Raw genomic sequence first — 141,139 nt, 5'->3', positions numbered from 1 at the left:
AGGGCCTGGATGCTTAGTGGCCATCTTGTGGCCAGCATGCTGGGCACTCGCCTCAGGGATCTTAGCCCTAAGAAGTTTGACCTCGAAGGCCTTGGTGGCTTCATGGCTTCTGCTTGGACCTTGGGAATTGTTTGGTTTTTTTGGTTTACATCTTCTTCAGCTCCTTCTTGTGTTTCTTGGCAAAGCATGTGTTTCTCAGAAACTTGGAGTTGACCCATCTCAGAGACATGTATCACCGTGACTTAGGTTTCCTGATGCCATTTCTGTGCCATTTTTGTGATTGGTTGTGGCTGGTATGGTTCTTAGACTTAGCCATCTTTACACAACAACCTTCACTAACAGGCATTCCACCCACTAGAAGAAGTCAAAGCTAGAGACAGGAAAGGTCATGCCTGCACTACTGCAGTATTTCCTGGTGGATGTGCCTCCCTCAAGTCTCTCCCTCCTCCTTCCAGTTGTCAAACTGATTTTCCTGAGGTGCAGGTCTATGCCACTCAACTCCTCAATAAACCTGTGACTCTCTATTGCCTCCAGGATCAAATACAGAATCCTCTCTGAACGAGAGTTCAAAACCCTCCCTAACCTAGCCCTCTCCTGCCTTTCCACTCATCTCCCACTTCACTCCCCACTTCTTCAATCCAGTGACACTGGCCTCCTGACTCTTCCTTGCACATGACCGTCCATCTTCCATGCTGGGAATGTTGTCCCTCCTTTTCTCTGCTTCCCTAGCTCCCTTCAAGCACCAGTTAAAAACTTACCTTCTACAAGAAACCTCCCCAAACTCGCCTTCATTCTGTCTTCTGCTGACTTTTTCCTCTTTTTCAGTACATTCTTTGTACTCATTTTTTGCACATTGTCTCTCTCATCAGATTGTGAGGCCCTTGAGGGCAGGCACCCTGTTTTTGTCTTTCTTTCTATTCCTACCTTTTAACACACCTGGTGCATGATAAGTATTTAATAAATATTTATTGACTGAATGATCCTATTAAAAGCTGCAGAGCGATGGATGGAGGATGAGGACTGAGAGAGGACTGAGAGAGGATCGGACAGTCAAGAAGTCACCAGTTTGGGTGGAATAATGAGGTTGGAGGCCAGACTACAGAGGGTAAAGAGAGTGAAAGAAAGGAAGTGAATGTGCCTCTTGTAGACAATGTACCCAATCAATAAACATTCCTCAATCCGGCAGAGTACATGAGGGACAGAAACATCCAAATGTGGTCAATGGTAACCTCATTTCTTACAGAAACACCAACACATCTGTTGCATTTTTAGTATTTTTGTTGTCTCCTTGGCAGTTTCGTTTTTGATATATACTCTCGGGGTGGTTCAATCTCACACCTAGATTGCTGGAAATTTAGCTTTTCCTTCCACAATTTTTCTCCGTTTTTATAAAGGCAGAGGGGATCTTTCTTCATGATCTTCCATCGCCCTAATTCAGGTTTTGGGAACGAGGTCATGTTCTAAACCTGTGTTGCCCTTGGTTGCCACATTTCTCTATTTGATAATGGGATCAGGTGGTGCTTGGCTAAATATTTTCTAGGATATTTTGACCTCCTCTAGGTGGCAATTGCTTTATGTTGATTCAATTTCTGCCCTTTCCTTCCTCTGTTTCCTACTTTTCACCACTTTTCACTTACTTGAGTGGGTCAAGTTGAAGCTATTTGGATTGCATGCCATCTTATCTTTCTCTCTAATTTGGGGGTTTTGTCCTCTGCTTTAACAAGATGATTTGACTGCAAAGATTATTCAGAAATGATTCCCACATCGATAACCAATCATTTCTTATCCATTAAGATACATTTTAGGCTGAGATTGTTTGGCATTTGCCACATCCAGGGATTTCCTACACTCATGTTTTTTGTTTTTGTGTTTTAAATTAATTTATTTATTTAACTTTTAACATTCATTTTCACAAAATTTTGGGTTCCAAATTTTCTCCCCATTTCTCCCCTTCCCCCTAAAACGCCAAGCATTCTAATTGCCCCAATCACCAGTCTGCCCTCTCTTCTTGCCCTTCCCTTGTCCCCATCTTCTCTTTTGTCCTGTAGGGAGAGATAACTTTCTATACCCCATTACCTGTATTTCTTATTTCCTAGTAGCAAGAAAAATACTTGACAGTTGTTCCTAAAACTTTGAATTCCAACTTCTCTTCATCCCTCCCTCCCCAACCATTCCCTTTGGGAAGGCAAGCAATTCACTATAGGCCATATCTGTGTAGTTTTGCAAGTGACTTCCATAATAGTCGTGTTGTGTAAGACTAACTATATTTCCCTCCATGCTATCCTGCCCCACATTGCTTCTATTCTCTCTTTTGATCCTGTCCCTCCCTAAGTGTTGACTTCAAATTGCTCCCTCCTTCCACTGCCCTCCCTTCTGTCATCCCTCCCACCCTGCTGATCCCATTCTCCCCCACTTTCCTGTATTGTAGGATAGGTTTTCATACCAAAACGAGTGTGCATTTTATTCCTTCCTTTAGTCGAATGTGATGAGAGTAAGCTTCATGTTTTTCTCTCTCCTCCCCTCTTTTTCCCTCCACTGAAAAGTCTTTTGCTTGCCTCTTTTATGAGAAATAATTTGCCCCATTCCATTTCTCCCTTTCTCCTCCTAATATATTTGTCTCTTGCTGCTTAATTTCATTTCTTTAAGATATGATCCCATCCTATTTAATTCACTCTGTGCTCTGTGTGTGTGTGCGTGCATGTGTCTGTGTGTGTGCGTGTGTGTGTGTGTGTGTGTGTGTGTAATCCTACCAATTCCCCAAATACTGAAAAGTTTCAAGAGTTACAAATATTGTCTTTCCATGTAGGAATGTAAACAGTTCAACTTTAGTAAGTCCCTTTGACTTCTCTTTGCTGTTTACCTTTTCATGCTTCTCTTCATTCTTGTGTTTGAAAGTCAGATTTTCTTTTCAGCTCTGGTCTTTTCATCAAGAATGCTTGAAAGTCCTCTATTTTGTTGAAAGACCATTGTTTCCCCTGAAGTATTATACTCAGTTTTGCTGGGTAGGTGATTCTTGGTTTTGGTCCTACTTCCTTTGACTTTGGGAATATCATATTCCACGCCCTTTGATCCCTTAATGTAGAAGCTGCTAGATCTTGTGTTATCCTGATTGTATTGCCACAATATTTGAATTGTTTCTTTCCAGCTGCTTGCAATATTTTCTCCTTGACCTGGGAACTCTGGAATTTGGCCACAATGTTCCTAGGAGTTTCTCTTTTTGGATGTCTTTCAGGTGGTGATGGGTGGATTCTTTCAATATTTATTTTGCCCTCTCATTCGAGAATATCAAGGCAGTTTTCCTTGATAATTTCATGAAAGATGATGTCCAGGCTCTTGTTTTGATCACGGCTTTCAGGTAGTCCCATAATTTTTAAATTGTCTCTCCTGGATCTATTTTCTAGGTCAGTGTTTTTCCAATGAGGTATTTCATGTTATCTTCCATTTGTTCATTCTTTTGGTTTTGTTTTGTGATTTCTTGGTTTCTCATAAAGTCATTAGCCTCCATCTGTTCCATTCTAATTTTGAAAGAACTATTTTCTTCAGTGAGCTTTTGGACATCCTTTTCCATTTGACTGATTCTGCTTTTTCAAGCATTCTTCTCCTCATTGGCTTTTTGAACCTCTTTTGCCAATTGAGTTAGGCTATTTTTAAAGGTGTTATTTTCTTCAGCATCTTTTTGGGTCTCTTTTAGCAAGGTGTTGACCTGCTTTTCCTGTTTTTCTTGCATCTCTCTCATTTCTCTTCCCAGTTTTCCCTCCACCTCTCTAACTTGATTTTCAAAATCCTTTTTGAGCTCTGCCATGGCCTCAGCCCCTTGAATATTGATTTTGGACGTTTGGGATACAGAAGCCTTGACTTCTATGTCTTTCCCTGATGGTAAGCCTCGTTCTTCCTCATCTGAAAGGATGGGAAGAGATATCTGTTCACCAAGAAAGTAACCTTCTCTGGTCTTATTTTTTTTCCACTTTTTGGGCATTTTCCCAACCAGTTACTTGACTCTTGGGTCCTTTGTCAAGAGTAGGGTATACTTTGAGAATCTGTGAGATCTCAGTTGCTCCAAGGTGGCACGATCAAGCATGTGCTGCTCTGGACGCAGAAAGGGATTTTTATGTCCAGAATCTTAGCAATTACGTCTCCACAGCCACCTAGCCTCCAGTTCCATCAAGTCAGCACTGGGGGCTGATTTTCAGATAAGCTGTATGGGCAGGTGTAACGGGACGAGTTAGAGCCAACCCCTATCCATTTCAGGACGCCACACTGAGAGCCTGCCTAGATAACCTAGGGGCTTGTCAGTAGGGGTGGAACTAGATGGATTTCAGGAGGAAGGGTCTCGTCTTTGTTTGCAACGTGGCAGTTCTTTGTCCTGGCTCCGGATGTCCAGTGGAGAAGACACCCATATAAGGAAAGGTGATAGGTGATAGGTTCAATGTGAAAGGTGATAGCTGATAGGTTCAACGTAAGGCTTAGGAATGTTTTACATAAAGACTACATATGCATGTGAATGAGATGAAATACACGGAGTCTTCACCACCTTTGTCTCCCGCCCCATTTCATTACTCACGAGATCAAGGCCTCTTGCTGGACAAGAGCCTTGGGTCGCGGTCAGGGGTTCCCGTAAATGGTCTAGGGGACCCCAACAGGCAGGGCCGCCATTCAGTGTGAGACAAAGACCAGCTAGGCCAGGTCCTCCACCCAGGGCTGAGGTAAGACTCAGCTCTTCAGTGCCCCCAGGGGTTTTTACGCTGTATGGGCTGCTGTGCACCCTCTGTGGCTGCTGCCTGCTGCTGGAGCTATAGGAAGGCCCTGCTCCCTTCCTGGCCAACTGAATAAACCACATCACAGATCTTTGGCGCCTGTGGGTTGAGGGATCTGAGAACCTGCTGCTGCAACTGGAGATTCCACAACTGGAAATTCCACTCCTGAGGTGTCCTCCTTCCAGAGTCTCATCATGTTACTCCACGTCACATCAGGCGGGCAAGGCCAGGCTGGGCTCCACGCTCCGCTCAGCGTCCAGCATAAACGATGTTTCTGTGGGCCTTTCAGGTCACCGTCGGCTGAAAATCTCCTCCACTCTGTTGTTCTCCACTTGTGCTGCTCCATGATTTGTTGAGAGTCCCTCTCTACAGGTATTTTGTGGGCTGTGTGGGGAGACCCTACATAAGTGTGTTTTTCTAGTCCCCCATCTTGGCTCCGCCCCCCCACTCATGCGTTTTCATATTAACGAAAATCCATCTGTGGTCTCCCTTATCTATGGGAAAAAAAACCCTTATAATAAATATATACAATTCAAATTCCTGCAATTAAATTTTTTTCAATTCTTCTAACTCTTCCTGAAACAAGTATTTCTGCTACATAGATGACTGAACTCTTTCCTTTCCTAATCCTAGGTTACACTTTGCAATGTCTTTTTTGCCATTTTCTCTGCCCACCTTTGCACTGAAATCACCAAATATCAAGGTGTATATTGACTTCATCTGGAGAAATCTACCGTTTTTTTTCATAGAATTTCTTGACCTCATCTTTTGCTCTGATGTTGACTCCAAAGCTCCAAGGAGGTTTTGGGAGCTGCTGTATTTGTGTTTGGCTAATGAGATCTGTAAAGTAAGAAGGCTGAATCACCTGAGTCACTTCTTGTTTGTTAGATCCAATGATATCAATCCTTTTCTTGATTTCTCAAAGAGCCTGTGAGCCATCCTTCCATTTCCTGATTTCTGTGGCTTCATTTATAGCAAAAATGTCAATATTGATACACATGCTATCCTCCAATGGAATGCTGAATAGGAATCAATGGAGAAGGATCTCACATTTAAGGAAGTGCAGTTCAACTGAAGTTCAAACTATACCCAAAGGACTATACAACTGTGTTATATGTACCCTTTGACCCAGCAATACCACTACTAGGTCTGTATTCCAAAGAGATCATAAAGAAGGGAAAGGACCCACATGCACAAAAATGTTTATAGCAGCTTTTTGTGAGAGCAAAGTATTGGAAATTGAAGGGATGCTCATCGATTGGGAAATGGCTGAACAAGCTGGGGTGTATGAATGGAGTGGAATACTACTGTGCTATGAGAGTCATGAGTAGGCTGATTTCAGAAAAACCTGGAAAGGCTCACATGAACTCATGCTGAGTGAAGTGAGCAGAACTACGAGAACATTGTACACAGTAACAGCCACTTTGTGTGATAAGTAACTTTGATAGACTTCGTTCTTCTGAGAAGTACAAGGCTCTAAGACAATTCCAAAAGACTCGTTGGAAGAAATGACATGGACCTCCAAACAAAGAACTGTGAAGTCTGACTGCAGATTTAAGAGCACTATTTTTCTCTGTTTTTCTTTCTCGTTTTTCCCTTTTCTTCTGATTCTTCTTTCACAACATGACTAATGTGGAAACGCGCGTAATATGATTGTCCACATATTGCCTATATCAGAGCGTTTTCTGTCTTGGGGAAAGGGAAGGGGAGACGAAAGGAGAAAATGATTCTGGAACTCAAAACCTTATAAAAGTGAATGCTGAAAAGAAGTATTTTTTTAAATAGAAAAGAAAATGAGGTTCAAAGCTGCAATTTCATAGCCACCTTCTGCTTCCTTTTCTGACACTGTCTGTTATCACTGGAGTCCTGCAAGAGGGATGCCCACAAATTTTGTCTTTTTGTTTTAGGAATTGCCATGGCCAAAAGTCACCACCTGGTGGCGAGCCCATAGCTAAGACTGCTCAGGATCCTCATGCTCCTATCTCAGCAGCCTCCTCTTGTCCGATGCCTTCCCTGCCCCAGTTGTCAGGGTTCTCGCCATCCTCATACTGACTCATTCATGTACACGGAACAGAAGAGACGCTCTCTGAGGACAGAGGCCACTTCACTGCTCTTTCTGTATCTCAGTCCCTACAATGTAGCAAGAACTTCTCAGATTATACAGAGCTGAATGGACTTACCACCTCCACACTGATCTGGGGCTTCCATTCCCCATTATCCTTTGTGGTGTCCGATCCTTCCTATCCCAAAGATCATTCTCCTCAAAAGAGAAAATAGAAGTAAAGGAGAAGATTGTATCAGCTCATTTATGCCAATCCCTTCCTTGTACTTTCTCTTACCTGCAACATGGCTTGCTTGCAATGCACTCGCACGCACGCACACACACACACACACACACACACGCAGAAATTTACACTTGAATCTAAAATATTGAAGCGAGTTAGACCTAATTATGGGAAATCGAATGATTCCAACCATTCTCAAGTTATTTCCATTTTTTTAAGAGCTGGAGTGGGAGGATAAGAAGGTAGTCTAATCGGCACCCAAATAAAGGATGTTGAGAAATAAAACAGATATTAAGGTACTTGTGGAATTCACACACGAGGTTTACGTGGACCCACTCTCCGCGCGCGCCCCCGCCTCAGCTCGCCACCGCTTTGCCCCCGCGCCCCATTGTCCGCCCGCCCCACGTTCGCCCCGCGTTCCCCCAATGTTCCTCCCGCGTGTCCACGGTAGCGGCCGACGCGGACGCGATCGCGGCTGGCGGGCGGGGGAGGGTCGGAGCCGTTTCTGCAGGTACCTTCTCTGCATGTACCCGGGCGGGTCAGGGCCGGGAGAGGAGGGGCGGGGGAGGGGCCAGGGCTCGGGCACGGTGCCCTCCTCTGTGCCAGGACACGGCCGCCCCCCCAAACCTGGGCACAGAGTTGGCCCCTCCCCTTGTCTGCCCCCCAAACCTGGGCACAGCTCTCCCGCCAGAGTTGCCCCTGGTGCAGCTGCCTCTGGTTCATCCCCTAACCTCTCCCCCAAATCCCCAGCATCCAGGGATGTCGGTAACTGAGTTGGGTCCCTCGGTGCCAGGCCTGCTTGCCCCCTTGCTTCCTCTCCCCACAAACAACCCCAAAATGGAGTTGCCCAGGCCCGGACTCACTTCCCAGTGCCAAGGCCTGGCATGCCTTTCCACCTCTCTCTGGGCCAAAGTTGTGTTGATTTTCCCAGTGAGTGTGTGCATACACGTGTCTGTGTGACTTGTGTGTATCTGGAGAGGGTGGGAGAGCTGGCAACAGTCCCGTGCCCAGACCTGATGCACCCTGTCCCCTGGCCCCAGATGCCCCCCTTGGCTGGCCAGACTGGGACTCATCACCCACTCTTTGCCTGGTCTTGGCCAGGCTCATCCTCCCAGTGCCAGAGGCCAGCTGCCCTCCAGCTTACCCTCTAACGTGGGGCAACCCCAGCCCGGGGATGATCCTCCCAGGATGAAGGCCCTGCTGCCCCTGGCTCACTGGGTGACCCTGCCAGAGCATCATGGCCCCCTTCCTAGTTCCTCCCTGAAGGAAATCCTCTCAGGCCACTGGCCACTTCCCTCCACTTCCCCTGAACTTTGCAGAGCTGAACCAAACTCAGACTCCCGGCACGTGCAAGTGTCCCTTTTCGTTGGTTTAGCAGCTCCTGAAAAGGACTGTGGAGGGTGTTGTGGGTCATCGCTGGGCAGATGAGAGAAGGCCAGGCTGCTCCACGTTGGAGCTATTGAAAAGTGTCAATGTTTGTGGTTGAAACCTTACCAATCCCCCAGGCCCTTTCTGGGCAGCCTGGAAGAGTCTGTCCATCTCTGGCCCTGCAAATTCTGTTCACAATCTGGGCAGATCCTGTGTGCTCAGCAGCCTGAGCCAACCGGAGTCCATCCCTGTGGGTCAGTGACTGCCAGAGCAAGACAGTAGGTGGCCTTCAGATGAAAGTCACTTGGCTGGGGAGGCATGTGAAGGTTCAAGGCAGGGGGATGGTAGCATCTTGGCCTGACAGTCCCCAGGAGACTGTGGGAGACTAGTGAGATTCTGGGTAAAATCAGCTCTCATTTGCACATAACAGGATGGAGTGGGGTGAGTCAGGATAAAGCAGAGGGATGTAGGGGGCAGGTGCCCCAGGTTCTAACACCACCCTGGCCCTGCTGGTGACCATGTGATGGCAGATGAGGCAGTATCTTTCTAAACTGGGCTTTTATCCTCTCACATGAAAACAAAGGACTCTTCTTGATGAGCGCCACCTTATTGGGGGCCAGTACTGTGACTGCCTCTGAAATCTCCAAGGGCCCTTTCAATACTCATATTCTATGGTTGTAGGTCAGCATAGGAAGTAGTAGCAGAGAGAGAGTTCTGCCTTTACTGGGCCTGCAACCATGCCTTGTGCTGTTCAAAACATGGGGGTTTTTTGAGGGGGGGAGGGCAGAGCAGGGATTAGATTATGATGACAGAGGGTAGGGTTGGCTTTTCCCTTTGACTGTAGAATTCAGAATAGTCAAGAGCTTAGATTCTCTGTCTTTATGATACTGGAATGCTGAAGATAAGGCTACCTGGCAGACCGGGGGCTTTCCTTGGCAATTTGGGGGGTGCCCATACAGCCTTTTCAGGCCTCCCCTGGGATGTGGTTAGGTTTGTATCCACAACAGCCTGACTACTAGCTGTACTGCTTTGTTTGAGGCCTCGGGCAAAGACTCCACCCAAGCATGGGGGAGGGAGGGTGAGAGCTGATGCTGATGCCCGAGTGGGTGGGCATTCAAAGACTCCAGTGGGGCAGACTTGATTACCATGTGGGGGTGGAAGCTAGCAAGGGACATCAGGCCAGCTGTCTGCCTTGGCTGCTGCCGATTTCCCTCTTCCTGTCCTTGCCAAGTGGGCACCCCATCTTCAGAGAAGCTCACGGGTCGACCAAATGGGCTTCCTTAGCCAGGGAAACATGTGGTTTCTTGCTTTTTAGGACAAGTCTAGTAGGAACTCTCCCTGCTAGCCAAACCAGGCCTTCTTGTTCTCCCAACTGGCAGAGACATCCACTGGGGTCTCTGTCCCACGACCCAAGCAAGCATCTTGGAAATGAAAGCAGTAACCCCCAGAATACAGCTTCTGGCAAAGGTCACAGGCCCTCCAAAATCAAGGTTGGGTATATTAGAGATGGTTTTATAGCATGGATAGACTAGGAAACCAAGCTGAGATCCCCTACAACCTGGTCTCGTCTGTAATCTGAGTTAGGGGTGGTCTAATTCATGTTCATGACATCCATGTCTCCTAAGGCTGGGACAGCCTCCCTTTTGTATCAGCCCTCTGTCACTGAAACTTTGCTTGTGCAATCCTTGACAATTCAGAAATCCCTGAGGAGGCAGTGAGGTTGGAGCTGAGGGAGCTGGGGGACAGGAAGGCCCAGGGCCTGCTTTGGAGGCTCTTCCTCCAAAGAGGTATGGGGACCCCTGGAGAATTTACCACTTGTCTGTTTACTCATTTGTAAAATGAGTTCAATAATCCAGTTGTCCATTGAGGGCTCTTACTAAAGAAACACATGACCTAAGGGGTGGGGTTAGTATCTGATGGTTAGCTTGGACCCCATCCACCCTCCAGAATGATCACAGAACTGGGTGCTGTTGGGGATGAGGGGAAACAAAGACATGGAAGGGAAAGCAGGCCTTTCCCTCAGAGTTAACAACTATGGCGAGAAGGAAATTGTGTGTGTGCGAAGCGACCTGAGAACAATCCCAAGGCAAGTGTCAAAACCCCAGATTCAGTAAAGACACCAAGGGAGACATTCCAAATGGAGGCTGGAGAGAGAGTGGGGGCAGCGCTTCACCAGGGAAGCCACCTGCAAGAAGATGTCACGGCCAGCTCAGGCACAAAGCTGGCAGGCTTGGCCCTGGTGAGCAGCCACCCTCAGCGTCTGGGAGACACTTCAGAAACTCTTTAGGAAAGCGCCTCTCTGTCCCAGTGCAGCCAGCTTTCCTTTTGGAGGAATCCATCCCTCCCCTTCAACGTCTCCCCCATCAGGCTCTTCTCAGGGGGTCCCAGAAAATCACACCTAGTCAGTCAGTAAGCACAGCTTCTCATTACTTTTTGCTTCTTCCAGGAATTTCTAGCACTTCTAGAGTGAGATTTTGATGATGTCTCGACGCAGTCAGCGCCTGAGCCATCGTTACCATGTTGATGATGATGGAGGCAGCAGCAGCAGCAGCAGTGGAGGAAGTTCCCTGGTGGCTGGTCAGCACACTGCCTTCAAGGACAGTCCCTTAAGGTAAGCCACTCCACAGCGGCCCTAGGTCATCTTCCAGATCACAACCACTCAGGGCAGCCAAGGGCCTGGCCAGCTTCCATGTGCACCTTTCTTTCCTGCCCCCATCTTTGGTGGAAACATCACTCTAGTGCTTTCTTTCCCCACAAATGCGAGAATTTCCTGTCCCCAGCACCGTCTCTTCCCCTTCTACCCCAACCTGGGCTGCTGCTGCCTTCACTCTCTGAGAACAGGAACTAGGGAGGGGTGACTTTGAGCATTGAGAGGGCCAGAAACTGAGGCTTAAAGCTGGGCAGGGAACAACCATCATGTGGCCCAGTACCCACGGTTTCTGGGGTGAGCTGCAGGGCCTAGCAAGAGCATAGGAAGCCATGGGGGTGATGGACCTGTGGGGGAGGAGACAGGTTCAGGTGGCTTTAGCTCCTCTTGTACCTCATCATGGTGGTTCCATTTGGAAAGAGGCCCTGCCTGGCCCATGGGAGCTGGGGATTTGTTCCAATGTTATAAAGGATTCATCTGTTGAAGGAATAAGAACAGAAGAGGGCTTTGGGGATCATTTCTTTTCATCCTAGAAGCTCCTTGAAAGTCTCTTCCTCCTCCAGGCCTTTCTCCCCCTGTTTTTCTCCTGCTTCATCTCCTTCACCCTCTTTCCTTTGCTCTTCATGCTTGGCGCCCCCCAGGACTCTGAAGAGGAAATCTGGCAGTGTGAAACGCCTCTCACCAGCCCCTCACCTGGGCCCTGCTTCCAATCCTCACACTACCTACTACAGTGAATCAGTGGTCAGCGAGTCCTACGTCAGGGGCCCCCGGGTCGCCTCGGTGGACAAAAGCTCCATCCTACAAGATCAGCTGGACAGCGATGTCTACTGGAGTGAACGTGGTGAGCTCTGGCCAGAGCTTGACAAACCCGAGGGCTTGGGCTGGGGAGAAGGAAGGAAGCTCCTCCCTGTCTTCTAAAGATTCCTAAGGAGGCTAGTGTCTGTTGGGAGTTACCTTACTCCTCCAGGTTGGCTCATCTCCCTGGATCCTCCCAGGTGGGAGATCCTTCCATTCTCCTGAAGCCCCTCAGTCCCACAGATGGCACTTTTCCAGATCTGGGTGACAATAACCATGCCTCCTAAGGCAGAAGGCCACCTGGTTTTGTGCAGCCAATGAGCTAAAAATCATCTTTACATGTTTCAGTAAAGTTCCATTACACTTAAAAACATAAAAAGTGTTCTTACCTCATACAGAAATAGGAAGGGGGCCAGATTTTGCCCTTGTGCAGAACTCCATTCCTGCCCTAAACCACATGGGGGGGGCTTCTGGGTTCAGACCCCCAAAGGGGTGGGAAGTCTGAATTCTGAAAAGTTCTGCCAGGTGTTCCACCTCTGGCAGCTGCTGTTGCTGGAAGCCTGAAGCTCCCTGCTTATCAGGCACCTCCATGCTCTGTGCAGGTGGGGACTTGGTGAGGAGGAGGAGAGGCCTGGGAGGTGCTGAGAAGAGTAAGATCAATGGACTGAATGAGGGCAAAGTCACCTATGATATCTATGGATCTTCCTCAGGATACTCCTCGGAGGATGACTCTGCAGGTAGGCAGCACTTCCTGCCTACTGGAACTCCATCCCCTGGACGCTGCCCCGTGTACTTTGAAGGGTGCCCCATCCAGGGGGGATGGGGAGAACATAGATTTCAGATAAAAGGAGAGAGAACTCTGCAGTCTGGCTCCAGGTGGGGGTTTGGAGGTTGGGAGGGCCCAAGCCTCAGCATGGTAATGGGGATGCCTGGGGCCCACTTGTGTCTCCTTCTGGGTGGCTCCTCATGTCTTCACTTTCCTGCAGGGCACACACTTATGGACCAGCCTGGCTCAGCATCCTCATTAAGGAATGCTGCCTCCCAAGTTGGCGCTTTCTTGTGGGTGGCCATCACTTTTCCAGGTGGGTTCTGGGAGTGGGTGGGCACACTGCCCAGGGCAGTCCCTGCTGTGGGCCCATAAGAGCTTCCTCATTCCTACGCTGGGGCACACCAGGCCTGGGTGCTAACCCTAGGACAGTGTGTGGAGACAGGCTTTTATGGCAGGATCCCCAGGCACAGCTAGAAAGCCTTGGGAGATTCAAGGAGCAGCTGCAGAGTGGGCAGGCTGGGAGCAAGCTAACTCTGGGATAGGAGGGCGAAGCCTTTGAACCCCTCTGCTGGGACTTTTACAGGTTGGCTCTTTGGCCTGTTCTACTGGTGGCTGGGCACTACCTGCTACCGCCTGACCACAGCTGCCTCCCTGCTGGACGTCTTTGTCTTAACCAGGTCAGTGAGGCCTCCCTGGGCTCTGCCAGAACCAAAGAACCCATGCTTGAAAAAGCTTCACCACGCTTGAGCTCAGTTCAGCTTTTGAGACTTTTGTGCCATGAATCTTATGACAGAAGGTCAGGTCAGGGTCAGGGGTGTGCTGGAATCAGCTGGAACCAGCTTGAACCTGCTCCTGAGTGTCAGCTACCAGTCAGGGCTCCTCTGGGTATCTAGACTGAAGAAGAAGATGGGACAAGTTGTGTGTGCCTTCACCCCCTTCAGAACTGCTTGTTAACCCTTCCCCAGCACATGCCAATCCCCATGAGCACAGGTGCTGCTCTATTCCTGAGTATCTTGGAGGAGCTGTCCCCTCAGTAGTTCCTGCCTCTCATCTCCACTGACTCTGGTGGCTTCACCTTGGCCAGTTGGAAAGTCCTGAGCTCCCAGGGGTTGTAGTCTCTTCCCAGTCCTTCGGGTAGCCAGGCCATCCTTACAGTTTCTCTGTGGGGGGTCATGTCCAGGTTTCCAGGCAGCCTCCAGGGCTGTGTCCAGGAGCCTGTAGAGCAGGGGTAGGGAACCTGCGCTCTCCAGGCCACATGTAGCCTTCTAGGTCCTGGGGTGCAACCTTTGGACTGAGGCCAAGTTTTACAGAACAAATCCTTTTCTTAAGGAGATTTGTTCTTGGAAGTCTAGATTCAGTCAAAGGGCCACCCTTGAGGACCTCAAGTGCCACATGTGATCTCCAGGCTGCAGGTTCCCTATCTAGCTCTGGATTCTTGGGGCCACAGGCTAGGCCCAGGGAGACTAGCCAACCTTGTCAGGGCTTACTCCTTCCAAGTCCCAATTTGACAAGCACTGAAATGATTTAGCCAAAAGAAGCCTGCCCAATTCACTAGCATATAAGCACATTCCTGAGAGCCCTGGGAGGGAGATGCCTTCCACCAGCCCTGTCACCTTTCATAACAACATTCACACATTTGACCAAGGTCAAATTTTCTCCTTCCACTTGACCTCGAGGGCTGTCCATAAAAGCCCAGAGCTCCCCATCGTAGCTGTCCCAGGGTGGGGGCACACCCTTTGTTGGTTTCCTCAGCAGCTCAGGGAGGGTCGCACAGGAATCTGGTGGGGAAGACCAGGCACTAATGTCTCCTCCTTCATCCCCATGAAATCCAGGAGCTTTTCAACTCTGAAGAAGTTGTTTCTGCTTCTCTTGATGCTGTTGCTTCTGGCTTCGCTGGCTTACGGTGAGCCTTGCTGAGTCCCCAGGGCACCCTGCCAGCCCAGACAGACAAGGGCTTGGGGGCAGGGCTGCTGAACGCAAGTCTGGAAGACAGAGCTTTGAAGGGGAGCCTTTAGCCTTTAGGGGAAAAGGGACCCAGGCCTTGTATGGGAAAGTTCTTGTGCCTGAAATGGGATAGACGGCCTGTGTCTCCTCCTCTTGATCCAATCCCACAAGCCTTTCTTGTGCATCTTCTGTATGCAGGCCTCCCAGACTCATGCTGCATGCCTACTATGACAGTGCTGGCTTTACATGGGTGTTTGATCTGCCCCCTCAGTGGTCACTGTCAAGGCACTTGAGGGTGGGGGAACTGGTAGAAGAGCTGAGTCCACAATGAATGGGTTAGCTGGGCAGGACACAGCCAATGCCAGCTCTGGAGGCCTTTGCCCCTTCTCACTGGGGAGAATGGACAGGGTGGTCCTCCCTGGATGGTCCCAAAAGAGCTGTACTCTGTTCAGGAACCATGACATCACTTACCCCCTACTATGAGATGAAGCCCAGCTTGGGAATGGTGACACCACAAGCTGTCAGTTACCAGGACCTCTATTCAGCTGGCATCTCCTGAAAGCACTCTGATCCTCCAGAAGAGACAGGGCTGTATGTGGACCAGGCTTGGGACCAGGAGGCAGGACTTCTCCATGTCCTCTCCCCAGCTGCTTCTTGTCCCTCATTTTTCTCATAATCCAAAAGTGTGTAATGACTCCTGAAAGGATCATGAGAGATGCCTTTCCTGAAGGGTCTTGCCTTCCAGATCATGGGGCCCATAATGCATGCACCTTCCTTGGGCCAGGGTCTGAGCCCATGTGGATGTGACACTGCCAGACACAGTCCAGGTGTAGGTCCTCATCCTGGACATGTTTCCCTTCTGGTGCCTCAGCCTCTGCCTTCATTAGCCTTTCCTCCCATGTGCTAGGTGCTTGGTATTTTTACCCCTATGGACTACAGACATTCCACCCTGCTATGCTGTCCTGGTGGGCAGCAAAGGGCAGCAACAGGAGAGAGGAGGTGTGGGAAGCAGGAGAATCCACCCCATATTTCCAGGTGAGTGCCTGGGTGAGTGCCAGGAACACTTTGTGCAGGACAGGCAGACAGTCTGCTCACAACCAAGTCTGTTCCAATCAACCCCAGAATCACTCAGTCCACTACCATTTCTTAAGTGTGGCCTACTGTGTGTCAGGCACTGTGCTAAGGGATGGGAATTCAAAGAAAGAATTCAAACCCAAACAAACAAGCCCACAGTCCCTGCCCTGAAGGAGTCCCCGAGTCATGAGGAAACAACTAGGTACAATGGAGATCTACCAGGACAGATGGGAGTGAAGCAGTAGAGGGAGTTGGCTATGCTGTTTCTTCTATGGCAGCCATACAGACTATTACCATACCATCTTTGAAGACAGTTCTGGCCTGGCAGGATCTTCCAGGTGGTGTCCTCTCCTAGCGCTGTCTTTGAAACAGCTCTGCAGCACTATGAGGCATCAGAGGAGGGGGAAGCAGGATTAGCCAGAGGAAGCTGCTTTTGTTTCCATTTTGTAATGAACAAAAGTCTGTTTTATTTCCCTTCTCCCTCTCCCACCCATTCAGAAAAATGAAAAGCAAACCACTTGTAACAAATGTGCAGAGTTAAGCAAACCAGTCCCTTTTTGGCCATGTCTAAAAGATCTATGTCTCCTTCTGCCTCCTGAGGCCATCTCTCCGTCAGAAGTTGGGTCATTTTCCAGAAAAGTACTTGGTCACTGCATCGATCAGAGTTCTAAAGTCTTTCAAAGTTGCTTCTTTGTGGTTCTTCTCACTCTGCTCTGCACCAGTTCATACAAAGTCTTCTCAGGTTTCTCTCAATACCACCTATTTCATTGTTTCTTAGAGCACGGTTGTATTCAATCCTTACACCATAATTTATTCAGCTCTTGCCCAGTTCGGGGGCAAGCCAGTAGTTTCCATTTCTTTGTCTTTGCTGTTTGGGTGCCAAGTGTGTGTCATGCAGAAGATAGGTCATTCATCTCAGTGGTGACAGTCTCTTCTTAATGGTCTGTGCTGTGGGGCAAGAGATGAGAATATAAATCCAGGCTATAATGAAGCCTTCATTTAGTAACCTCGATTTATCCATGGATTTCCATCTCCAAACTCATCAATCTTTGCCCCAGGGCCACTCACAAGCAGCATTAGGAGACTCTCTCACCTTGGATATGCAGATCCCTGGGGAGCCAGGGTCAGAAAACCTGGGCTCAAGTTTGAGCTTTGCCACTTGCTAGCTTTGGGACCTGGGGCAGTTCAATGCCAACCTCTCAAGACTCAGCCTCCCGCGTTCCCCCGCTGCCTTCAACTGAAATCATAGTTGCCTCCCCCAAAAGGCCTTCCCTAACACCTTGTCACACAGTGAAGTGATTCTGGAGGGGGGGGGTCTCCAGAAATTGGTAGCAGAGCCCAGACTATCAGAGTTGATCAAGCTGGGAAGACTTGAAGGCTGTGTGCAGATCCTGGTGTCTGCCCACCAGAAGCTTGGCCACCAGGTGATTGGATTTGGGGAGTCATGATGACTTGGGAAGCAGATAAAAAGACCAAACAACCTTTGCCTTCTGCAGCCACCTTCTGTTTGTGGACAGAGGTCAGGGGACCTCAGAGAAGGACAAAGAGTACTTGGTCTCCCTCAGTCCTCACACAGTCCAACCACAGTCTAAGTGGTTGACATTATTCCAGTGTAATCTGAGGGGTGACATGGAGTGGTGGGATAAAGGACATGGCTCTAGAAACAGCAACAGATGAGGTGCTGGATGTCAGATGCACAATGAGGTCCACGATTTTGGACACAGCCAGTGTCAGAATTTGATTTGTCTGACTTCTCATGTCAGCTGCAAGGAGTTTTTTTTTCAGATGTGGGGGGGAAAACAATCAGTGGAATGATCACTCACAGGCAGAAGAATTTGGAGGAGGCAAATCAGCCTCAAGGATTAGATTTCATCACATTTTTAAAGGCAACTAAAAAACCCCATAGTTGCTATTCCAAATGAGCATAAGGCAACAGAGGGCAAAGGAAGTCCAGGAGGAAGCTGAGAAGATCATTTTGTCCTTGTGACCCCAACACTCGGCATAGCCTGTTACACTTAGTGGGAGTGTATCAGTGTTTGTTGGCTGTCATTGTACTAAGTCCACAAAACAACGTGCAAGGGAAGAAGACACAACTATTATTTGTCAGTAAGAAAGTCCCCAGGCACAGGATACATGATCAGCACCAAAAGATGTCACAACGAAACCAAAGGACCATCTTCACGGAATGAGAAATGCTGGTTACACGAATCATTTCAGCATCAAGGACCAGATCAGTGACTGGGCCCCACAAAGGTCAAAATCGAGCAAGTTAGAAGAAAGGGGGACAAAAGGGGAAAAAACATACCGTACAGCTCCAACAGCTCCAGTCCTTCCTCTTCAGATGTGTCAACCACTCAGGCACGGCAAAAGGAACACTGACTCATAGCATCGTTTCCTAAGGATGTTTGACTGCTGCCCCAAAACATCACATTCCAGTGAGAAGGCCAGCAATCCTAGAGGCTGCCTCCGTCAGAGACCAGCGGCTCTTGGCAAGCAAAGAAACCAAAGGCAACACTGGATCTGAAAATAGGCCACTGGCGCAAGAGAAGAAGAGGGTGGTGACTAAAGGATACAAACAGTGGCCCCGTGAAACGGCAAACATCAGGAAGGGCCCTCAGCCTCCCTCTTCAGCTCAGTCCTGAGAGTGGAGGCCCCCAAATTCTTGAGTCAGCTCCTTCCCCTCTCAGTGACTCACCTTGTTAGGAAGCTGTTCCTGCCTCTGAAATGTGCCACAACTTCTACCTTGCCAGGACAAGCAAAGCAACTCTAACCCTGTCCATGTCCACAAAGTCTGAAAACCGTTTTCACGTCTCCTCATCGTGTTGTGTGTTTCCAAAAGTTTTCTTGATATCATTGGTTTTTACATAACCTACCTTTCCCAGTGTGTCTTCTCAGAAAGAGAAGCAGGGAATTTGGAAAAACCCTGCAAAGCTTGTGTGATCTACTAGTGAAAATCATTTTGAATTAGGTACATCTTTACACACACACACAAACACACACATCCCACTGACTTTGAAGACTTGTCTCTAGCTTTTGCTTTCATGTGACCCACCTTGCTCAGTGTATCCTTCCCATTTTGCCCTCCCACAGAGCCAGCCCTTAAGCAAAAGAATAAACCAAAAAGGGGAAGAAAAGTTCAGACAGCAGGCGAGCCCAGCATTAGATGCAGGTTCCCTGCCAGTATTTCCCACCCTAGCCAGGACGGGAAGGGAAGAAGATCCTCATGGGTCATCTCTGTTCTTTCCATTTCCATGGTTGTCTGTGGTGCTTGTTTTCTTGTTCTCCTCATTCATTTATTCCACTTTTCCCCAGTTCATGTAAGTCTTCTAATTAAGCAGAGTTGTGGCTTCGTACAGCATAGACATATTTCTTTGTATCCATAAGCCACTCCTCTGTCAATGAGTTCTTTGCTACCAAAGAACTTTCTTAGTGGTTCAATTGGTATGGCACTGAATAAGTTAATTTAGGTAGTTTTATCATTTTTATGCTACTGGCTTGACCTACCCACGAGGAGTGAGTACATCTCCAACTGTTGAGATCTCTACGTATGAAGAATGTTTTGTAATTGTGTTCATATAGTTCCTGTGTGTGTCTTGGCAGGCAAACTCTCAGGTTGTATACAGTATACAATTGTATACAGTTATTTTCAATGGAATTTCTCTTTCTATCTCTTCCTGCTGGATTTTCTTGATTAATGTATAGAAATGCTGATGGTTTTGATGGGCTTCCAACTTTCTTTAAGTAATTGTTTGAACTGGTTTTGTTTTAAACTGGTTTTTTAGATGACTCTCTAGGGTTCTCTTGGTAAACCATTGTATCATCTACCAAAAGAGATAGTTTTGGTTCCTCATTGCAGTTTTTTCCCTTCAGTTTCTTTTCTGCCTTATTGCTATATCTAGCAGTTGCTGTAACTGGTACAACACTGAATAGCAATGGTTGGCAATGGACTTTCTTCCTTTACCGTGATCTTACTGGGAAGGCTTATCCCCATTACATATCATGCTTGCTCTTGGTTTTAGTTAGATAATACTTATTTTAAAGAAGACTCCATTTATTCCTGTGCTTTCTAGTGTTTTTCAACAGGGATGAGGCATTTTGTCAAAAGCTTTGTCTGCACCTGTTGAAATCATATAAATTTGTTGTCTATGTTATTGATATAATCAGTTACATTTATAGTTTTCCTAATAATTGACCCAGGCCCAACTTCTTGGTATCAATCCAGCTTGGTCACAGTGTCACAATATATCTTTGTGATATATTCCTGTAATCTCCTTTCTTAGCATTTAATATTTTTCATCAATATTCATTAAGGAAATTGATCTATAGTTCCCTTTCTTGGGGAGACGTGACTCTCCTTGGTTTGGGTATCAAGATTATATTTTTGTCATAGAAAGAATTTGATAAGATTCTATCTTTACCTGTTTTTCAAATCGTTTATTTAGTGTTGGAATTGATTACTTTTTAATCATTTGGAAAAATTTGATTTAGTCCTGGGGTTTTTTCTTAGAGAGATCATTTATAGCTTGTTTCGTTCCTTTTTCTAAGATGGGGTTATTTAAGGGCTCTGTTAAACAGGACTATTTATATTTGTAAAATTCATTTCATTTAGATTTTCATTTTTATTATTGGCATGTAGTTGGGCAACAAAGCTCCTAGTAATTACTTTTATTTTCTCTTCATAGATTGTAAATTCACTGTTTTCATTTTCTGATGTAATAATTTGGTTTTCTTTTGTAAAAATTAAATTAGCCAAGGATTTATCTATTTAATTGTTTTTCTCAAAGCTTATAGTTTTATTTATTAGTTCATTGGGGTTTTGTTCTTTCAATTTCGTTCATCTTTCTATCGATTCAAGATTTTAATTTTGGTGTTTAATTGGGAAGGGATTAATCTGTTGGTTTTCTAAATATTTTAGTTGCATGTCTAATTCTTTAATCTTTTTTTTTTCTCTCTTTGATTGATGTAAGCATTTGAAAATATACATTTCCCTCTAAGTCCTGCATTGACTGCATCCCCAAAATTTAGTTATGTCATTGTCACCATGAAATTGTTAACCATTTCTATGATTTGTTCTTTGACTCATCCATTCTTTAGGATCCATTCTGTAAGATCCATTCTTTTTCTCCAACTCCTCTATTTGTGTATCTTTCTGTTTCAAGCATATTTCTTGTAAATAACATATTGTTGGATTCTGGTTTCTAATCCATTCAACTGTATTCTTCCATTTTATGAGTGAGTTCATCCCATTCCCATTCACAGTTGTGTTCATTAAATGTATATTTTTTTCCATGCTATTCTTTTACACTCATCCTTTTGTTTTTTACTCTGTCCCTTCTTCAGTAGTCTTTTGTTTCTGACCTTTGCCTCCCTTAATCTATCCCGTCATTCTTCCCTCCCCCTCACCTTTCTCTTAGACACTTTTCCTCCTACTTCTCCTTGCGTAAAATGAATCTCTCCATCTCATTGTGTGTGTATGTGTATTCTTCCCTCTTTCAACCAGTTCAGATGAGAATAAGGTTCGTGTTGCCTGTTCCCCTCTTCTGTCCCTCCCATTGTATAAACTCTTTCTAGTGCTCCCCATTTATGAGATAACTTTCCCCATTCTTTCTCTCCTTCCCCACAACCTTCCAGTGCATTTCTCTTCTCCACCCTTCCATTCTTTTGAGATCCTCACAACATAATACAGTCATTCAGGTCGCTATCTATTTAGACTGCTTCTAGGACCCGTGGTGATCATAAAATTCTGAAGTGGTTACATGTATCATCTTGCCACACAAGGGATCTAAACAATTTGCCCTTTTTTAGTGACTTGTGATTTCTCACTCATGTTCACCTTATTATTCTTCTCCTGAGTTCTGTGTTTGAATGTCAAATTTTCTATTCTGTTCTGGTCTTTTCATCAGGAATGCTTGAAAGTTCTCTATTTCAGGAAGGGTCCTTATTCCCCTGTAGGACGATACACAGTTTTGCTGGGTAGTTTAATCTTATTGTGGGCTCTAATCCTAGATCTTTTCCACTCCAGAATATGATATCCCAAGCCCTGTACTCCTTTAATGTGGAAGCTTCTAAATCTCATGTGTCCTGACAGTACTGGATTATTTCTCTCTGGCTATTTGCAGAATTTTCTCCTTGACCTGGCAGTTCTGGATTTAGAACAGTTGCTGGGAGTTTTCATGTAGGGGTTTCTTTCAGGAAATGATTTGTGGTTTCAAGTTCTACTTTGCCCTCTGATTCTAACACATCGGGGCATTTTCCTTTGTAATATCTTAAAATATTATGTTGAGCTCCTTTTTTGTTCCTGGCTTTTGGATAGACAAATGACTCTCCAATTCTCTCTCCTCAATCCATTTCTAGGTCATTGGAGTTTTGTATGAGATCCTATACATTTTCTCTTGAATTGATTTTATTTTTTGTTGTTGTCTCCTAGAGTTATTAGCTTCTATTTGCTCAGTTCTAATTTTTAAGGAATTCAGTATTTTTGTGCCTCTTTTACTAATTATTCATTCTTTTCTCATATCTTTCTTGTACCGCTTTTTAAAAATTTTTCCTCTTCCACTCTTAAAATCACTTTTTGTTCATTTTTATCTCATTCTTTAACTCTTCTAGGAATTCTTGTTCAACTCTTATCCAATCTACCCTTTTTCTTGGAGGATTTGCTTAAAGATATCTTCAAGTCATTGGCTTCTTCTGTCTTTCTGTCTTGAGCCATAGTAGCCCTTTGTGGTCAGGTTCAGTTTTGTTTACTCATTCTTCCAGCCTATTTCTTGACTATGAACTTGATGTTGGCATTGGGCTCAGCTCACCTCTGGGCTTTCTTAGTTCAGTCCGCAAACTTTCAGTGCTTCCATAGTGGTGATATCTGTTCACTGCTATTCTTGTCTGAGTTGTGCAAGTTCCTGACTCAGGTTTAGGTCTTCTGGCTTGCGGGTGCTGGAGTTTCTGTAGAATGATATTGGACTCAGTCATTGTTAGCACACTTTGAGGTTCTGCAGGTTCAGAGGGACCGAACTTATTGAGTCTTCTTGCGTCTGGGTCTCCTACCCGAGGTATCCCACTGCAGGACTAAAAGTGAACATTGAGCCCCCAGCTGTGCTCTGGGGCTCAGGTCCAGAACCTCTTTGCAGAACCCCTTTCTTGATCAGTGCTCAGCTAGGGCCTCGCTCACTCATAACTGCTCCTCTCAGCCCTACGTCTGTAGCCTAGAAGAGTCATTTGGCCCCCTTCATGCTCCCAGGATAGCCTGGGATCTGCTCCTGCTCAGGGATTCAGTTCTAGCCCTTTTACCATCCTTGGGCAATGAAATGCTTCCCACTGTCCTGGCTGCCATTATGTTGGGCTCCTGGCCAGCCCCCACCTCAGTGTCCACAGCTCTCTTATTTCTTAAGCTTCCCTGGGCTGGAGAAATGGCGCACAGGGATGTTTTCTTGGCTTTCCTCATGAGAATGTGGTCTGGCACATTATCTAGATGGTTAGAGAGGAGGTGGGCTGGGCTCATCAAAAATGCCCACCCTCCCTCTGTTCTCTTGGTTCTGCCCCTGTGCTGTGTGGTTGGTGGGGAGGGGACCTTCTGCATGCTTAGCCTCCTTTGTACCTCTTGGGGAGGTCTCTGACCTGGCTTTTTGCCCTGAGCTCTCTCAGCTTCTTTGCCATTTCGACCCTGGTGACCCTGGCCCTCCCTCATCACTCTCCTGGCTCACTGCCGCAGTGTCCTGAGTGGCCTCCCTGCCTCCAGTCTGTTCTGCACTCTGCTCTCAAAGGAACTTTCCTTAAGAACAGAGCAGACCAAGTGACTTCCCTCCTCAGTCAATGGCAGGGCCTCCCCTTTGCCCCCCAGAGGAAAACAGCCCCACCCTGTCTTTCCAGCCTTAGCCTCATTGGTCTTCTGTACTCCTTTCACACTCGGTGACCCTACCCAAATGGCTGCCCCCATGCTGAGAATTCATTCTGGTGCTCTTTCTTCCAGTCAGCCTGTCAACCCACATGTATTTATTAAGCACTTCCTCAGTGCCGGGTCCCGGCCTAGGGGACACAGGTACACAAAATGAAACCATTCCCATTGACCAGGAACTTCCATTCTCAGGCGGAGACCAACAATGCTTACGTTTTTGTAAATAGCGTAAGTGTGAAATGAAGAAATCTGCCGACAGCAGTTAAACGACCTGGTGGCTTTTAATGTCCTTGTCTCCTCCATTCAAATGGAAGTTCTTCGTACACAAGAAAGGTTTCCTTCTTGGTCCTTGTGTTCTCAGCACTCAGCCCCACCTCGGGCACACAGTGGTGCTTAACAAATGCCCAGTGCTCCTTGTTCCTCCTCCTAAGAGACTTTTCATCTTTGTGTGTTTTCCTCCTTGTTCCCAAGGCTGAACAGCATGTCCTGTCCAAGGTTCATGCCCTAGAAAGGCGGCTGGAAACTCTGGCTTCTGAATACTCTGCACGTTGGCAGAAGGAGGCCATCAGGCTGGAGTTGCTGGAGCTGCAGGGGGCCAGTGGGAATGGAGGTGGAAAAAGCCTGAGCCACGAGGATATTTCAACTCTCCTGGAGGGCCTGATGAGCCAATGGGAACCCACCCTGAAGAAGGACTTCCGTAGGGACACCACTGCCCACATCCAGGTGAGGAGAACGCTCTGCTAAGAAGACCAGGTCGGCAAGCCCAGCTAGTGGAAGGCATAGAGGTCTTGAGGTGAGGCAGCACTCTGGGCTTGGCAGGACCTGCCAAGTTCTCTGGGTCTTGTTGAACGCCTGTCTCCTTTTTGGTGGTCTCCAGGAAGCACTCACCACCCTCAGGGCAGAACATCGGCAAGATTTGGATAATGTTCTAAAGAAGATTTCTCAGGCATCCCAGGTAATCCAGAAGCTCTGACGCTTCTGGAGGCAGAGACACAGGGGATGGAGGGCGGGGAGGGGGGGCGCGGGGGGAGTGGGGCGGAGGGGTGGAGAGGGGGCAGAGACGTCTTGGGGGAGGTCACTTGTAGCTGGAAATGTTGGTGCTGCTGTCAGTAGACCTAACACTTGCTTACAGGTTTCTGGCCAGATTCCATACTTGTATGGGAGCATATTCGATTGACTCATTGTCCCTGAGAGCTCCTGTCTGAGGACTCTGGATCCCCTTGTCCGAAGGATAAGCAGAGAGCTTACTGATCTAAAGCAACCTAAGCCTCCTCCTGTAGCTCCTTTCTGGAACCCCTTTCCTGTACTGAGCACATCCATGCATGAAGACTAGGGAGGGATAAGATTGTCAATGAGAAGACTGTAACTCAACAGCTGAGTTTGAAACTCTTTTCAGGGACTGAGAAGTGACCTCACCACTCTAGGGAAAGTGGTTCATGCCTAATCTCAGCTGAGTTGGGGTCTCTGTCAGATGCCTCCTCTTGGTGGGATGATAAGGGAGGAGTCCAGTCTTTGAAAGGTCTAGCCCAAACTCAAGGTCAAGATTTCTGGAGCCCAACAGTTTGCAGAGACTCAGATCCTCCTTAGCAGACAGAGGGTCCACCCAGAGGAGACAATGAGTCCCCAGAGTGTGGTTTGGTGTTTTCATCAGTCTCATTGTGCCATCATCTTCCTTACAGGAGCTGGAAAGCTGGGTGCTCCAGCTAAAATCTGAATGGCAGAGGTAAGGCCCCAAACTAACTGGCAAAGAGAAGAGGAGGGAAGGAAGGCTAGAAAACTAGACCAGAGAAAGCACCACTGAGATTCTCTGGGGGGGTGTCAGTAGAGCCAGAATACTTGGGTTAGCATGTCCATAGGATTAATCCCAGCTGGTAAGGACCTCAGAGAGCAGATGAGGGTCCTGAGGCCTGGGAAGGAAATGACTTGCCCAGGGTCACACAGGGAGTAAATGTCAGGGAAGACTTGCACCCAGATCTCTGGTTCTGTTCTTTCCCTTTGATAGTGGTTCTGCTTGACTCTATCCTGTGTCACTAGCCAGTGGCTGCCCTTCTCTTTTCCTTTTGTCACTGTCTAGTTTGGCCCAAGAAGCCCTCCAGGAAAACATATTAAAGGCTATGGGTCCACTGGAGGCCCAGCTGGCTGGCCTGAGACAGGAACTGGCAGCCCTGAGCCAGAGACAGGCTGCAGTGGCAGAGGAAGTAGACCTTTGGCCACAGAAGATGGCAGCCCTGCGCAGTGATGTGAGTCCTCCAGTCCACCACTTAGACCACATGTGCCCCTCTCTCCAAGGTGGGCTGCCTGAGCATCTGCCCAGGGAGACCCAACCCTCTAAGGTGTCCACTGGGGTCCAATGAGATCTTTTTTGGTAGACCTGAAAGCAGTGGAAAAATGCCAGTCACTTGGTTCACAACCGTCCCTTCCCTGGCACCAGGAAGACATGCATAGGCTCTGAGCTCTCAGAGTCTTTCTAGACACCCCCTCCCCAGGTCCCCTGTCCCGGCCCTCTTTCTTCCTTACCTCTACTGTTTTGTGGATGGTCTCTGGTGGTTTCTAGGTGGAGTCTCAGTTCCCAGCCTGGATCAGTCAGTACCTTCTTCGAGACAAGGGCGCTAAGGCTGGGCTTCTTCAGCTGGAGGAGGTACAGGCCCAACTTCGGGACCTGGAGCACAGAATCCTCACTCAGGTGGCAGAAGGGCAGGTCAAATCTGCCAGTGAAGCTGCTGCCAGCCTGAGGCTGACCCTTCACAAGGAAGGAGTGACTGGGGTCACAGAGGAGGTGAGGCCTGCCCCATTCCCTGTCTGCCTGTCGGAGGTCATGGGTTTGCCCTGAGAGGAGCCTCCAGGGAAGGAAGGGGAAGCCCTGGCAGAGCAGGTAGCACACGTGGCCCTCTGGTGAAAGGGCTGGGCCAGTTCTGCAGGCAGCTAGGCCCATGAGTCCATCCATGCCTGTCTTTTAGGATGTGCACCAGATTGTGAATGAGGCCCTGAAGAGATACAGTGAAGACCGCATTGGGCTAGTGGATTATGCCCTGGAGTCCTCAGGTAGGTAGCCTGTAGAAAGCCAGAGGGCTGGGGACATGATGGTTGCCCATTAAGGGACAGCAGGAATTAAAAACTCATGATGCCCCTTATGGGACGGGGCAGTTGAAGGGCTGATGCCCTGGCAGTGACCCCTCATCTTCAGGACTACCTCTGTGTCCTGCCAGCCCTCAGCTGCCCCCACCTCACTTCTCTCCCTCTTGTTCTTTCAGGGGCCAGCATCATCAGTAGCCGCTGCTCAGAGACCTATGATACCAAGACGGCCCTTCTCAGTCTGTTTGGCATCCCCTTGTGGTACTATTTCCAATCCCCAAGAGCCATCCTCCAGGTATGACAGAACAAAGGGCCCCCAGCTTGGCTCTCTGCCATCTCCCACCTTCTGTGGGGGCTGGGCTCTCAAGGTGGGAGGATTACACAATGGAAATCTATTCCATTGGCTGCCCACCTGACTTGTCACCTGACTTGTCTTCTGCCCACAGCCAGATGTTTACCCTGGCAACTGCTGGGCATTCCGGGGCCCCCAGGGCTTTGCTGTGGTTCGATTATCTGCCCGCATCCACCTCACTGCTGTCACCTTGGAGCATGTACCCAAAGCCCTGTCTCCCATCAGCAACATCCCTAGCGCCCCCAAGGATTTTGTCATCTTGGTGAGTATCTGAGCCTTGCAGCTCTCCATTCCAGTATGCCTGACAGCCATTTCTTAACAGCAGCATTGTGAGGTGAGGAATGGAAGGATGTGCCCATTTTACAGCTGGGATATTGAGGCTGGTCTCTGGACTCCACAACCAGCCCTTTCCCTGCTCCCCCTCTTCTTAGAGAGAAGCCAGAAGAGGACAGCTGACAGCAGTCAAGATTTCAATGCTGTCTCAGGGTCCTTTTATACAACTCCTTTATACATGGGTGCCTCCATGGCCAGGTGTCCCATGGGGGAGCTGAGTGGGGATGATGAGCACCATTCCCTACAGTCACCTCCTTAGGGCAGAGTTGGAATGTCCTCATAAGGAGGATGTGGGTGAAAAAAGTGGAGCCAGAGGAGAAGAAGAAACGTGTAGGGGAACAGGATGCTTCAGGACCTAAATCCTGATAGATGAAGAAACTGAGGCACCTACAATTAAATTGTGTGTCCCAAGCCATTCAGCAGCTTAGGGGAAGAGGCAGAGAAGGAGGCCAGGGGCTTGGAGGGAAAAGGATCTGTCTACTGAGTTAGTGAGAGATGCTGGAAGGTGAGGGGACCAAAGAAGGAAACATCATGGTGGCTTTTGCTTTCTCCCCTTTACTCTCCCCAATGTATCCCCCACTACACCCCCTTCCTCCTCCTCTTCCACCTCCTCCTCCACAACCTCCCCTTCCTTTGCCTCCCTGGATTGATCTGGATTCATGTCCTAACAGCATGACCTTTCCTCTAACCCCCTCCCATCCATCCATCCATCCATCCATCCATCCATCCATCCATCCATCCATCCATCCCTTCCCTTTGCTTTTCCTTCTCTGTAGGGGCTAAATGAAGATTCACAGTCGGAAGGGGTGGTCCTCGGGCACTTTACCTATGATAATGCTGGGGAGTCCATTCAGACCTTCCACTTTCAGGTATGGAGGGCTGGCCCCACAGTGTCCCAGGGAGGCTGGTGCTCTTGAAGGCTAGATCACCAGCCATGGGGATGCTGTGGCTTTGCTAGGAGCTGCAGTTTGAGCCAGGACCCCATGGTTCTGATAGCAACCTGAGGGATAACATTCAGCCACTGAAGAAGGCCTGGGGGGGACGGGCTCTGGGGTCAGGATGTCCACCAAGGGATCACGAGCCTTCCTGACCCCAGTCTCCTCTTCCCACAGGGCAATGACACAGCCCCATACCAGGTGGTCGAACTTCGGATCTTAAGCAACTGGGGTCACCCTGAGTACACCTGCATTTACCGCTTCCGGGTCCATGGGAAGCCTGCCAATTAGCCTCTCCCCCCCAGGGCCTTTCCCCTCTTTCCCCCTTCAGCCCCTCCCCTCCCCCAGCAAGCACTTCATCCCACTTTCTCGCCCTCTCCCACACTTCATCCCTTATGGCCACTGTGGCTTCTGGGAGAGATACAAGGTGGGAGCCTACCACCATGGAGCAGTTTGGCCCCACCCTGCCCTCTCTGATGGAGAGGAGATCACCAGCTCAGCTATTTGTTTCACTCCCCATCCTCTTGAGGGTCAGGTGGCCCAGCTCCCTACCAGGCCCTGCCTGCCCTCAGGAGGTGTATACACAGCTATGTATGATATGTTGAAGGTGTGAGTCAAGACATCATGAGGGCCTTATTATGCTCAGCAGCACTCAGAACCACAGCTTAGGCCACCTTAGCTTACCTTGCCCAAGAGTCTAGGTCAAAGAACTTGGTTTATTGAGGGCATGACAACTTGGGCAGTTCCAAAGGGCAGACTGGTAGACAGTCTGTCTTGGGCATGCCCCAGCAGGTGGCTAAAGCTCCCATCCATGGTAGCATGCATAGTTCTCTTTACCATGGGGCATGATGGGGGCAGTCTTTGAAATCTGAAGTATCTGGGACTGGCCACAATTCCCTGGTGTTAAGTTTATTGGGATAGAGTTGGGGTTAGTTTTTTGGAGTTAAGGCTGGGATGGGAGGGGAAGGGCAAATTCTTTGGCCCTGCGGGCCGATTGTATTATGTATATAGATAGATATTTATATTTATACATAGATCTCTTTGTTCTTTGTTATCAGACAGAAAAGCTACAGGCTTCATTTCCGGCTTCCTCCCCCTGGGGCCCAGGGTGATATTCACTCCAGCTCCAGCTTGGGGTGGGGGGCAGGCTGTCAGGCACGGATCCTCACAGTGACATTGCCATCCTTCCTGCCTTTTACTGTAGGAGGGAAGGCAGGCCTTCACACCACAGGGCTGGCCACTGGTCCCTGAAGCAAGCAGGGGCACTCACTCATCTGCAGGCTTTGGGGGTCACCAGCAGACAGTGGCAGGCTGACCCTAGCTGGCCCTCAACCCAGTTTGCTCCCTCTGCTTCTGTTCGCTTACCAGGAAGCTGGCGTCTGAGCAGCCCTGCATAGGAACCTACAGATGGGGTCTTAGTTCTTCCCCATCACAAAGGCTACTGTTTAATTCTTTACTTTGATTTTTTAATCAACAAATTCTAATTTATGCCTATGCAAATATAAATTTTCCCTGGGATCTGTGGCTTCTCCTTGTCCACCTGTTGCTCTTGAGGCCAACTTGGAGTAGTGGGGAAAAGAAGGTGGTATTCTGGTAGAAACTCCCTGGTTAAAGGGTGGCTTCCTTGCTGCTGAGTGAGGCCTGGGAGGGATTGTCCTGGGCATCGAGAGGGAGCTAAGCCCAGGCCTGGGCTGGGAGAAGCAAAGCTGGGTAAGGGAACCAGAGGAGGCTTTCTCATTTCTGCCTGCTCCTTTAAAGCTCACCCAAGGCCTCTCCTGGTCTTAATCCTCCCTCAGTGCGCCCAAATTGATGTTTTATACTTCCTTGTGTGTGTCTGCATATCCATACATAAACACACACCTATCCAGACAGACATTCCTCTGTGTGCCTGCTCCATCTTTCAGGAGCAGGACAGCTTTCTAAGGAAAAGAGCTTTGTGTCTGCCTTGGTCTCCCCCATAGCTAGCACAAGGCCTGCCACCCAGCAGACACTTTATCTGAGCATTGCTATTCACTTCAACTCAGGTGTAAAGAAAGAATATACTCTACAGCCTTCTCAACAAGGGGTCACCAGCATGCCTTTGACACCCTCCAGCAAGGGTTAAACACGTCACAAACTGCCAGCCGTCCTCTTCCACTTTCAGACAGCTCAAGTTGTTGGGAAATTTGTCCTGAAATCAGGCTGAAATCTATCTTTGGGCATCTTCCACCCACTATTCCTCGTTCTTTCATCCTGGGTCAAGCAGAACACGCTAATCCCCCTTCCACATCACTTTTCAAATAGTAGCATTAGAGAGTGGCTACTGCGTGCCAGCCACTGTGCCGAGCACTTTACAAATATCTCCTTTGATCCACACAACAACCCTGTGAGGTAGGCACCATTTCTAGACCCATTTTGCAGATGAGGAAATGTAGGCACAGAGGTGAAATGACTTGTCCAGGGTCACACAGCTGGTAAGTATCTGAGGGAGAATTTGAACTTGGATCTTCCTGCTTCCAGGTGCAGAGTTCCATCTCCTGTGCCACCTGAAGACAGTTCTCATGGTCCTCTGACAGCTTCTCAAGGGCCTTACACCATGTTCTTGGAGCCCTTCATCCTTCTGTTCACTCTTCTCTGAATGCACCTCACCTTGGTCATTTCTTTCCCACACTGTGATGCTCTGGCCTGAACACTGCCCTCTAGCTGTGGTCTCCTCAGGACAGACTTGGGCTGACCTATTACTGACCCCCCTTCCTAGATCGTAGGCCTCTCCATGCCCCTCAGGAAGGCACTGGTCATTCCAACCATCAAGTTTAACTAGTGATTCACACAGACACTGCTATCCCCTAAAATCCCCAAATCCTTTAACAGGAGCCATGGCTGCATCACCCTCCCCCACTCATTGGTTTTTCTTTTCTAATTCTTGTTGAGGACTCTGCTTTTACCTCCACTGGATATTTTCATTTGGATAGAATCCTAAATTTTAGCTAGCTGAAACCTCCTCCATCCTATCAGTCATGTGACATCTCGACCCCTCCCTCCCAGCTCTAGCATTGGCACATTTGGACAAGCACACCTTGTGCTATTTCACTGAAGTCGTTGATAAAAATGCTGAACAAGCACGGAGAAAAGGGGAGATCCCTGGGGCAATCAGGACAATTCCCCTGAGACCTCCCAGGGAGCTGGCATCAGCTCATTAGCCAGCACTCGACAGGTAGGGCAATGTAACCCGTTAACCCTTTCCAAATCCACCTGTCATCTGAGATTCAGACTGTGCTAAAATCTGACTGCACTTTGCAGAATTGCTCTGATCCAAGCAAAGACTAGCAGCTCATCAGACACCATTTTACAAGGGATCTGGGATCTTGGCAGCGTAGGCAGGAAATGCACATTTTTATCCTGTGCAGTTCTGCCCTCCTGTCACGAAAACAAACTGCTTCGTGGACCAAAGGAGAGATAGTGCTCAGAGTCTGAAAAAGTGCTTGTTCAACTGAGGTTGGAAATGGCTTTCTTGATGGAGCAGTTCCCACCTGCTTGATGAACTCATGCACCTTATATAAAGCAGTGAACAGGAAGGGAGAGTTCAGGATTCTCTGTCCAGAGTCACTTGCCCATAATGTCTCATTGAGGCACAAAGCACAAATGGGGCAAGAACATAAAATCAGGGTTACCTAAGGGACATTTAGAATAGGCTGGAGCTCACCTTGAGATGGGAGAGAAGGGAGAGTGAGGTTAATAAACCTTTGCCTCTATGCTTCTAACTTAAGGGGGGAGTGGTGGGGGGGAAGAGTTTAAAAAGGAAAGTAAGTTAATCTGGGTCCTACAATTACCTAAAGGTAACCTGTCCAATCCAGTAGGCAGAGATGCAGAGATTTTACAGAGCTCTAGGGAGCCCAGCCTCTTAACAGGCATGACCTGGATGAAGATCCCGACCAGGAGACTGAGAAAGGGCAGTCAAACATGAAGGAAGAAAAACAGGTGAGGTTGGACTCATGAAAACCTGGAGAGAAAAGAGTGGGAAGGAGAAGAAGACCCTGGATTCAATCCTGGGTCCGTTACTCTTCTCTCTTCATTCTACTTCACTCAGTGATCTCATCAGCTGCCATGGATTGAATCACCCTCTCCATGCTCATGATTTCTCAAATCTACCTATTCTGCCTAAAACCCTGTGCTGACCTCCAGTCTTTCATCTCTCGTTGCTTTGTTGATGCCACAAATTGGATGTCGTGTAGACATTTTCAACTCAACATGTCCAAAACAGAACTCTTCATATTCCCCCTGTTCTTTCCCCTCCTACCTTCCCTATTACTGTAGAGGGCACCACCATCTTCCAGGCTCCTAACCTTGGCATCATCTTCAAATCCTAACTTCTGTCCAAGGGATTGCCAAAGATTGTCCAATTTACCTCTGCAACATCTCTTGTGGATTTCAGCTTTGCAGCACCTCTCATCAGTTTCACCTCTCCAACATCCCTTGCAGATTTCACCCTTCAACATCTCTCAGATTTCATCTTTGCAGCATCTCTGATCAGTTTTACCTCTCCAACATCTCTTGTCCATTTCAGCTTTGCAACATTTGTCATCAATTTCACCTCTCCAACATCTCTTGTCCATTTCAGCTTTGCAGCACCTCTCATCAATTTCACCTCTCCAATATCTCTCACAGATTTCATCTTTACAGCATCTCTCATCGGTTTCACCTCTCCAATATGTCATGCAGATTTCACCCTTCAACGTCTCTTGCAGATTTCACCTTGGCACCATCTCTCCTCAGGCTCACCTCTGCAGCATCTTTCAAAAACAGAACTTTCTTCTCTGATGCTGCCCCTACCCTAGTCCAGGCCTCATCTCCTGTGCACTGTTGTTTTCTTATGACTCACCATTTATTTTATTTGTACAAAGTAGTGAAGAATCATACCATGGCTGGGGGAAAATGATGTTTTAGGATTTAAACAAGTTCTTTCATTTTGAAACATCTCTTTTGAAGGCTTGGGACTAGCAATCTTAGCTCCAGCATCTTTGGGTTTGGACTCAGCAAGCTTCCCAGCCTTGGAATCACTGGGCTCGGTGTCCTTAGAATCAGACTTGGCTGCCGTGGGATCAGACTTGGTGACCTTGATGGCAGACTTGGTGACCTTAAGGTCAGTGCGCTTTGGAGCCTTAGAGTCAGGCTTCATGATCCTGAAGCCTGGACGTTTGGTGGCAACCCTAGGGCCTGGATGCTTAGTGGCCACCTTGTGGCCAGCATGCTGGGCACTCGCCTCAGGGATCTTAGCCCTAAGAAGTTTGACCTCGAAGGCCTTGGTGGCTTCATGGCTTCTGCTTGGACCTTGGGAATTGTTTGGTTTCTTTGGTTTACATCTTCTTCAGCTCCTTCTTGTGTTTCTTGGCAAAGCATGTGTTTCTCAGAAACTTGGAGTTGACCCATCTCAGAGACATGTATCACCGTGACTTAGGTTTCCTGATGCCCTTTCTGTGCCATTTTTGTGATTGGTTGTGGCTAGTATGGTTCTTAGACTTAGCCATCTTTACACAACAACCTTCACTAACAGGCATTCCACCCACTAGAAGAAGTCAAAGCTAGAGAGAGGATAGGTCATGCCTGCACTACTGCAGTATTTCCTGGTGGATGTGCCTCCCTCAAGTCTCTCCCTCCTCCTTCCAGTTGTCAAACTGATTTTCCTGAGGTGCAGGTCTATGCCACTCAACTCCTCAATAAACCTGTGACTCTCTATTGCCTCCAGGATCAAATACAGAATCCTCTCTGAACGAGAGTTCAAAACCCTCCCTAACCTAGCCCTCTCCTGCCTTTCCACTCGTCTCGCACTTCACTCCCCACTTCTTCAATCCAGTGACACTGGCCTCCTGACTCTTCCTTGCACATGACCGTCCATCTTCCATGCTGGGAATGTTGTCCCTCCTTTTTTCTGCTTCCCTAGCTCCCTTCAAGCACCAGTTAAAATCTTACCTTCTACAAGAAGCCTCCCCCAACTCGCCTTCATTCTGTCTTCTGCTGACTTTTCCCTCTTTTTCAGTACATTCTTTGTACTCATTTTTTGCACATTGTCTCTCTCATCAGATTGTGAGTCCCTTGAGGGCAGGCACCCTGTTTTTGTCTTTCTTTCTATTCCTACCTTTTAACACACCTGGTGCATGATAAGTATTTAATAAATATTTATTGACTGAATGATCCTATTAAAAGCTGCAGAGCGATGGATGGAGGATAAGGACTGAGAGAGGACTGAGAGAGGATCGGACAGTCAAGAAGTCACCAGTTTGGGTGGAATAATGAGGTTGGAGGCCAGACTACAGAGGGTAAAGAGAGTGAAAGAAAGGAAGTGAATGTGCCTCTTGTAGACAATGTACCCAATCAATAAACATTCCTCAATCCAGCAGAGGACATGAGGGACAGAAACATCCAAATGTGGTCAATGGTAACCTCATTTCTTACAGAAACACCAACACATCTGCTGCATTTTTAGTATTTTTGTTGTCTCCTTGGCAGTTTCGTTTTTGATATATACTCTCGGGGTGGTTCAATCTCACACCTAGATTGCTGGAAATTTAGCTTTTCCTTCCACAATTTTTCTCCGTTTTTATAAAGGCAGAGGGGATCTTTCTTCATGATCTTCCATCGCCCTAATTCAGGTTTTGGGAACGAGGTCATGTTCTAAACCTGTGTTGCCCTTGGTTGCCACATTTCTCTATTTGATAATGGGATCAGGTGGTGCTTGGCTAAATATTTTCTAGGATATTTTGACCTCCTCTAGGTGGCAATTGCTTTATGTTGATTCAATTTCTGCCCTTTCCTTCCTCTGTTTCCTACTTTTCACCACTTTTCACTTACTTGAGTGGGTCAAGTTGAAGCTATTTGGATTGCATGCCATCTTATCTTTCTCTCTAATTTGGGGGTTTTGTCCTCTGCTTTAACAAGATGATTTGACTGCAAAGATTATTCAGAAATGATTCCCACATCGATAACCAATCATTTCTTATCCATTAAGATACATTTTAGGCTGAGATTGTTTGGCATTTGACACACCCAGGGATTTCCTACACTCATGTTTTTTGTTTTTGTTTTTTAAATTAATTTATTTATTTAACTTTTAACATTCATTTTCACAAAATTTTGGGTTCCAAATTTTCTCCCCATTTCTCCCCTTCCCCCTAAAACGCCAAGCATTCTAATTGCCCCAATCACCAGTCTGCCCTCTCTTCTTGCCCTTCCCTTGTCCCCATCTTCTCTTTTGTCCTGTAGGGCCAGATAACTTTCTATACCCCATTACCTGTATTTCTTATTTCCTAGTAGCAAGAAAAATACTTGACAGTTGTTCCTAAAACTTTGAATTCCAACTTCTCTTCATCCCTCCCTCCCCAACCATTCCCTTTGGGAAGGCAAGCAATTCACTATAGGCCATATCTGTGTAGTTTTGCAAGTGACTTCCATAATAGTCGTGTTGTGTAAGACTAACTATATTTCCCTCCATCCTATCCTGCCCCGCATTGCTTCTATTCTCTCTTTTGATCCTGTCCCTCCCTAAGTGTTGACTTCAAATTGCTCCCTCCTTCCACTGCCCTCCATTGTGTCATCCCTCCCACCCTGCTGATCCCATTCTCCCCCACTTTCCTGTATTGTAGGATAGGTTTTCATACCAAAACGAGTGTGCATTTTATTCCTTCCTTTAGTCGAATGTGATGAGAGTAAGCTTCATGTTTTTCTCTCTCCTCCCCTCTTTTTCCCTCCACTGAAAAGTCTTTTGCTTGCCTCTTTTATGAGAAATAATTTGCCCCATTCCATTTCTCCCTTTCTCCTCCCAATACATTTCTCTCTTGCTGCTTAATTTCATTTCTTTAAGATATGATCTCATCCTATTTAATTCACTCTGTGCTCTGTGTGTGTGTGCATGTGTGTGTGTATGTGTAACCCTACCAACTACCCAAATACTGAAAAGTTTCAAGAGTTACAAATATTGTCTTTCCATGTAGGAATGTAAACAGTTCAACTTTAGTAAGTCCCTTTGACTTCTCTTTGCTGTTTACCTTTTCATGCTTCTCTTCATTCTTGTGTTTGAAAGTGAGATTTTCTTTTCAGCTCTGGTCTTTTCATCAAGAATGCTTAAAAGTCCTCTATTTTATTGAATGACCATTGTTTCCCCTGAAGTATTATACTCAGTTTTGCTGGGTAGGTGATTCTTGGTTTTGGTCCTACTTCCTTTGACTTTGGGAATATCATATTCCACGCCCTTTGATCCCTTAATGTAGAAGCTGCTAGATCTTGTGTTATCCTGATTGTATTGCCACAATATTTGAATTGTTTCTTTCCAGCTGCTTGCAATATTTTCTCCTTGACCTGGGAACTCTGGAATTTGGCCACAATGTTCCTAGGAGTTTCTCTTTTTGGATGTCTTTCAGGTGGTGATGGGTGGATTCTTTCAATATTTATTTTGCCCTCTCATTCTAGAATATCAGGGCAGTTTTCCTTGACAATTTCATGAAAGATGATGTCCAGGCTCTTGTTTTGATCACGGCTTTCAGGTAGTCCCATAATTTTTAAATTGTCTCTCCTGGATCTATTTTCTAGGTCAGTGTTTTTCCAATGAGGTATTTCATGTTATCTTCCATTTGTTCATTCTTTTGGTTTTGTTTTGTGATTTCTTGGTTTCTCATAAAGTCATTAGCCTCCATCTGTTCCATTCTAATTTTGAAAGAACTATTTTCTTCAGTGAGCTTTTGGACATCCTTTTCCATTTGACTGATTCTGCTTTTTCAAGCATTCTTCTCCTCATTGGCTTGTTGAACCTCTTTTGCCAATTGAGTTAGGCTATTTTTAAAGGTGTTATTTTCTTCAGCATCTTTTTGGGTCTCTTTTAGCAAGGTGTTGACCTGCTTTTCCTGTTTTTCTTGCATCTCTCTCATTTCTCTTCCCAGTTTTCCCTCCACCTCTCTAACTTGATTTCCAAAATCCTTTTTGAGCTCTTCCATGGCCTCAGCCCATTGAATGTTGATTTTGGATGTTTGGGATACAGAAGCCTTGACTTCTATGTCTTTCCCTGATGGTAAGCCTCGTTCTTCCTCATCTGAAAGGATGGGAAGAGATGTCTGTTCACCAAGAAAGTAACCTTCTCTGGTCTTATTTTTTTTCCATTTTTTGGGCATTTTCCCAACCAGTTACTTGACTCTAGGGTCCTTTGTCAAGAGTAGGGTATACTTTGAGAATCTGTGAGATCTCAGTTGCTCCAAGGTGGCACGATCAAGCATGTGCTGCTCTGGACGCAGAAAGGGATTTTTATGTCCAGAATCTTAGCAATTACGTCTCCACAGCCACCTAGCCTCCAGTTCCATCAAGTCAGCACTGGGGGCTGATTTTCAGATAAGCTGTATGGGCAGGTGTAACGGGACGAGTTAGAGCCAACCCCTATCCATTTCAGGACGCCACACTGAGAGCCTGCCTAGATAACCTAGGGGCTTGTCAGTAGGGGTGGAACTAGATGGATTTCAGGAGGAAGGGTCTCGTCTTTGTTTGCAACGTGGCAGTTCTTTGTCCTGGCTCCGGATGTCCAGTGGAGAAGACACCCATATAAGGAAAGGTGATAGGTGATAGGTTCAATGTGAAAGGTGATAGCTGATAGGTTCAACGTAAGGCTTAGGAATGTTTTACATAAAGACTACATATGCATGTGAATGAGATGAAATACACGGAGTCTTCACCACCTTTGTCTCCCGCCCCATTTCATTACTCACGAGATCAAGGCCTCTTGCTGGACAAGAGCCTTGGGTCGCGGTCAGGGGTTCCCGTAAATGGTCTAGGGGACCCCAACAGGCGGGGCCGCCATTCAGTGTGAGACAAAGACCAGCTAGGCCAGGTCCTCCACCCAGGGCTGAGGTAAGACTCAGCTCTTCAGTGCCCCCAGGGGTTTGTACGCTGTATGGGCTGCTGTGCACCCTCTGTGGCTGCTGCCTGCTGCTGGAGCTATAGGAAGGCCCTGCTCCCTTCCTGGCCAACTGAATAAACCACATCACAGATCTTTGGCGACTGTGGGTTGAGGGATCTGAGAACCTGCTGCTGCAACTGGAGATTCCACAACTGGAAATTCCACTCCTGAGGTGTCCTCCTTCCAGAGTCTCATCGCGTTGCTCCACGCCACATCAGGCGGGCAAGGCCAGGCTGGGCTCCACGCTCCGCTCAGCGTCCAGCACAAACGATGTTTCTGTGGGCCTTTCAGGTCACCATCGGCTGAAAATCTCCTCCACTCTGTTGTTCTCCACTTCTGCTGCTCCACGATTTGTTGAGAGTCCCTCTCTACAGGTATTTTGTGGGCTGTGTGGGGAGACCCTACATAAGTGTGTTTTTCTAGTCCCCCATCTTGGCTCCGCCACCCCACTCATGTTTTTTCATATTAACGAAAATCCACCTCTGGTCTCCCTTATCTATGGGAAAAAAACCCTTATAATAAATATATACAATTCAAATTCCTGCAATTAAATTTTTTTCAATTCTTCTAACTCTTCCTGAAACAAGTATTTCTGCTACATAGATGACTGAACTCTTTCCTTTCCTAATCCTAGGTTACACTTTGCAATGTCTTTTTTGCCATTTTCTCTGCCCACCTTTGCACTGAAATCACCAAATATCAAGGTGTATATTGACTTCATCTGGAGAAATCTACCGTTTTTCTCCATAGAATTTCTTGTCCTCATCTTTTGCTCTGATGTTGACTCCAAAGCTCCAAGGAGGTTTCGGGAGCTGCTGTATTTGCGTTTGGCTAATGAGATCTGTAAAGTAAGTAGGCTGAATCACCTGAGTCACTTCTTGTTTGTTAGATCCAATGATATCAATCCTTTTCTTGATTTCTCAAAGAGCCTGTGAGCCATCCTTCCATTTCCTGATTTCTGTGGCTTCATTTATAGCAAAAATGTCAATATTGATACACATGCTATCCTCCAATGGAATGCTGAATAGGAATCAATGGAGAAGGATCTCACATTTAAGGAAGTGCAGTTCAACTGAAGTTCAAACTATACCCAAAGGACTATACAACTGTGTTATATGTACCCTTTGACCCAGCAATACCACTACTAGGTCTGTATTCCAAAGAGATCATAAAGAAGGGAAAGGACCCACATGCACAAAAATGTTTATAGCAGCTTTTTGTGAGAGCAAAGTATTGGAAATTGAAGGGATGCTCATCGATTGGGAAATGGCTGAACAAGCTGGGGTGTATGAATGGAGTGGAATACTACTGTGCTATGAGAGTCATGAGTAGGCTGATTTCAGAAAAACCTGGAAAGGCTCACATGAACTCATGCTGAGTGAAGTGAGCAGAACTACGAGAACATTGTACACAGTAACAGCCACTTTGTGTGATAAGTAACTTTGATAGACTTCGTTCTTCTGAGAAGTACAAGGCTCTAAGACAATTCCAAAAGACTCGTTGGAAGAAATGACATCGACCTCCAGACAAAGAACTGTGAAGTCTGACTGCAGATTTAAGAGCACTATTTTTCTCTGTTTTTCTTTCTCGTTTTTCCCTTTTCTTCTGATTCTTCTTTCACAACATGACTAATGTGGAAACGCGCGTAATATGATTGTCCACATATAGCCTATATCAGAGCGTTTTCTGTCTTGGGGAAAGGGAAGGGGAGACGAAAGGAGAAAATGATTCTGGAACTCAAAACCTTATAAAAGTGAATGCTGAAAAGAAGTATTTTTTTAAATAGAAAAGAAAATGAGGTTCAAAGCTGCAATTTCATAGCCACCTTCTGCTTCCTTTTCTGACACTGTCTGTTATCACTGGAGTCCTGCAAGAGGGATGCCCACAAATTTTGTCTTTTTGGTTTAGGAATTGCCATGGCCAAAAGTCACCACCTGGTGGCGAGCCCATAGCTAAGACTGCTCAGGATCCTCATGCTCCTATCTCAGCAGCCTCCTCTTGTCCGATGCCTTCCCTGCCCCAGTTGTCAGGGTTCTCGCCATCCTCATACTGACTCATTCATGTACACGGAACAGAAGAGACGCTCTCTGAGGACAGAGGCCACTTCACTGCTCTTTCTGTATCTCAGTCCCTACAATGTAGCAAGAACTTCTCAGATTATACAGAGCTGAATGGACTTACCACCTCCACACTGATCTGGGGCTTCCATTCCCCATTATCCATTGTGGTGTCCGATCCTTCCTATCCCAGAGATCATTCTCCTCAAAAGAGAAAATAGAAGTAAAGGAGAAGATTGTATCAGCTCATTTATGCCAATCCCTTCCTTGTACTTTCTCTTACCTGCAACATAGCTTGCTTGCAATGCACTCGCACGCACGCACACACACACACACACACACACACACACACACACACACGCAGAAATTTACACTTGAATCTAAAATATTGAAGCGAGTTAGACCTAATTATGGGAAATCGAATGATTCCAACCATTCTCAAGTTATTTCCATTTTTTTAAGAGCTGGAGTGGGAGGATAAGAAGGTAGTCTAATCGGCACCCAAATAAAGGATGTTGAGAAATAAAACAGATATTAAGGTACTTGTGGAATTCACACACGAGGTTTACGTGGACCCACTCCCCGCGCGCGCCCCCGCCTCAGCTCGCCACCGCTTTGCCCCCGCGCCCCATTGTCCGCCCGCCCCACGTTCGCCCCGCGTTCCCCCAATGTTCCTCCCGCGTGTCCACGGTAGCGGCCGACGCGGACGCGATCGCGGCTGGCGGGCGGGGGAGGGTCGGAGCCGTTTCTGCAGGTACCTTCTCTGCATGTACCCGGGCGGGTCAGGGCCGGGAGAGGAGGGGGCGGGGCAGGGGCCACGGCTCGGGCACGGTGCCCTCCTCTGTGCCAGGACACGGCCGCCCCCCCAAACCTGGGCACAGAGGCGGCCCCTCCCCTTGTCTGCCCCCGAAACCTGGGCACAGCTCTCCCGCCAGAGTTGCCCCTGGTGCAGCTGCCTCTGGTTCATCCCCTAACCTCTCCCCCAAATCCCCAGCATCCAGGGATGTCGGTAACTGAGTTGGGTCCCTCGGTGCCAGGCCTTCTTGCCCCCTTGCTTCCTCTCCCCACAAACAACCCCAAAATGGAGTTGCCCAGGCCCGGACTCACTTCCCAGTGCCAAGGCCTGGCATGCCTTTCCACCTCCCTCTGGGCCAAAGTTGTGTTGATTTTCCCAGTGAGTGTGTGCATACACGTGTCTGTGTGACTTGTGTGTATTTGGAGAGGGTGGGAGAGCTGGCAACAGTCCCGTGCCCAGACCTGATGCACCCTGTCCCCTGGCCCCAGATGCCCCCCTTGGCTGGCCAGACTGGGACTCATCACCCACTCTTTGCCTGGTCTTGGCCAGGCTCATCCTCCCAGTGCCAGAGGCCAGCTGCCCTCCAGCTTACCCTCTAACGTGGGGCATCCCCAGCCCGGGGATGATCCTCCCAGGATGAAGGCCCTGCTGCCCCTGGCTCACTGGGTGACCCTGCCAGAGCATCATGGCCCCCTTCCTAGTTCCTCCCTGAAGGAAATCCTCTCAGGCCACTGGCCACTTCCCTCCACTTCCCCTGAACTTTGCAGAGCTGAACCAAACTCAGACTCCCGGCACGTGCAAGTGATCCCTTTTCTTTGGGTTAGCAGCTCCTGAAAAGGACTGTGGAGGGTGTTGTGGGTCATCGCTGGGCAGATGAGAGAAGGCCAGGCTGCTCCACGCTGGAGCTATTGAAAAGTGTCAATGTTTGTGGTTGAAACCTTACCAATCCCCCAGGCCCTTTCTGGGCAGCCTGGAAGAGTCTGTCCATCTCTGGCCCTGCAAATTCTGTTCACAATCTGGGCAGATCCTGTGTGCTCACCAGCCTGAGCCAACCGGAGTCCATCCCTGTGGGTCAGTGACTGCCAGAGCAAGACAGTAGGTGGCCTTCAGATGAAAGTCACTTGGCTGGGGAGGCATGTGAAGGTTCAAGGCAGGGGGATGGTAGCATCTTGGCCTGACAGTCCCCAGGAGACTGTGGGAGACTAGTGAGATTCTGGGTAAAATCAGCTCTCATTTGCACATAACAGGATGGAGTGGGGTGAGTCAGGATAAAGCAGAGGGATGTAGGGGGCAGGTGCCCCAGGTTCTAACACCACCCTGGCCCTGCTGGTGACCATGTGATGGCAGATGAGGCAGTATCTTTCTAAACTGGGCTTTTATCCTCTCACATGAAAACAAAGGACTCTTCTTGATGAGCGCCACCTTATTGGGGGCCAGTACTGTGACTGCCTCTGAAATCTCCAAGGACCCTTTCAATACTAATATTCTATGGTTGTAGGTCAGCATAGGAAGTAGTAGCAGAGAGAGAGTTCTGCCTTTACTGGGCCTGCAACCATGCCTTGTGCTGTTCAAAACATGGGCGTTTTTTGAGGGGGGGAGGGCAGAGCAGGGATTAGATTATGATGACAGAGGGTAGGGTTGGCTTTTCCCTTTGACTGTAGAATTCAGAATAGTCAAGAGCTTAGATTCTCTGTCTTTATGATACTGGAATGCTGAAGATAAGGCTACCTGGCAGACCGGGGGCTTTCCTTGGCAATTTGCGGGGTGCCCATACAGCCTTTTCAGGCCTCCCCTGGGATGTGGTTAGGTTTGTATCCACAACAGCCTGACTACTAGCTGTACTGCTTTGTTTGAGGCCTCGGGCAAAGACTCCACCCAAGCATGGGGGAGGGAGGGTGAGAGCTGATGCTGATGCCCGAGTGGGTGGGCATTCAAAGACTCCAGTGGGGCAGACTTGATTACCATGTGGGGGTGGAAGCTAGCAAGGGACATCAGGCCAGCTGTCTGCCTTGGCTGCTGCCGATTTCCCTCTTCCTGTCCTTGCCAAGTGGGCACCCCATCTTCAGAGAAGCTCACGGGTCGACCAAATGGGCTTCCTTAGCCAGGGAGACATATGGTTTCTTGCTTTTTAGGACAAGTCTAGTAGGAACTCTCCCTGCTAGCCAAACCAGGCCTTCTTGTTCTCCCAACTGGCAGAGACATCCATTGGGGTCTCTGTCCCACGACCCAAGCAAGCATCTTGGAAATGAAAGCAGTAACCCCCAGAATACAGCTTCTGGCAAAGGTCACAGGCCCTCCAAAATCAAGGTTGGGTATATTAGAGATGGTTTTATAGCATGGATAGACTAGGAAACCAAGCTGAGATCCCCTACAACCTGGTCTCGTCTGTAATCTGAGTTAGGGGTGGTCTAATTCATGTTCATGACATCCATGTCTCCTAAGGCTGGGACAGCCTCCCTTTTGTATCAGCCCTCTGTCACTGAAACTTTGCTTGTGCAATCCTTGACAATTCAGAAATCCCTGAGGAGGCAGTGAGGTTGGAGCTGAGGGAGCTGGGGGACAGGAAGGCCCAGGGCCTGCTTTGGAGGCTCTTCCTCCAAAGAGGTATGGGGACCCCTCGAGAATTTACCACTTGTCTGTTTACTCATTTGTAAAATGAGTTCAATAATCCACTTGTCCATTGAAGGCTCTTACTAAAGAAACACATGACCTAAGGGGTGGGGTTAGTATCTGATGGTTAGCTTGGACCCCATCCACCCTCCAGAATGATCACAGAACTGGGTGCTGTTGGGGATGAGGGGAAACAAAGACATGGAAGGGAAAGCAGGCCTTTCCCTCAGAGTTAACAACTATGGCGAGAAGGAAATTGTGTGTGTGTGAAGCGACCTGAGAACAATCCCAAGGCAAGTGTCAAAACCCCAGATTCAGTAAAGACACCAAGGGAGACATTCCAAATGGAGGCTGGAGAGAGAGTGGGGGCAGCGCTTCACCAGGGAAGCCACCTGCAAGAAGATGTCACGGCCAGCTCAGGCACAAAGCTGGCAGGCTTGGCCCTGGTGAGCAGCCACCCTCAGCGTCTGGGAGACACTTCAGAAACTCTTTAGGAAAGCGCCTCTCTGTCCCAGTGCAGCCAGCTTTCCTTTTGGAGGAATCCATCCCTCCCCTTCAACGTCTCCCCCATCAGGCTCTTCTCAGGGGGTCCCAGAAAATCACACCTAGTCAGTCAGTAAGCACAGCTTCTCATTACTTTTTGCTTCTTCCAGGAATTTCTAGCACTTCTAGAGTGAGATTTTGATGATGTCTCGACGCAGTCAGCGCCTGAGCCATCGTTACCATGTTGATGATGATGGAGGCAGCAGCAGCAGCAGCAGTGGAGGAAGTTCCCTGGTGGCTGGTCAGCACACTGCCTTCAAGGACAGTCCCTTAAGGTAAGCCACTCCACAGCGGCCCTAGGTCATCTTCCAGATCACAACCACTCAGGGCAGCCAAGGGCCTGGCCAGCTTCCATGTGCACCTTTCTTTCCTGCCCCCATCTTTGGTGGAAACATCACTCTAGTGCTTTCTTTCCCCACAAATGCGAGAATTTCCTGTCCCCAGCACCGTCTCTTCCCCTTCTACCCCAACCTGGGCTGCTGCTGCCTTCACTCTCTGAGAACAGGAACTAGGGAGGGGTGACTTTGAGCATTGAGAGGGCCAGAAACTGAGGCTTAAAGCTGGGCAGGGAACAACCATCATGTGGCCCAGTACCCACGGTTTCTGGGGTGAGCTGCAGGGCCTAGCAAGAGCATAGGAAGCCATGGGGGTGATGGACCTGTGGGGGAGGAGACAGGTTCAGGTGGCTTTAGCTCCTCTTGTACCTCATCATGGTGGTTCCATTTGGAAAGAGGCCCTGCCTGGCCCATGGGAGCTGGGGATTTGTTCCAATGTTATAAAGGATTCATCTGTTGAAGGAATAAGAACAGAAGAGGGCTTTGGGGATCATTTCTTTTCATCCTAGAAGCTCCTTGAAAGTCTCTTCCTCCTCCAGGCCTTTCTCCCCCTGTTTTTCTCCTGCTTCATCTCCTTCACCCTCTTTCCTTTGCTCTTCATGCTTGGCGCCCCCCAGGACTCTGAAGAGGAAATCTGGCAGTGTGAAACGCCTCTCACCAGCCCCTCACCTGGGCCCTGCTTCCAATCCTCACACTACCTACTACAGTGAATCAGTGGTCAGCGAGTCCTACGTCAGGGGCCCCCGGGTCGCCTCGGTGGACAAAAGCTCCATCCTACAAGATCAGCTGGACAGCGATGTCTACTGGAGTGAACGTGGTGAGCTCTGGCCAGAGCTTGACAAACCCGAGGGCTTGGGCTGGGGAGAAGGAAGGAAGCTCCTCCCTGTCTTCTAAAGATTCCTAAGGAGGCTAGTGTCTGTTGGGAGTTACCTTACTCCTCCAGGTTGGCTCATCTCCCTGGATCCTCCCAGGTGGGAGATCCTTCCATTCTCCTGAAGCCCCTCAGTCCCACAGATGGCACTTTTCCAGATCTGGGTGACAATAACCATGCCTCCTAAGGCAGAAGGCCACCTGGTTTTGTGCAGCCAATGAGCTAAAAATCATCTTTACATGTTTCAGTAAAGTTCCATTACACTTAAAAACATAAAAAGTGTTCTTACCTCATACAGAAATAGGAAGGGGGCCAGATTTTGCCCTTGTGCAGAACTCCATTCCTGCCCTAAACCACATGGGGGGGGCTTCTGGGTTCAGACCCCCAAAGGGGTGGGAAGTCTGAATTCTGAAAAGTTCTGCCAGGTGTTCCACCTCTGGCAGCTGCTGTTGCTGGAAGCCTGAAGCTCCCTGCTTATCAGGCACCTCCATGCTCTGTGCAGGTGGGGACTTGGTGAGGAGGAGGAGAGGCCTGGGAGGTGCTGAGAAGAGTAAGATCAATGGACTGAATGAGGGCAAAGTCACCTATGATATCTATGGATCTTCCTCAGGATACTCCTCGGAGGATGACTCTGCAGGTAGGCAGCACTTCCTGCCTACTGGAACTCCATCCCCTGGACGCTGCCCCGTGTACTTTGAAGGGTGCCCCATCCAGGGGGGATGGGGAGAACATAGATTTCAGATAAAAGGAGAGAGAACTCTGCAGTCTGGCTCCAGGTGGGGGTTTGGAGGTTGGGAGGGCCCAAGCCTCAGCATGGTAATGGGGATGCCTGGGGCCCACTTGTGTCTCCTTCTGGGTGGCTCCTCATGTCTTCACTTTCCTGCAGGGCACACACTTATGGACCAGCCTGGCTCAGCATCCTCATTAAGGAATGCTGCCTCCCAAGTTGGTGCTTTCTTGTGGGTGGCCATCACTTTTCCAGGTGGGTTCTGGGAGTGGGTGGGCACACTGCCCAGGGCAGTCCCTGCTGTGGGCCCATAAGAGCTTCCTCATTCCTACGCTGGGGCACACCAGGCCTGGGTGCTAACCCTAGGACAGTGTGTGGAGACAGGCTTTTATGGCAGGATCCCCAGGCACAGCTAGAAAGCCTTGGGAGATTCAAGGAGCAGCTGCAGAGTGGGCAGGCTGGGAGCAAGCTAACTCTGGGATAGGAGGGCGAAGCCTTTGAACCCCTCTGCTGGGACTTTTACAGGTTGGCTCTTTGGCCTGTTCTACTGGTGGCTGGGCACTACCTGCTACCGCCTGACCACAGCTGCCTCCCTGCTGGACGTCTTTGTCTTAACCAGGTCAGTGAGGCCTCCCTGGGCTCTGCCAGAACCAAAGAACCCATGCTTGAAAAAGCTTCACCACCCTTGAGCTCAGTTCAGCTTTTGAGACTTTTGTGCCATGAATCTTATGACAGAAGGTCAGGTCAGGGTCAGGGGTGTGCTGGAATCAGCTGGAACCAGCTTGAACCTGCTCCTGAGTGTCAGCTACCAGTCAGGGCTCCTCTGGGTATCTAGACTGAAGAAGAAGATGGGACAAGTTGTGTGTGCCTTCACCCCCTTCAGAACTGCTTGTTAACCCTTCCCCAGCACATGCCAATCCCCATGAGCACAGGTGCTGCTCTATTCCTGAGTATCTTGGAGGAGCTGTCCCCTCAGTAGTTCCTGCCTCTCATCTCCAGTGACTCTGGTGGCTTCACCTTGGCCAGTTGGAAAGTCCTGAGCTCCCAGGGGTTGTAGTCTCTTCCCAGTCCTTCGGGTAGCCAGGCCATCCTTACAGTTTCTCTGTGGGGGGTCATGTCCAGGTTTCCAGGCAGCCTCCAGGGCTGTGTCCAGGAGCCTGTAGAGCAGGGGTAGGGAACCTGCGCTCTCCAGGCCACATGTAGCCTTCTAGGTCCTGGGGTGCAACCTTTGGACTGAGGCCAAGTTTTACAGAACAAATCCTTTTCTTAAGGAGATTTGTTCTTGGAAGTCTAGATTCAGTCAAAGGGCCACCCTTGAGGACCTCAAGTGCCACATGTGATCTCCAGGCTGCAGGTTCCCTATCTAGCTCTGGATTCTTGGGGCCACAGGCTAGGCCCAGGGAGACTAGCCAACCTTGTCAGGGCTTACTCCTTCCAAGTCCCAATTTGACAAGCACTGAAATGATTTAGCCAAAAGAAGCCTGCCCAATTCACTAGCATATAAGCACATTCCTGAGAGCCCTGGGAGGGAGATGCCTTCCACCAGCCCTGTCACCTTTCATAACAACATTCACACATTTGACCAAGGTCAAATTTTCTCCTTCCACTTGACCTCGAGGGCTGTCCATAAAAGCCCAGAGCTCCCCATCGTAGCTGTCCCAGGGTGGGGGCACACCCTTTGTTGGTTTCCTCAGCAGCTCAGGGAGGGTCGCACAGGAATCTGGTGGGGAAGACCAGGCACTAATGTCTCCTCCTTCATCCCCATGAAATCCAGGAGCTTTTCAACTCTGAAGAAGTTGTTTCTGCTTCTCTTGATGCTGTTGCTTCTGGCTTCGCTGGCTTACGGTGAGCCTTGCTGAGTCCCCAGGGCACCCTGCCAGCCCAGACAGACAAGGGCTTGGGGGCAGGGCTGCTGAACGCAAGTCTGGAAGACAGAGCTTTGAAGGGGAGCCTTTAGCCTTTAGGGGAAAAGGGACCCAGGCCTTGTATGGGAAAGTTCTTGTGCCTGAAATGGGATAGACGGCCTGTGTCTCCTCCTCTTGATCCAATCCCACAAGCCTTTCTTGTGCATCTTCTGTATGCAGGCCTCCCAGACTCATGCTGCATGCCTACTATGACAGTGCTGGCTTTACATGGGTGTTTGATCTGCCCCCTCAGTGGTCACTGTCAAGGCACTTGAGGGTGGGGGAACTGGTAGAAGAGCTGAGTCCACAATGAATGGGTTAGCTGGGCAGGACACAGCCAATGCCAGCTCTGGAGGCCTTTGCCCCTTCTCACTGGGGAGAATGGACAGGGTGGTCCTCCCTGGATGGTCCCAAAAGAGCTGTACTCTGTTCAGGAACCATGACATCACTTACCCCCTACTATGAGATGAAGCCCAGCTTGGGAATGGTGACACCACAAGCTGTCAGTTACCAGGACCTCTATTCAGCTGGCATCTCCTGAAAGCACTCTGATCCTCCAGAAGAGACAGGGCTGTATGTGGACCAGGCTTGGGACCAGGAGGCAGGACTTCTCCATGTCCTCTCCCCAGCTGCTTCTTGTCCCTCATTTTTCTCATAATCCAAAAGTGTGTAATGACTCCTGAAAGGATCATGAGAGATGCCTTTCCTGAAGGGTCTTGCCTTCCAGATCATGGGGCCCATAATGCATGCACCTTCCTTGGGCCAGGGTCTGAGCCCATGTGGATGTGACACTGCCAGACACAGTCCAGGTGTAGGTCCTCATCCTGGACATGTTTCCCTTCTGGTGCCTCAGCCTCTGCCTTCATTAGCCTTTCCTCCCATGTGCTAGGTGCTTGGTATTTTTACCCCTATGGACTACAGACATTCCACCCTGCTATGCTGTCCTGGTGGGCAGCAAAGGGCAGCAACAGGAGAGAGGAGGTGTGGGAAGCAGGAGAATCCACCCCATATTTCCAGGTGAGTGCCTGGGTGAGTGCCAGGAACACTTTGTGCAGGACAGGCAGACAGTCTGCTCACAACCAAGTCTGTTCCAATCAACCCCAGAATCACTCAGTCCACTACCATTTCTTAAGTGTGGCCTACTGTGTGTCAGGCACTGTGCTAAGGGATGGGAATTCAAAGAAAGAATTCAAACCCAAACAAACAAGCCCACAGTCCCTGCCCTGAAGGAGTCCCCGAGTCATGAGGAAACAACTAGGTACAATGGAGATCTACCAGGACAGATGGGAGTGAAGCAGTAGAGGGAGTTGGCTATGCTGTTTCTTCTATGGCAGCCATACAGACTATTACCATACCATCTTTGAAGACAGTTCTGGCCTGGCAGGATCTTCCAGGTGGTGTCCTCTCCTAGCGCTGTCTTTGAAACAGCTCTGCAGCACTATGAGGCATCAGAGGAGGGGGAAGCAGGATTAGCCAGAGGAAGCTGCTTTTGTTTCCATTTTGTAATGAACAAAAGTCTGTTTTATTTCCCTTCTCCCTCTCCCACCCATTCAGAAAAATGAAAAGCAAACCACTTGTAACAAATGTGCAGAGTTAAGCAAACCAGTCCCTTTTTGGCCATGTCTAAAAGATCTATGTCTCCTTCTGCCTCCTGAGGCCATCTCTCCGTCAGAAGTTGGGTCATTTTCCAGAAAAGTACTTGGTCACTGCATCGATCAGAGTTCTAAAGTCTTTCAAAGTTGCTTCTTTGTGGTTCTTCTCACTCTGCTCTGCACCAGTTCATACAAAGTCTTCTCAGGTTTCTCTCAATACCACCTATTTCATTGTTTCTTAGAGCACGGTTGTATTCAATCCTTACACCATAATTTATTCAGCTCTTGCCCAGTTCGGGGGCAAGCCAGTAGTTTCCATTTCTTTGTCTTTGCTGTTTGGGTGCCAAGTGTGTGTCATGCAGAAGATAGGTCATTCATCTCAGTGGTGACAGTCTCTTCTTAATGGTCTGTGCTGTGGGGCAAGAGATGAGAATATAAATCCAGGCTATAATGAAGCCTTCATTTAGTAACCTCGATTTATCCATGGATTTCCATCTCCAAACTCATCAATCTTTGCACCAGGGCCACTCACAAGCAGCATTAGGAGACTCTCTCACCTTGGATATGCAGATCCCTGGGGAGCCAGGGTCAGAAAACCTGGGCTCAAGTTTGAGCTTTGCCACTTGCTAGCTTTGGGACCTGGGGCAGTTCAATGCCAACCTCTCAAGACTCAGCCTCCCGCGTTCCCCCGCTGCCTTCAACTGAAATCATAGTTGCCTCCCCCAAAAGGCCTTCCCTAACACCTTGTCACACAGTGAAGTGATTCTGGAGGGGGGGGGGGTCTCCAGAAATTGGTAGCAGAGCCCAGACTATCAGAGTTGATCAAGCTGGGAAGACTTGAAGGCTGTGTGCAGATCCTGGTGTCTGCCCACCAGAAGCTTGGCCACCAGGTGATTGGATTTGGGGAGTCATGATGACTTGGGAAGCAGATAAAAAGACCAAACAACCTTTGCCTTCTGCAGCCACCTTCTGTTTGTGGACAGAGGTCAGGGGACCTCAGAGAAGGACAAAGAGTACTTGGTCTCCCTCAGTCCTCACACAGTCCAACCACAGTCTAAGTGGTTGACATTATTCCAGTGTAATCTGAGGGGTGACATGGAGTGGTGGGATAAAGGACATGGCTCTAGAAACAGCAACAGATGAGGTGCTGGATGTCAGATGCACAATGAGGTCCACGATTTTGGACACAGCCAGTGTCAGAATTTGATTTGTCTGACTTCTCATGTCAGCTGCAAGGAGTTTTTTTTTCAGATGTGGGGGGTAAAACAATCAGTGGAATGATCACTCACAGGCAGAAGAATTTGGAGGAGGCAAATCAGCCTCAAGGATTAGATTTCATCACATTTTTAAAGGCAACTAAAAAACCCCATAGTTGCTATTCCAAATGAGCATAAGGCAACAGAGGGCAAAGGAAGTCCAGGAGGAAGCTGAGAAGATCATTTTGTCCTTGTGACCCCAACACTCGGCATAGCCTGTTACACTTAGTGGGAGTGTATCAGTGTTTGTTGGCTGTCATTGTACTAAGTCCACAAAACAACGTGCAAGGGAAGAAGACACAACTATTATTTGTCAGTAAGAAAGTCCGCAGGCACAGGATACATGATCAGCACCAAAAGATGTCACAACGAAACCAAAGGACCATCTTCACGGAATGAGAAATGCTGGTTACACGAATCATTTCAGCATCAAGGACCAGATCAGTGACTGGGCCCCACAAAGGTCAAAATCGAGCAAGTTAGAAGAAAGGGGGACAAAAGGGGAAAAAACATACCGTACAGCTCCAACAGCTCCAGTCCTTCCTCTTCAGATGTGTCAACCACTCAGGCACGGCAAAAGGAACACTGACTCATAGCATCGTTTCCTAAGGATGTTTGACTGCTGCCCCAAAACATCACATTCCAGTGAGAAGGCCAGCAATCCTAGAGGCTGCCTCCGTCAGAGACCAGCGGCTCTTGGCAAGCAAAGAAACCAAAGGCAACACTGGATCTGAAAATAGGCCACTGGCGCAAGAGAAGAAGAGGGTGGTGACTAAAGGATACAAACAGTGGCCCCGTGAAACGGCAAACATCAGGAAGGGCCCTCAGCCTCCCTCTTCAGCTCAGTCCTGAGAGTGGAGGCCCCCAAATTCTTGAGTCAGCTCCTTCCCCGCTCAGTGACTCACCTTGTTAGGAAGCTGTTCCTGCCTCTGAAATGTGCCACAACTTCTACCTTGCCAGGACAAGCAAAGCAACTCTAACCCTGTCCATGTCCACAAAGTCTGAAAACCATTTTCACGTCTCCTCATCGTGTTGTGTGTTTCCAAAAGTTTTCTTGATATCATTGGTTTTTACTTAACCTACCTTTCCCAGTGTGTCTTCTCAGAAAGAGAAGCAGGGAATTTGGAAAAACCCTGCAAAGCTTGTGTGATCTACTAGTGAAAATCATTTTGAATTAGGTACATCTTTACACACACACACACACACACACACACACACACGCACACATCCCACTGACTTTGAAGACTTGTCTCTAGCTTTTGCTTTCATGTGACCCACCTTGCTCAGTGTATCCTTCCCATTTTGCCCTCCCACAGAGCCAGCCCTTAAGCAAAAGAATAAACCAAAAAGGGGAAGAAAAGTTCAGCAGAACACAGCAGGCGAGCCCAGCATTAGATGCAGGTTCCCTGCCAGTATTTCCCACCCTAGCCAGGACGGGAAGGGAAGAAGATCCTCATGGGTCATGTCTGTTCTTTCCATTTCCATGGTTGTCTGTGGTGCTTGTTTTCTTGTTCTCCTCATTCATTTATTCCACTTTTCCCCAGTTCATGTAAGTCTTCTAATTAAGCAGAGTTGTGGCTTCGTACAGCATAGTCATATTTCCTTGTATCCATAAGCCACTCCTCTGTCAATGAGTTCTTTGCTACCAAAGAACTTTCTTAGTGGTTCAGTTGGTATGGCACTGAATAAGTTAATTTAGGTAGTTTTATCATTTTTATGCTACTGGCTTGACCTACCCACGAGGAGTGAGTACATCTCCAACTGTTGAGATCTCTACGTATGAAGAATGTTTTGTAATTGTGTTCATATAGTTCCTGTGTGTGTCTTGGCAGGCAAACTCTCAGGTTGTATACAGTATACAATTGTATACAGTTATTTTCAATGGAATTTCTCTTTCTATCTCTTCCTGCTGGATTTTCTTGATTAATGTATAGAAATGCTGATGGTTTTGATGGGCTTCCAACTTTCTTTAAGTAATTGTTTGAACTGGTTTTGTTTTAAACTGGTTTTTTAGATGACTCTCTAGGGTTCTCTTGGTAAACCATTGTATCATCTACCAAAAGAGATAGTTTTGGTTCCTCATTGCAGTTTTTTCCCTTCAGTTTCTTTTCTGCCTTATTGCTATATCTAGCAGTTGCTGTAACTGGTACAACACTGAATAGCAATGGTTGGCAATGGACTTTCTTCCTTTACCGTGATCTTACTGGGAAGGCTTATCCCCATTACATATCATGCTTGCTCTTGGTTTTAGTTAGATAATACTTATTTTAAAGAAGACTCCATTTATTCCTGTGCTTTCTAGTGTTTTTCAACAGGGATGAGGCATTTTGTCAAAAGCTTTGTCTGCACCTGTTGAAATCATATAAATTTGTTGTCTATGTTATTGATATAATCAGTTACATTTATAGTTTTCCTAATAATTGACCCAGGCCCAACTTCTTGGTATCAATCCAGCTTGGTCACAGTGTCACAATATATCTTTGTGATATATTCCTGTAATCTCCTTTCTTAGCATTTAATATTTTTCATCAATATTCATTAATGAAATTGATCTATAGTTCCCTTTCTTGGGGAGACGTGACTCTCCTTGGTTTGGGTATCAAGATTATATTTTTGTCATAGAAAGAATTTGATAAGATTCTATCTTTACCTGTTTTTCAAATCGTTTATTTAGTGTTGGAATTGATTACTTTTTAATCATTTGGAAAAATTTGATTTAGTCCTGGGGTTTTTTCTTAGAGAGATCATTTATAGCTTGTTTCGTTCCTTTTTCTAAGATGGGGTTATTTAAGGGCTCTGTTAAACAGGACTATTTATATTTGTAAAATTCATTTCATTTAGATTTTCATTTTTATTATTGGCATGTAGTTGGGCAACAAAGCTCCTAGTAATTACTTTTATTTTCTCTTCATAGATTGTAAATTCACTGTTTTCATTTTCTGATGTAATAATTTGGTTTTCTTTTGTAAAAATTAAATTAGCCAAGGATTTATCTATTTAATTGTTTTTCTCAAAGCTTATAGTTTTATTTATTAGTTCATTGGGGTTTTGTTCTTTCAATTTCGTTCATCTTTCTATCGATTCAAGATTTTAATTTTGGTGTTTAATTGGGAAGGGATTAATCTGTTGGTTTTCTAAATATTTTAGTTGCATGTCTAATTCTTTAATCTTTTTTTTTCTCTCTTTGATTGATGTAAGCATTTGAAAATATACATTTCCCTCTAAGTCCTGCATTGACTGCATCCCCAAAATTTAGTTATGTCATTGTCACCATGAAATTGTTAACCATTTCTATGATTTGTTCTTTGACTCATCCATTCTTTAGGATCCATTCTGTAAGATCCATTCTTTTTCTCCAACTCCTCTATTTGTGTATCTTTCTGTTTCAAGCATATTTCTTGTAAATAACATATTGTTGGATTCTGGTTTCTAATCCATTCAACTGTATTCTTCCATTTTATGAGTGAGTTCATCCCATTCCCATTCACAGTTGTGTTCATTAAATGTATATTTTTTTCCATGCTATTCTTTTACACTCATCCTTTTGTTTTTTACTCTGTCCCTTCTTCAGTAGTCTTTTGTTTCTGACCTTTGCCTCCCTTAATCTATCCCGTCATTCTTCCCTCCCCCTCACCTTTCTCTTAGACACTTTTCCTCCTACTTCTCCTTGCGTAAAATGAATCTCTCCATCTCATTGTGTGTGTATGTGTATTCTTCCCTCTTTCAACCAGTTCAGATGAGAATAAGGTTCGTGTTGCCTGTTCCCCTCTTCTGTCCCTCCCATTGTATAAACTCTTTCTAGTGCTCCCCATTTATGAGATAACTTTCCCCATTCTTTCTCTCCTTCCCCACAACCTTCCAGTGCATTTCTCTTCTCCACCCTTCCATTCTTTTGAGATCCTCACAACATAATACAGTCATTCAGGTCGCTATCTATTTAGACTGCTTCTAGGACCCGTGGTGATCATAAAATTCTGAAGTGGTTACATGTATCATCTTGCCACACAAGGGATCTAAACAATTTGCCCTTTTTTAGTGACTTGTGATTTCTCACTCATGTTCACCTTATTATTCTTCTCCTGAGTTCTGTGTTTGAATGTCAAATTTTCTATTCTGTTCTGGTCTTTTCATCAGGAATGCTTGAAAGTTCTCTATTTCAGGAAGGGTCCTTATTCCCCTGTAGGACGATACACAGTTTTGCTGGGTAGTTTAATCTTATTGTGGGCTCTAATCCTAGATCTTTTCCACTCCAGAATATGATATCCCAAGCCCTGTACTCCTTTAATGTGGAAGCTTCTAAATCTCATGTGTCCTGACAGTACTGGATTATTTCTCTCTGGCTATTTGCAGAATTTTCTCCTTGACCTGGCAGTTCTGGATTTAGAACAGTTGCTGGGAGTTTTCATGTAGGGGTTTCTTTCAGGAAATGATTTGTGGTTTCAAGTTCTACTTTGCCCTCTGATTCTAACACATCGGGGCATTTTCCTTTGTAATATCTTAAAATATTATGTTGAGCTCCTTTTTTGTTCCTGGCTTTTGGATAGACAAATGACTCTCCAATTCTCTCTCCTCAATCCATTTCTAGGTCATTGGAGTTTTGTATGAGATCCTATACATTTTCTCTTGAATTGATTTTATTTTTTGTTGTTGTCTCCTAGAGTTATTAGCTTCTATTTGCTCAGTTCTAATTTTTAAGGAATTCAGTATTTTTGTGCCTCTTTTACTAATTATTCATTCTTTTCTCATATCTTTCTTGTACCGCTTTTTAAAAATTTTTCCTCTTCCACTCTTAAAATCACTTTTTGTTCATTTTTATCTCATTCTTTAACTCTTCTAGGAATTCTTGTTCAACTCTTATCCAATCTACCCTTTTTCTTGGAGGATTTGCTTAAAGATATCTTCAAGTCATTGGCTTCTTCTGTCTTTCTGTCTTGAGCCATAGTAGCCCTTTGTGGTCAGGTTCAGTTTTGTTTACTCATTCTTCCAGCCTATTTCTTGACTATGAACTTGATGTTGGCATTGGGCTCAGCTCACCTCTGGGCTTTCTTAGTTCAGTCCGCAAACTTTCAGTGCTTCCATAGTGGTGATATCTGTTCACTGCTATTCTTGTCTGAGTTGTGCAAGTTCCTGACTCAGGTTTAGGTCTTCTGGCTTGCGGGTGCTGGAGTTTCTGTAGAATGATATTGGACTCAGTCATTGTTAGCACACTTTGAGGTTCTGCAGGTTCAGAGGGACCGAACTTATTGACTCTTCTTGCGTCTGGGTCTCCTACCCGAGGTATCCCACTGCAGGACTAAAAGTGAACATTGAGCCCCCAGCTGTGCTCTGGGGCTCAGGTCCAGAACCTCTTTGCAGAACCCCTTTCTTGATCAGTGCTCAGCTAGGGCCTCGCTCACTCATAACTGCTCCTCTCAGCCCTACGTCTGTAGCCTAGAAGAGTCATTTGGCCCCCTTCATGCTCCCAGGATAGCCTGGGATCTGCTCCTGCTCAGGGATTCAGTTCTAGCCCTTTTACCATCCTTGGGCAATGAAATGCTTCCCACTGTCCTGGCTGCCATTATGTTGGGCTCCTGGCCAGCCCCCACCTCAGTGTCCACAGCTCTCTTATTTCTTAAGCTTCCCTGGGCTGGAGAAATGACGCACAGGGATGTTTTCTTGGCTTTCCTCATGAGAATGTGGTCTGGCACATTATCTAGATGGTTAGAGAGGAGGTGGGCTGGGCTCATCAAAAATGCCCACCCTCCCTCTGTTCTCTTGGTTCTGCCCCTGTGCTGTGTGGTTGGTGGGGAGGGGACCTTCTGCATGCTTAGCCTCCTTTGTACCTCTTGGGGAGGTCTCTGACCTGGCTTTTTGCCCTGAGCTCTCTCAGCTTCTTTGCCATTTCGACCCTGGTGACCCTGGCCCTCCCTCATCACTCTCCTGGCTCACTGCCGCAGTGTCCTGAGTGGCCTCCCTGCCTCCAGTCTGTTCTGCACTCTGCTCTCAAAGGAACTTTCCTTAAGAACAGAGCAGACCAAGTGACTTCCCTCCTCAGTCAATGGCAGGGCCTCCCCTTTGCCCCCCAGAGGAAAACAGCCCCACCCTGTCTTTCCAGCCTTAGCCTCATTGGTCTTCTGTACTCCTTTCACACTCGGTGACCCTACCCAAATGGCTGCCCCCATGCTGAGAATTCATTCTGGTGCTCTTTCTTCCAGTCAGCCTGTCAACCCACATGTATTTATTAAGCACTTCCTCAGTGCCGGGTCCCGGCCTAGGGGACACAGGTACACAAAATGAAACCATTCCCATTGACCAGGAACTTCCATTCTCAGGCGGAGACCAACAATGCTTACGTTTTTGTAAATAGCGTAAGTGTGAAATGAAGAAATCTGCCGACAGCAGTTAAACGACCTGGTGGCTTTTAATGTCCTTGTCTCCTCCATTCAAATGGAAGTTCTTCGTACACAAGAAAGGTTTCCTTCTTGGTCCTTGTGTTCTCAGCACTCAGCCCCACCTCGGGCACACAGTGGTGCTTAACAAATGCCCAGTGCTCCTTGTTCCTCCTCCTAAGAGACTTTTCATCTTTGTGTGTTTTCCTCCTTGTTCCCAAGGCTGAACAGCATGTCCTGTCCAAGGTTCATGCCCTAGAAAGGCGGCTGGAAACTCTGGCTTCTGAATACTCTGCACGTTGGCAGAAGGAGGCCATCAGGCTGGAGTTGCTGGAGCTGCAGGGGGCCAGTGGGAATGGAGGTGGAAAAAGCCTGAGCCACGAGGATATTTCAACTCTCCTGGAGGGCCTGATGAGCCAATGGGAACCCACCCTGAAGAAGGACTTCCGTAGGGACACCACTGCCCACATCCAGGTGAGGAGAACGCTCTGCTAAGAAGACCAGGTCGGCAAGCCCAGCTAGTGGAAGGCATAGAGGTCTTGAGGTGAGGCAGCACTCTGGGCTTGGCAGGACCTGCCAAGTTCTCTGGGTCTTGTTGAACGCCTGTCTCCTTTTTGGTGGTCTCCAGGAAGCACTCACCACCCTCAGGGCAGAACATCGGCAAGATTTGGATAATGTTCTAAAGAAGATTTCTCAGGCATCCCAGGTAATCCAGAAGCTCTGACGCTTCTGGAGGCAGAGACACAGGGGATGGAGGGCGGGGAGGGGGGGCGCGGGGGGAGTGGGGCGGAGGGGTGGAGAGGGGGCAGAGACGTCTTGGGGGAGGTCACTTGTAGCTGGAAATGTTGGTGCTGCTGTCAGTAGACCTAACACTTGCTTACAGGTTTCTGGCCAGATTCCATACTTGTATGGGAGCATATTCGATTGACTCATTGTCCCTGAGAGCTCCTGTCTGAGGACTCTGGATCCCCTTGTCCGAAGGATAAGCAGAGAGCTTACTGATCTAAAGCAACCTAAGCCTCCTCCTGTAGCTCCTTTCTGGAACCCCTTTCCTGTACTGAGCACATCCATGCATGAAGACTAGGGAGGGATAAGATTGTCAATGAGAAGACTGTAACTCAACAGCTGAGTTTGAAACTCTTTTCAGGGACTGAGAAGTGACCTCACCACTCTAGGGAAAGTGGTTCATGCCTAATCTCAGCTGAGTTGGGGTCTCTGTCAGATGCCTCCTCTTGGTGGGATGATAAGAGAGGAGTCCAGTCTTTGAAAGGTCTAGCCCAAACTCAAGGTCAAGATTTCTGGAGCCCAACAGTTTGCAGAGACTCAGATCCTCCTTAGCAGATAGAGGGTCCACCCAGAGGAGACAATGAGTCCCCAGAGTGTGGTTTGGTGTTTTCATCAGTCTCATTGTGCCATCATCTTCCTTACAGGAGCTGGAAAGCTGGGTGCTCCAGCTAAAATCTGAATGGCAGAGGTAAGGCCCCAAACTAACTGGCAAAGAGAAGAGGAGGGAAGGAAGGCTAGAAAACTAGACCAGAGAAAGCACCACTGAGATTCTCTGGGGGGGTGTCAGTAGAGCCAGAATACTTGGGTTAGCATGTCCATAGGATTAATCCCAGCTGGTAAGGTCCTCAGAGAACAGATGAGGGTCCTGAGGCCTGGGAGGGAAATGACTTGCCCAGGGTCACACAGGGAGTAAATGTCAGGGAAGACTTGCACCCAGATCTCTGGTTCTGTTCTTTCCCTTTGATAGTGGTTCTGCTTGACTCTATCCTGTGTCACTAGCCAGTGGCTGCCCTTCCCTTTTCCTTTTGTCACTGTCTAGTTTGGCCCAAGAAGCCCTCCAGGAAAACATATTAAAGGCTATGGGTCCACTGGAGGCCCAGCTGGCTGGCCTGAGACAGGAACTGGCAGCCCTGAGCCAGAGACAGGCTGCAGTGGCAGAGGAAGTAGACCTTTGGCCACAGAAGATGGCAGCCCTGCGCAGTGATGTGAGTCCTCCAGTCCACCACTTAGACCACATGTGCCCCTCTCTCCAAGGTGGGCTGCCTGAGCATCTGCCCAGGGAGACCCAACCCTCTAAGGTGTCCACTGGGGTCCAATGAGATCTTTTTTGGTAGACCTGAAAGCAGTGGAAAAATGCCAGTCACTTGGTTCACAACCGTCCCTTCCCTGGCACCAGGAAGACATGCATAGGCTCTGAGCTCTCAGAGTCTTTCTAGACACCCCCTCCCCAGGTCCCCTGTCCCGGCCCTCTTTCTTCCTTACCTCTACTGTTTTGTGGATGGTCTCTGGTGGTTTCTAGGTGGAGTCTCAGTTCCCAGCCTGGATCAGTCAGTACCTTCTTCGAGACAAGGGCGCTAAGGCTGGGCTTCTTCAGCTGGAGGAGGTACAGGCCCAACTTCGGGACCTGGAGCACAGAATCCTCACTCAGGTGGCAGAAGGGCAGGTCAAATCTGCCAGTGAAGCTGCTGCCAGCCTGAGGCTGACCCTTCACAAGGAAGGAGTGACTGGGGTCACAGAGGAGGTGAGGCCTGCCCCATTCCCTGTCTGCCTGTCGGAGGTCATGGGTTTGCCCTGAGAGGAGCCTCCAGGGAAGGAAGGGGAAGCCCTGGCAGAGCAGGTAGCACACGTGGCCCTCTGGTGAAAGGGCTGGGCCAGTTCTGCAGGCAGCTAGGCCCATGAGTCCATCCATGCCTGTCTTTTAGGATGTGCACCAGATTGTGAATGAGGCCCTGAAGAGATACAGTGAAGACCGCATTGGGCTAGTGGATTATGCCCTGGAGTCCTCAGGTAGGTAGCCTGTAGAAAGCCAGAGGGCTGGGGACATGATGGTTGCCCATTAAGGGACAGCAGGAATTAAAAACTCATGATGCCCCTTATGGGACGGGGCAGTTGAAGGGCTGATGCCCTGGCAGTGACCCCTCATCTTCAGGACTACCTCTGTGTCCTGCCAGCCCTCAGCTGCCCCCACCTCACTTCTCTCCCTCTTGTTCTTTCAGGGGCCAGCATCATCAGTAGCCGCTGCTCAGAGACCTATGATACCAAGATGGCCCTTCTCAGTCTGTTTGGCATCCCCTTGTGGTACTATTTCCAGTCCCCAAGAGCCATCCTCCAGGTATGACAGAACAAAGGGCCCCCAGCTTGGCTCTCTGCCATCTCCCACCTTCTGTGGGGGCTGGGCTCTCAAGGTGGGAGGATTACACAATGGAAATCTATTCCATTGGCTGCCCACCTGACTTGTCACCTGACTTGTCTTCTGCCCACAGCCAGATGTTTACCCTGGCAACTGCTGGGCATTCCGGGGCCCCCAGGGCTTTGCTGTGGTTCGATTATCTGCCCGCATCCACCTCACTGCTGTCACCTTGGAGCATGTACCCAAAGCCCTGTCTCCCATCAGCAACATCCCTAGCGCCCCCAAGGATTTTGTCATCTTGGTGAGTATCTGAGCCTTGCAGCTCTCCATTCCCGTATGCCTGACAGCCATTTCTTAACAGCAGCATTGTGAGGTGAGGAATGGAAGGATGTGCCCATTTTACAGCTGGGATATTGAGGCTGGTCTCTGGACTCCACAACCAGCCCTTTCCCTGCTCCCCCTCTTCTTAGAGAGAAGCCAGAAGAGGACAGCTGACAGCAGTCAAGATTTCAATGCTGTCTCAGGGTCCTTTTATACAACTCCTTTATACATGGGTGCCTCCATGGCCAGGTGTCCCATGGGGGAGCTGAGTGGGGATGATGAGCACCATTCCCTACAGTCACCTCCTTAGGGCAGAGTTGGAATGTCCTCATAAGGAGGATGTGGGTGAAAAAAGTGGAGCCAGAGGAGAAGAAGAAACGTGTAGGGGAACAGGATGCTTCAGGACCTAAATCCTGATAGATGAAGAAACTGAGGCACCTACAATTAAATTGTGTGTCCCAAGCCATTCAGCAGCTTAGGGGAAGAGGCAGAGAAGGAGGCCAGGGGCTTGGAGGGAAAAGGATCTGTCTACTGAGTTAGTGAGAGATGCTGGAAGGTGAGGGGACCAAAGAAGGAAACATCATGGTGGCTTTTGCTTTCTCCCCTTTACTCTCCCCAATGTATCCCCCACTACACCCCCTTCCTCCTCCTCTTCCACCTCCTCCTCCACAACCTCCCCTTCCTTTGCCTCCCTGGATTGATCTGGATTCATGTCCTAACAGCATGACCTTTCCTCTAACCCCCTCCCATCCATCCATCCATCCATCCATCCATCCATCCATCCATCCATCCATCCCTTCCCTTTGCTTTTCCTTCTCTGTAGGGGCTAAATGAAGATTCACAGTCGGAAGGGGTGGCCCTCGGGCACTTTACCTATGATAATGCTGGGGAGTCCATTCAGACCTTCCACTTTCAGGTATGGAGGGCTGGCCCCACAGTGTCCCAGGGAGGCTGGTGCTCTTGAAGGCTAGATCACCAGCCATGGGGATGCTGTGGCTTTGCTAGGAGCTGCAGTTTGAGCCAGGACCCCATGGTTCTGATAGCAACCTGAGGGATAACATTCAGCCACTGAAGAAGGCCTGGGGGGGACGGGCTCTGGGGTCAGGATGTCCACCAAGGGATCACGAGCCTTCCTGACCCCAGTCTCCTCTTCCCACAGGGCAATGACACAGCCCCATACCAGGTGGTCGAACTTCGGATCTTAAGCAACTGGGGTCACCCTGAGTACACCTGCATTTACCGCTTCCGGGTCCATGGGAAGCCTGCCAATTAGCCTCTCCCCCCCAGGGCCTTTCCCCTCTTTCCCCCTTCAGCCCCTCCCCTCCCCCAGCAAGCACTTCATCCCACTTTCTCGCCCTCTCCCACACTTCATCCCTTATGGCCACTGTGGCTTCTGGGAGAGATACAAGGTGGGAGCCTACCACCATGGAGCAGTTTGGCCCCACCCTGCCCTCTCTGATGGAGAGGAGATCACCAGCTCAGCTATTTGTTTCACTCCCCATCCTCTTGAGGGTCAGGTGGCCCAGCTCCCTACCAGGCCCTGCCTGCCCTCAGGAGGTGTATACACAGCTATGTATGATATCTTGAAGGTGTGAGTCAAGACATCATGAGGGCCTTATTATGCTCAGCAGCACTCAGAACCACAGCTTAGGCCACCTTAGCTTACCTTGCCCAAGAGTCTAGGTCAAAGAACTTGGTTTATTGAGGGCATGACAACTTGGGCAGTTCCAAAGGGCAGACTGGTAGACAGTCTGTCTTGGGCATGCCCCAGCAGGTGGCTAAAGCTCCCGTCCATGGTAGCATGCATAGTTCTCTTTACCATGGGGCATGATGGGGGCAGTCTTTGAAATCTGAAGTATCTGGGACTGGCCACAATTCCCTGGTGTTAAGTTTATTGGGATAGAGTTGGGGTTAGTTTTTTGGAGTTAAGGCTGGGATGGGAGGGGAAGGGCAAATTCTTTGGCCCTGCGGGCCCATTGTATTATGTATATAGATAGATATTTATATTTATACATAGATCTCTTTGTTCTTTGTTATCAGACAGAAAAGCTACAGGCTTCATTTCCGGCTTCCTCCCCCTGGGGCCCAGGGTGATATTCACTCCAGCTCCAGCTTGGGGTGGGGGGCAGGCTGTCAGGCACGGATCCTCACAGTGACATTGCCATCCTTCCTGCCTTTTACTGTAGGAGGGAAGGCAGGCCTTCACACCACAGGGCTGGCCACTGGTCCCTGAAGCAAGCAGGGGCACTCACTCATCTGCAGGCTTTGGGGGTCACCAGCAGACAGTGGCAGGCTGACCCTAGCTGGCCCTCAACCCAGTTTGCTCCCTCTGCTTCTGTTCGCTTACCAGGAAGCTGGCGTCTGAGCAGCCCTGCATAGGAACCTACAGATGGGGTCTTAGTTCTTCCCCATCACAAAGGCTACTGTTTAATTCTTTACTTTGATTTTTTAATCAACAAATTCTAATTTATGCCTATGCAAATATAAATTTTCCCTGGGATCTGTGGCTTCTCCTTGTCCACCTGTTGCTCTTGAGGCCAACTTGGAGTAGTGGGGAAAAGAAGGTGGTATTCTGGTAGAAACTCCCTGGTTAAAGGGTGGCTTCCTTGCTGCTGAGTGAGGCCTGGGAGGGATTGTCCTGGGCATCGAGAGGGAGCTAAGCCCAGGCCTGGGCTGGGAGAAGCAAAGCTGGGTAAGGGAACCAGAGGAGGCTTTCTCATTTCTGCCTGCTCCTTTAAAGCTCACCCAAGGCCTCTCCTGGTCTTAATCCTCCCTCAGTGCGCCCAAATTGATGTTTTATACTTCCTTGTGTGTGTCTGCATATCCATACATAAACACACACCTATCCAGACAGACATTCCTCTGTGTGCCTGCTCCATCTTTCAGGAGCAGGACAGCTTTCTAAGGAAAAGAGCTTTGTGTCTGCCTTGGTCTCCCCCATAGCTAGCACAAGGCCTGCCACCCAGCAGACACTTTATCTGAGCATTGCTATTCACTTCAACTCAGGTGTAAAGAAAGAATATACTCTACAGCCTTCTCAACAAGGGGTCACCAGCATGCCTTTGACACCCTCCAGCAAGGGTTAAACACGTCACAAACTGCCAGCCGTCCTCTTCCACTTTCAGACAGCTCAAGTTGTTGGGAAATTTGTCCTGAAATCAGGCTGAAATCTATCTTTGGGCATCTTCCACCCACTATTCCTCGTTCTTTCATCCTGGGTCAAGCAGAACACGCTAATCCCCCTTCCACATCACTTTTCAAATAGTAGCATTAGAGAGTGGCTACTGCGTGCCAGCCACTGTGCCGAGCACTTTACAAATATCTCCTTTGATCCACACAACAACCCTGTGAGGTAGGCACCATTTCTAGACCCATTTTGCAGATGAGGAAATGTAGGCACAGAGGTGAAATGACTTGTCCAGGGTCACACAGCTGGTAAGTATCTGAGGGAGAATTTGAACTTGGATCTTCCTGCTTCCAGGTGCAGAGTTCCATCTCCTGTGCCACCTGAAGACAGTTCTCATGGTCCTCTGACAGCTTCTCAAGGGCCTTACACCATGTTCTTGGAGCCCTTCATCCTTCTGTTCACTCTTCTCTGAATGCACCTCACCTTGGTCATTTCTTTCCCACACTGTGATGCTCTGGCCTGAACACTGCCCTCTAGCTGTGGTCTCCTCAGGACAGACTTGGGCTGACCTATTACTGACCCCCCTTACTAGATCGTAGGCCTCTCCATGCCCCTCAGGAAGGCACTGGTCATTCCAACCATCAAGTTTAACTAGTGATTCACACAGACACTGCTATCCCCTAAAATCCCCAAATCCTTTAACAGGAGCCATGGCTGCATCACCCTCCCCCACTCATTGGTTTTTCTTTTCTAATTCTTGTTGAGGACTCTGCTTTTACCTCCACTGGATATTTTCATTTGGATAGAATCCTAAATTTTAGCTAGCTGAAACCTCCTCCATCCTATCAGTCATGTGACATCTCGACCCCTCCCTCCCAGCTCTAGCATTGGCACATTTGGACAAGCACACCTTGTGCTATTTCACTGAAGTCGTTGATAAAAATGCTGAACAAGCACGGAGAAAAGGGGAGATCCCTGGGGCAATCAGGACAATTCCCCTGAGACCTCCCAGGGAGCTGGCATCAGCTCATTAGCCAGCACTCGACAGGTAGGGCAATGTAACCCTTTAACCCTTTCCAAATCCACCTGTCATCTGAGATTCAGACTGTGCTAAAATCTGACTGCACTTTGCAGAATTGCTCTGATCCAAGCAAAGACTAGCAGCTCATCAGACACCATTTTACAAGGGATCTGGGATCTTGGCAGCGTAGGCAGGAAATGCACATTTTTATCCTGTGCAGTTCTGCCCTCCTGTCACGAAAACAAACTGCTTCGTGGACCAAAGGAGAGATAGTGCTCAGAGTCTGAAAAAGTTCTTGTTCAACTGAGGTTGGAAATGGCTTTCTTGATGGAGCAGTTCCCACCTGCTTGATGAACTCATGCACCTTATATAAAGCAGTGAACAGGAAGGGAGAGTTCAGGATTCTCTGTCCAGAGTCACTTGCCCATAATGTCTCATTGAGGCACAAAGCACAAATGGGGCAAGAACATAAAATCAGGGTTACCTAAGGGACATTTAGAATAGGCTGGAGCTCACCTTGAGATGGGAGAGAAGGGAGAGTGAGGTTAATAAACCTTTGCCTCTATGCTTCTAACTTAAGGGGGGAGTGGTGGGGGGGAAGAGTTTAAAAAGGAAAGTAAGTTAATCTGGGTCCTACAATTACCTAAAGGTAACCTGTCCAATCCAGTAGGCAGAGATGCAGAGATTTTACAGAGCTCTAGGGAGCCCAGCCTCTTAACAGGCATGACCTGGATGAAGATCCCGACCAGGAGACTGAGAAAGGGCAGTCAAACATGAAGGAAGAAAAACAGGTGAGGTTGGACTCATGAAAACCTGGAGAGAAAAGAGTGGGAAGGAGAAGAAGACCCTGGATTCAATCCTGGGTCTGTTACTCTTCTCTCTTCATTCTACTTCACTCAGTGATCTCATCAGCTGCCATGGATTGAATCACCCTCTCCATGCTCATGATTTCTCAAATCTACCTATTCTGCCTAAAACCCTGTGCTGACCTCCAGTCTTTCATCTCTCGTTGCTTTGTTGATGCCACAAATTGGATGTCGTGTAGACATTTTCAACTCAACATGTCCAAAACAGAACTCTTCATATTCCCCCTGTTCTTTCCCCTCCTACCTTCCCTATTACTGTAGAGGGCACCACCATCTTCCAGGCTCCTAACCTTGGCATCATCTTCAAATCCTAACTTCTGTCCAAGGGATTGCCAAAGATTGTCCAATTTACCTCTGCAACATCTCTTGTGGATTTCAGCTTTGCAGCACCTCTCATCAGTTTCACCTCTCCAACATCCCTTGCAGATTTCACCCTTCAACATCTCTCAGATTTCATCTTTGCAGCATCTCTGATCAGTTTTACCTCTCCAACATCTCTTGTCCATTTCAGCTTTGCAACATTTGTCATCAATTTCACCTCTCCAACATCTCTTGTCCATTTCAGCTTTGCAGCACCTCTCATCAATTTCACCTCTCCAATATCTCTCACAGATTTCATCTTTACAGCATCTCTCATCAGTTTCACCTCTCCAATATGTCATGCAGATTTCACCCTTCAACGTCTCTTGCAGATTTCACCTTGGCACCATCTCTCCTCAGGCTCACCTCTGCAGCATCTTTCAAAAACAGAACTTTCTTCTCTGATGCTGCCCCTACCCTAGTCCAGGCCTCATCTCCTGTGCACTGTTGTTTTCTTATGACTCACCATTTATTTTATTTGTACAAAGTAGTGAAGAATCATACCATGGCTGGGGGAAAATGATGTTTTAGGATTTAAACAAGTTCTTTCATTTTGAAACATCTCTTTTGAAGGCTTGGGACTAGCAATCTTAGCTCCAGCATCTTTGGGTTTGGACTCAGCAGGCTTCCCAGCCTTGGAATCACTGGGCTCTGTGTCCTTAGAATCAGACTTGGCTGCCGTGGGATCAGACTTGGTGACCTTGATGGCAGACTTGGTGACCTTAAGGTCAGTGCGCTTTGGAGCCTTAGAGTCAGGCTTCATGATCCTGAAGCCTGGACGTTTGGTGGCAACCCTAGGACCTGGATGCTTAGTGGCCACCTTGTGGCCAGCATGCTGGGCACTCGCCTCAGGGATCTTAGCCCTAAGAAGTTTGACCTCGAAGGCCTTGGTGGCTTCATGGCTTCTGCTTGGACCTTGGGAATTGTTTGGTTTCTTTGGTTTACATCTTCTTCAGCTCCTTCTTGTGTTTCTTGGCAAAGCATGTGTTTCTCAGAAACTTGGAGTTGACCCATCTCAGAGACATGTATCACCGTGACTTAGGTTTCCTGATGCCCTTTCTGTGCCATTTTTGTGATTGGTTGTGGCTAGTATGGTTCTTAGACTTAGCCATCTTTACACAACAACCTTCACTAACAGGCATTCCACCCACTAGAAGAAGTCAAAGCTAGAGACAGGATAGGTCATGCCTGCACTACTGCAGTATTTCCTGGTGGATGTGCCTCCCTCAAGTCTCTCCCTCCTCCTTCCAGTTGTCAAACTGATTTTCCTGAGGTGCAGGTCTATGCCACTCAACTCCTCAATAAACCTGTGACTCTCTATTGCCTCCAGGATCAAATACAGAATCCTCTCTGAACGAGAGTTCAAAACCCTCCCTAACCTAGCCCTCTCCTGCCTTTCCACTCATCTCCCACTTCACTCCCCACTTCTTCAATCCAGTGACACTGGCCTCCTGACTCTTCCTTGCACATGACCGTCCATCTTCCATGCTGGGAATGTTGTCCCTCCTTTTCTCTGCTTCCCTAGCTCCCTTCAAGCACCAGTTAAAATCTTACCTTCTACAAGAAGCCTCCCCCAACTCGCCTTCATTCTATCTTCTGCTGACTTTTTCCTCTTTTCAGTACATTCTTTGTACTCATTTTTTGCACATTGTCTCTCTCATCAGATTGTGAGGCCCTTGAGGGCAGGCACCCTGTTTTTGTCTTTCTTTCTATTCCTACCTTTTAACACACCTGGTGCATGATAAGTATTTAATAAATATTTATTGACTGAATGATCCTATTAAAAGCTGCAGAGTGATGGATGGAGGATGAGGACTGAGAGAGGACTGAGAGAGGATCGGACAGTCAAGAAGTCACCAGTTTGGGTGGAATAATGAGGTTGGAGGCCAGACTACAGAGGGTAAAGAGAGTGAAAGAAAGGAAGTGAATGTGCCTCTTGTAGACAATGTACCCAATCAATAAACATTCCTCAATCCAGCAGAGGACATGAGGGACAGAAACATCCAAATGTGGTCAATGGTAACCTCATTTCTTACACAAACACCAACACATCTGTTGCATTTTTAGTATTTTTGTTATCTCCTTGGCAGTTTCGTTTTTGATACATACTCTCGGGGTGGTTCAATCTCACACCTAGATTGCTGGAAATTTAGCTTTTCCTTCCACAATTTTTCTCCGTTTTTATAAAGGCAGAGGGGATCTTTCTTCATGATCTTCCATCGCCCTAATTCAGGTTTTGGGAACGAGGTCATGTTCTAAACCTGTGTTGCCCTTGGTTGCCACATTTCTCTATTTGATAATGGGATCAGGTGGTGCTTGGCTAAATATTTTCTAGGATATTTTGACCTCCTCTAGGTGGCAATTGCTTTATGTTGATTCAATTTCTGCCCTTTCCTTCCTCTGTTTCCTACTTTTCACCACTTTTCACTTACTTGAGTGGGTCAAGTTGAAGCTATTTGGATTGCATGCCATCTTATCTTTCTCTCTAATTTGGGGGTTTTGTCCTCTGCTTTAACAAGATGATTTGACTGCAAAGATTATTCAGAAATGATTCCCACATCGATAACCAATCATTTCTTATCCATTAAGATACATTTTAGGCTGAGATTGTTTGGCATTTGCCACATCCAGGGATTTCCTACACTCATGTTTTTTGTTTTTGTGTTTTAAATTAATTTATTTATTTAACTTTTAACATTCATTTTCACAAAATTTTGGGTTCCAAATTTTCTCCCCATTTCTCCCCTTCCCCCTAAAACGCCAAGCATTCTAATTGCCCCAATCACCAGTCTGCCCTCTCTTCTTGCCCTTCCCTTGTCCCCATCTTCTCTTTTGTCCTGTAGGGCCAGATAACTTTCTATACCCCATTACCTGTATTTCTTATTTCCTAGTAGCAAGAAAAATACTTGACAGTTGTTCCTAAAACTTTGAATTCCAACTTCTCTTCATCCCTCCCTCCCCAACCATTCCCTTTGGGAAGGCAAGCAATTCACTATAGGCCATATCTGTGTAGTTTTGCAAGTGACTTCCATAATAGTCGTGTTGTGTAAGACTAACTATATTTCCCTCCATCCTATCCTGCCCCACATTGCTTCTATTCTCTCTTTTGATCCTGTCCCTCCCTAAGTGTTGACTTCAAATTGCTCCCTCCTTCCACTGCCCTCCATTGTGTCATCCCTCCCACCCTGCTGATCCCATTCTCCCCCACTTTCCTGTATTGTAGGATAGGTTTTCATACCAAAACGAGTGTGCATTTTATTCCTTCCTTTAGTCGAATGTGATGAGAGTAAGCTTCATGTTTTTCTCTCTCCTCCCCTCTTTTTCCCTCCACTGAAAAGTCTTTTGCTTGCCTCTTTTATGAGAAATAATTTGCCCCATTCCATTTCTCCCTTTCTCCTCCCAATACATTTCTCTCTTGCTGCTTAATTTCATTTCTTTAAGATATGATCTCATCCTATTTAATTCACTCTGTGCTCTGTGTGTGTGTGCATGTGTGTGTGTATGTGTAACCCTACCAACTACCCAAATACTGAAAAGTTTCAAGAGTTACAAATATTGTCTTTCCATGTAGGAATGTAAACAGTTCAACTTTAGTAAGTCCCTTTGACTTCTCTTTGCTGTTTACCTTTTCATGCTTCTCTTCATTCTTGTGTTTGAAAGTGAGATTTTCTTTTCAGCTCTGGTCTTTTCATCAAGAATGCTTAAAAGTCCTCTATTTTATTGAATGACCATTGTTTCCCCTGAAGTATTATACTCAGTTTTGCTGGGTAGGTGATTCTTGGTTTTGGTCCTACTTCCTTTGACTTTGGGAATATCATATTCCACGCCCTTTGATCCCTTAATGTAGAAGCTGCTAGATCTTGTGTTATCCTGATTGTATTGCCACAATATTTGAATTGTTTCTTTCCAGCTGCTTGCAATATTTTCTCCTTGACCTGGGAACTCTGGAATTTGGCCACAATGTTCCTAGGAGTTTCTCTTTTTGGATGTCTTTCAGGTGGTGATGGGTGGATTCTTTCAATATTTATTTTGCCCTCTCATTCGAGAATATCAGGGCAGTTTTCCTTGACAATTTCATGAAAGATGATGTCCAGGCTCTTGTTTTGATCACGGCTTTCAGGTAGTCCCATAATTTTTAAATTGTCTCTCCTGGATCTATTTTCTAGGTCAGTGTTTTTCCAATGAGGTATTTCATGTTATCTTCCATTTGTTCATTCTTTTGGTTTTGTTTTGTGATTTCTTGGTTTCTCATAAAGTCATTAGCCTCCATCTGTTCCATTCTAATTTTGAAAGAACTATTTTCTTCAGTGAGCTTTTGGACATCCTTTTCCATTTGACTGATTCTGCTTTTTCAAGCATTCTTCTCCTCATTGGCTTGTTGAACCTCTTTTGCCAATTGAGTTAGGCTATTTTTAAAGGTGTTATTTTCTTCAGCATCTTTTTGGTTCTCTTTTAGCAAGGTGTTGACCTGCTTTTCCTGTTTTTCTTGCATCTCTCTCATTTCTCTTCCCAGTTTTCCCTCCACCTCTCTAACATGATTTTCAAAATCCTTTTTGAGCTCTTCCATGGCCTCAGCCCCTTGAATATTGATTTTGGACGTTTGGGATACAGAAGCCTTGACTTCTATGTCTTTCCCTGATGGTAAGCCTCGTTCTTCCTCATCTGAAAGGATGGGAAGAGATATCTGTTCACCAAGAAAGTAACCTTCTCTGGTCTTATTTTTTTTCCATTTTTTGGGCATTTTCCCAACCAGTTACTTGACTCTTGGGTCCTTTGTCAAGAGTAGGGTATACTTTGAGAATCTGTGAGATCTCAGTTGCTCCAAGGTGGCACGATCAAGCATGTGCTGCTCTGGACGCAGAAAGGGATTTTTATGTCCAGAATCTTAGCCATTACCTCTCCACAGCCATCTAGCCTCCAGTTCCATCAAGTCAGCACTGGGGGCTGATTTTCAGATAAGCTGTATGGGCAGGTGGAACGGGACGAGTTAGAGCCAACCCCTATCCATTTCAGGACGCCACACTGAGAGCCTGCCTAGATAACCTAGGGGCTTGTCAGTAGGGGTGGAACTAGATGGATTTCAGGAGGAAGGGTCTCGTCTTTGTTTGCAACGTGGCAGTTCTTTGTCCTGGCTCCGGATGTCCAGTGGAGAAGACACCCATATAAGGAAAGGTGATAGGTGATAGGTTCAATGTGAAAGGTGATAGCTGATAGGTTCAACGTAAGGCTTAGGAATGTTTTACATAAAGACTACATATGCATGTGAATGAGATGAAATAAACGGAGTCTTCACCACCTTTGTCTCCCGCCCCATTTCATTACTCACGAGATCAAGGCCTCTTGCTGGACAAGAGCCTTGGGTCGCGGTCAGGGGTTCCCGTAAATGGTCTAGGGGACCCCAACAGGCAGGGCCGCCATTCAGTGTGAGACAAAGACCAGCTAGGCCAGGTCCTCCACCCAGGGCTGAGGTAAGACTCAACTCTTCAGTGCCCCCAGGGGTTTTTACGCTGTATGGGCTGCTGTGCACTCTCTGTGGCTGCTGCCTGCTGCTGGAGCTATAGGAAGGCCCTGCTCCCTTCCTGGCCAACTGAATAAACCACATCACAGATCTTTGGCGCCTGTGGGTTGAGGGATCTGAGAACCTGCTGCTGCAACTGGAGATTCCACAACTGGAAATTCCACTCCTGAGGTGTCCTCCTTCCAGAGTCTCATCATGTTGCTCCACGTCACATCAGGCGGGCAAGGCCAGGCTGGGCTCCACGCTCCGCTCAGCGTCCAGCATAAACGATGTTTCTGTGGGCCTTTCAGGTCACCGTCGGCTGAAAATCTCCTCCACTCTGTTGTTCTCCACTTCTGCTGCTCCATGATTTGTTGAGAGTCCCTCTCTACAGGTATTTTGTGGGCTGTGTGGGGAGACCCTACATAAGTGTGTTTTTCTAGTCCCCCATCTTGGCTCCGCCCCCCCACTCATGCGTTTTCATATTAACGAAAATCCATCTCTGATCTCCCTTATCTATGGGAAAAATAACCCTTATAATAAATATATACAATTCAAATTCCTGCAATTAAATTTTTTTCAATTCTTCTAACTCTTCCTGAAAGAAGTATTTCTGCTACATAGATGACTGAACTCTTTCCTTTCCTAATCCTAGGTTACACTTTGCAATGTCTTTTTTGCCATTTTCTCTGCCCACCTTTGCACTGAAATCACCAAATATCAAGGTGTATATTGACTTCATCTGGAGAAATCTACCGTTTTTCTCCATAGAATTTCTTGTCCTCATCTTTTGCTCTGATGTTGACTCCAAAGTTCCAAGGAGGTTTCGGGAGCTGCTATATTTGCGTTTGGCTAATGAGATCTGTAAAGTAAGTAGGCTGAATCACCTGAGTCACTTCTTGTTTGTTAGATCCAATGATATCAATCCTTTTCTTGATTTCTCAAAGAGCCTGTGAGCCATCCTTCCATTTCCTGATTTCTGTGGCTTCATTTATAGCAAAAATGTCAATATTGATACACATGCTATCCTCCAATGGAATGCTGAATAGGAATCAATGGAGAAGGATCTCACATTTAAGGAAGTGCAGTTCAACTGAAGTTCAAACTATACCCAAAGGACTATACAACTGTGTTATATGTACCCTTTGACCCAGCAATACCACTACTAGGTCTGTATTCCAAAGAGATCATAAAGAAGGGAAAGGACCCACATGCACAAAAATGTTTATAGCAGCTTTTTGTGAGAGCAAAGTATTGGAAATTGAAGGGATGCTCATCGATTGGGAAATGGCTGAACAAGCTGGGGTGTATGAATGGAGTGGAATACTACTGTGCTATGAGAGTGATGAGTAGGCTGATTTCAGAAAAACCTGGAAAGGCTCACATGAACTCATGCTGAATGAAGTGAGCAGAACTACGAGAACATTGTACACAGTAACAGCCACTTTGTGTGATAAGTAACTTTGATAGACTTCGTTCTTCTGAGAAGTACAAGGCTCTAAGACAATTCCAAAAGACTCGTTGGAAGAAATGACATCGACCTCCAGACAAAGAACTGTGAAGTCTGACTGCAGATTTAAGAGCACTATTTTTCTCTGTTTTTCTTTCTCGTTTTTCCCTTTTCTTCTGATTCTTCTTTCACAACATGACTAATGTGGAAACGCGCGTAATATGATTGTCCACATATAGCCTATATCAGAGCGTTTTCTGTCTTGGGGAAAGGGAAGGGGAGACGAAAGGAGAAAATAATTGTGGAACTCAAAACCTTATAAAAGTGAATGCTGAAAAGAAGTATTTTTTTAAATAGAAAAGAAAATGAGGTTCAAAGCTGCAATTTCATAGCCACCTTCTGCTTCCTTTTCTGACACTGTCTGTTATCACTGGAGTCCTGCAAGAGGGATGCCCACAAATTTTGTCTTTTTGTTTTAGGAATTGCCATGGCCAAAAGTCACCACCTGGTGGCGAGCCCATAGCTAAGACTGCTCAGGATCCTCATGCTCCTATCTCAGCAGCCTCCTCTTGTCCGATGCCTTCCCTGCCCCAGTTGTCAGGGTTCTCGCCATCCTCATACTGACTCATTCATGTACACGGAACAGAAGAGACGCTCTCTGAGGACAGAGGCCACTTCACTGCTCTTTCTGTATCTCAGTCCCTACAATGTAGCAAGAACTTCTCAGATTATACAGAGCTGAATGGACTTACCACCTCCACACTGATCTGGGGCTTCCATTCCCCATTATCCATTGTGGTGTCCGATCCTTCCTATCCCAGAGATCATTCTCCTCAAAAGAGAAAATAGAAGTAAAGGAGAAGATTGTATCAGCTCATTTATGCCAATCCCTTCCTTGTACTTTCTCTTACCTGCAACATAGCTTGCTTGCAATGCACTCGCACGCACGCACACACACACACACACACACACACACACACACGCAGAAATTTACACTTGAATCTAAAATATTGAAACGAGTTAGACCTAATTATGGGAAATCGAATGATTCCAACCATTCTCAAGTTATTTCCATTTTTTTAAGAGCTGGAGCGGGAGGATAAGAAGGTAGTCTAATCGGCACCCAAATAAAGGATGTTGAGAAATAAAACAGGTATTAAGGTATTTGTGGAATTCACACACGAGGTTTACGTGGACCCACTCCCCGCGCGCGCCCCCGCCCCAGCTCGCCACCGCTTTGCCCCCGCGCCCCATTGTCCGCCCGCCCCACGTTCGCCCCGCGTTCCCCCAATGTTCCTCCCGCGTGTCCACGGTAGCGGCCGACGCGGACGCGATCGCGGCTGGCGGGCGGGGGAGGGTCGGAGCCGTTTCTGCAGGTACCTTCTCTGCATGTACCCGGGCGGGTCAGGGACGGGAGAGGAGGGGCGGGGGAGGGGCCAGGGCTCGGGCACGGTGCCCTCCTCTGTGCCAGGACACGGCCGCCCCCCCAAACCTGGGCACAGAGGCGGCCCCTCCCCTTGTCTGCCCCCCAAACCTGGGCACAGCTCTCCCGCCAGAGTTGCCCCTGGTGCAGCTGCCTCTGGTTCATCCCCTAACCTCTCCCCCAAATCCCCAGCATCCAGGGATGTCGGTAACCGAGTTGGGTCCCTCGGTGCCAGGCCTGCTTGCCCCCTTGCTTCCTCTCCCCACAAACAACCCCAAAATGGAGTTGCCCAGGCCCGGACTCACTTCCCAGTGCCAAGGCCTGGCATGCCTTTCCACCTCCCTCTGGGCCAAAGTTGTGTTGATTTTCCCAGTGAGTGTGTGCATACACGTGTCTGTGTGACTTGTGTGTATTTGGAGAGGGTGGGAGAGCTGGCAACAGTCCCGTGCCCAGACCTGATGCACCCTGTCCCCTGGCCCCAGATGCCCCCCTTGGCTGGCCAGACTGGGACTCATCACCCACTCTTTGCCTGGTCTTGGCCAGGCTCATCCTCCCAGTGCCAGAGGCCAGCTGCCCTCCAGCTTACCCTCTAACGTGGGGCATCCCCAGCCCGGGGATGATCCTCCCAGGATGAAGGCCCTGCTGCCCCTGGCTCACTGGGTGACCCTGCCAGAGCATCATGGCCCCCTTCCTAGTTCCTCCCTGAAGGAAATCCTCTCAGGCCACTGGCCACTTCCCTTCACTTCCCCTGAACTTTGCAGAGCTGAACCAAACTCAGACTCCCGGCACGTGCAAGTGATCCCTTTTCGTTGGGTTAGCAGCTCCTGAAAAGGACTGTGGAGGGTGTTGTGGGTCATCGCTGGGCAGATGAGAGAAGGCCAGGCTGCTCCACGCTGGAGCTATTGAAAAGTGTCAATGTTTGTGGTTGAAACCTTACCAATCCCCCAGGCCCTTTCTGGGCAGCCTGGAAGAGTCTGTCCATCTCTGGCCCTGCAAATTCTGTTCACAGTCTGGGCAGATCCTGTGTGCTCACCAGCCTGAGCCAACAGGAGTCCATCCCTGTGGGTCAGTGACTGCCAGAGCAAGACAGTAGGTGGCCTTCAGATGAAAGTCACTTGGCTGGGGAGGCATGTGAAGGTTCAAGGCAGGGGGATGGTAGCATCTTGGCCTGACAGTCCCCAGGAGACTGTGGGAGACTAGTGAGATTGTGGGTAAAATCAGCTCTCATTTGCACATAACAGGATGGAGTGGGGTGAGTCAGGATAAAGCAGAGGGATGTAGGGGGCAGGTGCCCCAGGTTCCAACACCACCCTGGCCCTGCTGGTGACCATGTGATGGCAGATGAGGCAGTATCTTTCTAAACTGGGCTTTTATCCTCTCACATGAAAACAAAGGACTCTTCTTGATGAGCGCCACCTTATTGGGGGCCAGTACTGTGACTGCCTCTGAAATCTCCAAGGGCCCTTTCAATACTAATATTCTATGGTTGTAGGTCAGCATAGGAAGTAGTAGCAGAGAGAGAGTTCTGCCTTTACTGGGCCTGCAACCATGCCTTGTGCTGTTCAAAACATGGGGGTTTTTTGAGGGGGGGAGGGCAGAGCAGGGATTAGATTATGATGACAGAGGGTAGGGTTGGCTTTTCCCTTTGACTGTAGAATTCAGAATAGTCAAGAGCTTAGATTCTCTGTCTTTATGATACTGGAATGCTGAAGATAAGGCTACCTGGCAGACCGGGGGCTTTCCTTGGCAATTTGGGGGGTGCCCATACAGCCTTTTCAGGCCTCCCCTGGGATGTGGTTAGGTTTGTATCCACAACAGCCTGACTACTAGCTGTACTGCTTTGTTTGAGGCCTCGGGCAAAGACTCCACCCAAGCATGGGGGAGGGAGGGTGAGAGCTGATGCTGATGCCCGAGTGGGTGGGCATTCAAAGACTCCAGTGGGGCAGACTTGATTACCATGTGGGGGTGGAAGCTAGCAAGGGACATCAGGCCAGCTGTCTGCCTTGGCTGCTGCCGATTTCCCTCTTCCTGTCCTTGCCAAGTGGGCACCCCATCTTCAGAGAAGCTCACGGGTCGACCAAATGGGCTTCCTTAGCCAGGGAGACATGTGGTTTCTTGCTTTTTAGGACAAGTCTAGTAGGAACTCTCCCTGCTAGCCAAACCAGGCCTTCTTGTTCTCCCAACTGGCAGAGACATCCATTGGGGTCTCTGTCCCACGACCCAAGCAAGCATCTTGGAAATGAAAGCAGTAACCCCCAGAATACAGCTTCTGGCAAAGGTCACAGGCCCTCCAAAATCAAGGTTGGGTATATTAGAGATGGTTTTATAGCATGGATAGACTAGGAAACCAAGCTGAGATCCCCTACAACCTGGTCTCGTCTGTAATCTGAGTTAGGGGTGGTCTAATTCATGTTCATGACATCCATGTCTCCTAAGGCTGGGACAGCCTCCCTTTTGTATCAGCCCTCTGTCACTGAAACTTTGCTTGTGCAATCCTTGACAATTCAGAAATCCCTGAGGAGGCAGTGAGGTTGGAGCTGAGGGAGCTGGGGGACAGGAAGGCCCAGGGCCTGCTTTGGAGGCTCTTCCTCCAAAGAGGTATGGGGACCCCTGGAGAATTTACCACTTGTCTGTTTACTCATTTGTAAAATGAGTTCAATAATCCAGTTGTCCATTGAGGGCTCTTACTAAAGAAACACATGACCTAAGGGGTGGGGTTAGTATCTGATGGTTAGCTTGGACCCCATCCACCCTCCAGAATGATCACAGAACTGGGTGCTGTTGGGGATGAGGGGAAACAAAGACATGGAAGGGAAAGCAGGCCTTTCCCTCAGAGTTAACAACTATGGCGAGAAGGAAATTGTGTGTGTGCGAAGCGACCTGAGAACAATCCCAAGGCAAGTGTCAAAACCCCAGATTCAGTAAAGACACCAAGGGAGACATTCCAAATGGAGGCTGGAGAGAGAGTGGGGGCAGCGCTTCACCAGGGAAGCCACCTGCAAGAAGATGTCACGGCCAGCTCAGGCACAAAGCTGGCAGGCTTGGCCCTGGTGAGCAGCCACCCTCAGCGTCTGGGAGACACTTCAGAAACTCTTTAGGAAAGCGCCTCTCTGTCCCAGTGCAGCCAGCTTTCCTTTTGGAGGAATCCATCCCTCCCCTTCAACGTCTCCCCCATCAGGCTCTTCTCAGGGGGTCCCAGAAAATCACACCTAGTCAGTCAGTAAGCACAGCTTCTCATTACTTTTTGCTTCTTCCAGGAATTTCTAGCACTTCTAGAGTGAGATTTTGATGATGTCTCGACGCAGTCAGCGCCTGAGCCATCGTTACCATGTTGATGATGATGGAGGCAGCAGCAGCAGCAGCAGTGGAGGAAGTTCCCTGGTGGCTGGTCAGCACACTGCCTTCAAGGACAGTCCCTTAAGGTAAGCCACTCCACAGCGGCCCTAGGTCATCTTCCAGATCACAACCACTCAGGGCAGCCAAGGGCCTGGCCAGCTTCCATGTGCACCTTTCTTTCCTGCCCCCATCTTTGGTGGAAACATCACTCTAGTGCTTTCTTTCCCCACAAATGCGAGAATTTCCTGTCCCCAGCACCGTCTCTTCCCCTTCTACCCCAACCTGGGCTGCTGCTGCCTTCACTCTCTGAGAACAGGAACTAGGGAGGGGTGACTTTGAGCATTGAGAGGGCCAGAAACTGAGGCTTAAAGCTGGGCAGGGAACAACCATCATGTGGCCCAGTACCCACGGTTTCTGGGGTGAGCTGCAGGGCCTAGCAAGAGCATAGGAAGCCATGGGGGTGATGGACCTGTGGGGGAGGAGACAGGTTCAGGTGGCTTTAGCTCCTCTTGTACCTCATCATGGTGGTTCCATTTGGAAAGAGGCCCTGCCTGGCCCATGGGAGCTGGGGATTTGTTCCAATGTTATAAAGGATTCATCTGTTGAAGGAATAAGAACAGAAGAGGGCTTTGGGGATCATTTCTTTTCATCCTAGAAGCTCCTTGAAAGTCTCTTCCTCCTCCAGGCCTTTCTCCCCCTGTTTTTCTCCTGCTTCATCTCCTTCACCCTCTTTCCTTTGCTCTTCATGCTTGGCGCCCCCCAGGACTCTGAAGAGGAAATCTGGCAGTGTGAAACGCCTCTCACCAGCCCCTCACCTGGGCCCTGCTTCCAATCCTCACACTACCTACTACAGTGAATCAGTGGTCAGCGAGTCCTACGTCAGGGGCCCCCGGGTCGCCTCGGTGGACAAAAGCTCCATCCTACAAGATCAGCTGGACAGCGATGTCTACTGGAGTGAACGTGGTGAGCTCTGGCCAGAGCTTGACAAACCCGAGGGCTTGGGCTGGGGAGAAGGAAGGAAGCTCCTCCCTGTCTTCTAAAGATTCCTAAGGAGGCTAGTGTCTGTTGGGAGTTACCTTACTCCTCCAGGTTGGCTCATCTCCCTGGATCCTCCCAGGTGGGAGATCCTTCCATTCTCCTGAAGCCCCTCAGTCCCACAGATGGCACTTTTCCAGATCTGGGTGACAATAACCATGCCTCCTAAGGCAGAAGGCCACCTGGTTTTGTGCAGCCAATGAGCTAAAAATCATCTTTACATGTTTCAGTAAAGTTCCATTACACTTAAAAACATAAAAAGTGTTCTTACCTCATACAGAAATAGGAAGGGGGCCAGATTTTGCCCTTGTGCAGAACTCCATTCCTGCCCTAAACCACATGGGGGGGGCTTCTGGGTTCAGACCCCCAAAGGGGTGGGAAGTCTGAATTCTGAAAAGTTCTGCCAGGTGTTCCACCTCTGGCAGCTGCTGTTGCTGGAAGCCTGAAGCTCCCTGCTTATCAGGCACCTCCATGCTCTGTGCAGGTGGGGACTTGGTGAGGAGGAGGAGAGGCCTGGGAGGTGCTGAGAAGAGTAAGATCAATGGACTGAATGAGGGCAAAGTCACCTATGATATCTATGGATCTTCCTCAGGATACTCCTCGGAGGATGACTCTGCAGGTAGGCAGCACTTCCTGCCTACTGGAACTCCATCCCCTGGACGCTGCCCCGTGTACTTTGAAGGGTGCCCCATCCAGGGGGGATGGGGAGAACATAGATTTCAGATAAAAGGATAGAGAACTCTGCAGTCTGGCTCCAGGTGGGGGTTTGGAGGTTGGGAGGGCCCAAGCCTCAGCATGGTAATGGGGATGCCTGGGGCCCACTTGTGTCTCCTTCTGGGTGGCTCCTCATGTCTTCACTTTCCTGCAGGGCACACACTTATGGACCAGCCTGGCTCAGCATCCTCATTAAGGAATGCTGCCTCCCAAGTTGGTGCTTTCTTGTGGGTGGCCATCACTTTTCCAGGTGGGTTCTGGGAGTGGGTGGGCACACTGCCCAGGGCAGTCCCTGCTGTGGGCCCATAAGAGCTTCCTCATTCCTACGCTGGGGCACACCAGGCCTGGGTGCTAACCCTAGGACAGTGTGTGGAGACAGGCTTTTATGGCAGGATCCCCAGGCACAGCTAGAAAGCCTTGGGAGATTCAAGGAGCAGCTGCAGAGTGGGCAGGCTGGGAGCAAGCTAACTCTGGGATAGGAGGGCGAAGCCTTTGAACCCCTCTGCTGGGACTTTTACAGGTTGGCTCTTTGGCCTGTTCTACTGGTGGCTGGGCACTACCTGCTACCGCCTGACCACAGCTGCCTCCCTGCTGGACGTCTTTGTCTTAACCAGGTCAGTGAGGCCTCCCTGGGCTCTGCCAGAACCAAAGAACCCATGCTTGAAAAAGCTTCACCACCCTTGAGCTCAGTTCAGCTTTTGAGACTTTTGTGCCATGAATCTTATGACAGAAGGTCAGGTCAGGGTCAGGGGTGTGCTGGAATCAGCTGGAACCAGCTTGAACCTGCTCCTGAGTGTCAGCTACCAGTCAGGGCTCCTCTGGGTATCTAGACTGAAGAAGAAGATGGGACAAGTTGTGTGTGCCTTCACCCCCTTCAGAACTGCTTGTTAACCCTTCCCCAGCACATGCCAATCCCCATGAGCACAGGTGCTGCTCTATTCCTGAGAATCTTGGAGGAGCTGTCCCCTCAGTAGTTCCTGCCTCTCATCTCCACTGACTCTGGTGGCTTCACCTTGGCCAGTTGGAAAGTCCTGAGCTCCCAGGGGTTGTAGTCTCTTCCCAGTCCTTCGGGTAGCCAGGCCATCCTTACAGTTTCTCTGTGGGGGGTCATGTCCAGGTTTCCAGGCAGCCTCCAGGGCTGTGTCCAGGAGCCTGTAGAGCAGGGGTAGGGAACCTGCGCTCTCCAGGCCACATGTAGCCTTCTAGGTCCTGGGGTGCAACCTTTGGACTGAGGCCAAGTTTTACAGAACAAATCCTTTTCTTAAGGAGATTTGTTCTTGGAAGTCTAGATTCAGTCAAAGGGCCACCCTTGAGGACCTCAAGTGCCACATGTGATCTCCAGGCTGCAGGTTCCCTATCTAGCTCTGGATTCTTGGGGCCACAGGCTAGGCCCAGGGAGACTAGCCAACCTTGTCAGGGCTTACTCCTTCCAAGTCCCAATTTGACAAGCACTGAAATGATTTAGCCAAAAGAAGCCTGCCCAATTCACTAGCATATAAGCACATTCCTGAGAGCCCTGGGAGGGAGATGCTTTCCACCAGCCCTGTCACCTTTCATAACAACATTCACACATTTGACCAAGGTCAAATTTTCTCCTTCCACTTGACCTCGAGGGCTGTCCATAAAAGCCCAGAGCTCCCCATCGTAGCTGTCCCAGGGTGGGGGCACACCCTTTGTTGGTTTCCTCAGCAGCTCAGGGAGGGTCGCACAGGAATCTGGTGGGGAAGACCAGGCACTAATGTCTCCTCCTTCATCCCCATGAAATCCAGGAGCTTTTCAACTCTGAAGAAGTTGTTTCTGCTTCTCTTGATGCTGTTGCTTCTGGCTTCGCTGGCTTACGGTGAGCCTTGCTGAGTCCCCAGGGCACCCTGCCAGCCCAGACAGACAAGGGCTTGGGGGCAGGGCTGCTGAACGCAAGTCTGGAAGACAGAGCTTTGAAGGGGAGCCTTTAGCCTTTAGGGGAAAAGGGACCCAGGCCTTGTATGGGAAAGTTCTTGTGCCTGAAATGGGATAGACGGCCTGTGTCTCCTCCTCTTGATCCAATCCCACAAGCCTTTCTTGTGCATCTTCTGTATGCAGGCCTCCCAGACTCATGCTGCATGCCTACTATGACAGTGCTGGCTTTACATGGGTGTTTGATCTGCCCCCTCAGTGGTCACTGTCAAGGCACTTGAGGGTGGGGGAACTGGTAGAAGAGCTGAGTCCACAATGAATGGGTTAGCTGGGCAGGACACAGCCAATGCCAGCTCTGGAGGCCTTTGCCCCTTCTCACTGGGGAGAATGGACAGGGTGGTCCTCCCTGGATGGTCCCAAAAGAGCTGTACTCTGTTCAGGAACCATGACATCACTTACCCCCTACTATGAGATGAAGCCCAGCTTGGGAATGGTGACACCACAAGCTGTCAGTTACCAGGACCTCTATTCAGCTGGCATCTCCTGAAAGCACTCTGATCCTCCAGAAGAGACAGGGCTGTATGTGGACCAGGCTTGGGACCAGGAGGCAGGACTTCTCCATGTCCTCTCCCCAGCTGCTTCTTGTCCCTCATTTTTCTCATAATCCAAAAGTGTGTAATGACTCCTGAAAGGATCATGAGAGATGCCTTTCCTGAAGGGTCTTGCCTTCCAGATCATGGGGCCCATAATGCATGCACCTTCCTTGGGCCAGGGTCTGAGCCCATGTGGATGTGACACTGCCAGACACAGTCCAGGTGTAGGTCCTCATCCTGGACATGTTTCCCTTCTGGTGCCTCAGCCTCTGCCTTCATTAGCCTTTCCTCCCATGTGCTAGGTGCTTGGTATTTTTACCCCTATGGACTACAGACATTCCACCCTGCTATGCTGTCCTGGTGGGCAGCAAAGGGCAGCAACAGGAGAGAGGAGGTGTGGGAAGCAGGAGAATCCACCCCATATTTCCAGGTGAGTGCCTGGGTGAGTGCCAGGAACACTTTGTGCAGGACAGGCAGACAGTCTGCTCACAACCAAGTCTGTTCCAATCAACCCCAGAATCACTCAGTCCACTACCATTTCTTAAGTGTGGCCTACTGTGTGTCAGGCACTGTGCTAAGGGATGGGAATTCAAAGAAAGAATTCAAACCCAAACAAACAAGCCCACAGTCCCTGCCCTGAAGGAGTCCCCGAGTCATGAGGAAACAACTAGGTACAATGGAGATCTACCAGGACAGATGGGAGTGAAGCAGTAGAGGGAGTTGGCTATGCTGTTTCTTCTATGGCAGCCATACAGACTATTACCATACCATCTTTGAAGACAGTTCTGGCCTGGCAGGATCTTCCAGGTGGTGTCCTCTCCTAGCGCTGTCTTTGAAACAGCTCTGCAGCACTATGAGGCATCAGAGGAGGGGGAAGCAGGATTAGCCAGAGGAAGCTGCTTTTGTTTCCATTTTGTAATGAACAAAAGTCTGTTTTATTTCCCTTCTCCCTCTCCCACCCATTCAGAAAAATGAAAAGCAAACCACTTGTAACAAATGTGCAGAGTTAAGCAAACCAGTCCCTTTTTGGCCATGTCTAAAAGATCTATGTCTCCTTCTGCCTCCTGAGGCCATCTCTCCGTCAGAAGTTGGGTCATTTTCCAGAAAAGTACTTGGTCACTGCATCGATCAGAGTTCTAAAGTCTTTCAAAGTTGCTTCTTTGTGGTTCTTCTCACTCTGCTCTGCACCAGTTCATACAAAGTCTTCTCAGGTTTCTCTCAATACCACCTATTTCATTGTTTCTTAGAGCACGGTTGTATTCAATCCTTACACCATAATTTATTCAGCTCTTGCCCAGTTCGGGGGCAAGCCAGTAGTTTCCATTTCTTTGTCTTTGCTGTTTGGGTGCCAAGTGTGTGTCATGCAGAAGATAGGTCATTCATCTCAGTGGTGACAGTCTCTTCTTAATGGTCTGTGCTGTGGGGCAAGAGATGAGAATATAAATCCAGGCTATAATGAAGCCTTCATTTAGTAACCTCGATTTATCCATGGATTTCCATCTCCAAACTCATCAATCTTTGCACCAGGGCCACTCACAAGCAGCATTAGGAGACTCTCTCACCTTGGATATGCAGATCCCTGGGGAGCCAGGGTCAGAAAACCTGGGCTCAAGTTTGAGCTTTGCCACTTGCTAGCTTTGGGACCTGGGGCAGTTCAATGCCAACCTCTCAAGACTCAGCCTCCCGCGTTCCCCCGCTGCCTTCAACTGAAATCATAGTTGCCTCCCCCAAAAGGCCTTCCCTAACACCTTGTCACACAGTGAAGTGATTCTGGAGGGGGGGGGGTCTCCAGAAATTGGTAGCAGAGCCCAGACTATCAGAGTTGATCAAGCTGGGAAGACTTGAAGGCTGTGTGCAGATCCTGGTGTCTGCCCACCAGAAGCTTGGCCACCAGGTGATTGGATTTGGGGAGTCATGATGACTTGGGAAGCAGATAAAAAGACCAAACAACCTTTGCCTTCTGCAGCCACCTTCTGTTTGTGGACAGAGGTCAGGGGACCTCAGAGAAGGACAAAGAGTACTTGGTCTCCCTCAGTCCTCACACAGTCCAACCACAGTCTAAGTGGTTGACATTATTCCAGTGTAATCTGAGGGGTGACATGGAGTGGTGGGATAAAGGACATGGCTCTAGAAACAGCAACAGATGAGGTGCTGGATGTCAGATGCACAATGAGGTCCACGATTTTGGACACAGCCAGTGTCAGAATTTGATTTGTCTGACTTCTCATGTCAGCTGCAAGGAGTTTTTTTTTCAGATGTGGGGGGGGAAACAATCAGTGGAATGATCACTCACAGGCAGAAGAATTTGGAGGAGGCAAATCAGCCTCAAGGATTAGATTTCATCACATTTTTAAAGGCAACTAAAAAACCCCATAGTTGCTATTCCAAATGAGCATAAGGCAACAGAGGGCAAAGGAAGTCCAGGAGGAAGCTGAGAAGATCATTTTGTCCTTGTGACCCCAACACTCGGCATAGCCTGTTACACTTAGTGGGAGTGTATGAGTGTTTGTTGGCTGTCATTGTACTAAGTCCACAAAACAACGTGCAAGGGAAGAAGACACAACTATTATTTGTCAGTAAGAAAGTCCCCAGGCACAGGATACATGATCAGCACCAAAAGATGTCACAACGAAACCAAAGGACCATCTTCACGGAATGAGAAATGCTGGTTACACGAATCATTTCAGCATCAAGGACCAGATCAGTGACTGGGCCCCACAAAGGTCAAAATCCAGCAAGTTAGAAGAAAGGGGGACAAAAGGGGAAAAAACATACCGTACAGCTCCAACAGCTCCAGTCCTTCCTCTTCAGATGTGTCAACCACTCAGGCACGGCAAAAGGAACACTGACTCATAGCATCATTTCCTAAGGATGTTTGACTGCTGCCCCAAAACATCACATTCCAGTGAGAAGGCCAGCAATCCTAGAGGCTGCCTCCGTCAGAGACCAGCGGCTCTTGGCAAGCAAAGAAACCAAAGGCAACACTGGATCTGAAAATAGGCCACTGGCGCAAGAGAAGAAGAGGGTGGTGACTAAAGGATACAAACAGTGGCCCCGTGAAACGGCAAACATCAGGAAGGGCCCTCAGCCTCCCTCTTCAGCTCAGTCCTGAGAGTGGAGGCCCCCAAATTCTTGAGTCAGCTCCTTCCCCGCTCAGTGACTCACCTTGTTAGGAAGCTGTTCCTGCCTCTGAAATGTGCCACAACTTCTACCTTGCCAGGACAAGCAAAGCAACTCTAACCCTGTCCATGTCCACAAAGTCTGAAAACCATTTTCACGTCTCCTCATCGTGTTGTGTGTTTCCAAAAGTTTTCTTGATATCATTGGTTTTTACTTAACCTACCTTTCCCAGTGTGTCTTCTCAGAAAGAGAAGCAGGGAATTTGGAAAAACCCTGCAAAGCTTGTGTGATCTACTAGTGAAAATCATTTTGAATTAGGTACATCTTTACACACACACACACACACACACACACACACACACACACACACACACGCACACATCCCACTGACTTTGAAGACTTGTCTCTAGCTTTTGCTTTCATGTGAACCACCTTGCTCAGTGTATCCTTCCCATTTTGCCCTCCCACAGAGCCAGCCCTTAAGCAAAAGAATAAACCAAAAAGGGGAAGAAAAGTTCAGCAGAACACAGCAGGCGAGCCCAGCATTAGATGCAGGTTCCCTGCCAGTATTTCCCACCCTAGCCAGGACGGGAAGGGAAGAAGATCCTCATGGGTCATGTCTGTTCTTTCCATTTCCATGGTTGTCTGTGGTGCTTGTTTTCTTGTTCTCCTCATTCATTTATTCCACTTTTCCCCAGTTCATGTAAGTCTTCTAATTAAGCAGAGTTGTGGCTTCGTACAGCATAGTCATATTTCCTTGTATCCATAAGCCACTCCTCTGTCAATGAGTTCTTTGCTACCAAAGAACTTTCTTAGTGGTTCAGTTGGTATGGCACTGAATAAGTTAATTTAGGTAGTTTTATCATTTTTATGCTACTGGCTTGACCTACCCACGAGGAGTGAGTACATCTCCAACTGTTGAGATCTCTACGTATGAAGAATGTTTTGTAATTGTGTTCATATAGTTCCTGTGTGTGTCTTGGCAGGCAAACTCTCAGGTTGTATACAGTATACAATTGTATACAGTTATTTTCAATGGAATTTCTCTTTCTATCTCTTCCTGCTGGATTTTCTTGATTAATGTATAGAAATGCTGATGGTTTTGATGGGCTTCCAACTTTCTTTAAGTAATTGTTTGAACTGGTTTTGTTTTAAACTGGTTTTTTAGATGACTCTCTAGGGTTCTCTTGGTAAACCATTGTATCATCTACCAAAAGAGATAGTTTTGGTTCCTCATTGCAGTTTTTTCCCTTCAGTTTCTTTTCTGCCTTATTGCTATATCTAGCAGTTGCTGTAACTGGTACAACACTGAATAGCAATGGTTGGCAATGGACTTTCTTCCTTTACCGTGATCTTACTGGGAAGGCTTATCCCCATTACATATCATGCTTGCTCTTGGTTTGAGTTAGATAATACTTATTTTAAAGAAGACTCCATTTATTCCTGTGCTTTCTAGTGTTTTTCAACAGGGATGAGGCATTTTGTCAAAAGCTTTGTCTGCACCTGTTGAAATCATATAAATTTGTTGTTTATGTTATTGATATAATCAGTTACATTTATAGTTTTCCTAATAATTGACCCAGGCCCAACTTCTTGGTATCAATCCAGCTTGGTCACAGTGTCACAATATATCTTTGTGATATATTCCTGTAATCTCCTTTCTTAGCATTTAATATTTTTCATCAATATTCATTAAGGAAATTGATCTATAGTTCCCTTTCTTGGGGAGACGTGACTCTCCTTGGTTTGAGTATCAAGATTATATTTTTGTCATAGAAAGAATTTGATAAGATTCTATCTTTACCTGTTTTTCAAATCGTTTATTTAGTGTTGGAATTGATTACTTTTTAATCATTTGGAAAAATTTGATTTAGTCCTGGGGTTTTTTCTTAGAGAGATCATTTATAGCTTGTTTCGTTCCTTTTTCTAAGATGGGGTTATTTAAGGGCTCTGTTAAACAGGACTATTTATATTTGAAAAATTCATTTCATTTAGATTTTCATTTTTATTATTGGCATGTAGTTGGGCAACAAAGCTCCTAGTAATTACTTTTATTTTCTCTTCATAGATTGTAAATTCACTGTTTTCATTTTCTGATGTAATAATTTGGTTTTCTTTTGTAAAAATTAAATTAGCCAAGGATTTATCTATTTAATTGTTTTTCTCAAAGCTTATAGTTTTATTTATTAGTTCATTGGGGTTTTGTTCTTTCAATTTCGTTCATCTTTCTATCGATTCAAGATTTTAATTTTGGTGTTTAATTGGGAAGGGATTAATCTGTTGGTTTTCTAAATATTTTAGTTGCATGTCTAATTCTTTAATCTGTTTCTTTGTCTCTTTGATTGATGTAAGCATTTGAAAATATACATTTCCCTCTAAGTCCTGCATTGACTGCATCCCCAAAATTTAGTTATGTCATTGTCACCATGAAATTGTTAACCATTTCTATGATTTGTTCTTTGACTCATCCATTCTTTAGGATCCATTCTGTAAGATCCATTCTTTTTCTCCAACTCCTCTATTTGTGTATCTTTCTGTTTCAAGCATATTTCTTGTAAATAACATATTGTTGGATTCTGGTTTCTAATCCATTCAACTGTATTCTTCCATTTTATGAGTGAGTTCATCCCATTCCCATTCACAGTTGTGTTCATTAAATGTATATTTTTTTCCATGCTATTCTTTTACACTCATCCTTTTGTTTTTTACTCTGTCCCTTCTTCAGTAGTCTTTTGTTTCTGACCTTTGCCTCCCTTAATCTATCCCGTCATTCTTCCCTCCCCCTCACCTTTCTCTTAGACGCTTTTCCTCCTACTTCTCCTTGCGTAAAATGAATCTCTCCATCTCATTGTGTGTGTATGTGTATTCTTCCCTCTTTCAACCAGTTCAGATGAGAATAAGGTTCGTGTTGCCTGTTCCCCTCTTCTGTCCCTCCCATTGTATAAACTCTTTCTAGTGCACCCCATTTATGAGATAACTTTCCCCATTCTTTCTCTCCTTCCCCACAACCTTCCAGTGCATTTCTCTTCTCCACCCTTCCATTCTTTTGAGATCCTCACAACATAATACAGTCATTCAGGTCGCTATCTATTTAGACTGCTTCTAGGACCCGTGGTGATCATAAAATTCTGAAGTGGTTACATGTATCATCTTGCCACACAAGGGATCTAAACAATTTGCCCTTTTTTAGTGACTTGTGATTTCTCACTCATGTTCACCTTATTATTCTTCTCCTGAGTTCTGTGTTTGAATGTCAAATTTTCTATTCTGTTCTGGTCTTTTCATCAGGAATGCTTGAAAGTTCTCTATTTCACGAAGGGTCCTTATTCCCCTGTAGGACGATACACAGTTTTGCTGGGTAGTTTAATCTTATTGTGGGCTCTAATCCTAGATCTTTTCCACTCCAGAATATGATATCCCAAGCCCTGTACTCCTTTAATGTGGAAGCTTCTAAATCTCATGTGTCCTGACAGTACTGGATTATTTCTCTCTGGCTATTTGCAGAATTTTCTCCTTGACCTGGCAGTTCTGGATTTAGAACAGTTGCTGGGAGTTTTCATGTGGGGGTTTCTTTCAGGAAATGATTTGTGGTTTCAAGTTCTACTTTGCCCTCTGATTCTAACACATCTGGGCATTTTCCTTTGTAATATCTTAAAATATTATGTTGAGCTCCTTTTTTGTTCCTGGCTTTTGGATAGACAAATGACTCTCCAATTCTCTCTCCTCAATCCATTTCTAGGTCATTGGAGTTTTGTATGAGATCCTATACATTTTCTCTTGAATTGATTTTATTTTTTGTTGTTGTCTCCTAGAGTTATTAGCTTCTATTTGCTCAGTTCTAATTTTTAAGGAATTCAGTATTTTTGTGCCTCTTTTACTAATTATTCATTCTCTTCTCATATCTTTCTTGTACCGCTTTTTAAAAATTTTTCCTCTTCCACTCTTAAAATCACTTTTTGTTCATTTTTATCTCATTCTTTAACTCTTCTAGGAATTCTTGTTCAACTCTTATCCAATCTACCCTTTTTCTTGGAGGATTTGCTTAAAGATATCTTCAAGTCATTGGCTTCTTCTGTCTTTCTGTCTTGAGCCATAGTAGCCCTTTGTGGTCAGGTTCAGTTTTGTTTACTCATTCTTCCAGCCTATTTCTTGACTATGAACTTGATGTTGGCATTGGGCTCAGCTCACCTCTGGGCTTTCTTAGTTCAGTCCGCAAACTTTCAGTGCTTCCATAGTGGTGATATCTGTTCACTGCTATTCTTGTCTGAGTTGTGCAAGTTCCTGACTCAGGTTTAGGTCTTCTGGCTTGCGGGTGCTGGAGTTTCTGTAGAATGTTATTGGACTCAGTCATTGTTAGCACACTTTGAGGTTCTGCAGGTTCAGAGGGACCGAACTTATTGACTCTTCTTGCGTCTGGGTCTCCTACCCGAGGTATCCCACTGCAGGACTAAAAGTGAACATTGAGCCCCCAGCTGTGCTCTGGGGCTCAGGTCCAGAACCTCTTTGCAGAACCCCTTTCTTGATCAGTGCTCAGCTAGGGCCTCGCTCACTCATAACTGCTCCTCTCAGCCTAGAAGAGTCATTTGGCCCCCTTCATGCTCCCAGGATAGCCTGGGATCTGCTCCTGCTCAGGGATTCAGTTCTAGCCCTTTTACCATCCTTGGGCAATGAAATGCTTCCCACTGTCCTGGCTGCCATTATGTTGGGCTCCTGGCCAGCCCCCACCTCAGTGTCCACAGCTCTCTTATTTCTTAAGCTTCCCTGGGCTGGAGAAATGACGCACAGGGATGTTTTCTTGGCTTTCCTCATGAGAATGTGGTCTGGCACATTATCTAGATGGTTAGAGAGGAGGTGGGCTGGGCTCATCAAAAATGCCCACTCTCCCTCTGTTCTCTTGGTTCTGCCCCTGTGCTGTGTGGTTGGTGGGGAGGGGACCTTCTGCATGCTTAGCCTCCTTTGTACCTCTTGGGGAGGTCTCTGACCTGGCTTTTTGCCCTGAGCTCTCTCAGCTTCTTCGACATTTCGACCCTGGTGACCCTGGCCCTCCCTCATCACTCTCCTGGCTCACTGCCGCAGTGTCCTGAGTGGCCTCCCTGCCTCCAGTCTGTTCTGCACTCTGCTCTCAAAGGAACTTTCCTTAAGAACAGAGCAGACCAAGTGACTTCCCTCCTCAGTCAATGGCAGGGCCTCCCCTTTGCCCCCCAGAGGAAAACAGCACCACCCTGTCTTTCCAGCCTTAGCCTCATTGGTCTTCTGTACTCCTTTCAAACTCGGTGACCCTACCCAAATGGCTGCCCCCATGCTGAGAATTCATTCTGGTGCTCTTTCTTCCAGTCAGCCTGTCAACCCACATGTATTTATTAAGCACTTCCTCAGTGCCGGGTCCCGGCCTAGGGGACACAGGTACCCAAAATGAAACCATTCCCATTGACCAGGAACTTCCATTCTCAGGCGGAGACCAACAATGCTTACGTTTTTGTAAATAGCATAAGTGTGAAATGAAGAAATCTGCCGACAGCAGTTAAACGACCTGGTGGCTTTTAATGTCCTTGTCTCCTCCATTCAAATGGAAGTTCTTCGTACACAAGAAAGGTTTCCTTCTTGGTCCTTGTGTTCTCAGCACTCAGCCCCACCTCGGGCACACAGTGGGTGCTTAACAAATGCCCAGTGCTCCTTGTTCCTCCTCCTAAGAGACTTTTCATCTTTGTGTGTTTTCCTCCTTGTTCCCAAGGCTGAACAGCATGTCCTGTCCAAGGTTCATGCCCTAGAAAGGCGGCTGGAAACTCTGGCTTCTGAATACTCTGCACGTTGGCAGAAGGAGGCCATCAGGCTGGAGTTGCTGGAGCTGCAGGGGGCCAGTGGGAATGGAGGTGGAAAAAGCCTGAGCCACGAGGATATTTCAACTCTCCTGGAGGGCCTGATGAGCCAATGGGAATCCACCCTGAAGAAGGACTTCCGTAGGGACACCACTGCCCACATCCAGGTGAGGAGAACGCTCTGCTAAGAAGACCAGGTTGGCAAGCCCAGCTAGTGGAAGGCAAAGAGGTCTTGAGGTGAGGCAGCACTCTGGGCTTGGCAGGACCTGCCAAGTTCTCTGGGTCTTGTTGAACGCCTGTCTCCTTTTTTGTGGTCTCCAGGAAGCACTCACCACCCTCAGGGCAGAACATCGGCAAGATTTGGATAATGTTCTAAAGAAGATTTCTCAGGCATCCCAGGTAATCCAGAAGCTCTGACGCTTCTGGAGGCAGAGACACAGGGGATGGAGGGCGGGGGGGTGGGGGGGGGGAAAGGGTGCGGGGAGGGGGGGAGAGGGGGCAGAGACGTCTTGGGGGAGGTCACTTGTAGCTGGAAATGTTGGTGCTGCTGTCAGTAGACCTAACACTTGCTTACAGGTTTCTGGCCAGATTCCATACTTGTATGGGAGCATATTCGATTGACTCATTGTCCCTGAGAGCTCCTGTCTGAGGACTCTGGATCCCCTTGTCCGAAGGATAAGCAGAGAGCTTACTGATCTAAAGCAACCTAAGCCTCCTCCTGTAGCTCCTTTCTGGAACCCCTTTCCTGTACTGAGCACATCCATGCATGAAGACTAGGGAGGGATAAGATTGTCAATGAGAAGACTGTAACTCAACAGCTGAGTTTGAAACTCTTTTCAGGGACTGAGAAGTGACCTCACCACTCTAGGGAAAGTGGTTCATGCCTAATCTCAGCTGAGTTGGGGTCTCTGTCAGATGCCTCCTCTTGGTGGGATGATAAGAGAGGAGTCCAGTCTTTGAAAGGTCTAGCCCAAACTCAAGGTCAAGATTTCTGGAGCCCAACAGTTTGCAGAGACTCAGATCCTCCTTAGCAGACAGAGGGTCCACCCAGAGGAGACAATGAGTCCCCAGAGTGTGGTTTGGTGTTTTCATCAGTCTCATTGTGCCATCATCTTCCTTACAGGAGCTGGAAAGCTGGGTGCTCCAGCTAAAATCTGAATGGCAGAGGTAAGGCCCCAAACTAACTGGCAAAGAGAAGAGGAGGGAAGGAAGGCTAGAAAACTAGACCAGAGAAAGCACCACTGAGATTCTCTGGGGGGGTGTCAGTAGAGCCAGAATACTTGGGTTAGCATGTCCATAGGATTAATCCCAGCTGGTAAGGACCTCAGAGAGCAGATGAGGGTCCTGAGGCCTGGGAGGGAAATGACTTGCCCAGGGTCACACAGGGAGTAAATGTCAGGGAAGACTTGCACCCAGATCTCTGGTTCTGTTCTTTCCCTTTGATAGTGGTTCTGCTTGACTCTATCCTGTGTCACTAGCCAGTGGCTGCCCTTCCCTTTTCCTTTTGTCACTGTCTAGTTTGGCCCAAGAAGCCCTCCAGGAAAACATATTAAAGGCTATGGGTCCACTGGAGGCCCAGCTGGCTGGCCTGAGACAGGAACTGGCAGCCCTGAGCCAGAGACAGGCTGCAGCGGCAGAGGAAGTAGACCTTTGGCCACAGAAGATGGCAGCCCTGCGCAGTGATGTGAGTCCTCCAGTCCACCACTTAGACCACATGTGCCCCTCTCTCCAAGGTGGGCTGCCTGAGCATCTGCCCAGGGAGACCCAACCCTCTAAGGTGTCCACTGGGGTCCAATGAGATCTTTTTTGGTAGACCTGAAAGCAGTGGGAAAATGCCAGTCACTTGGTTCACAACCGTCCCTTCCCTGGCACCAGGAAGACATGCATAGGCTCTGAGCTCTCAGAGTCTTTCTAGACACCCCCTCCCCAGGTCCCCTGTCCCGGCCCTCTTTCTTCCTTACCTCTACTGTTTTGTGGATGGTCTCTGGTGGTTTCTAGGTGGAGTCTCAGTTCCCAGCCTGGATCAGTCAGTACCTTCTTCGAGACAAGGGCGCTAAGGCTGGGCTTCTTCAGCTGGAGGAGGTACAGGCCCAACTTCGGGACCTGGAGCACAGAATCCTCACTCAGGTGGCAGAAGGGCAGGTCAAATCTGCCAGTGAAGCTGCTGCCAGCCTGAGGCTGACCCTTCACAAGGAAGGAGTGACTGGGGTCACAGAGGAGGTGAGGCCTGCCCCATTCCCTGTCTGCCTGTCGGAGGTCATGGGTTTGCCCTGAGAGGAGCCTCCAGGGAAGGAAGGGGAAGCCCTGGCAGAGCAGGTAGCACACGTGGCCCTCTGGTGAAAGGGCTGGGCCAGTTCTGCAGGCAGCTAGGCCCATGAGTCCATCCATGCCTGTCTTTTAGGATGTGCACCAGATTGTGAATGAGGCCCTGAAGAGATACAGTGAAGACCGCATTGGGCTAGTGGATTATGCCCTGGAGTCCTCAGGTAGGTAGCCTGTAGAAAGCCAGAGGGCTGGGGACATGATGGTTGCCCATTAAGGGACAGCAGGAATTAAAAACTCATGATGCCCCTTATGGGACGGGGCAGTTGAAGGGCTGATGCCCTGGCAGTGACCCCTCATCTTCAGGACTACCTCTGTGTCCTGCCAGCCCTCAGCTGCCCCCACCTCACTTCTCTCCCTCTTGTTCTTTCAGGGGCCAGCATCATCAGTAGCCGCTGCTCAGAGACCTATGATACCAAGACGGCCCTTCTCAGTCTGTTTGGCATCCCCTTGTGGTACTATTTCCAGTCCCCAAGAGCCATCCTCCAGGTATGACAGAACAAAGGGCCCCCAGCTTGGCTCTCTGCCATCTCCCACCTTCTGTGGGGGCTGGGCTCTCAAGGTGGGAGGATTACACAATGGAAATCTATTCCATTGGCTGCCCACCTGACTTGTCACCTGACTTGTCTTCTGCCCACAGCCAGATGTTTACCCTGGCAACTGCTGGGCATTCCGGGGCCCCCAGGGCTTTGCTGTGGTTCGATTATCTGCCCGCATCCACCTCACTGCTGTCACCTTGGAGCATGTACCCAAAGCCCTGTCTCCCATCAGCAACATCCCTAGCGCCCCCAAGGATTTTGTCATCTTGGTGAGTATCTGAGCCTTGCAGCTCTCCATTCCCGTATGCCTGACAGCCATTTCTTAACAGCAGCATTGTGAGGTGAGGAATGGAAGGATGTGCCCATTTTACAGCTGGGATATTGAGGCTGGTCTCTGGACTCCACAACCAGCCCTTTCCCTGCTCCCCCTCTTCTTAGAGAGAAGCCAGAAGAGGACAGCTGACAGCAGTCAAGATTTCAATGCTGTCTCAGGGTCCTTTTATACAACTCCTTTATACATGGGTGCCTCCATGGCCAGGTGTCCCATGGGGGAGCTGAGTGGGGATGATGAGCACCATTCCCTACAGTCACCTCCTTAGGGCAGAGTTGGAATGTCCTCATAAGGAGGATGTGGGTGAAAAAAGTGGAGCCAGAGGAGAAGAAGAAACGTGTAGGGGAACAGGATGCTTCAGGACCTAAATCCTGATAGATGAAGAAACTGAGGCACCTACAATTAAATTGTGTGTCCCAAGCCATTCAGCAGCTTAGGGGAAGAGGCAGAGAAGGAGGCCAGGGGCTTGGAGGGAAAAGGATCTGTCTACTGAGTTAGTGAGAGATGCTGGAAGGTGAGGGGACCAAAGAAGGAAACATCATGGTGGCTTTTGCTTTCTCCCCTTTACTCTCCCCAATGTATCCCCCCCTACACCCCCTTCCTCCTCCTCTTCCACCTCCTCCTCCACAACCTCCCCTTCCTTTGCCTCCCTGGATAGATCTGGATTCATGTCCTAACAGCATGACCTTTCCTCTAACCCCCTCCCATCCATCCATCCATCCATCCATCCATCCATCCATCCATCCATCCATCCCTTCCCTTTGCTTTTCCTTCTCTGTAGGGGCTAAATGAAGATTCACAGTCGGAAGGGGTGGCCCTCGGGCACTTTACCTATGATAATGCTGGGGAGTCCATTCAGACCTTCCACTTTCAGGTATGGAGGGCTGGCCCCACAGTGTCCCAGGGAGGCTGGTGCTCTTGAAGGCTAGATCACCAGCCATGGGGATGCTGTGGCTTTGCTAGGAGCTGCAGTTTGAGCCAGGACCCCATGGTTCTGATAGCAACCTGAGGGATAACATTCAGCCACTGAAGAAGGCCTGGGGGGGACGGGCTCTGGGGTCAGGATGTCCACCAAGGGATCACGAGCCTTCCTGACCCCAGTCTCCTCTTCCCACAGGGCAATGACACAGCCCCATACCAGGTGGTCGAACTTCGGATCTTAAGCAACTGGGGTCACCCTGAGTACACCTGCATTTACCGCTTCCGGGTCCATGGGAAGCCTGCCAATTAGCCTCTCCCCCCCAGGGCCTTTCCCCTCTTTCCCCCTTCAGCCCCTCCCCTCCCCCAGCAAGCACTTCATCCCACTTTCTCGCCCTCTCCCACACTTCATCCCTTATGGCCACTGTGGCTTCTGGGAGAGATACAAGGTGGGAGCCTACCACCATGGAGCAGTTTGGCCCCACCCTGCCCTCTCTGATGGAGAGGAGATCACCAGCTCAGCTATTTGTTTCACTCCCCATCCTCTTGAGGGTCAGGTGGCCCAGCTCCCTACCAGGCCCTGCCTGCCCTCAGGAGGTGTATACACAGCTATGTATGATATCTTGAAGGTGTGAGTCAAGACATCATGAGGGCCTTATTATGCTCAGCAGCACTCAGAACCACAGCTTAGGCCACCTTAGCTTACCTTGCCCAAGAGTCTAGGTCAAAGAACTTGGTTTATTGAGGGCATGACAACTTGGGCAGTTCCAAAGGGCAGACTGGTAGACAGTCTGTCTTGGGCATGCCCCAGCAGGTGGCTAAAGCTCCCGTCCATGGTAGCATGCATAGTTCTCTTTACCATGGGGCATGATGGGGGCAGTCTTTGAAATCTGAAGTATCTGGGACTGGCCACAATTCCCTGGTGTTAAGTTTATTGGGATAGAGTTGGGGTTAGTTTTTTGGAGTTAAGGCTGGGATGGGAGGGGAAGGGCAAATTCTTTGGCCCTGCGGGCCCATTGTATTATGTATATAGATAGATATTTATATTTATACATAGACCTCTTTGTTCTTTGTTATCCGACAGAAAAGCTACGGGCTTCATTTCTGGCTTCCTCCCCCTGGGGCCCAGGGTGATATTCACTCCAGCTCCAGCTTGGGGTGGGGGGCAGGCTGTCAGGCACGGATCCTCACAGTGACATTGCCATCCTTCCTGCCTTTTACTGTAGGAGGGAAGGCAGGCCTTCACACCACAGGGCTGGCCACTGGTCCCTGAAGCAAGCAGGGGCACTCACTCATCTGCAGGCTTTGGGGGTCACCAGCAGACAGTGGCAGGCTGACCCTAGCTGGCCCTCAACCCAGTTTGCTCCCTCTGCTTCTGTTCGCTTACCAGGAAGCTGGCGTCTGAGCAGCCCTGCGTAGGAACCTACAGATGGGGTCTTAGTTCTTCCCCATCACAAAGGCTACTGTTTAATTCTTTACTTTGATTTTTTAATCAACAAATTCTAATTTATGCCTATGCAAATATAAATTTTCCCTGGGATCTGTGGCTTCTCCTTGTCCACCTGTTGCTCTTGAGGCCAACTTGGAGTAGTGGGGAAAAGAAGGTGGTATTCTGGTAGAAACTCCCTGGTTAAAGGGCGGCTTCCTTGCTGCTGAGTGAGGCCTGGGAGGGATTGTCCTGGGCATCGAGAGGGAGCTAAGCCCAGGCCTGGGCTGGGAGAAGCAAAGCTGGGTAAGGGAACCAGAGGAGGCTTTCTCATTTCTGCCTGCTCCTTTAAAGCTCACCCAAGGCCTCTCCTGGTCTTAATCCTCCCTCAGTGCGCCCAAATTGATGTTTTATACTTCCTTGTGTGTGTCTGCATATCCATACATAAACACACACCTATCCAGACAGACATTCCTCTGTGTGCCTGCTCCATCTTTCAGGAGCAGGACAGCTTTCTAAGGAAAAGAGCTTTGTGTCTGCCTTGGTCTCCCCCATAGCTAGCACAAGGCCTGCCACCCAGCAGACACTTTATCTGAGCATTGCTATTCACTTCAACTCAGGTGTAAAGAAAGAATATACTCTACAGCCTTCTCAACAAGGGGTCACCAGCATGCCTTTGACACCCTCCAGCAAGGGTTAAACACGTCACAAACTGCCAGCCGTCCTCTTCCACTTTCAGACAGCTCAAGTTGTTGGGAAATTTGTCCTGAAATCAGGCTGAAATCTATCTTTGGGCATCTTCCACCCACTATTCCTCGTTCTTTCATCCTGGGTCAAGCAGAACACGCTAATCCCCCTTCCACATCACTTTTCAAATAGTAGCATTAGAGAGTGGCTACTGCGTGCCAGCCACTGTGCCGAGCACTTTACAAATATCTCCTTTGATCCACACAACAACCCTGTGAGGTAGGCACCATTTCTAGACCCATTTTGCAGATGAGGAAATGTAGGCACAGAGGTGAAATGACTTGTCCAGGGTCACACAGCTGGTAAGTATCTGAGGGAGAATTTGAACTTGGATCTTCCTGCTTCCAGGTGCAGAGTTCCATCTCCTGTGCCACCTGAAGACAGTTCTCATGGTCCTCTGACAGCTTCTCAAGGGCCTTACACCATGTTCTTGGAGCCCTTCATCCTTCTGTTCACCCTTCTCTGAATGCACCTCACCTTGGTCATTTCTTTCCCACACTGTGATGCTCTGGCCTGAACACTGCCCTCTAGCTGTGGTCTCCTCAGGACAGACTTGGGCTGACCTATTACTGACCCCCCTTCCTAGATCGTAGGCCTCTCCATGCCCCTCAGGAAGGCACTGGTCATTCCAACCATCAAGTTTAACTAGTGATTCACACAGACACTGCTATCCCCTAAAATCCCCAAATCCTTTAACAGGAGCCATGGCTGCATCACCCTCCCCCACTCATTGGTTTTTCTTTTCTAATTCTTGTTGAGGACTCTGCTTTTACCTCCACTGGATATTTTCATTTGGATAGAATCCTAAATTTTAGCTAGCTGAAACCTCCTCCATCCTATCAGTCATGTGACATCTCCACCCCTCCCTCCCAGCTCTAGCATTGGCACATTTGGACAAGCACACCTTGTGCTATTTCACTGAAGTCGTTGATAAAAATGCTGAACAAGCACGGAGAAAAGGGGAGATCCCTGGGGCAATCAGGACAATTCCCCTGAGACCTCCCAGGGAGCTGGCATCAGCTCATTAGCCAGCACTCGACAGGTAGGGCAATGTAACCCGTTAACCCTTTCCAAATCCACCTGTCATCTGAGATTCAGACTGTGCTAAAATCTGACTGCACTTTGCAGAATTGCTCTGATCCAAGCAAAGACTAGCAGCTCATCAGACACCATTTTACAAGGGATCTGGGATCTTGGCAGCGTAGGCAGGAAATGCACATTTTTATCCTGTGCAGTTCTGCCCTCCTGTCACGAAAACAAACTGCTTCGTGGACCAAAGGAGAGATAGTGCTCAGAGTCTGAAAAAGTGCTTGTTCAACTGAGGTTGGAAATGGCTTTCTTGATGGAGCAGTTCCCACCTGCTTGATGAACTCATGCACCTTATATAAAGCAGTGAACAGGAAGGGAGAGTTCAGGATTCTCTGTCCAGAGTCACTTGCCCATAATGTCTCATTGAGGCACAAAGCACAAATGGGGCAAGAACATAAAATCAGGGTTACCTAAGGGACATTTAGAATAGGCTGGAGCTCACCTTGAGATGGGAGAGAAGGGAGAGTGAGGTTAATAAACCTTTGCCTCTATGCTTCTAACTTAAGGGGGGAGTGGTGGGGGGGAAGAGTTTAAAAAGGAAAGTAAGTTAATCTGGGTCCTACAATTACCTAAAGGTAACCTGTCCAATCCAGTAGGCAGAGATGCAGAGATTTTACAGAGCTCTAGGGAGCCCAGCCTCTTAACAGGCATGACCTGGATGAAGATCCCGACCAGGAGACTGAGAAAGGGCAGTCAAACATGAAGGATGAAAAACAGGTGAGGTTGGACTCATGAAAACCTGGAGAGAAAAGAGTGGGAAGGAGAAGAAGACCCTGGATTCAATCCTGGGTCCGTTACTCTTCTCTCTTCATTCTACTTCACTCAGTGATCTGATCAGCTGCCATGGATTGAATCACCCTCTCCATGCTCATGATTTCTCAAATCTACCTATTCTGCCTAAAACCCTGTGCTGACCTCCAGTCTTTCATCTCTCGTTGCTTTGTTGATGCCACAAATTGGATGTCGTGTAGACATTTTCAACTCAACATGTCCAAAACAGAACTCTTCATCTTCCCCCTATTCTTTCCCCTCCTACCTTCCCTATTACTGTAGAGGGCACCACCATCTTCCAGGCTCCTAACCTTGGCATCATCTTCAAATCCTAACTTCTGTCCAAGGGATTGCCAAAGATTGTCCAATTTACCTCTGCAACATCTCTTGTGGATTTCAGCTTTGCAGCACCTCTCATCAGTTTCACCTCTCCAACATCCCTTGCAGATTTCACCCTTCAACATCTCTCAGATTTCATCTTTGCAGCATCTCTGATCAGTTTTACCTCTCCAACATCTCTTGTCCATTTCAGCTTTGCAACATTTGTCATCAATTTCACCTCTCCAACATCTCTTGTCCATTTCAGCTTTGCAGCACCTCTCATCAATTTCACCTCTCCAATATCTCTCACAGATTTCATCTTTACAGCATCTCTCATCGGTTTCACCTCTCCAATATGTCATGCAGATTTCACCCTTCAACGTCTCTTGCAGATTTCACCTTGGCACCATCTCTCCTCAGGCTCACCTCTGCAGCATCTTTCAAAAACAGAACTTTCTTCTCTGATGCTGCCCCTACCCTAGTCCAGGCCTCATCTCCTGTGCACTGTTGTTTTCTTATGACTCACCATTTATTTTATTTGTACAAAGTAGTGAAGAATCATACCATGGCTGGGGGAAAATGATGTTTTAGGATTTAAACAAGTTCTTTCATTTTGAAACATCTCTTTTGAAGGCTTGGGACTAGTAATTTTAGCTCCAGCATCTTTGGGTTTGGACTCAGCAGGCTTCCCAGCCTTGGAATCACTGGGCTCGGTGTCCTTAGAATCAGACTTGGCTGCCGTGGGATCAGACTTGGTGACCTTGATGGCAGACTTGGTGACCTTAAGGTCAGTGCGCTTTGGAGCCTTAGAGTCAGGCTTCATGATCCTGAAGCCTGGACGTTTGGTGGCAGCCCTAGGGCCTGGATGCTTAGTGGCCATCTTGTGGCCAGCGTGCTGGGCACTCGCCTCAGGGATCTTAGCCCTAAGAAGTTTGACCTCGAAGGCCTTGGTGGCTTCATGGCTTCTGCTTGGACCTTGGGAATTGTTTGGTTTTTTTGGTTTACATCTTCTTCAGCTCCTTCTTGTGTTTCTTGGCAAAGCATGTGTTTCTCAGAAACTTGGAGTTGACCCATCTCAGAGACATGTATCACCGTGACTTAGGTTTCCTGATGCCATTTCTGTGCCATTTTTGTGATTGGTTGTGGCTGGTATGGTTCTTAGACTTAGCCATCTTTACACAACAACCTTCACTAACAGGCATTCCACCCACTAGAAGAAGTCAAAGCTAGAGACAGGAAAGGTCATGCCTGCACTACTGCAGTATTTCCCGGTGGATGTGCCTCCCTCAAGTCTCTCCCTCCTCCTTCCAGTTGTCAAACTGATTTTCCTGAGGTGCAGGTCTATGCCACTCAACTCCTCAATAAACCTGTGACTCTCTATTGCCTCCAGGATCAAATACAGAATCCTCTCTGAACAAGAGTTCAAAACCCTCCCTAACCTAGCCCTCTCCTGCCTTTCCACTCGTCTCCCACTTCACTCCCCACTTCTTCAATCCAGTGACACTGGCCTCCTGACTCTTCCTTGCACATGACCGTCCATCTTCCATGCTGGGAATGTTGTCCCTCCTTTTCTCTGCTTCCCTAGCTCCCTTCAAGCACCAGTTAAAAACTTACCTTCTACAAGAAGCCTCCCCCAACTCGCCTTCATTCTGTCTTCTGCTGACTTTTTCCTCTTTTTCAGTACATTCTTTGTACTCATTTTTTGCACGTTGTCTCTCTCATCAGATTGTGAGGCCCTTGAGGGCAGGCACCCTGTTTTTGTCTTTCTTTCTATTCCTACCTTTTAACACACCTGGTGCATGATAAGTATTTAATAAATATTTATTGACTGAATGATCCTATTAAAAGCTGCAGAGCTATGGATGGAGGATGAGGACTGAGAGAGGACTGAGAGAGGATCGGACAGTCAAGAAGTCACCAGTTTGGGTGGAATAATGAGGTTGGAGGCCAGACTACAGAGGGTAAAGAGAGTGAAAGAAAGGAAGTGAATGTGCCTCTTGTAGACAATGTACCCAATCAATAAACATTCCTCAATCCGGCAGAGTACATGAGGGACAGAAACATCCAAATGTGGTCAATGGTAACCTCATTTCTTACAGAAACACCAACACATCTGTTGCATTTTTAGTATTTTTGTTGTCTCCTTGGCAGTTTCGTTTTTGATATATACTCTCGGGGTGGTTCAATCTCACACCTAGATTGCTGGAAATTTAGCTTTTCCTTCCACAATTTTTCTCCGTTTTTATAAAGGCAGAGGGGATCTTTCTTCATGATCTTCCATCGCCCTAATTCAGGTTTTGGGAACGAGGTCATGTTCTAAACCTGTGTTGCCCTTGGTTGCCACATTTCTCTATTTGATAATGGGATCAGGTGGTGCTTGGCTAAATATTTTCTAGGATATTTTGACCTCCTCTAGGTGGCAATTGCTTTATGTTGATTCAATTTCTGCCCTTTCCTTCCTCTGTTTCCTACTTTTCACCACTTTTCACTTACTTGAGTGGGTCAAGTTGAAGCTATTTGGATTGCATGCCATCTTATCTTTCTCTCTAATTTGGGGGTTTTGTCCTCTGCTTTAACAAGATGATTTGACTGCAAAGATTATTCAGAAATGATTCCCACATCGATAACCAATCATTTCTTATCCATTAAGATACATTTTAGGCTGAGATTGTTTGGCATTTGCCACATCCAGGGATTTCCTACACTCATGTTTTTTGTTTTTGTGTTTTAAATTAATTTATTTATTTAACTTTTAACATTCATTTTCACAAAATTTTGGGTTCCAAATTTTCTCCCCATTTCTCCCCTTCCCCCTAAAACGCCAAGCATTCTAATTGCCCCAATCACCAGTCTGCCCTCTCTTCTTGCCCTTCCCTTGTCCCCATCTTCTCTTTTGTCCTGTAGGGCCAGATAACTTTCTATACCCCATTACCTGTATTTCTTATTTCCTAGTAGCAAGAAAAATACTTGACAGTTGTTCCTAAAACTTTGAATTCCAACTTCTCTTCATCCCTCCCTCCCCAACCATTCCCTTTGGGAAGGCAAGCAATTCACTATAGGCCATATCTGTGTAGTTTTGCAAGTGACTTCCATAATAGTCGTGTTGTGTAAGACTAACTATATTTCCCTCCATCCTATCCTGCTCCGCATTGCTTCTATTCTCTCTTTTGATCCTGTCCCTCCCTAAGTGTTGACTTCAAATTGCTCCCTCCTTCCACTGCCCTCCCTTCTATCATCCCTCCCACCCTGCTGATCCCATTCTCCCCCACTTTCCTGTATTGTAGGATAGGTTTTCATACCAAAACGAGTGTGCATTTTATTCCTTCCTTTAGTCGAATGTGATGAGAGTAAGCTTCATGTTTTTCTCTCTCCTCCCCTCTTTTTCCCTCCACTGAAAAGTCTTTTGCTTGCCTCTTTTATGAGAAATAATTTGCCCCATTCCATTTCTCCCTGTCTCCTCCCAATATATTTCTCTCTTGCTGCTTAATTTCATTTCTTTAAGATATGATCCCATCCTATTTAATTCACTCTGTGCTCTGTGTGTGTGTGCGTGTGTGTGTGTGTGTGTGTGTAATCCTACCAACTCCCCAAATACTGAAAAGTTTCAAGAGTTACAAATATTGTCTTTCCATGTAGGAATGTAAACAGTTCAACTTTAGTAAGTCGCTTTGACTTCTCTTTGCTGTTTACCTTTTCATGCTTCTCTTCATTCTTGTGTTTGAAAGTCAGATTTTCTTTTCAGCTCTGGTCTTTTCATCAAGAATGCTTGAAAGTCCTCTATTTTATTGAATGACCATTGTTTCCCCTGAAGTATTATACTCAGTTTTGCTGGGTAGGTGATTCTTGGTTTTGGTCCTACTTCCTTTGACTTTGGGAATATCATATTCCACGCCCTTTGATCCCTTAATGTAGAAGCTGCTAGATCTTGTGTTATCCTGATTGTATTGCCACAATATTTGAATTGTTTCTTTCCAGCTGCTTGCAATATTTTCTCCTTGACCTGGGAACTCTGGAATTTGGCCACAATGTTCCTAGGAGTTTCTCTTTTTGGATGTCTTTCAGGTGGTGATGGGTGGATTCTTTCAATATTTATTTTGCCCTCTCATTCTAGAATATCAGGGCAGTTTTCCTTGACAATTTCATGAAAGATGATGTCCAGGCTCTTGTTTTGATCACGGCTTTCAGGTAGTCCCATAATTTTTAAATTGTCTCTCCTGGATCTATTTTCTAGGTCAGTGTTTTTCCAATGAGGTATTTCATGTTATCTTCCATTTGTTCATTCTTTTGGTTTTGTTTTGTGATTTCTTGGTTTCTCATAAAGTCATTAGCCTCCATCTGTTCCATTCTAATTTTGAAAGAACTATTTTCTTCAGTGAGCTTTTGGACATCCTTTTCCATTTGACTGATTCTGCTTTTTCAAGCATTCTTCTCCTCATTGGCTTGTTGAACCTCTTTTGCCAATTGAGTTAGGCTATTTTTAAAGGTGTTATTTTCTTCAGCATCTTTTTGGGTCTCTTTTAGCAAGGTGTTGACCTGCTTTTCCTGTTTTTCTTGCATCTCTCTCATTTCTCTTCCCAGTTTTCCCTCCACCTCTCTAACTTGATTTCCAAAATCCTTTTTGAGCTCTTCCATGGCCTCAGCCCATTGAATGTTGATTTTGGATGTTTGGGATACAGAAGCCTTGACTTCTATGTCTTTCCCTGATGGTAAGCCTCGTTCTTCCTCATCTGAAAGGATGGGAAGAGATGTCTGTTCACCAAGAAAGTAACCTTCTCTGGTCTTATTTTTTTTCCATTTTTTGGGCATTTTCCCAACCAGTTACTTGACTCTTGGGTCCTTTGTCAAGAGTAGGGTATACTTTGAGAATCTGTGAGATCTCAGTTGCTCCAAGGTGGCACGATCAAGCATGTGCTGCTCTGGACGCAGAAAGGGATTTTTATGTCCAGAATCTTAGCAATTACCTCTCCACAGCCACCTAGCCTCCAGTTCCATCAAGTCAGCACTGGGGGCTGATTTTCAGATAAGCTGTATGGGCAGGTGTAACGGGACGAGTTAGAGCCAACCCCTATCCATTTCAGGACGCCACACTGAGAGCCTGCCTAGATAACCTAGGGGCTTGTCAGTAGGGGTGGAACTAGATGGATTTCAGGAGGAAGGGTCTCGTCTTTGTTTGCAACGTGGCAGTTCTTTGTCCTGGCTCCGGATGTCCAGTGGAGAAGACACCCATATAAGGAAAGGTGATAGGTGATAGGTTCAATGTGAAAGGTGATAGCTGATAGGTTCAACGTAAGGCTTAGGAATGTTTTACATAAAGACTACATATGCATGTGAATGAGATGAAATACACGGAGTCTTCACCACCTTTGTCTCCCGCCCCATTTCATTACTCACGAGATCAAGGCCTCTTGCTGGACAAGAGCCTTGGGTCGCGGTCAGGGGTTCCCGTAAATGGTCTAGGGGACCCCAACAGGCGGGGCCGCCATTCAGTGTGAGACAAAGACCAGCTAGGCCAGGTCCTCCACCCAGGGCTGAGGTAAGACTCAGCTCTTCAGTGCCCCCAGGGGTTTGTACGCTGTATGGGCTGCTGTGCACCCTCTGTGGCTGCTGCCTGCTGCTGGAGCTATAGGAAGGCCCTGCTCCCTTCCTGGCCAACTGAATAAACCACATCACAGATCTTTGGCGACTGTGGGTTGAGGGATCTGAGAACCTGCTGCTGCAACTGGAGATTCCACAACTGGAAATTCCACTCCTGAGGTGTCCTCCTTCCAGAGTCTCATCGCGTTGCTCCACGCCACATCAGGCGGGCAAGGCCAGGCTGGGCTCCACGCTCCGCTCAGCGTCCAGCACAAACGATGTTTCTGTGGGCCTTTCAGGTCACCGTCGGCTGAAAATCTCCTCCACTCTGTTGTTCTCCACTTCTGCTGCTCCACGATTAGTTGAGAGTCCCTCTCTACAGGTATTTTGTGGGCTGTGTGGGGAGACCCTACATAAGTGTGTTTTTCTAGTCCCCCATCTTGGCTCCGCCACCCCACTCATGTTTTTTCATATTAACGAAAATCCACCTCTGGTCTCCCTTATCTATGGGAAAAAAACCCTTATAATAAATATATACAATTCAAATTCCTGCAATTAAATTTTTTTCAATTCTTCTAACTCTTCCTGAAACAAGTATTTCTGCTACATAGATGACTGAACTCTTTCCTTTCCTAATCCTAGGTTACACTTTGCAATGTCTTTTTTGCCATTTTCTCTGCCCACCTTTGCACTGAAATCACCAAATATCAAGGTGTATATTGACTTCATCTGGAGAAATCTACCGTTTTTCTCCATAGAATTTCTTGTCCTCATCTTTTGCTTTGATGTTGACTCCAAAGTTCCAAGGAGGTTTCGGGAGCTGCTATATTTGCGTTTGGCTAATGAGATCTGTAAAGTAAGTAGGCTGAATCACCTGAGTCACTTCTTGTTTGTTAGATCCAATGATATCAATCCTTTTCTTGATTTCTCAAAGAGCCTGTGAGCCATCCTTCCATTTCCTGATTTCTGTGGCTTCATTTATAGCAAAAATGTCAATATTGATACACATGCTATCCTCCAATGGAATGCTGAATAGGAATCAATGGAGAAGGATCTCACATTTAAGGAAGTGCAGTTCAACTGAAGTTCAAACTATACCCAAAGGACTATACAACTGTGTTATATGTACCCTTTGACCCAGCAATACCACTACTAGGTCTGTATTCCAAAGAGATCATAAAGAAGGGAAAGGACCCACATGCACAAAAATGTTTATAGCAGCTTTTTGTGAGAGCAAAGTATTGGAAATTGAAGGGATGCTCATCGATTGGGAAATGGCTGAACAAGCTGGGGTGTATGAATGGAGTGGAATACTACTGTGCTATGAGAGTCATGAGTAGGCTGATTTCAGAAAAACCTGGAAAGGCTCACATGAACTCATGCTGAGTGAAGTGAGCAGAACTACGAGAACATTGTACACAGTAACAGCCACTTTGTGTGATAAGTAACTTTGATAGACTTCGTTCTTCTGAGAAGTACAAGGCTCTAAGACAATTCCAAAAGACTCGTTGGAAGAAATGACATCGACCTCCAGACAAAGAACTGTGAAGTCTGACTGCAGATTTAAGAGCACTATTTTTCTCTGTTTTTCTTTCTCGTTTTTCCCTTTTCTTCTGATTCTTCTTTCACAACATGACTAATGTGGAAACGCGCGTAATATGATTGTCCACATATAGCCTATATCAGAGCGTTTTCTGTCTTGGGGAAAGGGAAGGGGAGACGAAAGGAGAAAATGATTCTGGAACTCAAAACCTTATAAAAGTGAATGCTGAAAAGAAGTATTTTTTTAAATAGAAAAGAAAATGAGGTTCAAAGCTGCAATTTCATAGCCACCTTCTGCTTCCTTTTCTGACACTGTCTGTTATCACTGGAGTCCTGCAAGAGGGATGCCCACAAATTTTGTCTTTTTGGTTTAGGAATTGCCATGGCCAAAAGTCACCACCTGGTGGCGAGCCCATAGCTAAGACTGCTCAGGATCCTCATGCTCCTATCTCAGCAGCCTCCTCTTGTCCGATGCCTTCCCTGCCCCAGTTGTCAGGGTTCTCGCCATCCTCATACTGACTCATTCATGTACACGGAACAGAAGAGACGCTCTCTGAGGACAGAGGCCACTTCACTGCTCTTTCTGTATCTCAGTCCCTACAATGTAGCAAGAACTTCTCAGATTATACAGAGCTGAATGGACTTACCACCTCCACACTGATCTGGGGCTTCCATTCCCCATTATCCATTGTGGTGTCCGATCCTTCCTATCCCAGAGATCATTCTCCTCAAAAGAGAAAATAGAAGTAAAGGAGAAGATTGTATCAGCTCATTTATGCCAATCCCTTCCTTGTACTTTCTCTTACCTGCAACATAGCTTGCTTGCAATGCACTCGCACGCACGCACACACACACACACACACACACACACACACACACACACGCAGAAATTTACACTTGAATCTAAAATATTGAAGCGAGTTAGACCTAATTATGGGAAATCGAATGATTCCAACCATTCTCAAGTTATTTCCATTTTTTTAAGAGCTGGAGTGGGAGGATAAGAAGGTAGTCTAATCGGCACCCAAATAAAGGATGTTGAGAAATAAAACAGATATTAAGGTACTTGTGGAATTCACACACGAGGTTTACGTGGACCCACTCCCCGCGCGCGCCCCCGCCCCAGCTCGCCACCGCTTTGCCCCCGCGCCCCATTGTCCGCCCGCCCCACATTCGCCCCGCGTTCCCCCAATGTTCCTCCCGCGTGTCCACGGTAGCGGCCGACGCGGACGCGATCGCGGCTGGCGGGCGGGGGAGGGTCGGAGCCGTTTCTGCAGGTACCTTCTCTGCATGTACCCGGGCGGGTCAGGGCCGGGAGAGGAGGGGGCGGGGGAGGGGCCACGGCTCGGGCACGGTGCCCTCCTCTGTGCCAGGACACGGCCGCCCCCCCAAACCTGGGCACAGAGGCGGCCCCTCCCCTTGTCTGCCCCCCAAACCTGGGCACAGCTCTCCCGCCAGAGTTGCCCCTGGTGCAGCTGCCTCTGGTTCATCCCCTAACCTCTCCCCCAAATCCCCAGCATCCAGGGATGTCGGTAACTGAGTTGGGTCCCTCGGTGCCAGGCCTGCTTGCCCCCTTGCTTCCTCTCCCCACAAACAACCCCAAAATGGAGTTGCCCAGGCCCGGACTCACTTCCCAGTGCCAAGGCCTGGCATGCCTTTCCACCTCCCTCTGGGCCAAAGTTGTGTTGATTTTCCCAGTGAGTGTGTGCATACACGTGTCTGTGTGACTTGTGTGTATTTGGAGAGGGTGGGAGAGCTGGCAACAGTCCCGTGCCCAGACCTGATGCACCCTGTCCCCTGGCCCCAGATGCCCCCCTTGGCTGGCCAGACTGGGACTCATCACCCACTCTTTGCCTGGTCTTGGCCAGGCTCATCCTCCCAGTGCCAGAGGCCAGCTGCCCTCCAGCTTACCCTCTAACGTGGGGCAACCCCAGCCCGGGGATGATCCTCCCAGGATGAAGGGCCTGCTGCCCCTGGCTCACTGGGTGACCCTGCCGGAGCATCATGGCCCCCTTCCTAGTTCCTCCCTGAAGGAAATCCTCTCAGGCCACTGGCCACTTCCCTCCACTTCCCCTGAACTTTGCAGAGCTGAACCAAACTCAGACTCCCGGCACGTGCAAGTGATCCCTTTTCTTTCGGTTAGCAGCTCCTGAAAAGGACTGTGGAGGGTGTTGTGGGTCATCGCTGGGAAGATGAGAGAAGGCCAGGCTGCTCCACGCTGGAGCTATTGAAAAGTGTCAATGTTTGTGGATGAAACCTTGCCAATCCCCCAGGCCCTTTCTGGGCAGCCTGGAAGAGTCTGTCCATCTCTGGCCCTGCAAATTCTGTTCACAGTCTGGGCAGATCCTGTGTGCTCACCAGCCTGAGCCAACAGGAGTCCATCCCTGTGGGTCAGTGACTGCCAGAGCAAGACAGTAGGTGGCCTTCAGATGAAAGTCACTTGGCTGGGGAGGCATGTGAAGGTTCAAGTCAGGGGGATGGTAGCATCTTGGCCTGACAGTCCCCAGGAGACTGTGGGAGACTAGTGAGATTCTGGGTAAAATCAGCTCTCATTTGCACATAACAGGATGGAGTGGGGTGAGTCAGGATAAAGCAGAGGGATGTAGGGGGCAGGTGCCCCAGGTTCTAACACCACCCTGGCCCTGCTGGTGACCATGTGATGGCAGATGAGGCAGTATCTTTCTAAACTGGGCTTTTATCCTCTCACATGAAAACAAAGGACTCTTCTTGATGAGCGCCACCTTATTGGGGGCCAGTACTGTGACTGCCTCTGAAATCTCCAAGGACCCTTTCAATACTAATATTCTATGGTTGTAGGTCAGCATAGGAAGTAGTAGCAGAGAGAGAGTTCTGCCTTTACTGGGCCTGCAACCATGCCTTGTGCTGTTCAAAACATGGGGGTTTTTTGAGGGGGGGAGGGCAGAGCAGGGATTAGATTATGATGACAGAGGGTAGGGTTGGCTTTTCCCTTTGACTGTAGAATTCAGAATAGTCAAGAGCTTAGATTCTCTGTCTTTATGATACTGGAATGCTGAAGATAAGGCTACCTGGCAGACCGGGGGCTTTCCTTGGCAATTTGGGGGGTGCCCATACAGCCTTTTCAGGCCTCCCCTGGGATGTGGTTAGGTTTGTATCCACAACAGCCTGACTACTAGCTGTACTGCTTTGTTTGAGGCCTCGGGCAAAGACTCCACCCAAGCATGGGGGAGGGAGGGTGAGAGCTGATGCTGATGCCCGAGTGGGTGGGCATTCAAAGACTCCAGTGGGGCAGACTTGATTACCATGTGGGGGTGGAAGCTAGCAAGGGACATCAGGCCAGCTGTCTGCCTTGGCTGCTGCCGATTTCCCTCTTCCTGTCCTTGCCAAGTGGGCACCCCATCTTCAGAGAAGCTCACGGGTCGACCAAATGGGCTTCCTTAGCCAGGGAGACATGTGGTTTCTTGCTTTTTAGGACAAGTCTAGTAGGAACTCTCCCTGCTAGCCAAACCAGGCCTTCTTGTTCTCCCAACTGGCAGAGACATCCATTGGGGTCTCTGTCCCACGACCCAAGCAAGCATCTTGGAAATGAAAGCAGTAACCCCCAGAATACAGCTTCTGGCAAAGGTCACAGGCCCTCCAAAATCAAGGTTGGGTATATTAGAGATGGTTTTATAGCATGGATAGACTAGGAAACCAAGCTGAGATCCCCTACAACCTGGTCTCGTCTGTAATCTGAGTTAGGGGTGGTCTAATTCATGTTCATGACATCCATGTCTCCTAAGGCTGGGACAGCCTCCCTTTTGTATCAGCCCTCTGTCACTGAAACTTTGCTTGTGCAATCCTTGACAATTCAGAAATCCCTGAGGAGGCAGTGAGGTTGGAGCTGAGGGAGCTGGGGGACAGGAAGGCCCAGGGCCTGCTTTGGAGGCTCTTCCTCCAAAGAGGTATGGGGACCCCTGGAGAATTTACCACTTGTCTGTTTACTCATTTGTAAAATGAGTTCAATAATCCAGTTGTCCATTGAGGGCTCTTACTAAAGAAACACATGACCTAAGGGGTGGGGTTAGTATCTGATGGTTAGCTTGGACCCCATCCACCCTCCAGAATGATCACAGAACTGGGTGCTGTTGGGGATGAGGGGAAACAAAGACATGGAAGGGAAAGCAGGCCTTTCCCTCAGAGTTAACAACTATGGCGAGAAGGAAATTGTGTGTGTGCGAAGCGACCTGAGAACAATCCCAAGGCAAGTGTCAAAACCCCAGATTCAGTAAAGACACCAAGGGAGACATTCCAAATGGAGGCTGGAGAGAGAGTGGGGGCAGCGCTTCACCAGGGAAGCCACCTGCAAGAAGATGTCACGGCCAGCTCAGGCACAAAGCTGGCAGGCTTGGCCCTGGTGAGCAGCCACCCTCAGCGTCTGGGAGACACTTCAGAAACTCTTTAGGAAAGCGCCTCTCTGTCCCAGTGCAGCCAGCTTTCCTTTTGGAGGAATCCATCCCTCCCCTTCAACGTCTCCCCCATCAGGCTCTTCTCAGGGGGTCCCAGAAAATCACACCTAGTCAGTCAGTAAGCACAGCTTCTCATTACTTTTTGCTTCTTCCAGGAATTTCTAGCACTTCTAGAGTGAGATTTTGATGATGTCTCGACGCAGTCAGCGCCTGAGCCATCGTTACCATGTTGATGATGATGGAGGCAGCAGCAGCAGCAGCAGTGGAGGAAGTTCCCTGGTGGCTGGTCAGCACACTGCCTTCAAGGACAGTCCCTTAAGGTAAGCCACTCCACAGCGGCCCTAGGTCATCTTCCAGATCACAACCACTCAGGGCAGCCAAGGGCCTGGCCAGCTTCCATGTGCACCTTTCTTTCCTGCCCCCATCTTTGGTGGAAACATCACTCTAGTGCTTTCTTTCCCCACAAATGCGAGAATTTCCTGTCCCCAGCACCGTCTCTTCCCCTTCTACCCCAACCTGGGCTGCTGCTGCCTTCACTCTCTGAGAACAGGAACTAGGGAGGGGTGACTTTGAGCATTGAGAGGGCCAGAAACTGAGGCTTAAAGCTGGGCAGGGAACAACCATCATGTGGCCCAGTACCCACGGTTTCTGGGGTGAGCTGCAGGGCCTAGCAAGAGCATAGGAAGCCATGGGGGTGATGGACCTGTGGGGGAGGAGACAGGTTCAGGTGGCTTTAGCTCCTCTTGTACCTCATCATGGTGGTTCCATTTGGAAAGAGGCCCTGCCTGGCCCATGGGAGCTGGGGATTTGTTCCAATGTTATAAAGGATTCATCTGTTGAAGGAATAAGAACAGAAGAGGGCTTTGGGGATCATTTCTTTTCATCCTAGAAGCTCCTTGAAAGTCTCTTCCTCCTCCAGGCCTTTCTCCCCCTGTTTTTCTCCTGCTTCATCTCCTTCACCCTCTTTCCTTTGCTCTTCATGCTTGGCGCCCCCCAGGACTCTGAAGAGGAAATCTGGCAGTGTGAAACGCCTCTCACCAGCCCCTCACCTGGGCCCTGCTTCCAATCCTCACACTACCTACTACAGTGAATCAGTGGTCAGCGAGTCCTACGTCAGGGGCCCCCGGGTCGCCTCGGTGGACAAAAGCTCCATCCTACAAGATCAGCTGGACAGCGATGTCTACTGGAGTGAACGTGGTGAGCTCTGGCCAGAGCTTGACAAACCCGAGGGCTTGGGCTGGGGAGAAGGAAGGAAGCTCCTCCCTGTCTTCTAAAGATTCCTAAGGAGGCTAGTGTCTGTTGGGAGTTACCTTACTCCTCCAGGTTGGCTCATCTCCCTGGATCCTCCCAGGTGGGAGATCCTTCCATTCTCCTGAAGCCCCTCAGTCCCACAGATGGCACTTTTCCAGATCTGGGTGACAATAACCATGCCTCCTAAGGCAGAAGGCCACCTGGTTTTGTGCAGCCAATGAGCTAAAAATCATCTTTACATGTTTCAGTAAAGTTCCATTACACTTAAAAACATAAAAAGTGTTCTTACCTCATACAGAAATAGGAAGGGGGCCAGATTTTGCCCTTGTGCAGAACTCCATTCCTGCCCTAAACCACATGGGGGGGGCTTCTGGGTTCAGACCCCCAAAGGGGTGGGAAGTCTGAATTCTGAAAAGTTCTGCCAGGTGTTCCACCTCTGGCAGCTGCTGTTGCTGGAAGCCTGAAGCTCCCTGCTTATCAGGCACCTCCATGCTCTGTGCAGGTGGGGACTTGGTGAGGAGGAGGAGAGGCCTGGGAGGTGCTGAGAAGAGTAAGATCAATGGACTGAATGAGGGCAAAGTCACCTATGATATCTATGGATCTTCCTCAGGATACTCCTCGGAGGATGACTCTGCAGGTAGGCAGCACTTCCTGCCTACTGGAACTCCATCCCCTGGACGCTGCCCCGTGTACTTTGAAGGGTGCCCCATCCAGGGGGGATGGGGAGAACATAGATTTCAGATAAAAGGAGAGAGAACTCTGCAGTCTGGCTCCAGGTGGGGGTTTGGAGGTTGGGAGGGCCCAAGCCTCAGCATGGTAATGGGGATGCCTGAGGCCCACTTGTGTCTCCTTCTGGGTGGCTCCTCATGTCTTCACTTTCCTGCAGGGCACACACTTATGGACCAGCCTGGCTCAGCATCCTCATTAAGGAATGCTGCCTCCCAAGTTGGCGCTTTCTTGTGGGTGGCCATCACTTTTCCAGGTGGGTTCTGGGAGTGGGTGGGCACACTGCCCAGGGCAGTCCCTGCTGTGGGCCCATAAGAGCTTCCTCATTCCTATGCTGGGGCACACCAGGCCTGGGTGCTAACCCTAGGACAGTGTGTGGAGACAGGCTTTTATGGCAGGATCCCCAGGCACAGCTAGAAAGCCTTGGGAGATTCAAGGAGCAGCTGCAGAGTGGGCAGGCTGGGAGCAAGCTAACTCTGGGATAGGAGGGCGAAGCCTTTGAACCCCTCTGCTGGGACTTTTACAGGTTGGCTCTTTGGCCTGTTCTACTGGTGGCTGGGCACTACCTGCTACCGCCTGACCACAGCTGCCTCCCTGCTGGACGTCTTTGTCTTAACCAGGTCAGTGAGGCCTCCCTGGGCTCTGCCAGAACCAAAGAACCCATGCTTGAAAAAGCTTCACCACCCTTGAGCTCAGTTCAGCTTTTGAGACTTTTGTGCCATGAATCTTATGACAGAAGGTCAGGTCAGGGTCAGGGGTGTGCTGGAATCAGCTGGAACCAGCTTGAACCTGCTCCTGAGTATCAGCTACCAGTCAGGGCTCCTCTGGGTATCTAGACTGAAGAAGAAAATGGGACAAGTTGTGTGTGCCTTCACCTCCTTCAGAACTGCTTGTTAACCCTTCCCCAGCACATGCCAATCCCCATGAGCACAGGTGCTGCTCTATTCCTGAGTATCTTGGAGGAGCTGTCCCCTCAGTAGTTCCTGCCTCTCATCTCCACTGACTCTGGTGGCTTCACCTTGGCCAGTTGGAAAGTCCTGAGCTCCCAGGGGTTGTAGTCTCTTCCCAGTCCTTCGGGTAGCCAGGCCATCCTTACAGTTTCTCTGTGGGGGGTCATGTCCAGGTTTCCAGGCAGCCTCCAGGGCTGTGTCCAGGAGCCTCTAGAGCAGGGGTAGGGAACCTGCGCTCTCCAGGCCACATGTAGCCTTCTAGGTCCTGGGGTGCAACCTTTGGACTGAGGCCAAGTTTTACAGAACAAATCCTTTTCTTAAGGAGATTTGTTCTTGGAAGTCTAGATTCAGTCAAAGGGCCACCCTTGAGGACCTCAAGTGCCACATGTGATCTCCAGGCTGCAGGTTCCCTATCTAGCTCTGGATTCTTGGGGCCACAGGCTAGGCCCAGGGAGACTAGCCAACCTTGTCAGGGCTTACTCCTTCCAAGTCCCAATTTGACAAGCACTGAAATGATTTAGCCAAAAGAAGCCTGCCCAATTCACTAGCATATAAGCACATTCCTGAGAGCCCTGGGAGGGAGATGCCTTCCACCAGCCCTGTCACCTTTCATAACAACATTCACACATTTGACCAAGGTCAAATTTTCTCCTTCCACTTGACCTCGAGGGCTGTCCATAAAAGCCCAGAGCTCCCCATCGTAGCTGTCCCAGGGGAGGGTCGCACAGGAATCTGGTGGGGAAGACCAGGCACTAATGTCTCCTCCTTCATCCCCATGAAATCCAGGAGCTTTTCAACTCTGAAGAAGTTGTTTCTGCTTCTCTTGATGCTGTTGCTTCCGGCTTCGCTGGCTTACGGTGAGCCTTGCTGAGTCCCCAGGGCACCCTGCCAGCCCAGACAGACAAGGGCTTGGGGGCAGGGCTGCTGAACGCAAGTCTGGAAGACAGAGCTTTGAAGGGGAGCCTTTAGCCTTTAGGGGAAAAGGGACCCAGGCCTTGTATGGGAAAGTTCTTGTGCCTGAAATGGGATAGACGGCCTGTGTCTCCTCCTCTTGATCCAATCCCACAAGCCTTTCTTGTGCATCTTCTGTATGCAGGCCTCCCAGACTCATGCTGCATGCCTACTATGACAGTGCTGGCTTTACATGGGTGTTTGATCTGCCCCCTCAGTGGTCACTGTCAAGGCACTTGAGGGTGGGGGAACTGGTAGAAGAGCTGAGTCCACAATGAATGGGTTAGCTGGGCAGGACACAGCCAATGCCAGCTCTGGAGGCCTTTGCCCCTTCTCACTGGGGAGAATGGACAGGGTGGTCCTCCCTGGATGGTCCCAAAAGAGCTGTACTCTGTTCAGGAACCATGACATCACTTACCCCCTACTATGAGATGAAGCCCAGCTTGGGAATGGTGACACCACAAGCTGTCAGTTACCAGGACCTCTATTCAGCTGGCATCTCCTGAAAGCACTCTGATCCTCCAGAAGAGACAGGGCTGTATGTGGACCAGGCTTGGGACCAGGAGGCAGGACTTCTCCATGTCCTCTCCCCAGCTGCTTCTTGTCCCTCATTTTTCTCATAATCCAAAAGTGTGTAATGACTCCTGAAAGGATCATGAGAGATGCCTTTCCTGAAGGGTCTTGCCTTCCAGATCATGGGGCCCATAATGCATGCACCTTCCTTGGGCCAGGGTCTGAGCCCATGTGGATGTGACACTGCCAGACACAGTCCAGGTGTAGGTCCTCATCCTGGACATGTTTCCCTTCTGGTGCCTCAGCCTCTGCCTTCATTAGCCTTTCCTCCCATGTGCTAGGTGCTTGGTATTTTTACCCCTATGGACTACAGACATTCCACCCTGCTATGCTGTCCTGGTGGGCAGCAAAGGGCAGCAACAGGAGAGAGGAGGTGTGGGAAGCAGGAGAATCCACCCCATATTTCCAGGTGAGTGCCTGGGTGAGTGCCAGGAACACTTTGTGCAGGACAGGCAGACAGTCTGCTCACAACCAAGTCTGTTCCAATCAACCCCAGAATCACTCAGTCCACTACCATTTCTTAAGTGTGGCCTACTGTGTGTCAGGCACTGTGCTAAGGGATGGGAATTCAAAGAAAGAATTCAAACCCAAACAAACAAGCCCACAGTCCCTGCCCTGAAGGAGTCCCCGAGTCATGAGGAAACAACTAGGTACAATGGAGATCTACCAGGACAGATGGGAGTGAAGCAGTAGAGGGAGTTGGCTATGCTGTTTCTTCTATGGCAGCCATACAGACTATTACCATACCATCTTTGAAGAAAGTTCTGGCCTGGCAGGATCTTCCAGGTGGTGTCCTCTCCTAGCGCTGTCTTTGAAACAGCTCTGCAGCACTATGAGGCATCAGAGGAGGGGGAAGCAGGATTAGCCAGAGGAAGCTGCTTTTGTTTCCATTTTGTAATGAACAAAAGTCTGTTTTATTTCCCTTCTCCCTCTCCCACCCATTCAGAAAAATGAAAAGCAAACCACTTGTAACAAATGTGCAGAGTTAAGCAAACCAGTCCCTTTTTGGCCATGTCTAAAAGATCTATGTCTCCTTCTGCCTCCTGAGGCCATCTCTCCGTCAGAAGTTGGGTCATTTTCCAGAAAAGTACTTGGTCACTGCATCGATCAGAGTTCTAAAGTCTTTCAAAGTTGCTTCTTTGTGGTTCTTCTCACTCTGCTCTGCACCAGTTCATACAAAGTCTTCTCAGGTTTCTCTCAATACCACCTATTTCATTGTTTCTTAGAGCACGGTTGTATTCAATCCTTACACCATAATTTATTCAGCTCTTGCCCAGTTCGGGGGCAAGCCAGTAGTTTCCATTTCTTTGTCTTTGCTGTTTGGGTGCCAAGTGTGTGTCATGCAGAAGATAGGTCATTCATCTCAGTGGTGACAGTCTCTTCTTAATGGTCTGTGCTGTGGGGCAAGAGATGAGAATATAAATCCAGGCTATAATGAAGCCTTCATTTAGTAACCTCGATTTATCCATGGATTTCCATCTCCAAACTCATCAATCTTTGCCCCAGGGCCACTCACAAGCAGCATTAGGAGACTCTCTCACCTTGGATATGCAGATCCCTGGGGAGCCAGGGTCAGAAAACCTGGGCTCAAGTTTGAGCTTTGCCACTTGCTAGCTTTGGGACCTGGGGCAGTTCAATGCCAACCTCTCAAGACTCAGCCTCCCGCGTTCCCCCGCTGCCTTCAACTGAAATCATAGTTGCCTCCCCCAAAAGGCCTTCCCTAACACCTTGTCACACAGTGAAGTGATTCTGGAGGGGGGGGGGTCTCCAGAAATTGGTAGCAGAGCCCAGACTATCAGAGTTGATCAAGCTGGGAAGACTTGAAGGCTGTGTGCAGATCCTGGTGTCTGCCCACCAGAAGCTTGGCCACCAGGTGATTGGATTTGGGGAGTCATGATGACTTGGGAAGCAGATAAAAAGACCAAACAACCTTTGCCTTCTGCAGCCACCTTCTGTTTGTGGACAGAGGTCAGGGGACCTCAGAGAAGGACAAAGAGTACTTGGTCTCCCTCAGTCCTCACACAGTCCAACCACAGTCTAAGTGGTTGACATTATTCCAGTGTAATCTGAGGGGTGACATGGAGTGGTGGGATAAAGGACATGGCTCTAGAAACAGCAACAGATGAGGTGCTGGATGTCAGATGCACAATGAGGTCCACGATTTTGGACACAGCCAGTGTCAGAATTTGATTTGTCTGACTTCTCATGTCAGCTGCAAGGAGTTTTTTTTTCAGATGTGGGGGGGGAAACAATCAGTGGAATGATCACTCACAGGCAGAAGAATTTGGAGGAGGCAAATCAGCCTCAAGGATTAGATTTCATCACATTTTTAAAGGCAACTAAAAAACCCCATAGTTGCTATTCCAAATGAGCATAAGGCAACAGAGGGCAAAGGAAGTCCAGGAGGAAGCTGAGAAGATCATTTTGTCCTTGTGACCCCAACACTCGGCATAGCCTGGTACACTTAGTGGGAGTGTATGAGTGTTTGTTGGCTGTCCTTGTACTAAGTCCACAAAACAACGTGCAAGGGAAGAAGACACAACTATTATTTGTCAGTAAGAAAGTCCCCAGGCACAGGATACATGATCAGCACCAAAAGATGTCACAACGAAACCAAAGGACCATCTTCACGGAATGAGAAATGCTGGTTACACGAATCATTTCAGCATCAAGGACCAGATCAGTGACTGGGCCCCACAAAGGTCAAAATCCAGCAAGTTAGAAGAAAGGGGGACAAAAGGGGAAAAAACATACCGTACAGCTCCAACAGCTCCAGTCCTTCCTCTTCAGATGTGTCAACCACTCAGGCACGGCAAAAGGAACACTGACTCATAGCATCGTTTCCTAAGGATGTTTGACTGCTGCCCCAAAACATCACATTCCAGTGAGAAGGCCAGCAATCCTAGAGGCTGCCTCCGTCAGAGACCAGCGGCTCTTGGCAAGCAAAGAAACCAAAGGCAACACTGGATCTGAAAATAGGCCACTGGCGCAAGAGAAGAAGAGGGTGGTGACTAAAGGATACAAACAGTGGCCCTGTGAAACGGCAAACATCAGGAAGGGCCCTCAGCCTCCCTCTTCAGCTCAGTCCTGAGAGTGGAGGCCCCCAAATTCTTGAGTCAGCTCCTTCCCCTTTCAGTGACTCACCTTGTTAGGAAGCTGTTCCTGCCTCTGAAATGTGCCACAACTTCTACCTTGCCAGGACAAGCAAAGCAACTCTAACCCTGTCCATGTCCACAAAGTCTGAAAACCATTTTCATGTCTCCTCATTGTGTTGTGTGTTTCCAAAAGTTTTCTTGATATCATTGGTTTTTACTTAACCTACCTTTCCCAGTGTGTCTTCTCAGAAAGAGAAGCAGGGAATTTGGAAAAACCCTGCAAAGCTTGTGTGATCTACTAGTGAAAATCATTTTGAATTAGGTACATCTTTACACACACACACACACACACACACACACACACACACACACACACACAAACGCACACATCCCACTGACTTTGAAGACTTGTCTCTAGCTTTTGCTTTCATGTGACCCACCTTGCTCAGTGTATCCTTCCCATTTTGCCCTCCCACAGAGCCAGCCCTTAAGCAAAAGAATAAACCAAAAAGGGGAAGAAAAGTTCAGCAGAACACAGCAGGCGAGCCCAGCATTAGATGCAGGTTCCCTGCCAGTATTTCCCACCCTAGCCAGGACGGGAAGGGAAGAAGATCCTCATGGGTCATCTCTGTTCTTTCCATTTCCATGGTTGTCTGTGGTGCTTGTTTTCTTGTTCTCCTCATTCATTTATTCCACTTTTCCCCAGTTCATGTAAGTCTTCTAATTAAGCAGAGTTGTGGCTTCGTACAGCATAGTCATATTTCCTTGTATCCATAAGCCACTCCTCTGTCAATGAGTTCTTTGCTACCAAAGAACTTTCTTAGTGGTTCAGTTGGTATGGCACTGAATAAGTTAATTTAGGTAGTTTTATCATTTTTATGCTACTGGCTTGACCTACCCACGAGGAGTGAGTACATCTCCAACTGTTGAGATCTCTACGTATGAAGAATGTTTTGTAATTGTGTTCATATAGTTCCTGTGTGTGTCTTGGCAGGCAAACTCTCAGGTTGTATACAGTATACAATTGTATACAGTTATTTTCAATGGAATTTCTCTTTCTATCTCTTCCTGCTGGATTTTCTTGATTAATGTATAGAAATGCTGATGGTTTTGATGGGCTTCCAACTTTCTTTAAGTAATTGTTTGAACTGGTTTTGTTTTAAACTGGTTTTTTAGATGACTCTCTAGGGTTCTCTTGGTAAACCATTGTATCATCTACCAAAAGAGATAGTTTTGGTTCCTCATTGCAGTTTTTTCCCTTCAGTTTCTTTTCTGCCTTATTGCTATATCTAGCAGTTGCTGTAACTGGTACAACACTGAATAGCAATGGTTGGCAATGGACTTTCTTCCTTTACCGTGATCTTACTGGGAAGGCTTATCCCCATTACATATCATGCTTGCTCTTGGTTTGAGTTAGATAATACTTATTTTAAAGAAGACTCCATTTATTCCTGTGCTTTCTAGTGTTTTTCAACAGGGATGAGGCATTTTGTCAAAAGCTTTGTCTGCACCTGTTGAAATCATATAAATTTGTTGTTTATGTTATTGATATAATCAGTTACATTTATAGTTTTCCTAATAATTGACCCAGGCCCAACTTCTTGGTATCAATCCAGCTTGGTCACAGTGTCAGAATATATCTTTGTGATATATTCCTGTAATCTCCTTTCTTAGCATTTAATATTTTTCATCAATATTCATTAAGGAAATTGATCTATAGTTCCCTTTCTTGGGGAGACGTGACTCTCCTTGGTTTGGGTATCAAGATTATATTTTTGTCATAGAAAGAATTTGATAAGATTCTATCTTTACCTGTTTTTCAAATCGTTTATTTAGTGTTGGAATTGATTACTTTTTAATCATTTGGAAAAATTTGATTTAGTCCTGGGGTTTTTTCTTAGAGAGATCATTTATAGCTTGTTTCGTTCCTTTTTCTAAGATGGGGTTATTTAAGGGCTCTGTTAAACAGGACTATTTATATTTGAAAAATTCATTTCATTTAGATTTTCATTTTTATTATTGGCATGTAGTTGGGCAACAAAGCTCCTAGTAATTACTTTTATTTTCTCTTCATAGATTGTAAATTCACTGTTTTCATTTTCTGATGTAATAATTTGGTTTTCTTTTGTAAAAATTAAATTAGCCAAGGATTTATCTATTTAATTGTTTTTCTCAAAGCTTATAGTTTTATTTATTAGTTCATTGGGGTTTTGTTCTTTCAATTTCGTTCATCTTTCTATCGATTCAAGATTTTAATTTTGGTGTTTAATTGGGAAGGGATTAATCTGTTGGTTTTCTAAATATTTTAGTAGCATGTCTAATTCTTTAATCTGTTTCTTTGTCTCTTTGATTGATGTAAGCATTTGAAAATATACATTTCCCTCTAAGTCCTGCATTGACTGCATCCCCAAAATTTAGTTATGTCATTGTCACCATGAAATTGTTAACCATTTCTATGATTTGTTCTTTGACTCATCCATTCTTTAGGATCCATTCTGTAAGATCCATTCTTTTTCTCCAACTCCTCTATTTGTGTATCTTTCTGTTTCAAGCATATTTCTTGTAAATAACATATTGTTGGATTCTGGTTTCTAATCCATTCAACTGTATTCTTCCATTTTATGAGTGAGTTCATCCCATTCCCATTCACAGTTGTGTTCATTAAATGTATATTTTTTTCCATGCTATTCTTTTACACTCATCCTTTTGTTTTTTACTCTGTCCCTTCTTCAGTAGTCTTTTGTTTCTGACCTTTGCCTCCCTTAATCTATCCCGTCATTCTTCCCTCCCCCTCACCTTTCTCTTAGACGCTTTTCCTCCTACTTCTCCTTGCGTAAAATGAATCTCTCCATCTCATTGTGTGTGTATGTGTATTCTTCCCTCTTTCAACCAGTTCAGATGAGAATAAGGTTCGTGTTGCCTGTTCCCCTCTTCTGTCCCTCCCATTGTATAAACTCTTTCTAGTGCACCCCATTTATGAGATAACTTTCCCCATTCTTTCTCTCCTTCCCCACAACCTTCCAGTGCATTTCTCTTCTCCACCCTTCCATTCTTTTGAGATCCTCACAACATAATACAGTCATTCAGGTCGCTATCTATTTAGACTGCTTCTAGGACCCGTGGTGATCATAAAATTCTGAAGTGGTTACATGTATCATCTTGCCACACAAGGGATCTAAACAATTTGCCCTTTTTTAGTGACTTGTGATTTCTCACTCATGTTCACCTTATTATTCTTCTCCTGAGTTCTGTGTTTGAATGTCAAATTTTCTATTCTGTTCTGGTCTTTTCATCAGGAATGCTTGAAAGTTCTCTATTTCACGAAGGGTCCTTATTCCCCTGTAGGACGATACACAGTTTTGCTGGGTAGTTTAATCTTATTGTGGGCTCTAATCCTAGATCTTTTCCACTCCAGAATATGATATCCCAAGCCCTGTACTCCTTTAATGTGGAAGCTTCTAAATCTCATGTGTCCTGACAGTACTGGATTATTTCTCTCTGGCTATTTGCAGAATTTTCTCCTTGACCTGGCAGTTCTGGATTTAGAACAGTTGCTGGGAGTTTTCATGTAGGGGTTTCTTTCAGGAAATGATTTGTGGTTTCAAGTTCTACTTTGCCCTCTGATTCTAACACATCTGGGCATTTTCCTTTGTAATATCTTAAAATATTATGTTGAGCTCCTTTTTTGTTCCTGGCTTTTGGATAGACAAATGACTCTCCAATTCTCTCTCCTCAATCCATTTCTAGGTCATTGGAGTTTTGTATGAGATCCTATACATTTTCTCTTGAATTGATTTTATTTTTTGTTGTTGTCTCCTAGAGTTATTAGCTTCTATTTGCTCAGTTCTAATTTTTAAGGAATTCAGTATTTTTGTGCCTCTTTTACTAATTATTCATTCTTTTCTCATATCTTTCTTGTACCGCTTTTTAAAAATTTTTCCTCTTCCACTCTTAAAATCACTTTTTGTTCATTTTTATCTCATTCTTTAACTCTTCTAGGAATTCTTGTTCAACTCTTATCCAATCTACCCTTTTTCTTGGAGGATTTGCTTAAAGATATCTTCAAGTCATTGGCTTCTTCTGTCTTTCTGTCTTGAGCCATAGTAGCCCTTTGTGGTCAGGTTCAGTTTTGTTTACTCATTCTTCCAGCCTATTTCTTGACTATGAACTTGATGTTGGCATTGGGCTCAGCTCACCTCTGGGCTTTCTTAGTTCAGTCCGCAAACTTTCAGTGCTTCCATAGTGGTGATATCTGTTCACTGCTATTCTTGTCTGAGTTGTGCAAGTTCCTGACTCAGGTTTAGGTCTTCTGGCTTGCGGGTGCTGGAGTTTCTGTAGAATGTTATTGGACTCAGTCATTGTTAGCACACTTTGAGGTTCTGCAGGTTCAGAGGGACCGAACTTATTGACTCTTCTTGCGTCTGGGTCTCCTACCCGAGGTATCCCACTGCAGGACTAAAAGTGAACATTGAGCCCCCAGCTGTGCTCTGGGGCTCAGGTCCAGAACCTCTTTGCAGAACCCCTTTCTTGATCAGTGCTCAGCTAGGGCCTCGCTCACTCATAACTGCTCCTCTCAGCCTAGAAGAGTCATTTGGCCCCCTTCATGCTCCCAGGATAGCCTGGGATCTGCTCCTGCTCAGGGATTCAGTTCTAGCCCTTTTACCATCCTTGGGCAATGAAATGCTTCCCACTGTCCTGGCTGCCATTATGTTGGGCTCCTGGCCAGCCCCCACCTCAGTGTCCACAGCTCTCTTATTTCTTAAGCTTCCCTGGGCTGGAGAAATGACACACAGGGATGTTTTCTTGGCTTTCCTCATGAGAATGTGGTCTGGCACATTATCTAGATGGTTAGAGAGGAGGTGGGCTGGGCTCATCAAAAATGCCCACCCTCCCTCTGTTCTCTTGGTTCTGCCCCTGTGCTGTGTGGTTGGTGGGGAGGGGACCTTCTGCATGCTTAGCCTCCTTTGTACCTCTTGGGGAGGTCTCTGACCTGGCTTTTTGCCCTGAGCTCTCCCAGCTTCTTTGCCATTTCGACCCTGGTGACCCTGGCCCTCCCTCATCACTCTCCTGGCTCACTGCCGCAGTGTCCTGAGTGGCCTCCCTGCCTCCAGTCTGTTCTGCACTCTGCTCTCAAAGGAACTTTCCTTAAGAACAGAGCAGACCAAGTGACTTCCCTCCTCAGTCAATGGCAGGGCCTCCCCTTTGCCCCCCAGAGGAAAACAGCCCCACCCTGTCTTTCCAGCCTTAGCCTCATTGGTCTTCTGTACTCCTTTCAAACTCGGTGACCCTACCCAAATGGCTGCCCCCATGCTGAGAATTCATTCTGGTGCTCTTTCTTCCAGTCAGCCTGTCAACCCACATGTATTTATTAAGCACTTCCTCAGTGCCGGGTCCCGGCCTAGGGGACACAGGTACACAAAATGAAACCATTCCCATTGACCAGGAACTTCCATTCTCAGGCGGAGACCAACAATGCTTACGTTTTTGTAAATAGCGTAAGTGTGAAATGAAGAAATCTGCCGACAGCAGTTAAACGACCTGGTGGCTTTTAATGTCCTTGTCTCCTCCATTCAAATGGAAGTTCTTCGTACACAAGAAAGGTTTCCTTCTTGGTCCTTGTGTTCTCAGCACTCAGCCCCACCTCGGGCACACAGTGGGTGCTTAACAAATGCCCAGTGCTCCTTGTTCCTCCTCCTAAGAGACTTTTCATCTTTGTGTATTTTCCTCCTTGTTCCCAAGGCTGAACAGCATGTCCTGTCCAAGGTTCATGCCCTAGAAAGGCGGCTGGAAACTCTGGCTTCTGAATACTCTGCACGTTGGCAGAAGGAGGCCATCAGGCTGGAGTTGCTGGAGCTGCAGGGGGTCAGTGGGAATGGAGGTGGAAAAAGCCTGAGCCACGAGGATATTTCAACTCTCCTGGAGGGCCTGTTGAGCCGATGGGAACCCACCCTGAAGAAGGACTTCCGTAGGGACACCACTGCCCACATCCAGGTGAGGAGAACGCTCTGCTAAGAAGACCAGGTCGGCAAGCCCAGCTAGTGGAAGGCATAGAGGTCTTGAGGTGAGGCAGCACTCTGGGCTTGGCAGGACCTGCCAAGTTCTCTGGGTCTTGTTGAACGCCTGTCTCCTTTTTTGTGGTCTCCAGGAAGCACTCACCACCCTCAGGGCAGAACATCAGCAAGATTTGGATAATGTTCTAAAGAAGATTTCTCAGGCATCCCAGGTAATCCAGAAGCTCTGACGCTTCTGGAGGCAGAGACACAGGGAATGGAGGGCGGGGGGGGGGGGGGGGGAAAGGGTGCGGGGAGGGGGGGAGAGGGGGCAGAGACGTCTTGGGGGAGGTCACTTGTAGCTGGAAATGTTGGTGCTGCTGTCAGTAGACCTAACACTTGCTTACAGGTTTCTGGCCAGATTCCATACTTGTATGGGAGCATATTCGATTGACTCATTGTCCCTGAGAGCTCCTGTCTGAGGACTCTGGATCCCCTTGTCCGAAGGATAAGCAGAGAGCTTACTGATCTAAAGCAACCTAAGCCTCCTCCTGTAGCTCCTTTCTGGAACCCCTTTCCTGTACTGAGCACATCCATGCATGAAGACTAGGGAGGGATAAGATTGTCAATGAGAAGACTGTAACTCAACAGCTGAGTTTGAAACTCTTTTCAGGGACTGAGAAGTGACCTCACCACTCTAGGGAAAGTGGTTCATGCCTAATCTCAGCTGAGTTGGGGTCTCTCTCAGATGCCTCCTCTTGGTGGGATGATAAGAGAGGAGTCCAGTCTTTGAAAGGTCTAGCCCAAACTCAAGGTCAAGATTTCTGGAGCCCAACAGTTTGCAGAGACTCAGATCCTCCTTAGCAGACAGAGGGTCCACCCAGAGGAGACAATGAGTCCCCAGAGTGTGGTTTGGTGTTTTCATCAGTCTCATTGTGCCATCATCTTCCTTACAGGAGCTGGAAAGCTGGGTGCTCCAGCTAAAATCTGAATGGCAGAGGTAAGGCCCCAAACTAACTGGCAAAGAGAAGAGGAGGGAAGGAAGGCTAGAAAACTAGACCAGAGAAAGCACCACTGAGATTCTCTGGGGGGGTGTCAGTAGAGCCAGAATACTTGGGTTAGCATGTCCATAGGATTAATCCCAGCTGGTAAGGACCTCAGAGAGCAGATGAGGGTCCTGAGGCCTGGGAGGGAAATGACTTGCCCAGGGTCACACAGGGAGTAAATGTCAGGGAAGACTTGCACCCAGATCTCTGGTTCTGTTCTTTCCCTTTGATAGTGGTTCTGCTTGACTCTATCCTGTGTCACTAGCCAGTGGCTGCCCTTCCCTTTTCCTTTTGTCACTGTCTAGTTTGGCCCAAGAAGCCCTCCAGGAAAACATATTAAAGGCTATGGGTCCACTGGAGGCCCAGCTGGCTGGCCTGAGACAGGAACTGGCAGCCCTGAGCCAGAGACAGGCTGCAGCGGCAGAGGAAGTAGACCTTTGGCCACAGAAGATGGCAGCCCTGCGCAGTGATGTGAGTCCTCCAGTCCACCACTTAGACCACATGTGCCCCTCTCTCCAAGGTGGGCTGCCTGAGCATCTGCCCAGGGAGACCCAACCCTCTAAGGTGTCCACTGGGGTCCAATGAGATCTTTTTTGGTAGACCTGAAAGCAGTGGGAAAATGCCAGTCACTTGGTTCACAACCGTCCCTTCCCTGGCACCAGGAAGACATGCATAGGCTCTGAGCTCTCAGAGTCTTTCTAGACACCCCCTCCCCAGGTCCCCTGTCCCGGCCCTCTTTCTTCCTTAACCTCTACTGTTTTGTGGATGGTCTCTGGTGGTTTCTAGGTGGAGTCTCAGTTCCCAGCCTGGATCAGTCAGTACCTTCTTCGAGACAAGGGCGCTAAGGCTGGGCTTCTTCAGCTGGAGGAGGTACAGGCCCAACTTCGGGACCTGGAGCACAGAATCCTCACTCAGGTGGCAGAAGGGCAGGTCAAATCTGCCAGTGAAGCTGCTGCCAGCCTGAGGCTGACCCTTCACAAGGAAGGAGTGACTGGGGTCACAGAGGAGGTGAGGCCTGCCCCATTCCCTGTCTGCCTGTCGGAGGTCATGGGTTTGCCCTGAGAGGAGCCTCCAGGGAAGGAAGGGGAAGCCCTGGCAGAGCAGGTAGCACACGTGGCCCTCTGGTGAAAGGGCTGGGCCAGTTCTGCAGGCAGCTAGGCCCATGAGTCCATCCATGCCTGTCTTTTAGGATGTGCACCAGATTGTGAATGAGGCCCTGAAGAGATACAGTGAAGACCGCATTGGGCTAGTGGATTATGCCCTGGAGTCCTCAGGTAGGTAGCCTGTAGAAAGCCAGAGGGCTGGGGACATGATGGTTGCCCATTAAGGGACAGCAGGAATTAAAAACTCATGATGCCCCTTATGGGACGGGGCAGTTGAAGGGCTGATGCCCTGGCAGTGACCCCTCATCTTCAGGACTACCTCTGTGTCCTGCCAGCCCTCAGCTGCCCCCACCTCACTTCTCTCCCTCTTGTTCTTTCAGGGGCCAGCATCATCAGTAGCCGCTGCTCAGAGACCTATGATACCAAGACGGCCCTTCTCAGTCTGTTTGGCATCCCCTTGTGGTACTATTTCCAGTCCCCAAGAGCCATCCTCCAGGTATGACAGAACAAAGGGCCCCCAGCTTGGCTCTCTGCCATCTCCCACCTTCTGTGGGGGCTGGGCTCTCAAGGTGGGAGGATTACACAATGGAAATCTATTCCATTGGCTGCCCACCTGACTTGTCACCTGACTTGTCTTCTGCCCACAGCCAGATGTTTACCCTGGCAACTGCTGGGCATTCCGGGGCCCCCAGGGCTTTGCTGTGGTTCGATTATCTGCCCGCATCCACCTCACTGCTGTCACCTTGGAGCATGTACCCAAAGCCCTGTCTCCCATCAGCAACATCCCTAGCGCCCCCAAGGATTTTGTCATCTTGGTGAGTATCTGAGCCTTCCAGCTCTCCATTCCCGTATGCCTGACAGCCATTTCTTAACAGCAGCATTGTGAGGTGAGGAATGGAAGGATGTGCCCATTTTACAGCTGGGATATTGAGGCTGGTCTCTGGACTCCACAACCAGCCCTTTCCCTGCTCCCCCTCTTCTTAGAGAGAAGCCAGAAGAGGACAGCTGACAGCAGTCAAGATTTCAATGCTGTCTCAGGGTCCTTTTATACAACTCCTTTATACATGGGTGCCTCCATGGCCAGGTGTCCCATGGGGGAGCTGAGTGGGGATGATGAGCACCATTCCCTACAGTCACCTCCTTAGGGCAGAGTTGGAATGTCCTCATAAGGAGGATGTGGGTGAAAAAAGTGGAGCCAGAGGAGAAGAAGAAACGTGTAGGGGAACAGGATGCTTCAGGACCTAAATCCTGATAGATGAAGAAACTGAGGCACCTACAATTAAATTGTGTGTCCCAAGCCATTCAGCAGCTTAGGGGAAGAGGCAGAGAAGGAGGCCAGGGGCTTGGAGGGAAAAGGATCTGTCTACTGAGTTAGTGAGAGATGCTGGAAGGTGAGGGGACCAAAGAAGGAAACATCATGGTGGCTTTTGCTTTCTCCCCTTTACTCTCCCCAATGTATCCCCCCCTACACCCCCTTCCTCCTCCTCTTCCACCTCCTCCTCCACAACCTCCCCTTCCTTTGCCTCCCTGGATTGATCTGGATTCATGTCCTAACAGCATGACCTTTCCTCTAACCCCCTCCCATCCATCCATCCATCCATCCATCCATCCATCCATCCATCCATCCCTTCCCTTTGCTTTTCCTTCTCTGTAGGGGCTAAATGAAGATTCACAGTCGGAAGGGGTGGCCCTCGGGCACTTTACCTATGATAATGCTGGGGAGTCCATTCAGACCTTCCACTTTCAGGTATGGAGGGCTGGCCCCACAGTGTCCCAGGGAGGCTGGTGCTCTTGAAGGCTAGTTCACCAGCCATGGGGATGCTGTGGCTTTGCTAGGAGCTGCAGTTTGAGCCAGGACCCCATGGTTCTGATAGCAACCTGAGGGATAACATTCAGCCACTGAAGAAGGCCTGGGGGGGACGGGCTCTGGGGTCAGGATGTCCACCAAGGGATCACGAGCCTTCCTGACCCCAGTCTCCTCTTCCCACAGGGCAATGACACAGCCCCATACCAGGTGGTCGAACTTCGGATCTTAAGCAACTGGGGTCACCCTGAGTACACCTGCATTTACCGCTTCCGGGTCCATGGGAAGCCTGCCAATTAGCCTCTCCCCCCCAGGGCCTTTCCCCTCTTTCCCCCTTCAGCCCCTCCCCTCCCCCAGCAAGCACTTCATCCCACTTTCTCGCCCTCTCCCACACTTCATCCCTTATGGCCACTGTGGCTTCTGGGAGAGATACAAGGTGGGAGCCTACCACCATGGAGCAGTTTGGCCCCACCCTGCCCTCTCTGATGGAGAGGAGATCACCAGCTCAGCTATTTGTTTCACTCCCCATCCTCTTGAGGGTCAGGTGGCCCAGCTCCCTACCAGGCCCTGCCTGCCCTCAGGAGGTGTATACACAGCTATGTATGATATCTTGAAGGTGTGAGTCAAGACATCATGAGGGCCTTATTATGCTCAGCAGCACTCAGAACCACAGCTTAGGCCACCTTAGCTTACCTTGCCCAAGAGTCTAGGTCAAAGAACTTGGTTTATTGAGGGCATGACAACTTGGGCAGTTCCAAAGGGCAGACTGGTAGACAGTCTGTCTTGGGCATGCCCCAGCAGGTGGCTAAAGCTCCCGTCCATGGTAGCATGCATAGTTCTCTTTACCATGGGGCATGATGGGGGCAGTCTTTGAAATCTGAAGTATCTGGGACTGGCCACAATTCCCTGGTGTTAAGTTTATTGGGATAGAGTTGGGGTTAGTTTTTTGGAGTTAAGGCTGGGATGGGAGGGGAAGGGCAAATTCTTTGGCCCTGCGGGCCCATTGTATTATGTATATAGATAGATATTTATATTTATACATAGATCTCTTTGTTCTTTGTTATCAGACAGAAAAGCTACGGGCTTCATTTCCGGCTTCCTCCCCCTGGGGCCCAGGGTGATATTCACTCCAGCTCCAGCTTGGGCTGGGGGGCAGGCTGTCAGGCACGGATCCTCACAGTGACATTGCCATCCTTCCTGCCTTTTACTGTAGGAGGGAAGGCAGGCCTTCACACCACAGGGCTGGCCACTGGTCCCTGAAGCAAGCAGGGGCACTCACTCATCTGCAGGCTTTGGGGGTCACCAGCAGACAGTGGCAGGCTGACCCTAGCTGGCCCTCAACCCAGTTTGCTCCCTCTGCTTCTGTTCGCTTACCAGGAAGCTGGCGTCTGAGCAGCCCTGCATAGGAACCTACAGATGGGGTCTTAGTTCTTCCCCATCACAAAGGCTACTGTTTAATTCTTTACTTTGATTTTTTAATCAACAAATTCTAATTTATGCCTATGCAAATATAAATTTTCTCTGGGATCTGTGGCTTCTCCTTCTCCACCTGTTGCTCTTGAGGCCAACTTGGAGTAGTGGGGAAAAGAAGGTGGTATTCTGGTAGAAACTCCCTGGTTAAAGGGCGGCTTCCTTGCTGCTGAGTGAGGCCTGGGAGGGATTGTCCTGGGCATCGAGAGGGAGCTAAGCCCAGGCCTGGGCTGGGAGAAGCAAAGCTGGGTAAGGGAACCAGAGGAGGCTTTCTCATTTCTGCCTGCTCCTTTAAAGCTCACCCAAGGCCTCTCCTGGTCTTAATCCTCCCTCAGTGCGCCCAAATTGATGTTTTATACTTCCTTGTGTGTGTCTGCATATCCATACATAAACACACACCTATCCAGACAGACATTCCTCTGTGTGCCTGCTCCATCTTTCAGGAGCAGGACAGCTTTCTAAGGAAAAGAGCTTTGTGTCTGCCTTGGTCTCCCCCATAGCTAGCACAAGGCCTGCCACCCAGCAGACACTTTATCTGAGCATTGCTATTCACTTCAACTCAGGTGTAAAGAAAGAATATACTCTACAGCCTTCTCAACAAGGGGTCACCAGCATGCCTTTGACAGCTCCAGCAAGGGTTAAACACGTCACAAACTGCCAGCCGTCCTCTTCCACTTTCAGACAGCTCAAGTTGTTGGGAAATTTGTCCTGAAATCAGGCTGAAATCTATCTTTGGGCATCTTCCACCCACTATTCCTCGTTCTTTCATCCTGGGTCAAGCAGAACACGCTAATCCCCCTTCCACATCACTTTTCAAATAGTAGCATTAGAGAGTGGCTACTGCGTGCCAGCCACTGTGCCGAGCACTTTACAAATATCTCCTTTGATCCACACAACAACCCTGTGAGGTAGGCACCATTTCTAGACCCATTTTCCAGATGAGGAAATGTAGGCACAGAGGTGAAATGACTTGTCCAGGGTCACACAGCTGGTAAGTATCTGAGGGAGAATTTGAACTTGGATCTTCCTGCTTCCAGGTGCAGAGTTCCATCTCCTGTGCCACCTGAAGACAGTTCTCATGATCCTCTGACAGCTTCTCAAGGGCCTTACACCATGTTCTTGGAGCCCTTCATCCTTCCGTTCACCCTTCTCTGAATGCACCTCACCTTGGTCATTTCTTTCCCACACTGTGATGCTCAGGCCTGAACACTGCCCTCTGGCTGTGGTCTCCTCAGGACAGACTTGGGCTGACCTATTACTGACCCCCCTTCCTAGATCGTAGGCCTCTCCATGCCCCTCAGGAAGGCACTGGTCATTCCAACCATCAAGTTTAACTAGTGATTCACACAGACACTGCTATCCCCTAAAATCCCCAAATCCTTTAACAGGAGCCATGGCTGCATCACCCTCCCCCACTCATTGGTTTTTCTTTTCTAATTCTTGTTGAGGACTCTGCTTTTACCTCCACTGGATATTTTCATTTGGATAGAATCCTAAATTTTAGCTAGCTGAAACCTCCTCCATCCTATCAGTCATGTGACATCTCCACCCCTCCCTCCCAGCTCTAGCATTGGCACATTTGGACAAGCACACCTTGTGCTATTTCACTGAAGTCGTTGATAAAAATGCTGAACAAGCACGGAGAAAAGGGGAGATCCCTGGGGCAATCAGGACAATTCCCCTGAGACCTCCCAGGGAGCTGGCATCAGCTCATTAGCCAGCACTCGACAGGTAGGGCAATGTAACCCTTTAACCCTTTCCAAATCCACCTGTCATCTGAGATTCAGACTTTGCTAAAATCTGACTGCACTTTGCAGAATTGCTCTGATCCAAGCAAAGACTAGCAGCTCATCAGACACCATTTTACAAGGGATCTGGGATCTTGGCAGCGTAGGCAGGAAATGCACATTTTTATCCTGTGCAGTTCTGCCCTCCTGTCACGAAAACAAACTGCTTCGTGGACCAAAGGAGAGATAGTGCTCAGAGTCTGAAAAAGTGCTTGTTCAACTGAGGTTGGAAATGGCTTTCTTGATGGAGCAGTTCCCACCTGCTTGATGAACTCATGCACCTTATATAAAGCAGTGAACAGGAAGGGAGAGTTCAGGATTCTCTGTCCAGAGTCACTTGCCCATAATGTCTCATTGAGGCACAAAGCACAAATGGGGCAAGAACATAAAATCAGGGTTACCTAAGGGACATTTAGAATAGGCTGGAGCTCACCTTGAGATGGGAGAGAAGGGAGAGTGAGGTTAATAAACCTTTGCCTCTATGCTTCTAACTTAAGGGGGGAGTGGTGGGGGGGAAGAGTTTAAAAAGGAAAGTAAGTTAATCTGGGTCCTACAATTACCTAAAGGTAACCTGTCCAATCCAGTAGGCAGAGATGCAGAGATTTTACAGAGCTCTAGGGAGCCCAGCCTCTTAACAGGCATGACCTGGATGAAGATCCCGACCAGGAGACTGAGAAAGGGCAGTCAAACATGAAGGAAGAAAAACAGGTGAGGTTGGACCCATGAAAACCTGGAGAGAAAAGAGTGGGAAGGAGAAGAAGACCCTGGATTCAATCCTGGGTCCGTTACTCTTCTCTCTTCATTCTACTTCACTCAGTGATCTCATCAGCTGCCATGGATTGAATCACCCTCTCCATGCTCATGATTTCTCAAATCTACCTATTCTGCCTAAAACCCTGTGCTGACCTCCAGTCTTTCATCTCTCGTTGCTTTGTTGATGCCACAAATTGGATGTCGTGTAGATATTTTCAGCTCAACATGTCCAAAACAGAACTCTTCATCTTCCCCCTATTCTTTCCCCTCCTACCTTCCCTATTACTGTAGAGGGCACCACCATCTTCCAGGCTCCTAACCTTGGCATCATCTTCAAATCCTAACTTCTGTCCAAGGGATTGCCAAAGATTGTCCAATTTACCTCTGCAACATCTCTTGTGGATTTCAGCTTTGCAGCACCTCTCATCAGTTTCACCTCTCCAACATCCCTTGCAGATTTCACCCTTCAACATCTCTCAGATTTCATCTTTGCAGCATCTCTGATCAGTTTTACCTCTCCAACATCTCTTGTCCATTTCAGCTTTGCAACATTTGTCATCAATTTCACCTCTCCAACATCTCTTGTCCATTTCAGCTTTGCAGCACCTCTCATCAATTTCACCTCTCCAATATCTCTCACAGATTTCATCTTTACAGCATCTCTCATCGGTTTCACCTCTCCAATATGTCATGCAGATTTCACCCTTCAACGTCTCTTGCAGATTTCACCTTGGCACCATCTCTCCTCAGGCTCACCTCTGCAGCATCTTTCAAAAACAGAACTTTCTTCTCTGATGCTGCCCCTACCCTAGTCCAGGCCTCATCTCCTGTGCACTGTTGTTTTCTTATGACTCACCATTTATTTTATTTGTACAAAGTAGTGAAGAATCATACCATGGCTGGGGGAAAATGATGTTTTAGGATTTAAACAAGTTCTTTCATTTTGAAACATCTCTTTTGAAGGCTTGGGACTAGCAATTTTAGCTCCAGCATCTTTGGGTTTGGACTCAGCAGGCTTCCCAGCCTTGGAATCACTGGGCTCTGTGTCCTTAGAATCAGACTTGGCTGCCGTGGGATCAGACTTGGTGACCTTGATGGCAGACTTGGTGACCTTAAGGTCAGTGCGCTTTGGAGCCTTAGAGTCAGGCTTCATGATCCTGAAGCCTGGACGTTTGGTGGCAACCCTAGGGCCTGGATGCTTAGTGGCCACCTTGTGGCCAGCATGCTGGGCACTCGCCTCAGGGATCTTAGCCCTAAGAAGTTTGACCTCGAAGGCCTTGGTGGCTTCATGGCTTCTGCTTGGACCTTGGGAATTGTTTGGTTTTTTTGATTTACATCTTCTTCAGCTCCTTCTTGTGTTTCTTGGCAAAGCATGTGTTTCTCAGAAACTTGGAGTTGACCCATCTCAGAGACATGTATCACCGTGACTTAGGTTTCCTGATGCCATTTCTGTGCCATTTTTGTGATTGGTTGTGGCTGGTATGGTTCTTAGAGTTAGCCATCTTTACACAACAACCTTCACTAACAGGCATTCCACCCACTAGAAGAAGTCAAAGCTAGAGACAGGATAGGTCATGCCTGCACTACTGCAGTATTTCCTGGTGGATGTGCCTCCCTCAAGTCTCTCCCTCCTCCTTCCAGTTGTCAAACTGATTTTCCTGAGGTGCAGGTCTATGCCACTCAACTCCTCAATAAATCTGTGACTCTCTATTGCCTCCAGGATCAAATACAGAATCCTCTCTGAACGAGAGTTCAAAACCCTCCCTAACCTAGCCCTCTCCTGCCTTTCCACTCATCTCCCACTTCACTCCCCACTTCTTCAATCCAGTGACACTGGCCTCCTGACTCTTCCTTGCACATGACCGTCCATCTTCCATGCTGGGAATGTTGTCCCTCCTTTTCTCTGCTTCCCTAGCTCCCTTCAAGCACCAGTTAAAATCTTACCTTCTACAAGAAACCTCCCCCAACTCGCCTTCATTCTGTATTCTGCTGACTTTTTCCTCTTTTTCAGTACATTCTTTGTACTCATTTTTTGCACGTTGTCTCTCTCATCAGATTGTGAGGCCCTTGAGGGCAGGCACCCTGTTTTTGTCTTTCTTTCTATTCCTACCTTTTAACACACCTGGTGCATGATAAGTATTTAATAAATATTTATTGACTGAATGATCCTATTAAAAGCTGCAGAGCGATGGATGGAGGATGAGGACTGAGAGAGGACTGAGAGAGGATCGGACAGTCAAGAAGTCACCAGTTTGGGTGGAATAATGAGGTTGGAGGCCAGACTACAGAGGGTAAAGAGAGTGAAAGAAAGGAAGTGAATGTGCCTCTTGTAGACAATGTACCCAATCAATAAACATTCCTCAATCCAGCAGAGGACATGAGGGACAGAAACATCCAAATGTGGTCAATGGTAACCTCATTTCTTACACAAACACCAACACATCTGCTGCATTTTTAGTATTTTTGTTGGCTCCTTGGCAGTTTCGTTTTTGATATATACTCTCGGGGTGGTTCAATCTCACACCTAGATTGCTGGAAATTTAGCTTTTCCTTCCACAATTTTTCTCCGTTTTTATAAAGGCAGAGGGGATCTTTCTTCATGATCTTCCATCGCCCTAATTCAGGTTTTGGGAACGAGGTCATGTTCTAAACCTGTGTTGCCCTTGGTTGCCACATTTCTCTATTTGATAATGGGATCAGGTGGTGCTTGGCTAAATATTTTCTAGGATATTTTGACCTCCTCTAGGTGGCAATTGCTTTATGTTGATTCAATTTCTGCCCTTTCCTTCCTCTGTTTCCTACTTTTCACCACTTTTCACTTACTTGAGTGGGTCAAGTTGAAGCTATTTGGATTGCATGCCATCTTATCTTTCTCTCTAATTTGGGGGTTTTGTCCTCTGCTTTAACAAGATGATTTGACTGCAAAGATTATTCAGAAATGATTCCCACATCGATAACCAATCATTTCTTATCCATTAAGATACATTTTAGGCTGAGATTGTTTGGCATTTGCCACATCCAGGGATTTCCTACACTCATGTTTTTTGTTTTTGTGTTTTAAATTAATTTATTTATTTAACTTTTAACATTCATTTTCACAAAATTTTGGGTTCCAAATTTTCTCCCCATTTCTCCCCTTCCCCCTAAAACGCCAAGCATTCTAATTGCCCCAATCACCAGTCTGCCCTCTCTTCTTGCCCTTCCCTTGTCCCCATCTTCTCTTTTGTCCTGTAGGGCCAGATAACTTTCTATACCCCATTACCTGTATTTCTTATTTCCTAGTAGCAAGAAAAATACTTGACAGTTGTTCCTAAAACTTTGAATTCCAACTTCTCTTCATCCCTCCCTCCCCAACCATTCCCTTTGGGAAGGCAAGCAATTCAATATAGGCCATATCTGTGTAGTTTTGCAAGTGACTTCCATAATAGTCGTGTTGTGTAAGACTAACTATATTTCCCTCCATCCTATCCTGCCCCGCATTGCTTCTATTCTCTCTTTTGATCCTGTCCCTCCCTAAGTGTTGACTTCAAATTGCTCCCTCCTTCCACTGCCCTCCCTTCTATCATCCCTCCCACCCTGCTGATCCCATTCTCCCCCACTTTCCTGTATTGTAGGATAGGTTTTCATACCAAAACGAGTGTGCATTTTATTCCTTCCTTTAGTCGAATGTGATGAGAGTAAGCTTCATGTTTTTCTCTCTCCTCCCCTCTTTTTCCCTCCACTGAAAAGTCTTTTGCTTGCCTCTTTTATGAGAAATAATTTGCCCCATTCCATTTCTCCCTGTCTCCTCCCAATATATTTCTCTCTTGCTGCTTAATTTCATTTCTTTAAGATATGATCCCATCCTATTTAATTCACTCTGTGCTCTGTGTGTGTGTGCGTGCGTGTGTCTGTGTGTGTGTGTCTGTGTGTGTGTGTGTGTGTGTGTGTGTGTGTAATCCTACCAACTCCCCAAATACTGAAAAGTTTCAAGAGTTACAAATATTGTCTTTCCATGTAGGAATGTAAACAGTTCAACTTTAGTAAGTCCCTTTGACTTCTCTTTGCTGTTTACCTTTTCATGCTTCTCTTCATTCTTGTGTTTGAAAGTCAGATTTTCTTTTCAGCTCTGGTCTTTTCATCAAGAATGCTTGAAAGTCCTCTATTTTGTTGCAAGACCATTGTTTCCCCTGAAGTATTATACTCAGTTTTGCTGGGTAGGTGATTCTTGGTTTTGGTCCTACTTCCTTTGACTTTGGGAATATCATATTCCACGCTCTTTGATCCCTTAATGTAGAAGCTGCTAGATCTTGTGTTATCCTGATTGTATTGCCACAATATTTGAATTGTTTCTTTCCAGCTGCTTGCAATATTTTCTCCTTGACCTGGGAACTCTGGAATTTGGCCACAATGTTCCTAGGAGTTTCTCTTTTTGGATGTCTTTCAGGTAGTGATCAGTGGATTCTTTCAATATTTATTTTGCCCTCTCATTCGAGAATATCAGGGCAGTTTTCCTTGATAATTTCATGAAAGATGATGTCCAGGCTCTTGTTTTGATCACGGCTTTCAGGTAGTCCCATAATTTTTAAATTGTCTCTCCTGGATCTATTTTCTAGGTCAGTGTTTTTCCAATGAGGTATTTCATGTTATCTTCCATTTGTTCATTCTTTTGGTTTTGTTTTGTGATTTCTTGGTTTCTCATAAAGTCATTAGCCTCCATCTGTTCCATTCTAATTTTGAAAGAACTATTTTCTTCAGTGAGCTTTTGGACATCCTTTTCCATTTGACTGATTCTGCTTTTTCAAGCATTCTTCTCCTCATTGGCTTTTTGAACCTCTTTTGCCAATTGAGTTAGCCTATTTTTAAAGGTGTTATTTTCTTCAGCATCTTTTTGGGTCTCTTTTAGCAAGGTGTTGACCTGCTTTTCCTGTTTTTCTTGCATCTCTCTCATTTCTCTTCCCAGTTTTCCCTCCACCTCTCTAACTTGATTTTCAAAATCCTTTTTGAGCTCTTCCATGGCCTCAGCCCCTTGAATATTGATTTTGGACGTTTGGGATACAGAAGCCTTGACTTCTATGTCTTTCCCTGATGGTAAGCCTCGTTCTTCCTCATCTGAAAGGATGGGAAGAGATATCTGTTCACCAAGAAAGTAACCTTCTCTGGTCTTATTTTTTTTTCCATTTTTTGGGCATTTTCCCAACCAGTTACTTGACTCTTGGGTCCTTTGTCAAGAGTAGGGTATACTTTGAGAATCTGTGAGATCTCAGTTGCTCCAAGGTGGCACGATCAAGCATGTGCTGCTCTGGACGCAGAAAGGGATTTTTATGTCCAGAATCTTAGCAATTACCTCTCCACAGCCACCTAGCCTCCAGTTCCATCAAGTCAGCACTGGGGGCTGATTTTCAGATAAGCTGTATGGGCAGGTGTAACGGGACGAGTTAGAGCCAACCCCTATCCATTTCAGGACGCCACACTGAGAGCCTGCCTAGATAACCTAGGGGCTTGTCAGTAGGGGTGGAACTAGATGGATTTCAGGAGGAAGGGTCTCGTCTTTGTTTGCAACGTGGCAGTTCTTTGTCCTGGCTCCGGATGTCCAGTGGAGAAGACACCCATATAAGGAAAGGTGATAGGTGATAGGTTCAATGTGAAAGGTGATAGCTGATAGGTTCAACGTAAGGCTTAGGAATGTTTTACATAAAGACTACATATGCATGTGAATGAGATGAAATACACGGAGTCTTCACCACCTTTGTCTCCCGCCCCATTTCATTACTCACGAGATCAAGGCCTCTTGCTGGACAAGAGCCTTGGGTCGCGGTCAGGGGTTCCCGTAAATGGTCTAGGGGACCCCAACAGGCAGGGCCGCCATTCAGTGTGAGACAAAGACCAGCTAGGCCAGGTCCTCCACCCAGGGCTGAGGTAAGACTCAGCTCTTCAGTGCCCCCAGGGGTTTTTACGCTGTATGGGCTGCTGTGCACTCTCTGTGGCTGCTGCCTGCTGCTGGAGCTATAGGAAGGCCCTTCTCCCTTCCTGGCCAACTGAATAAACCACATCACAGATCTTTGGCGCCTGTGGGTTGAGGGATCTGAGAACCTGCTGCTACAACTGGAGACTCCACAACTGGAAATTCCACTCCTGAGGTGTCCTCCTTCCAGAGTCTCATCGCGTTGCTCCACGCCACATCAGGCGGGCAAGGCCAGGCTGGGCTCCACGCTCCGCTCAGCGTCCAGCACAAACGATGTTTCTGTGGGCCTTTCAGGTCACCGTCGGCTGAAAATCTCCTCCAGTCTGTTGTTCTCCACTTCTGCTACTCCACGATTTGTTGAGAGCCCTCTCTACAGGTATTTTGTGGGCTGTGTGGGGAGACCCTACATAAGTGTGTTTTTCTAGTCCCCCATCTTGGCTCCGCCACCCCACTCATGTTTTTTCATTTTAACGAAAATCCACCTCTGGTCTCCCTTATCTATGGGAAAAAAAACCCTTATAATAAATATATACAATTCAAATTCCTGCAATTAAATTTTTTTCAATTCTTCTAACTCTTCCTGAAACAAGTATTTCTGCTACATAGATGACTGAACTCTTTCCTTTCCTAATCCTAGGTTACACTTTGCAATGTCTTTTTTGCCATTTTCTCTGCCCACCTTTGCACTGAAATCACCAAATATCAAGGTGTATATTGACTTCATCTGGAGAAATCTACCATTTTTTTCATAGAATTTCTTGACCTCATCTTTTGCTCTGATGTTGACTCCAAAGTTCCAAGGAGGTTTCGGGAGCTGCTATATTTGCGTTTGGCTAATGAGATCTGTAAAGTAAGTAGGCTGAATCACCTGAGTCACTTCTTGTTTGTTAGATCCAATGATATCAATCCTTTTCTTGATTTCTCAAAGAGCCTGTGAGCCATCCTTCCATTTCCTGATTTCTGTGGCTTCATTTATAGCAAAAATGTCAATATTGATACACATGCTATCCTCCAATGGAATGCTGAATAGGAATCAATGGAGAAGGATCTCACATTTAAGGAAGTGCAGTTCAACTGAAGTTCAAACTATACCCAAAGGACTATACAACTGTGTTATATGTACCCTTTGACCCAGCAATACCACTACTAGGTCTGTATTCCAAAGAGATCATAAAGAAGGGAAAGGACCCACATGCACAAAAATGTTTATAGCAGCTTTTTGTGAGAGCAAAGTATTGGAAATTGAAGGGATGCTCATCGATTGGGAAATGGCTGAACAAGCTGGGGTGTATGAATGGAGTGGAATACTACTGTGCTATGAGAGTCATGAGTAGGCTGATTTCAGAAAAACCTGGAAAGGCTCACATGAACTCATGCTGAATGAAGTGAGCAGAACTACGAGAACATTGTACACAGTAACAGCCACTTTGTGTGATAAGTAACTTTGATAGACTTCGTTCTTCTGAGAAGTACAAGGCTCTAAGACAATTCCAAAAGACTCGTTGGAAGAAATGACATCGACCTCCAGACAAAGAACTGTGAAGTCTGACTGCAGATTTAAGAGCACTATTTTTCTCTGTTTTTCTTTCTCGTTTTTCCCTTTTCTTCTGATTCTTCTTTCACAACATGACTAATGTGGAAACGCGCGTAATATGATTGTCCACATATAGCCTATATCAGAGCGTTTTCTGTCTTGGGGAAAGGGAAGGGGAGACGAAAGGAGAAAATGATTCTGGAACTCAAAACCTTATAAAAGTGAATGCTGAAAAGAAGTATTTTTTTAAATAGAAAAGAAAATGAGGTTCAAAGCTGCAATTTCATAGCCACCTTCTGCTTCCTTTTCTGACACTGTCTGTTATCACTGGAGTCCTGCAAGAGGGATGCCCACAAATTTTGTCTTTTTGTTTTAGGAATTGCCATGGCCAAAAGTCACCACCTGGTGGCGAGCCCATAGCTAAGACTGCTCAGGATCCTCATGCTCCTATCTCAGCAGCCTCCTCTTGTCCGATGCCTTCCCTGCCCCAGTTGTCAGGGTTCTCGCCATCCTCATACTGACTCATTCATGTACACGGAACAGAAGAGACGCTCTCTGAGGACAGAGGCCACTTCACTGCTCTTTCTGTATCTCAGTCCCTACAATGTAGCAAGAACTTCTCAGATTATACAGAGCTGAATGGACTTACCACCTCCACACTGATCTGGGGCTTCCATTCCCCATTATCCATTGTGGTGTCCGATCCTTCCTATCCCAGAGATCATTCTCCTCAAAAGAGAAAATAGAAGTAAAGGAGAAGATTGTATCAGCTCATTTATGCCAATCCCTTCCTTGTACTTTCTCTTACCTTCAACATAGCTTGCTTGCAATGCACTCGCACGCACGCACACACACACACACACACACACACACACACACACGCAGAAATTTACACTTGAATCTAAAATATTGAAGCGAGTTAGACCTAATTATGGGAAATCGAATGATTCCAACCATTCTCAAGTTATTTCCATTTTTTTAAGAGCTGGAGCGGGAGGATAAGAAGGTAGTCTAATCGGCACCCAAATAAAGGATGTTGAGAAATAAAACAGATATTAAGGTACTTGTGGAATTCACACACGAGGTTTACGTGGACCCACTCCCCGCGCGCGCCCCCGCCCCAGCTCGCCACCGCTTTGCCCCCGCGCCCCATTGTCCGCCCGCCCCACGTTCGCCCCGCGTTCCCCCAATGTTCCTCCCGCGTGTCCACGGTAGCGTCCGACGCGGACGCGATCGCGGCTGGCGGGCGGGGGAGGGTCGGA

The 141,139-nt window shown here is 47.8% G+C and overlaps 4 protein-coding genes across 4 annotated transcripts; all 4 read left to right on the top strand.

The window, feature by feature from the left end:
- The first annotated feature begins 23,677 nt into the window (after positions 1-23,677).
- Positions 23,678-28,507, top strand: LOC140532061 (SUN domain-containing protein 2-like). The gene is made up of 11 exons (XM_072650609.1): positions 23,678-23,752; positions 23,996-24,247; positions 24,402-24,479; positions 25,204-25,247; positions 25,599-25,764; positions 26,079-26,300; positions 26,482-26,566; positions 26,776-26,891; positions 27,043-27,210; positions 28,058-28,150; positions 28,394-28,507. The coding sequence occupies exons 1-11, from the start codon at positions 23,678-23,680 to the stop codon at positions 28,505-28,507; spliced, it is 1,413 nt and encodes a 470-aa protein (XP_072506710.1).
- Positions 28,508-44,276: 15,769 nt separating this feature from the next.
- LOC140532060 (SUN domain-containing protein 2-like) lies at positions 44,277-63,130 on the top strand. The gene is made up of 17 exons (XM_072650608.1): positions 44,277-44,407; positions 45,085-45,284; positions 45,841-45,975; positions 46,225-46,320; positions 46,591-46,684; positions 48,150-48,246; positions 48,891-48,986; positions 57,408-57,659; positions 57,814-57,891; positions 58,616-58,659; positions 59,011-59,176; positions 59,491-59,712; positions 59,894-59,978; positions 60,188-60,303; positions 60,455-60,622; positions 61,466-61,558; positions 61,802-63,130. Exons 1-17 carry the CDS (start codon positions 44,277-44,279, stop codon positions 61,913-61,915), a joined length of 2,187 nt encoding a protein of 728 aa, XP_072506709.1. The 3' UTR covers positions 61,916-63,130.
- A 14,547-nt stretch (positions 63,131-77,677) lies between these two features.
- On the top strand, positions 77,678-96,053 carry LOC140532059 (SUN domain-containing protein 2-like). The gene is made up of 17 exons (XM_072650607.1): positions 77,678-77,808; positions 78,486-78,685; positions 79,242-79,376; positions 79,626-79,721; positions 79,992-80,085; positions 81,551-81,647; positions 82,292-82,387; positions 90,809-91,060; positions 91,215-91,292; positions 92,017-92,060; positions 92,412-92,577; positions 92,892-93,113; positions 93,295-93,379; positions 93,589-93,704; positions 93,856-94,023; positions 94,867-94,959; positions 95,203-96,053. The coding sequence occupies exons 1-17, from the start codon at positions 77,678-77,680 to the stop codon at positions 95,314-95,316; spliced, it is 2,187 nt and encodes a 728-aa protein (XP_072506708.1). The 3' UTR covers positions 95,317-96,053.
- A 27,962-nt stretch (positions 96,054-124,015) lies between these two features.
- Positions 124,016-129,916, top strand: LOC140534736 (SUN domain-containing protein 2-like). Its single transcript, XM_072656146.1, has 10 exons — positions 124,016-124,437; positions 124,592-124,669; positions 125,393-125,436; positions 125,788-125,953; positions 126,269-126,490; positions 126,672-126,756; positions 126,966-127,081; positions 127,233-127,400; positions 128,240-128,332; positions 128,576-129,916. Exons 1-10 carry the CDS (start codon positions 124,021-124,023, stop codon positions 128,687-128,689), a joined length of 1,503 nt encoding a protein of 500 aa, XP_072512247.1. The 5' UTR covers positions 124,016-124,020; the 3' UTR covers positions 128,690-129,916.
- Positions 129,917-141,139: the final 11,223 nt, after the last annotated feature.

The sequence above is a fragment of the Notamacropus eugenii genome, chromosome 3 (assembly GCF_028372415.1).
Source record: "Notamacropus eugenii isolate mMacEug1 chromosome 3, mMacEug1.pri_v2, whole genome shotgun sequence".
NCBI lineage: Eukaryota > Metazoa > Chordata > Mammalia > Diprotodontia > Macropodidae > Notamacropus > Notamacropus eugenii.
The sequence above is the reverse complement of the archived record's forward strand: the minus strand, read 5'-3'. Positions and strand labels throughout refer to the sequence as shown.

What these genes read in the sequence shown, in the direction of transcription:
- LOC140534736 (XM_072656146.1), top strand. Translation starts at nt 124,021, where the DNA reads ATGGAAGTTCTTCGTACACAAGAAAGGTTTCCTTCTTGGTCCTTGTGT. An exon ending in TGACTGGGGTCACAGAGGAG is followed by an intron (nt 126,491 to 126,671) that starts GTGAGGCCTGCC and finishes CCTGTCTTTTAG; the next exon opens with GATGTGCACCAGATTGTGAA. An exon ending in TTATGCCCTGGAGTCCTCAG is followed by an intron (nt 126,757 to 126,965) that starts GTAGGTAGCCTG and finishes TTGTTCTTTCAG; the next exon opens with GGGCCAGCATCATCAGTAGC.
- LOC140532061 (XM_072650609.1), top strand. Translation starts at nt 23,678, where the DNA reads ATGAAACCATTCCCATTGACCAGGAACTTCCATTCTCAGGCGGAGACC. An exon ending in ACACCACTGCCCACATCCAG is followed by an intron (nt 24,248 to 24,401) that starts GTGAGGAGAACG and finishes GGTGGTCTCCAG; the next exon opens with GAAGCACTCACCACCCTCAG. An exon ending in TGGCAGCCCTGCGCAGTGAT is followed by an intron (nt 25,765 to 26,078) that starts GTGAGTCCTCCA and finishes GGTGGTTTCTAG; the next exon opens with GTGGAGTCTCAGTTCCCAGC.
- LOC140532059 (XM_072650607.1), top strand. Translation starts at nt 77,678, where the DNA reads ATGTCTCGACGCAGTCAGCGCCTGAGCCATCGTTACCATGTTGATGAT. An exon ending in TGGCAGCCCTGCGCAGTGAT is followed by an intron (nt 92,578 to 92,891) that starts GTGAGTCCTCCA and finishes GGTGGTTTCTAG; the next exon opens with GTGGAGTCTCAGTTCCCAGC. An exon ending in TGACTGGGGTCACAGAGGAG is followed by an intron (nt 93,114 to 93,294) that starts GTGAGGCCTGCC and finishes CCTGTCTTTTAG; the next exon opens with GATGTGCACCAGATTGTGAA.
- LOC140532060 (XM_072650608.1), top strand. Translation starts at nt 44,277, where the DNA reads ATGTCTCGACGCAGTCAGCGCCTGAGCCATCGTTACCATGTTGATGAT. An exon ending in ACACCACTGCCCACATCCAG is followed by an intron (nt 57,660 to 57,813) that starts GTGAGGAGAACG and finishes GGTGGTCTCCAG; the next exon opens with GAAGCACTCACCACCCTCAG. An exon ending in CTAAAATCTGAATGGCAGAG is followed by an intron (nt 58,660 to 59,010) that starts GTAAGGCCCCAA and finishes GTCACTGTCTAG; the next exon opens with TTTGGCCCAAGAAGCCCTCC.